Below are 144179 nucleotides of genomic sequence, written 5' to 3'. Positions count from 1 at the left end.
TTCGCACCAAAATAAATAAATAATAAAAAAGTACATATTAAAAATAATATAAAAGTCAAAACATCATAAATAAAAAGGAAAAATATTATTAATGTAATCTTGACAAAGTTTACATGTCGGTGAAACTAAATTGTCCTCCTGCCTTACAAATGGTTCACTAAAATTCCATTTTTCACCAACTTGTCATACTTTAATCTTTGGCAGTATTCCTCTTTCTCTCTCTAATTAGGGAAGGTGAACATAATTAATTAGTACAGTGTATATATAAGTGCAACAATACCTTACTGTATTTTATTATTTCCTCTATAATTGTATATTTCTCTCTCTAATTAGGGAAGATGAACATAATTAATTAGTACAGTGTTTATACAAGTGTAACAATACCTATTTTATTTATTAAATTATTTATTTGGTCAGTTATTGGCATTTCTCTTAACTCTACAGTAGAAACGGTTCTATGGCAAGCACAGCTCTGTGCTTTCGCCAGCTTTAGAGCTCAGAGTTGCAGAAAATAAGTGGGCAAAAAAAAAGGGGATTTCTTTTTCTTTTTATTTTGGAAAAAAGAGGAAAAAGATTGCTTGGTTTTTGGGTTTTCTGTAGATTAGAAGTATATTCTTATTGCTTGAAATTTACTGCAATTTTTCTGGGTGTTCTGTGATTTTAAGCAAAATCACAATTTCTTTTTTGGGGGGTTAATTTCTTTGTTCTTGGTTTAAATTAAATGGGTGTGTTTGAATTTCTATGATTAAGGAGTTCAGAGATTAGGCTTTTACACTACTTCATGGGATGGGGTTGATGCTGCAAGTTACTTGGCAATTGATGAATCTGTTTTTCATCATTGCTACTGTTGTTCTTATTCCAGGATCTTCAGGTAAATTTTTGATTTCAAAATGTGCAATTTTTTTAGATTTTGATGTTCTAATTGTGATAAAGTTGCTAACTTTAATCAATAATCTCGTCTGGGTTATCACATTTTCTGGTTCATTGTTTTGTGTTGTTGTTTTCTTTGATTTTTCCTGTATTTTTATTGTGAGATTTTGAATTTACATAATGCTGAATGTTCTTAAATTGGTGGGCAACAGAAGAGGGGTTTGGAATAAGATATGATTCATGGGTTCTGAATTTTACCTCTGCTGTCAAAATTCCTGTGTTGTGGACAGAATGCAACAGTGATTTTTGTTTAATTTTCAGTAATATTTCATAGAATTTGAAATCTTTCGTTAAGATTGAGTTTTGAAATTAATTAAACTTCGAAATGCATGGATTCTGTGGTCTACAGTTTACCCTTGTTGCTCATTTCTCTTATGGTCCATATTGCGGAGTAGGCTCACCGCGGTAGTTATGGGATGATTCGAGGTATAGATAGTTAGATATGTAAGTATAAGAACTAGATGGTGTTGGTCTTTTAGGGTGCATTCTATTCAACTGATTTTCACTTATTGTTTCTGAACTTAACCGAACTTATCAAAACTTATTTTAGTTGTAAATTGTACTTGGTCAACCCTTGTTGCTCAGTTCTCTCATGGTCAATATTGCGGACTAGGCTCACCGCGGTAGTTATGGGATTATTCGAGGTATAGATAATTAGATATGTAAGTATAAGAACTTGATTGTTTTGGCCTTTTAGCTAGCTGATCATATTATATCTACCCTCGAGTTTGGAAAGTGTCAAAATTTATACAGTATCTGACTGTCTGTTTGTCTGCCAGTGTTACCTAATACTCTAATCACCCCACAAACCACGAATCCAAAAAGGCGAAAGATAACATGAAAATGGTACAATTTTGGTCTAATTTAGCAAATTAGGTAGCAAATTGTGTACCCGTATTAAGTTTCATACTAGCGAGTCAGATAACAGTGGTCTGCTGCTCCCATTACTGAAGGATGTTTTGGCCTTTCTAGCCTGTTTAATGACTTAACTGTAGTCTGGTTTCTGCCTTATCTTTGTTTAATAATGGCCATTCTAATGCGGGTGAATGTGATCGATAAATGCCATCTGTTGAAATTGAAATGAATGACGGCTTAGGTTAGGGTTAGTTTCACTCCTTGCAGTCAAGGATGAGGCCAGAATTTCATCATTACTGGAGGGCCTGGAGGCAAACCTTTCAAAAACAAATTCAAGTTTGTTCTATTATTTGTTATTGTAGTACTTTTTTGCATATTTGGTTCTATGGAAGTTCAAAGTAGAAATTAAGTAAACAACTTTGTTAATACAGTATGCAATTCCTAAAAGTGTCCAGCATACGAAATTTAGACGGATTCCCCTCTCATTATGACTCGTGGCTCAGCAAACGTGTATTCTCCTCTCAAAACCTCATTTGGTCATTCCTTCCTTTCAATCGGAGTTGCTGCCTGTGGCCCTGTGGGTATCTTTTAAAGTTTTTCTGTGGTTACCAATCAATTAGGGCTCGTTCGGTATCATAGTCAGTTTTCAGTTTTGGGTTTTTTGGTTTTGTAAGTCAGTTTTCAGTTTTGGGTTTTTTGGTTTTGTAAGTCATATGATTTAGATTTAATCATGAACTAAAAACTAGTCATACTTTTAGTAATCAATTCATCATGTTGATTTCGAAAACTGAGAACAAAAATCTAGAAACTACCTTTTGTGGTTTTCATATTTCTTAGTTGTACATTGCATGCCTTGGATGGGCTAGGATATTAGATTTTATATACAAATTTCTAAGAAAGAGTTATCTGGGTCAAGGCCCCTTTATGCCCCGACACAGGTCTAAGAAGCACATTTCACAAGGATATGTGGGTTTCACAGCTTCTGCAGGTGCCTGTTTCAGCCTAGGTAGATTAAATATCAAGATCAGATCAGATCAGAAAATAAAATCGCTGTTTCAATATCTCTTGTTAGTTAGTTTGTTTCTTGAGAGTTTTAGATTGCACTTTATAGTATCCTTTCCATTATATTCCTGGCAACAGTGTGGGGAATAATCTCTCAATTAGTCTAATTTGGTTAAGAAGAAGATTCTGTACATCTGAATCTGATTAAGACCTTGCTTACAGCGTGATCCGTATTGGTTTATTATTATTGTTACTGTGAAGCTGAACACTTTAGCAAACTTGAACACAATTTTGACTACCATGATCTTACGTATCGATCTGCAGGTTTTAGCGAACCTCTTTCACTGGAGTCTTCGTCTCCAATTCCTTCCATAGAAGCACAAGTACCTACTTCCATACTTGAACGAGGGCCACTACAAAATGGTAAAGTTGCTAATTTTGAATTTCTTATAGCATTCGGTGCTACAGCTTTACTGTACAAATTGTCCAAATCTAATCGGCCTTTGTTCATCTATTATTTAGGTTCCGTTGTTCAACCTCCTGTATATCCATCAATCAAGTCCCCTCCTGTAGCCGAGTTATCACATGATTTGGCACCGCCTTTACCAGCTGCTGAGCCTCCACACTATTCAACTGCACCTCCAAATGCCGAGCCATCATATAATTCAACTATTACCCCGTCTGCGAATCCACCAATGGCCATACCTCAACTGCCAACGGTTGAACCACCAGAGGCTTTACCTGTACCATCTCCTTTATCACCACCTGATGTTTCACAGCGTACTTCAAACATGCAGTCCCCTCCTCTGCCCGCTGCTGAGGCCCCAGCTATTTCAACTCCACCAACTGTTTTGGCCCCGTCAACTGTTTTGGCCCCACCAACTGTTTTGGCCCCACCAACTGCTTCCCCTCAACCACTAGTTGCGAAGCCTCCTACTAGTTCAGCTCTTCCACTGGCTGCGAAGCCACCAGATCAGCCCCCGTCGCCTGTTGTAGGAACACCACATGCTTCAGTTATCCCACCGGCTGCAAAATCGCCCGTGGCTGTACCTCAATTTCCAACTGCTGAACCACCAATTGCCGAGGCCCCAGTTATTTCAACTCCACCAACTGTTTTGGCCCTGCCATATGCTTCACCTCAACCACTAGTTACTCCATCACCACCACCACTACCACCACAACCGACTCCATCACCACCACCAGAAACATCTTCATCACCACCACCAGAAGTTTCACAACATAATTCAACCATGCTGCCCCCTCCTGCTCCTGCTGCCGAGGCCCCAGTTAACTTAACTCCACCGACTGTTTTGGCCCCTTCGCATGCTTTACCTCAGCCACCACCAGCCAAGCCTCCTCGTGGTTCATCTCTTCCATTGGCTGCAAACCCACCATATCTTATGCCTCCATTGCCTGTTGCAGAACCACCACACCCTTCAGCTGCTGCAAATCCGCCAGGTGTCGTCCCTCAACTTCCAACTGCTCAACCACCAGAATCTCCTTCACCACCACCGAGAGTTCCACACCAAACTTCAACCATGCAACCCCCTCTTCCTGTTCCTGCTGCTGAGGCCCCACTTAACTCCAATCCACCGACTGTTTTGGCTCCAACTCACGTTTTACCTCAGCCACCAGTTGCTAAGCCTCCTCATAGTTCAGCTCTTCCACTGGCTGCAAAACCACCAGACCCTAACCCCCCTATGCCTGTTGCACCTCCACCACAAGGATTGAATTTCACACCTCCTACAAAGGCATCGCCAGTTTTACCTTTGCTACCCCCTGCATTGCCGCCACAGCCTTTATATACACAGCCTCCTCCTGCTCCTCTGCCTCAATTGGGTATGACAAATGCATCATCTCCTCTACCTCAATTGGTGCCACCATATCTACCATCTTCCCCACCACAATCAGAATCTGTCCCACCACCTTATACATTGGCTCCCCCGCCACAACTGGTCTCACCACCAGCTCCTCCTCCAACTTCTACAGCGCCTTCAAATGCTTCCCGTCTTCCTCCTTCGATGGCGCCTCCTTTTGCGGACCCTCCTACAACTTTACCTTCACCATCCCCTCTGCCACCAAATGTTTTATCTTCTCCCCCGCCTCAACTATTGCCACCAGTTCTATCTTCACCTCCCCCTCAACTGATCCCACCAAATATATCATCTCCTTTACCTCAACCAATCCCAGCAATTGTGCCTTCTCCTCCACCTCAACTAACCCCACCAAATATGTCATCTCCTTTACCTCAACCGATCCCAGCAATTCTGCCTTCTCCTCCACCTCAACTAACCCCACCGATGGTATCTTCCCCTCCACTGCAACTGGTCCCACCACTTGCTTCTCCTCCAACTTCTGTGTTGCCCTCAAATGCTTCAGTTCCGCCGTCATCTTTTATGATACCTCCACCAGATTTACCTTTATACCCCCCAGCTGCTCCACCCCATGCTTCAGCTATGTTGTCACCTCCTATGCCATCACATGCATCACCTCCCTTACCTCAACTGGTCCCATCACATTCCTCATCACCTCCCTATGTTTTGCCTGCACCACCACCATTAGAGTTACCTAACATCTCCCCTCCACGTTCGTCCATTGTACCAGGAGCAGTTTCACCTCATGTTTCTCCCCCTTCTCCTTTCTTGACTCCTCCACCTTCTGTGCCATCACATTCCTCTGTTCCACCTTCTCCAGCAACGGAAAAAGCTGTTCCCTCTGCACCACCCCGTTCTTCTCAAAGGAAAGAAACACAAGAAGGAGCTCCCCCACCATCACTAATTTCTCCAGGTATGTGTCAACACATCTGAAAAGTGCAGAACCCTGCATTTTGCTTGTTTTTGTTTTATTTATCTGCGTTTCTGTCTTCATCGCAGAGAAATCACCCCCTTCAAGACCGTTGCCAGAAGGTGCGCCACCTGCCCATCAAGTTACTCCAAGATCTCTTCCTCCAATCTCTCATCAGGCAGAAGCACCAAAGCAGGCTCCCATCTCAAGACTAAATGCTTCAGGTATCCCATCAATCTTTCTGTGAGCCTTCCTGGTTGGAGAAAATATTATTCTCTTATATATTTTTGCTATACTGCTATTGCTATTATAGAGAAGTAAAATCACTCTTCATCTCAGAATAAACATCTCACATTTAATCCACTTTGGTTTTAATTGTTTAGGATGGTTTACGCGGGTGGGGGAGAGGGGGGGGGGGGGGGTTGTGGAAGCTTTTAGGAAATTTTTCGAGGACAGTATAGCTCCATACAGAAAGTATTAGGATATGTTCCAATTCTTCCAAATCAGATATTGAGGCATTTGTTTTGGAGGAAGAGTAGATAATGTGATTAATTGAGAAAAATTAAACTTCAATTTGTTATGTGGCTTCTAAACTTGCTGCAAGCTGATGAAGGCTCAAGACGAGTTTGGGATCAATTTCGGCCAAAATATTTTGACCACTCAAGGCAGTGCGTTGCAGCTTTTGGGTCTTGTGACTCTTGTCTATATGTTATGAGCTGGAGAAGATTGTTACTTGGGTGTGGGGCCGATGGGCTCTTGGGTAGAAGGTGCAACTTTTGCAGTAGGCCATGTTGGCATTTTAGCAATTTCATACATTGGCAACCGAACTCAACGCATGAGCTGGAAGAATTACTAAAAGTGTCACCACCTTTACATGCTGAAACCCATCTAACATTTGACGATTTATAATTTTTTGATAGAAAAGACATTCACAGACCCGAAATAGTCAATGTTTGTCAATTATTATGAAAATATACCACTTTAAGGTTTTCAGAATCACCATTATTTTACTTGAAGTAAACAAGGGGTTTTGGATGGTGATAACTTCCTTCTATCTTAGAAGTAGAATTCTTGATGTACCACTTTAAGATTTTCAAAACTGTTTCAAGTCAGCTCAGTGATAAGAAGTGAAATATGAGTTATACGCTCATTCAATTGAACAAACCTGGATGAAAGGTATTCCTAGATGCTGAATTCTGTAGACATCTTTCATTTATGTCTGGGAAAGAACTAAGAACACGCATACACACTAGTAGGAGAAGAAGTTGGGTTGATGATAGTTCCAAGAGGATGAACGAACTTGTGAAACTGACTAAATATGCGTGTCTTGTCTTTCTCCAATGTTTCACTTTTTCTATGAGATGCTCCTTGTTGGTAGTACTTTAAAGTTTTGAATTATATGTTTGCATAAATTTTCTATGCACTACGTATATACTGCTCAATGAACCCTTTGGTTTGAACATGTGTAACAGAGCCTGATACCTCTCCATCATCCACCCCACCTCCAAGCAATAACCCTATCAATGGTAGACATTCTTCAATGGCACCTCCAGGTAGAGCACCAGATCAATCACCAGAGGGCAAACTTTCACCACATCATGGTAAGAATATGACGAAGATATGTGTCTTTTGTGTTGATAAAAATTGTCTGTTAAACTAAATTTTTTTGGATCCTTGTTTTGTCTGAACATCTTTTAATAAAGCTCCGTCAGAACCTAAATTTGAGAGATTCAATGCAACTGCTCCTGCCCCATTTTCGTCCACAGTGTATCCTGCACGTAACAAATCACATCATTCACTACGGCATTCCCCAGATAAAGGTACTATTTGGTTTGTTTTTTTATTCTTTCTATTGATGTTAGAGACATATTATTTCTTCGGACCAAGCTTTAAAACCACTCATAGGAGGCTAGGGAAGAGTCTTAGAACTGAACACTAATTGTTACCTTGTCTACATGTTCCCTAAATATTTTCTTGAACTGAACACTAATTGGATGCGCTGAACACTTTCATCACCTTTTATTCTAGATCTAACCCATCTTCAATAGATGGTGAGCATTCAAAAAAAGTCCTTATATACTAGATCTAAGATGGGCTAATAAAATTTTTGAACCTTTCTACATTTTAATGCATCTCATCTACCACATCTATTATCTTGTTGTTAGAACACTTTCCAATACTTTTCTGAAAAGTATTTCTTTAGCTTTATTTCCAGGACTACCTCCACTAATACTTCTATGCCTCCATTGATTCACAAACCCACAAGGACGTTTGGTTTCTCTCCCGTGCATGCTTTACTATCTTCTCACTCCGCATCATGTTAAGGGATTTCATTCTTCAGTGCCTTCTCCATCAACCTCAATCTATCCATAAGCACCTCGGCCTAAGGGATAAAGTAAAATTTCTGGTCCATGTTCAATTTTTGTTCCTGCACCAGCTCAGTAAATCATTAAGGTTTCATAATGCTGCTTGAATCAGTGAAAAGATGTCTTCGTAGTAATTAATCATATATCTTTTCCTTTTAAGGTGGGAGTTGTAAGTTCATTTTTTTTGAAAGTTAAGCTGAAATTCCTTTATCCTCTAAATGCTAGTATACCAATGCCAATGGCTTGACAAAAATAACCCACTACTTCCCCATTAGTAAAGGTACTATAATATGATATACTTCCTCCGTTTTTTTAGTTGCAACATTTGGACTGTTGCACTATTCACATACTCTACTTGAACTAATTTTGGTGATTCATACTTTTGGACATCCGGTGAAAACATAGTATGTGACTATGTGCGGTCTTGTTAGATTTGTCTCAATGTATATATTCAAAATAATAAAATTTAATTATTTTTTTAACTATCGATGAGTAAAAATATTAATGGTTTAAGTTAAGTATTGAAAAACGTAAAAATAGAAACTTGCAACAAAAGAAAAACAAAGGAAGTGTGGAATTAATTTTTTTTGATGTTCTCTTATTTCAGGATCTCCGACAGCTATGGCCCCTTTACCATCTCCTCCAGGAATTCCTGAAATCACTCCTGCACCTTCACCTCTCCCGAAGGCCCCACCTAGCCATTCGGGAAGTAAGTAAAACACTTCTTGATGATTTTCATTCAAAAGTTTCAGTATCTTTTACAGAGATAGCTTATTTATTTTCATAACTTTTCCTTTTGCAAGTTCCCTTTCTCTCTCCTAAAATTTCTCCTTCTGGGTCTTCAACAAGGGAAATGAAGAAACACCTTGCACCAACAATTCGGGCATTACCGCCTCCACCTCCCAATGCAGGTTCCATAAGCCTCTCACTCTTCTTTTTCTTTTGTTTGTCTTTATCTCTTTTTCTTTATTTACATATCTAACACAAGTTGGTTGGAATTGTAGATTGTGCTTACCTTACATGCCCCGAGCCTTTTACAAATACACCTCCGGGATCACCCTGTGGTTGTGTTTGGCCAATGCAAGTTGGGCTACGCCTTAGTGTGCCTTTGTACACTTTTTTCCCGTTGGTGTCAAAATTGGCCACGGAAATTTCAACCGGGGTATTTATGAAACAAAGTCAAGTTCGCGTAATGGGAGCCAATGCAGCAAGCCAGGAATCAGATAAAACTATTGTCCTAGTTGACTTGGTACCCCTTGATGAGAAATTTGACAACATTACAGCATTTTTGACATTTCAGAGATTCTGGCACAAGCAGGTAGTCATAGACAAGTCCGTTTTTGGTGATTATGAAGTACTGTACGTACGTTATCCAGGTACTACCTCGTTACTTGATTCCTCTGATAGTTTGTTCTCTTTTTTGGTGACAAGGTAAACCATTTGAAGTAGAAGTAGAAGAATAATTAATCAAAAGGTTTTGCACGCACAAGGTGTACAATAAATTTATTTTACACCAAGATAACTTTTACCCGGTTTTTTTGGTAACTTTAACCTAGTTTTTTGCAACTTTAACCTAGTTTTGATTAACTTTTATGTTGGTAAAAAAAGTTGATAGATAAACGTTTTAAAGGGTTAAATGATTAGTTTTATACATTATTAGTGATTTTGAAGACATAATTTTTATTAAAATGAAAACTTTTATCACTAAAAAATAGATACTCCGTAACTTTTACACATAAGGGTAACTTTTAAGCATTTTGAGTTAACTTTTACTCCGGATATTGTACACCACTTGTAAATAAGAATTTGTGATAACTGTTTGTTCCGATCACTTTTATTTCACCTTTAATTCGACTCTTATTATTATAGGTCTTCCCGCGTCTCCACCTATGGCTCCTGCCGACATTGCGGTAATTAGTGGCATGCCTTACTCTGTTCAAGACCCTAATCAGAGTAAAGTGCATCCTCTGGGAGTTGATGTGCCAAAGCAGAACCATAAACGCAGACTTAGTGGCATTGTTATTGCAGCTATAGTTTTTTCAGCAATTGTTTGTGTGTTGATTTGCTGTTCTGTTGCATGGTTATTGGTATTCAGACATACAAACCGTGATCCTCAACCAGCACTAAGGCCACTAACTCCACGTGGTCTACCTTCACTTGGAAGATCATCAGGTGATTATCCTTTCACCCAGTATGGCAGTATCTTGTCTTAGTTGATACCATCCAGCATGAGTAATTCTCACTCTAATGCATATTTCAGTGGCGGTGAAACGTCTTTTGATTTTCTGTTGTACCTGATATAGAAATTGTAGAACTAGGGTTTTTTATGTCCCGGTATCAAAAAAAATTGGGGCTATCCTTCTTGTACAATATTATTATCAACTACTTCTCAAAATGTTAACTTACAACTTGATAAGGGAGGAACGAATGAACCAACACAGCAGTAGAGGTCTACAATACAAGACCAGACATGTGTTGATCTTGTTGTCTCCTTGATCTTTCTAAAGCATAACATAGCAGGTGAGAAAGGGAGTACCGGAGTAGTGTTGCAATCAGAAAAATCAGGGAACCACTTTAAAACTCAGCCAAAAGAAGGCTAAAAGAGACATGAAGGCTATGAATTAATTCCTGGTTTCTGGAATGTTTTAAAAACTCGAGTCCAATTTCTGTGAAGTGGATAGAGTTTCTGGTGGGAAATTTTCAACTACGGGTTACAAAGAACTAAATCAAATGGCTCACTTACATCCTTTACGTTCCTATTTGCTTTGTAGTAGGAATATTGGTTGAAATTTAGATTAGGGTACAAGGAATTCAGTCACTCAGGCGCATTCAACTTGGACCTGATCATCTATAGCCCGCCGGGGCCGCTAGCCCGACCCGTTGCGGAAAAGTGTGGGTTTGGGCAGCCTCATACATTTTTTAGACCAAAGCCTGAACCCGGCCCGGAAAAGCCTGTTTGGTCCAAAAAGCCGGCACCAAATTTATGGATTTCGGCATAAGTTTTTGTGTTAAAGCCCCGCCGGCCCGGCTCGAATTTTGACACCTCTAATTCAACTGTGTAGACTGCATACATTTGACACCCCTCCCCCTCTCGCAAACATCCTTCATAGGAGAGCAAGGTGTAGCACTGTTAAAGGAATGGGATAGCTAGAGTAGTGGCATCAATACAGAATGACGGTTCAACCTATATAAACATTAATTAAAATAATTATCTGATCTTTATATGTGATTTGTGACCTGATACTAATATACTATTGAGTATTGACTGTCAGATATAATTGAAGATTAATAGAAACTGAACTGTTTGTATTTCAGGGCCTACTGTAAATTCAGTTGTAAGTGGTCCGGGTTCTTCGTTGTCAATTGGATCTAGCCTTGGGACGTATGCTGGAACAGCTAAGACGTTCAGTGCAAGCGAAATTGAAAAGGCCACTGATTTCTTCAGTCCTTCAAGAATAGTCGGTGAAGGCGGTTTTGGTCTTGTTTATGGTGGTGTTCTAGAAGATGAAACTAGTGTTGCTGTAAAGGTTCTTAAGAGAGATGATCAGCAGGGAGGTCGGGAGTTCTTGGCTGAAGTTGAAATGCTTAGCCGCCTTCACCACAGGAATTTGGTCACGTTAATCGGCATTTGTACAGATGAGCACTTACGTTGCTTAGTTTATGAACTTATTCCCAATGGCAGTGTTGAATCTCATCTACATGGTAATAAATAGGATTTTTTTTTCATATTTAGCACCTTTTAAGTTTCAGGTTTTTGTATTTACCTCCTTATAAAATGTGATTTCATATTTACCACCTTAAATTTATGAAAACGTTTGTGTCCACCCCTTTTAACAGATTCTATCCAATTTTCCGTCCACGTGGGCCATATTTAACAAATTTTTTAAAATTTCACTCCTCTTTCATTAGGTTTCCAATTAGAAATGTTAGGTAAATAGAGCTAGATTGACGGAAATTTGGATGAAATTCGTCAAGAGGTGGTAAATATAAAACGTTTCATAAAATTAAGGTGGTAAATATGAAATAATATTTTATAAGGTGGTAAATACAAAACCTAAAACTTAAAAGGTGGTAAATATCAAAATATACATTTTGTGTGTCTCTCCTGTCACAGAAACTAAGACTGCTTGACTAACTGTCGGCTTTTATTGGACAGACAAAGAAACCGCTTCCCTTGATTGGGCTTCTCGGATGAAGATAGCACTTGGTGCCGCACGTGGTCTTGCCTATTTGCATGAAGACTCCAGTCCTCGAGTCATTCATAGGGATTTTAAGTCTAGCAACATCTTGTTAGAAAATGATTTCACGCCAAAAGTCTCAGACTTTGGCTTGGCTCGTTCTGCAACAGATGAAGAAAATCAACATATCTCTACACGAGTTATGGGGACTTTTGGGTAAGGAATATAATCCTTTTTCTTTTGCATGATGATCTGGAGAATATTACTGGTTCTAAAGTTTCACTGTGTTTGAGTTATTGAGTTTTCTAGTTGTTAACGACGACTTGTCGTGCATTCCTTAATTTCATATATGTTGGGGAAATGGCGATGGAGCCATGTTAATATCTTATCATTAGTATGTCAATTGACAACATGTAAATTTGGGAGTTTCAAAAATATATACTATAGAATTTGATGTATGTAATTCTCTCTTATAAAAGTACATTTCAAAAGATAGGAAAATTTGTGAAACACCGCCCGTTTAGTTTGTCACTTTTATAAGTTGCTACCTTTTAATATTTTTTTAAAAAAACAACTACTTTTGTTTTACAAAATGTTCGAGTACCACTACCTTGTGACGAATTCTTTTGTCAAATAAAGGTAATTTAAAAAAAATAAAAAATAAAAATTAAAGATAGCAATTCACATAAGTGGTAAACTAAAAGGAATTCTTTTTCCTAAAAAATAAAACCCTAAGTTTTAGTCTTGGAGCTACCATTCTGTGCAGCACAAAGGTAAAAGTACCTGTGATCTGGAAAAGTAATGAGCTTTAGGTTCTGTTCTCTTCACCTAGTCTGGTCTGATTTTTCTAGTTTCTGGTCTAGTCTGGTTTGATAACTTCCCGGTCTTGCATGTCTGGTTTGGTCTGAATGTATTTTGTGATTGCTTTTTGCTTTTTCTGGTCCGGGGTGTCTGAATTTTTCTGGTCAAGTCTGGTCTAATAAACAATAAGGATAAGGAGACCATATGCTTGCTTTTTAGTGTTAAAAAAGACCTTATGAGTTGTGATGGGATATAGATATGTTACTTTTAAGCCGATATAGCTTCGTTATACTCCGTACTATAATTAGGATTTCATGTTCCATCACTTAATTTCCTAATTTTCCTGAATTTCTTTCTGTTTTCAGGTATGTGGCTCCAGAGTACGCTATGACAGGACACCTTCTCGTAAAGAGTGACGTCTACAGTTATGGAGTCGTTCTTCTCGAGCTTTTAACCGGAAGAAAGCCCGTAGACATGTCACAACCACCGGGCCAAGAAAACCTAGCCTCATGGACAAGGCCATTCCTAACCACCAAGGAAGGATTAGAATTGATCCTTGACCCGACCCTAGGACCCGATGTATCTTTAGATAGTGCGGCGAAAGTGGCAGCAATTGCCTCGATGTGTGTGCAACCCGAGGTATCCCACCGTCCTTTCATGGGCGAGGTTGTACAAGCGTTGAAGCTGGTTTGCGATGAATGTGATGATGACTCAAAGGACGGCAACGGCAACTCTAGACGTGGCAGCCGTGAAAACTTATCAGCAGATTTTGATGATGATGATGATAAAGCAAGCCGAAGCCCGGTTTCAGAGACACAGGATTATTTACCGGCATCATATTCTTTCCAAAACTATCATCATTCTGTATCATCAGATGTTGAGAAGGGTATGTCAGTGTCTGAAAACTTCAGTAAATCAGCAAGGACAGATAGGCAGCAGACATCAGATTCTTTCCGGAGAGTACAGTCTGCGTCAGGTCCTCTGAAGACGACGAGGGCGGGCCGGAATTTTTGGCAGAGAATCAGGCTGTCTAATGGAAGTGTAAGTAAAGAAGGCTGCGGGACAGATCAGGCTGCGGGTCGAGCCTACGGATCGTGGGCATGAACAAGTGAACAGTCCAGCCCCACACAAAGCCCACTCTGCCCGGGTCCACGGGCCCTTATATCGTGCCAGACCGGGCCTATCATGTTTGTCGTATCAGGTCGGTGCGTCGGGCCTAGCGTGCTTTGTCATGCCGGGCAGCGTCGTGCCATGCCTAGTCGGGCTTTTTGCCATGACTTCGTGTTCGTGTCGGGTCGGGCCTCGGGGCATCTTTAAGTGAAAGTGAGCATGGTACCATGTATAGGTTATGGGCAGGGTCACTGAAAATGTTCAAAAACAACTTCAACTGTTCTGTTGTTTTAGTTTAGAATTTTTACGAGGTAATTAGGCATTTCGTTTTCTTTTATGTTAATATGTTTACCGAAGGATTGGAGATGGATACGAATATTCACGGGACGTTCTTGGAGGTGTTGTTTATAAGTTTACTCAAGGATGAAGGTTAGAAGACAAGAGTAATAGTTGAACATATGGTGTTAAAAGAGGTAAAGGCATTCCATCTGTTTTATTGAAATGTATAGAAGATTTTGTAACAATTGTAGTTTTTTGGAGCAGCTTTAAGTCTTTAACTGAAAGTTGCAATGTAAAAATAGTTTCTACTTATTGTTATTATTATGAATTGCTAATAAAATTGCCAAAAATGACCCCCTTGGAAAAGGAAATCCCTCTTCCTCCTTTCTCTCTTCTAGCATCAATATCAAAGACCTACTAATGAAGCCTTGACCTAGTGGTTAAGATTGGAGGTCTGTGTACTATTATAGGTCTCAGGTTCGAATCTCCCGTCCCCATTTGTAATTTATATTGGCCGTACATGAGGGTGAACTATGTTGGTATAGCGGAGGTTCAATGTAAAGCTATTGTAATGGTGTGTGTGTGTAACAAAACAGAAGGGAATGGGAGGACAGAGGAAGAAGAAGAGGAGGAAGGGAGAGGGAAGATGAGCTCGATTTAAGCTTGTTTAAGCTCAATCTCGAAATGCAAAAAGAGCTTGTCGGTGAACAAAGATCGAACAAACCAAATCTATAACGAGCCAAGCCCAAACAAGAATGTTTAAAAACTCATTCATGCTCGGGTTAGCTCAAACGCCATTAGTCCTCATCAAACGCAACTCAAACGTAACAAAACTCGGCCCAATTCGAATTTGGCCATATATTTTTGTATTATAGAAAAATTTGAAAACATTTAATAAAATTAGATGGATTCATATATTTTATGCCGTAAAGGTTACGTTATGCTCATTCAAACTCGAGCTCGAACTCGAAATGTAAAAAGGCTTTGTCCGGCAAGGTCGACCAATCCAAATTCTTAACGAGCTAAGCTCAAACAAGAATTTTTCCAATATCGTCCAAGCTCGAGTTATCTCTAATGCTAATAATTTTCACAAAAGTGGTATACAATAAATATTGTAAATCGGGGTAAAAGTTGATTCAAAATGCTTAAAAGTTGCATTTATATATGTAAAACAGTAAAAGTTATCTACTTTTTAGTGATAAATTTTTTCATTTTAATAAAAATTATTTCTTCAGAATCACTAATAATGTATAAACTTAAACATTTAACCCTTTAAAATGTTTAACTGTCAATTTTTTTATTAATATAAAAGTTATAAAAACTAAGTTAAAGTTACCTTTTTTATTTTAACTGTCAATTTTCTTATCGGGCCGTCCCTTAATATTTGACCTGTTTCTAAAAATGAAAATATTCTAACAATATTATATTATTTCTCACTCCACCCCTATTAACCCACCTACCTCCTACTCCATACAAAAAATAAATAAAAATTCAACCCCTATTCTCCCCCAACCCCACCTCTTAACCCACCTCCCACTAACTACATTAAAATAATACCCCGCTATCAACTATTACCTATTAAATTAAATAAGTCAATTCAAGTCTCTTAAACTCTGTGCCAGTTAAATCGGGTCGAGTATTCCAGAACGGGGGGAGTAATTTTTATCTAAAGCAACTCAAACCGTTTAAAACTCGACTCGACTCGACTCGTTCACACTTGTATTTACCCATAATTAAAAACACAGTTAAGTTGAATTTGTGTCTTAATATACATTCTACAAAATACAAATCTCAGTCTCCCAAAGTTCGCTGAAGCAAACCAGACCATCAGCAGATCGATCTTCGTCATCTCTAATGGTAGTTTTCTCTGTCTTCAATTTTCTGGTAATTCCTTTATAAACAAATCTGTGATCTGTGATTATTTTTCTCTTTAATGTCGACTTTCAGGCTCAATCAGCGAAGCCCATCACTAGTCCTGTTCCTCAATCGTTGTACCCAACCCTAGCCTTTCTCCTCCTCGTTTTTGGGCTAATTGTTACAGCTTCATTCTTTATGTAAGTCGATCTCTTAATTTTATATATTTTCCCCCAATTTTGTAGACATTTGCTGGTTAATTGGGTCGGATTCTGCGATTTTTAGGTGTTTTATGCTGTGATTTTGTCGATGAAATGTGATTTTCTGTTTAGATTTATTTAGTAGAATTTTCAGGAGACCTTGTGAATTTGATGAGTCGGAACTTTGCATTTTGTCGAAATCCAATATATATATGTTCATTGTTGGGTATGCTTGTTGTGAGTCTAGGTAATTTTAAATATTTCCCCCAATTTTGTAGACATTTTCTGGTTAATTGGGTCGGATTTCTGCGATTTTAGGTGTTTTATGCTGTGAATTTTGGCGATTTTAGTGTTTCGGTGATTGCTGTTTGTGTGTGTAATTGTTGTGATCTGAACCTTTGGATTGGGTACTGTGATAATGTAGTTAAACCAATATTGGAATTTTTAGTAGAATTTTCAGGGATAGACCTTGTGAATTTGATTAGTCAGAACTTTGCATTTTGTCGAATTCCATTATCCAATACATATGTTCATTGTTGGGTATGCTTATTGCGAGTCAATTTGAACCTTTGAATTGGGTACTGTGATAATGTAGGTAAACCAAAATTGGATTTTTTTTAGTAGAGTTTTCAGGGACAGACCTTGTGAATTTGATGAGTCGGAACTTTGCATTTTATCGAAATCCAATGTGTATGTTCATTGTTGGGTATGCTTGTTGTGAGTCGAGCGAATGTGATTCTGCAATGGAGATTGGGAACTAGTCACAATTACGGATTTGGGTTTCATTTAGTAGGTGTGATTGGGAAGTCGAAATACAGGAATTTTAGTTTTTATATATGTTCATTGTTGGGTATGCTTGTTGTGAGTCGAGCTAATGTGATTCTGCAATGGAGATAGGGAACTAGTTACAATTACGGATTACAATTACGGATTTGGGTTTCATTTAGTAGGTGTGATTGGAAAGTCGGGATGCAGGATTTTTAGTTTTTATATATGTTCATTTTTGGGTATGCTTGTTGTGAGTCAAGCTAATGTGATTCTGCAATGGAGATTGGGAACTAGTCACAATAACGAATTTGGGTTTCATTTAGTAGGTGTGATTGGGAAGTCGTGATGCAGGCTTTTTAGTTTTTATATATGTTCAGTGTTGGGTATGCTTGTTGTGAGTCGAGCTAATGTGATTCTGCAATGGAGATAGGGAAATAGTTACAATTACGGATTTGGGTTTAATTTAGTAGGTGTGATTGGGAAGTCGGGATGCAGGCTTTTTAGTTTTTATATATGTTCATTGTTGGGTATGCTTGTTGTGAGTCGAGCTAATGTGATTCTGCAATGGAGATCGGAAACTAGTCACAATCACGGATTTAGGTGTTATTTGGTTGGTGTGATTGGGAAGTCGGAATGCAGGCTTTTTAGTTTTTATGCTTGCTTGGTGAGAGAAATTGGAGATCGAGGGTGCAAATGAAATCCCAATTTTGCAGTCATATCATATGTTGTTTTTATGCTTGATTTGGGTTTCATTGGGTAGGTGATTGGGCAGTCGTAATGCAGACTTTTTAGTTTTTATGCTTGTTTGGTGGGAGGGATTGGAGATCGAGGGTGCAAATGAAATCCCAATTTTGCAGTCATAAGATGGGGTAGTTGGGGTATGGGCCTATAGGGGAAATGGGAAGGGTTGGTCGGCTATTCTCAGAATACATCAATACCTCATTAACTTATGAGATTTTATTAATCATCTTGGCTTAGGCTTCTTACAGTAACAGCTGGAATCTTTGCGTAGGCATGTGCTTAATCCCATTGTCATGTGCCAAACCAATGCCTTTTTTACGCACTTTTCTACTCTGGCCTTTTCCCTGCCTACATTTCCTTCACTTTAGCAAAGTAGAACTGCTGGCAACTCTACATAGTTTGTTGTGCTTTTTGTTAAATTTTAATCTCTCCCTGACTAGTATGCTACTTCAGAATCCTCGGGCGGGGTCACTCTTTTCTTTGGTTAATTTTTAATGAAAGTTGTTTGGGCAACAGTTTGAAAGAGAAGACAGTATGAAGAAGTGAGTTTTATAGTTTATACAACTTCCTGGTTATAGTTGGGAAAGAGATTCATAACTATTAACTTCTTTCCCATTAAGATTATCAGCCATTTTAGGTTGTAAACTTGAAATAGCATAACTGTTGAATAACATTACTATTGCACTCTTTCATCTTCAGTTTTATGTACATAAAATTTGTCAGTTCTACTGTATGCTTTAATGCTATGGAATTTGGTAACTTAGGTTTAGGTGTTAAGCAATTTGTTCTGCTTGATACCAGGCCTTACCCGCAAAATGGGTCTTTTATTGATTATTTGAGAATTGAGATTGAAGGAATTTTCTTCATTTCATAGATTCCTCCTAGGCAATGAAAATTTACAAATCAATCAAATGTGCGAAAAAATCATGGATTCATGGAAATAGAATCTTGTGCTCTTATCTATGCAATGTATTCTGATAATGAGCAAACTCTTTTCTGATTTCACATGTATTCCCATCACGACCCAACACGTATTGTGTCCATTTTTCCCGACACAACCCACGGCTCGACCCACCCTTACCTACACTGTGTCAGTCGTTTGTCAACCATCCCCGACCCAGAACCCACAAAATCCACCCAACCCGGCTTGTTGACTATCTCTACTTGTGTGGATGAATAATGGATGATAATAAAGGATAACAAACACAAAAGCGTATTTGGCACTTTTAGGGTTGTGTTGTTTTAAAGCAACCAAAAGAGTAACGTTTAGAGAATTTTCATATACTTACTATTTTGACAGCTAGTCATACCAACTACTTATATTCAAGAGTAACTTTAACCGCTAACCTCTCACAGTCAACATGTTAGTTATTCTGTAGTTGACGAGCTAAAGCTACTAATGGTGAGTTTTTCTGAACGGGCTTTTTAAGTGTGGAAGCAAAGGTGGAAATTATCTTAGAAACTAAGTGAAACTAATACTATGCATCTTCAACATTTGGCATATTGACCAATAAAGGTCTGGAGCCTTTGTGCTGCACTAGTTGTATGAGAGAGAAGTTCTGATTTAGACTGGAGTTTGGACTTTGGAGTGATTGAAAAAGTATGAATTCTGCATTTCTTTTTAACTGGTTGAGTAGTGTTTATTAGCTCTGGAGGAACTCTAATTAGAGGTTGGGGAACTCTAATTCTCAAGTAGACTCGTATTGGTACGCATTAATTTGGTATACGGAGACTAGTATGGTATTGGTATACCATTATATTGCTAAGAAGTACCAATACAAATCATTTGTGTTTTTGGTACTGACATATTCTGTGTTGGTTCTAAAACTGGTTGTATTTGGGCCTCACTTGATGTTTACCATTCCTCATTAACTTTGGCTGATTATATGGTATCATTGTTATTGTAAATGATGGTTCCACATATTTTTACCCAAATTCTTTTACCGTAGCTACGCGGCAACTGCATCAAAGAAGAACCGGAGTCTGGCTAAAGAACTCGTCACCGGAGCAGTTGCTTCTGTTTTCTTGGTAAGCAATGGTGGATCATCCAGTTAATTTTTTTTTACTGTTTGACATTGATGACCTGTAGTCCGTCTTGAACTAACGCAAATTCTGATCTATATTGCAGGGTTTTGGATCTTTATTTTTGCTACTATCAACCGGTGTTTATGTCTAATTTATAGTGATTCAGTCCATCTGTTTGCTATATAGAGTTATTGAGTAGTACTTAAAAGTTGCCATGTTTTGACAATTTCTCAGTTCATTGTAGCTTATGAATCATGAACTGTAATTATGAATTGGGTTGATTAGTGTTGCTTAATTTCCAGATATTTACTGTAGTATGAGGAGAAGAATTTTGATAGCGTTGGCTTAAAGCAATACAAAAGTCAGTAGGTGGATCAACACTTACATTTATGTTTCTTGTAGATGTTGGTTGACTATTGCCCTGATTGCCCTATTGCAGTTTTTTGGGTCAAATTTTGAAAACTTCTTACCATGAATTGTCATTAGCGTATAAGAAATATACTTCAGCTGTTCTTAATTAGTTGACACTGTTTGAATTTAGCACTGTTTATACACTCTCATTTCACTAGATTTTGTTTTTTTATGCGTAAGGTAAAATATAGTCATGTGAAATCTTGTTAAATTTGTTTTGATAAATATTTTTAAAGTGTCAACTTGGTATATTTTTCTTTTACATAATTAAAGATATGAATGATTAAAAATGCGCATGGGTAAATGTGACTAAAGAAATGTATCAACTAAATAAAAATGAAGGAAATATATTTTTGTAATATTAACTTTATATAATTTTTATGCTTGTAGAATAAATTATATTTATATTTTAAGTCGTGTCTTTGGAGACTGTGAAAAATCAAATGAGACAATCTTTTAGGGACGGGGTGAATACAAAGTAATCAACATAAAGTCTTTTCATTTTTAAATAAAAAGATGCAAGAAATGTCATAACGTAACTTGAATTAACATACTTTTGTATCTATTATTCTTACCATTGAGGTTTTGGTCCAGTGATTAAGATTGAGGGTTTGTGTTCGATAGGTCATATGTTCAAATCCTCCCACCTCCATTTGTAATATATATTGCCCCTTTGGCTAGGGCTGTACAAAATCCAGTAGGATCAGAAATTCGACTGAAAACGGACCGATTTTGGATAGGACTTAACAAGAGACACTTCCTAAAACGTCCAATAGATTGAGATACAAGCTCTGGAAAACCCTTAATAGCACAATAAAAATTAAAAACCTAGCTAGTCCTAGTTCTGCCACTGCAACACACGCCTCTCCTTAGACCGAACCGAAGAAACCTTAATGTAACCCTTCACGAGAGGCAAGGCAAACTACACTACCAGAAGATAGCTCTCACATCTACTAGGACAACACAACATCACAAAGCTTTGCTTAGATCTAATTAAAACACTTAAAAGTAAAATAAATTGTAAACCTATGACAAATTAAAAACTACTACTAAAAAGAGAAAACCGAAATACTACATATATAAATTAGCATAATCTATTCTAATATTTAATAGCAGGGAGGTTGGAGAGCCACGTGGCCCCCTCCTGGAATTTCAGAATTTATTTAATTTTTTTTAAAATAAAATTAAAAATTAAAAAGCCCTTGGATTCCTTTACCTTTTTCTGTTCTTTCATTCCGTCGTTTCGCTATCTACTCTCTAGCCTAAACATGAAATTCATCCGTAAACTTACTCTCCAATCTTTCATAATTCTCTTCCTTCTCGTATGAGTTCAATTCAAACGTTTTTATTTTGCAAAAATATGAAAGTGAGTAAATCTAAAATTCACTTTTCAAGAGTTTTCCTTCTCTATTTTTTCGCCAATTTCCTCCTTTTCTACAGAGTATTAGTACTATAGTCCAATTCAATTTGTGTGGAATGTGATGAATATTTTTCTCTATGGTGGAAATTCAAAGACAAAAGACGATCTAGAGAAGAAGATAATTCCAGATTGGAAATTACGACACTAAAGACAAGCCCTAAATATATGCAGAACAAGGTTTGTATTTTAATTTCAAGATTGGGTTTTATTTTCGGCATTTCAGGACATTATTATATCCATGTTGTTTCATTCGTTTCTAAAGTATTATAGTCTAATTCAATTTGTGTGGAATGTGATGAATATCTTTATCTCTTCTGTTTCGTTCGTTTTTGAAGTAGTTGTCCAGAATTTTAAGCCCATTTTCATAAATTGTTATTTTAATGTAAATAGAATATTGAATCCCACAATATTGATTGAAAAATCCCCTCATTTCTCTAAAATGAATTTGTATCAATCAACCCACTCAAGGTTTATCTCCATCTTTTTTCATTAATTAGTGGTAGTTTTCTAGGAGTTTTCTTTTTAGAAATTGAATAATTTTAACTAATTTAGAGATTCATTTTCATAATTTTTGGCATAATAAGAGGAAATTTCAATTGTTGCAGGTTTATTTGTTAGTGTTAGTCCGTGTTTGTTGTTCAAACAACTTGGTAAGTTCTCTTTTCTTCCAGAAGTTTGATCAAATCAATTTAATAGAGGATATAATGGAGACTGTATTCCATAATTATCACAAGAACTCAGTTTACAATTGCGCCTCTTCGTTACCCAGCATATTTTCTGTTCCGGTGTTGAAGTGGATGAAACAATGGGCTTCGAGTGAAGGCCCTTTTTGTGTGTGTTGAAGATCTTGCTAGCTCGAATGTGTTGTGTCCAAATCAACCTGCACAATAAACAAGTTACTATCCTCGGGGGTGTTTCCGAGGAAAGCCCCTCCGATGCCTAAGTAAGAACGATGCTCGGATTCTAGAGAGAGAAGTTCCCTAGAAGAGTAGTCTTGAGGCGTGAAATGGACGTACCTTGGTAAGTGAGCCATGCCGGCTTATTTATAGTGTTTGTACAATAAATCCCCTTAGGTTATTTATTGCAAGTGGGCCTTGGGCCTTGATTGGTGGCTGAATAGCCTTTTGGACTGTAGTGGGTTTGATGTTGTTGCTGTGAGCCCTTGGGCTTTGGACTTAATGGCCCAATTGATATTCAATTGGGATCCCAAACATTTTCTATCTGAGATTCTTGACGTTTCACACTCTAAACATTCATTTCCTTTTTCTTTTCAATTCCACTCTCTTTCTTTCTTTCTTTCTCCTTCCATTTCCCCCCCTTTCAAACCAGGTATTTCGACTAATAGCTTTTTCTAAATGTTAATTATCTCTTTCTTTGCATATGTGAACTCCCTGTACCTATGATTCTATGAATTGGTGTTCATCGCAATAATTATTTATCATCATTGCAATTCATCAAATTTGGCTATGTTATTCAATATTGGTTTGATTTGATTCTTAACTAGTATGTAACCCGGGCGTTGCCCCGGGTTTTGACTCGGATTTTTTTAATAAAATATGTGCACGTAGAGATGGTGTCATCATCAAATTATGGTGGTGACATAAGATTAGTGGCCGATCAACAACCTCCTTGATTAAACCCCACATCCAAAAATCTAAACAAAGTCGGTTCCTTTTCTTCAAAGTAATAATTGTACATTTATGAATTAAGTAATCATTCATTTTTTTTGCATTCACTTTTATTCAATGTACCTTTTATTGTAAAACGAATATATAGGATTATATGGAAAGATATTACATAAGTTGTAGTTGGTTAAGATGGTAAGAAGTGTAACTTTTAACAAAGAGGTTTGGTGTTCGATCCTTGTTAGATGTTTTTTGTTGTAATAACGTGTCATGATGCTAATAAGTGGTGACGCGGCGTAATAAGGAGAGATCTACGTGACAAGTATACATTCTTCAAAACGCTTTTTAATATATTAGTATAGATTATTATTAAGTTTTTTGTTTGGGTCTTCAAATTTGATGTTTGGATTGTGTTTATTTAGTTCAATCCATTGTTTATATTTATTTTAGCAATTCGTGTTTATTAGACTGGTAATTGATTGAATGATTTGGCTAAGGCTAACAGTATGATGATTTCTATGATATTATTATTCCAGTGAAGCTAGGATTACAGTACCAATGTTAATTAATTCGTATTTGGATGATTGCAGTTCTTGCATAATTCACTCTTTCTGGCTATTTCTTTGGCCAATTTCATTCTTTGTTGTTGGATATCTTCAGTGCCAGACATTCTATTATGAACGGTAAGAAGCATTTTCTCAATTCAACGTTTCATTGGGTCAGTTGACCCCGAAGTCCATGCGCCATCTTGTGGGGTATCGCTGGATGTGCGATTACCTCGGCTACGAGCCGTCAGTCGAGGTTTTCAAAGAGATGCATGAGCTCGTGAGGAATGCAAATGCCGAGGCTGGTTGGTGGGCCATCAACAACAAGAATAAACGGAAAGGCGAGGATCTTTATATGACCGCTTTTCCGTACGTATCCTCGATCCACGGGTGGAAAGAGCGATGGCTGTTGGTTCGTGTTCCCGTCCATCCGAAGCATCCTCACTATTTCTCACCGCCAAAGTGGTTCGTGAAGCCGGACCCTTCGATTTCGCGGGTTGGCCCTGTTGATCGAGAGAATCCTGACCACGCCATGCAGCTGGAGTGGTTTAAAGCCAAGACGGCTCGGGAGCCGATGTATTGGCTTCCGAACCTGCATTATATCACACGGGAGGTCATCCTCGCTGCTGCTGGTCTCAGTAGGATATATGACAGGGGTGAGGTTTTCTTTGCTGAGATCTAGCTTCAGTTGGGGTGTTGGCCTCCCCTTTCTTTATCCCTTTGAATCTCATCTTTTATTTTTTCTTTTGTGTAGATCAAGGCGAGAAGGCTGTTGACCCTGCGGTGCTTGGCTATCAGCTCAACGGCGAAGGGGTTCTTGTTCGTTGCCCTCCCTACGATTTTAAGGCGCAGAATCCTCGGCAGCCGAAGCTCGAGGATCACAGGTTCTCGGCTCACGCTCTTGCGCATCTGGAAGACGTTCGAGCCGACCCTTGGGATTCTCAGAACCCTGGAGAAGCTGTTCCGAGGCAGACAGTGTTTCCTGAATTGGTAACTACCTCTGATCCGGTAACGCTGATTAGTTCGTTCATTTTGTTTAGATTTTGGTTCTGCGGACTCTTGTGGTATCGATTTTGACCCTGTCTTCGGTGTTTGTTTTTCTTAGGGACCAGAGGTAACAGCTGCTGTGCCAGTTATTTCCTCTGCTTCGTCTCCTCCTTCTTTCACCGCTCCCGAAGTAAGCGATCTTACACTCGTACTCTGTTTGCCTTTTTTTTTGGTGTTTGGTCGCTTCTTATGCGCCCTCCCTTTTTTGTAGGAGTCGAAGAGGATAAAGAAGAGGAAGGCTTTGGAGAAAGAGGTGTAACACCCCGACAATTCTCTCTTTTCTAAAATAACTTTTAAATATAAAACGTAGAGAATTATCAAGGCATTATCGCCCGTGTGAAAACGTAACGGCTTATTCAGAATTTTGCAGCGGAAAACATAAAACTAACTGTAGGTTTATAAATAATCATTTTCAGAATAAATCCCAAAAACCAATCAACGAAAAACAAAGTTAATGTTACTAATTCAATAAGTTTTAAAGTCCACTTAAACAAACCAAATCCAACTTAGAAAATCAAATGAACTACAAACTCTCCAATCCCGATCCCAATGATGCATCATCTTCAACCTGTAGATGGGCAACGCTTATTGATCATTAGAGACTGCTCACCAAAGATGGGTCATCACAGGATCAATAAGGCATAGCCATGATCAACACACACAAACAAAGCACGTAATCAGCAAAGCTGAGTACTACATACTAAAACAATAATAATCCTAACATGATACTATTAAACATAATTAAGGGCAGACAAAGCATGATAATCTGACGACCATACTTAACTAGGCTAGGCTAGACTGGACTAGACTTTTACAACAATAATATTATTTTAATTGAAATAGGCAATGGACCGAGTTTTCTAGCTAGAAGTCTTCACTAAGGAAGACGAGGTACGGGCGCGACTCCGTAACCTCAGTGACTTGCGATATCGAGGGACGTTTGACTAAAAATAGGACACGGTGATCAATCCGGTCCGAATGAAAGGCCATGGGCTACCACCATGAACCCCAACTCCTGTTTGTCCGTCACTTTAGACGTGCACAGTCTAAAGCTATTGCTACTCAGTTTCACTTTACATGATTTACAAATTGACACCCTGTTATGACTCAACAATCACATAAGGCATACAACTCACATTTATTTACAACTGTTTTTATCTTGGAATTGAGTAAGTGATCACAAAGGCATCAAACAAGACTCATTCCAATTAACTCCAATCTTTCCTTTAATACTGATCAACCCCTGTATATGGGTATAAGGTTTCAACTTACTAAATAAGGTCCTCCGCCCTCATAAAGTAGTGAAAAGCTAAAAGGGAACAACAATCAACTGATCTGAATAATATACTAAGTAATCTAGTGTTCCCAATCAACATGTTTGCATCAATCTTCCATACTATCATATTATAATCCTCAAAATGCAATATAAGTTTAATATGTTCATCCAACAGTATCAAACATGCAATTTCAACCTGACTAAGTTCATCAACAACATTAACATAACCAAGTTCATCAACAATTCAACATGGTTTCAACAATTAGCACACATTCCAAGCACACAGGTATGTACGTACCTTGTGTAAACAAATTGATATGCCACTAACAATCTCAAAAGTCGTCTACAGAGAATTCTTCGCCTAACACAACCAACAAATATTCCCAATCAATTTTCGCAACCATAATAAAGCATTCTGAATACATCCTAAACATATTCAGAACCTTCCCTAACGTTAAACTTGAACATCTGATTTCCTAGCATCATAATTATTGAATTAGTGATTGAAATTCGTTGAAAACTCTTTACAAACATCATACTTTAATTTCCAGCAATATAAACTAATTTCAAACTACTCTAAAACATAATTCATGTTTAAAATCATAAAAATCATAACTTTAATAAATTCATAAACATCATACCATGGTTTTCTAACTATTAAAACCTTAAAAATTCATGCTTTAACAATTTAAAATCCTTATTTAACATGATTAATAAATCTGAAAATTAAATAATTTATTATGCAAAATATAAAATCTGATTTCTATATTTACTTAATTAAAACCGTAAATTTAAGCATGAAAACATTAATTAGATTACTAATACAAAATTAAAGCATTAAATAGTTTTAGGGTTAAAGAAATAAACCAAAACAAGAGGAAGAGAAGGGTGCTGGCCGGCGGTCAGTGATGGCGGCAGCAGGGCAGGTGGTTGGCTGACGCAAGGTGGCCGGCGGCTGGTGTCTGCGACGATGGCCGCTTGTGTTGGTGGTAGTAGTTTGCGAGTGAAGAAACAAGGAGAGAGGATGAAGAACGATGGCCGGTAGGGCTACAACGACGGTCGACGGGAGGTGCAGCAAGGTGGCGCGGCAAGGGCGGCGCAGCACCAGTGATTAGGTGGTGACGACGGTTGTGGTGGCTGTGCGAAACAGAACCCGCGATTAAGGGGGAATAAAAACGAAAGAAAGAGAAACGAAAGAGAAGAGGAAGGAGGAAGGAATTACCGTGCACAGGAGGAGGAGGAACGACGGTGGTCGGGTGGCGGTTGGTCGACGGCGGCGGCTGAGACAAGAGACCTGAGTGTTTTTTTTGTTTGCAGTTTCACGTGAAATTGAAGAGCAGGGTTTGGAAATTTTGTTCACGTGAAGTGAAATATGGGTAAGGGATTATGGGTTTACTTATCTTGGGCTTTGTCAACTTGGGCTAGGATAGAATTGAGTTTTAGGATTTCAATCCAAAATCAATTAGGATCGTCTTCTAAATTCAATCGGTTTTCGTAATTCGATTTCTTTTCAACATAAAATTCTAAAATTATTTTAATTTCATAAATCGTTGAAACATTTAAAACGTATAAAATAAATATTCATTAATTACATTTTTATTTCTAAAATTCGTAAATTCCATTTAAATATAATTAACTATACGTTAAAATATATTAATAAAATTTATAAATTTACGGGGGATTACAATCTACCCCTCTTAAAAGAAGTTTCGTCCCGAAACTTGACAAGAAATTTCCCACATTTTCCCCAAAAGCTTTTAACTTATTCTTACTAGAGAAGTACTTGTGCCACCTATGTGCACTCTTTTGTCAACTCAAAGCTGTTTGTGTTACTCATGAACACCTTTTTTTTATGCGGAGAGTCTATTTGCTTTGCCTAAACTTGTAAAATTTGCTAAAATAAGCATAAAATGCATAAAAATACCATAAAAATAGGTAAAAAGCGCGAATTTCTATCGCATTCTACCCCTCTTAAAGAAAACGAGTTACGCCCTCGTAACTCATCCCAGGGAATGACTTTGGATATTTGTACTTCACGAATCATGCCCCCAAAGCTATATTTTCATTAAAATCGTAGCAAGTGGGATTTCTACACTTCTTTCCACACAATGCCTCAACAGGTTCCATCTTAAAGCTCGCATAGTAACTATTGTTGCAAGAAATTCAATCGACTCTAGGTGGTTTTCCCAATTACCCTTAAAGTCAATAACACAGGTTTTCAACATATATTTCATTAGTAATCTCAATCTGTCTATCGGTTGCAGGGTGGAAAGCAATATTCATTTTCAATGTTGTCCCCAAGATTCAACTGGACCTTATTGCCAAAATTTCAGACTTTTGTTCTCGGTAAGGATCTTACATGTTGCCCTATAAAGGTAATGTCTCCAAATATTCGTAGATAACACCAAAACAGTTAACTCTAGGTTATGGGTTTGGTAATTAGCCTTATAAGGTTTCAATTGACGCGACATCGGCTAAATCTAGAAAGCTTCCTCACATTTCTCACTTCACTTGAAATTCTATTCCTTTTTCATCAAGTTGGTCATTGGTTTTGCTCTCTTCGAAAAGTCTTTCACAACCTCCTATAATGGTCATCTAGGCTTAGAAAACTTCAAGTATCGGACACGTTCTTTGGAGTAGGTCACTCACTCACAGCTTGAATCTTAGCATGATCTACAGAACCTCCTTCTGTTCAACTTTTCCTTGTTACCGAACCTCATTACACTTTTCATGGGTGTATAACTTTTGGGCTTAACTCTTAGCTCTTGCATCAATTCATGTATTTCTTTTCATCTTTTCCAGACAACAATGATTTCTAACGATCCTGGACCACTCAAATCGTCTCTTAGATTTATTCCCTTACGTAACATAGTTCTCAATCAATTTAGTCCTTCACTTTTCCGTTGGTGTCACTTATACACATATGACTTCAAGATTTGTATACTTCATCTAATAAAACTAGATTCTTCCTAAGCGTCTCCAAGTAATCCTCAAGTGTTTGTCATGCTCTTTCTCATTCCTTGCATAAATAGGGATATCATCAATAACATCATAACAAACTTAATTCGGAATTCGTAGAAAATCTCATTCATCAAATCCATAATTATGGCATGTGCATTGGTTAACCCAAAAGACATTACTCTAAACCCATAATGACAATAACGAGTCCTAATGAGGTCTTATAGGCCCTTATCAGCTATCCTCAATTGGTGATACTTCAAACACAATCAGTCTTCAAGAACACACTCGCCCAATTCAATTGACCCAATATGTCATCTAGGCAAAGGATACTTGTTCTTGATGGTGTTTAGCTCCCTAAAATCGATGCATAATTCCATACTCTTATCTTTTCCTTAACAAACACACAAGAGCTCCCCACGGTGATGCACTAGGCCTAATACACCCCTTAACGAAACAACTCTTGCAACTGTGTCTTAATTTGCTCATTTCGAGAGGTGTCATTCTATATGGTGCTTTAGTTATAGGTGTCGGTCCGGGATTCAACTCTATTGTGAACTCAAGGGCTCTAGCTGGTGACGTACTCGCAATTTCACTCGGAACACATCAAAGAATTCATTCACCATGGGAACATCCTCGATCTTCACTCCAACTTCTTTACTCACATCTAGCACCCTTACAGAAAAAATAGTTCACACTCCTTATCATCAATTTCCTCACTTGCATTGCAGGAATAACCCCAAGGTTCTTGGTCTTCCCAAAACGTTTATATGAGGTCAACTTTCCAATAGGGTTCCTTATACTTACTTTCTGAATTTCACAGTCCATCTTAGCCTTGTACAAACTTAGCCAATTCATCCCTAGAATTACGTCTAGGTCCCTAAAGTTAAACTTTTGTCAAATCCGAAGGGAGAACGCAATCCTTTGTCTTCAAAGGCAAGTTCTTAAATAATCTTATACACCTTATGGTTACACTAGTAGACATAATAACAGGTAAATCAATCATTCAAAATCTACTAACTTCAGACTCTTAATAACATATGACCAAACGAAAGAATAAGTTGCTCCCGAATCAAATAATGTTTTAACTAGCACGGAGTTAATAGAAAAGTACCATGAACTACGTCTGCAGAATGTTCAGCTTCATTTCTAGCCATCATGAACGGTTTTCCTGGAGCCTTATTCTGGTTGTTGTTATCATTTGCAGGTTTATTATAGTTCTCTTGATTGTTTTGTGCCCCTCCAGGCTTTGAATTTTGACCTCCAGACTGGTTAAATCTCACTTGGTTCCCACCTCCATTACTATTTTGTTCCTTTCTGTGCTTAGTGAAGCACTCATACTCCCTATGCCCCCTTTTCTGACAATAGTTGCAGGTCACTAATTCTCCTTTGCAATACTTACCAGGGTGATTATTGTTGCACCTCTTGCAGTGATACATTCTCACGGATTGCCTCCTATTGTTGTGCCCCTGACTGTTTCCTCCTCGATAATTTCCATTTCCATTTCTATTCCTATTCTCATTCATATTCCTCTTGAAATTCCCTTGGTTTTCCCGGACATTAAACACTTTTCTTTTCTTCCCAACAACGTTTTTCTCGTCCCTTAAGGACTGCAAACCATAAATATTAGCGGTTCTCTCATACACATTATCTAAAGATGTAAAGGTTTCTCCACCTAATCCCAACTGGATCTCATCGGTCAGCCCTTGCTCAAACCTCTGAGCCTTTATCTCTTCTGTGGCTACAACCTCAGGTGCAAACTCCGACAGCGCTATAAATTTTCTATAATATTCAGCCATGGTCATACTCCCCATCCCAAGGTTTATGAATTCCTGCGCTTTTCGTTTTGTTATGAAAGGAGGATAAAACTTTTCCCTCAACGCAACAACAAATGAGTCCCAATTAAATCCTTCAACAACACTTAGCCTAGTTCCATTCTCTTTCCACCATAGATCGGCCTCATCTTTTAGGTAAAGGACAGCTTGACCTACTTTCATATTTTCAGGACAGTTTACCACCCAAAATAGTTTTTCAAACTCCCTAATCCAGTTTTCTATGAAGGTCGGGTCTGCTTGCCCCTTGAAGTATGGTGGCTTAAATTTCGCAAGCCTTTCAAACATGCCCCCTGCAGAATCGGGGCGCTCAGTTCTTTCCTGGGCTAGTTTTTCCGCCAAGAGGCGAAAAACAACAGCTAGGTCATTATTGTTGGTCATCCCAGAACGCGACCTGAAATTAATATACTCTAATTCAGGTTAGAAACTTTACTTATATTATCCTCTAGCAAAGTAATATCACACCAACATCCAAAATTCACGTAAAATAAACAAACATTTACGAATGTGCAACAATTATTTACGAAGGTAATCCCCTCGATCATTTATGAATGATATTCACATACAGGGCATTCAACTGAGAAATAAGAAACACAGTCCAATCATCACGAATAACAAGGAAGCATAAAAGAAGAAACATTCCCCTTGCGTCCCAAAATAAACTTTTGATCCTTTGGATAATCAATAATCTAACTTTTACTCCTCAAAAGAATGTTTATAACAACCCCTAAATATTAACAACACACTTGTCCTCAAAATAAAATAAAAGTTCTATGATATAAACATAAACTATGGTTGGGCGAATTGTCCAACATTTTTCTCACACACCACTAAATATGTAAACATGGCTAAAGGGAGACATCATCAGACTTGTCATTTGATTCGCTATAACCTTTTAGGGTGAATAACTCATATTTAAGTTCATCATCATCATCCATATCGAAATAATAAGCTTGTTTTCTTGGCCTTGAGGATCTTCGTGGGCCTTGAAGTTGATGATTATTTTCCTCTAGCTCAGGCTCGGGCTCAGGTTCAGGCTCAAACTCAAACTCAGGCTCAGAATCAGATTCAACCCTCAGAAAGGCTTTGTAGATATCCATTTTTGTTTGACCCACAACACGGTCATACTCACGAATCGCCTCATCATCACTACCATGTGCACTTGTTTTCATTACTTCGCGACAAATGTGCTCTAGACTACGAATTCTACTGTTGTCAGGTCCATAATTTATCACATTTTCATCATCGCTCAGATCAATAAGATTGGAGTTACCGTCACTCAGAACGATAGGGTTAGAGTTTCTCCCTATTCTATTCTCTTCTATGCCAGACATGATTAGTGATCTATAACAATTAAACATAGTTTCTATGTTAGTAATTAGTACTCTCACTTACCGTATCATCCCACAATACACAATTAAGTAAGAATATATATCAATCGCAAAGCCTAGAAAAGACACGACAGTTAGCAGGTAGAGAAATTACAATCATGTTGACATAATGCAGACACAATGCTTCTATTCTATATGCCCTTTCCTATGCTACCCATCTCTCAAAATAATCATAATATATCAAACATTGAAGCATAAAAGAATAAAGCAAGAATGATTTATAAGAATTAGATTGATTAAAAGAATAATTATTAAACGATAAATAATTAAATTTTTTTTTTTTTTTTACGGTACTGTAGCAGCAGCAGCAGTAAATTTTTTTTTTTTTTTTTTTTTTTTTTTGAAAATATTAATTTGAATTTCAAAAGAATCGAAATACATTAATTAACATAAACAAGAACGTATTTCAAAGCACGTTTCAAGAGTCAATATTAAAATAAATTCAAACATTTCTAGCTAATAACTTTCAATTTATTCACTAGTGTGAAATTACTTTTACGTAACTAATTAGTTGGTTAGGCGCCTAAAATATAAAAGGTAGACACGAAATGTCAGTAAAACCTTTAGCTCAATGATACCACTTTGTAACACCCCGACAATTCTCTCTTTTCTAAAATAACTTTTAAATATAAAACGTAGAGAATTATCAAGGCATTATCGCCCGTGTGAAAACGTAACGGCTTATTTAGAATTTTGCAGCGGAAAACATAAAACTAACTATAGGTTTATAAATAATCATTTTCAGAATAAATCCCAAAAACCAATCAACGAAAAACAAAGTTAATGTTACTAATTCAATAAGTTTTAAAGTCCACTTAAACAAACCAAATCCAACTTAGAAAATCAAATGAACTACAAACTCTCCAATCCCGATCCCAATGATGCATCATCTTCAACCTGTAGATGGGCAACGCTTATTGATCATTAGAGACTGCTCACCAAAGATGGGTCATCACAGGATCAATAAGGCATAGCCATGATCAACACACACAAACAAAGCACGTAATCAGCAAAGCTGAGTACTACATACTAAAACAATAATAATCCTAACATGATACTATTAAACATAATTAAGGGCAGACAAAGCATGATAATCTGACGACCATACTTAACTAGGCTAGGCTAGACTGGACTAGACTTTTACAACAATAATATTATTTTAATTGAAATAGGCAATGGACCGAGTTTTCTAGCTAGAAGTCTTCACTAAGGAAGACGAGGTACGGGCGCGACTCCGTAACCTCAGTGACTTGCGATATCGAGGGACGTTTGACTAAAAATAGGACACGGTGATCAATCCGGTCCGAATGAAAGGCCATGGGCTACCACCATGAACCCCAACTCCTGTTTGTCCGTCACTTTAGACGTGCACAGTCTAAAGCTATTGCTACTCAGTTTCACTTTACATGATTTACAAATTGACACCCTGTTATGACTCAACAATCACATAAGGCATACAACTCACATTTATTTACAACTGTTTTTATCTTGGAATTGAGTAAGTGATCACAAAGGCATCAAACAAGACTCATTCCAATTAACTCCAATCTTTCCTTTAATACTGATCAACCCCTGTATATGGGTATAAGGTTTCAACTTACTAAATAAGGTCCTCCGCCCTCATAAAGTAGTGAAAAGCTAAAAGGGAACAACAATCAACTGATCTGAATAATATACTAAGTAATCTAGTGTTCCCAATCAACATGTTTGCATCAATCTTCCATACTATCATATTATAATCCTCAAAATGCAATATAAGTTTAATATGTTCATCCAACAGTATCAAACATGCAATTTCAACCTGACTAAGTTCATCAACAACATTAACATAACCAAGTTCATCAACAATTCAACATGGTTTCAACAATTAGCACACATTCCAAGCACACAGGTATGTACGTACCTTGTGTAAACAAATTGATATGCCACTAACAATCTCAAAAGTCGTCTACAGAGAATTCTTCGCCTAACACAACCAACAAATATTCCCAATCAATTTTCGCAACCATAATAAAGCATTCTAAATACATCCTAAACATATTCAGAACCTTCCCTAACGTTAAACTTGAACATCTGATTTCCTAGCATCATAATTATTGAATTAGTGATTGAAATTCGTTGAAAACTCTTTACAAACATCATACTTTAATTTCCAGCAATATAAACTAATTTCAAACTACTCTAAAACATAATTCATGTTTAAAATCATAAAAATCATAACTTTAATAAATTCATAAACATCATACCATGGTTTTCTAACTATTAAAACCTTAAAAATTCATGCTTTAACAATTTAAAATCCTTATTTAACATGATTAATAAATCTGAAAATTAAATAATTTATTATGCAAAATATAAAATCTGATTTCTATATTTACTTAATTAAAACCGTAAATTTAAGCATGAAAACATTAATTAGATTACTAATACAAAATTAAAGCATTAAATAGTTTTAGGGTTAAAGAAATAAACCAAAACAAGAGGAAGAGAAGGGTGCTGGCCGGCGGTCAGTGATGGCGGCAGCAGGGCAGGTGGTTGGCTGACGCAAGGTGGCCGGCGGCTGGTGTCTGCGACGATGGCCGCTTGTGTTGGTGGTAGTAGTTTGCGAGTGAAGAAACAAGGAGAGAGGATGAAGAACGATGGCCGGTAGGGCTACAACGACGGTCGACGGGAGGTGCAGCAAGGTGGCGCGGCAAGGGCAGCGCAGCACCAGTGATTAGGTGGTGACGACGGTTGTGGTGGCTGTGCGAAACAGAACCCGCGATTAAGGGGGAATAAAAACGAAAGAAAGAGAAACAAAAGAGAAGAGGAAGGAGGAAGGAATTACCGTGCACAGGAGGAGGAGGAACGACGGTGGTCGGGTGGCGGTTGGTCGACGGCGGCGGCTGAGACAAGAGACCTGAGTGTTTTTTTTGTTTGCAGTTTCACGTGAAATTGAAGAGCAGGGTTTGGAAATTTTGTTCACGTGAAGTGAAATATGGGTAAGGGATTATGGGTTTACTTATCTTGGGCTTTGTCAACTTGGGCTAGGATAGAATTGAGTTTTAGGATTTCAATCCAAAATCAATTAGGATCGTCTTCTAAATTCAATCGGTTTTCGTAATTCGATTTCTTTTCAACATAAAATTCTAAAATTATTTTAATTTCATAAATCGTTGAAACATTTAAAACGTATAAAATAAATATTCATTAATTACATTTTTATTTCTAAAATTCGTAAATTCCATTTAAATATAATTAACTATACGTTAAAATATATTAATAAAATTTATAAATTTACGGGGGATTACAAGAGGAAGGTAATCCTTCGGCGGGCAAGGGTGCTGACTCTGAGGTTCCTGAAGGTGGGGAACTTGGCTCTCAACGCGGACTGAAGAGGAAGTTCCGCGAGACTTTGGGCTCCACATCTACTTCGGTGTTGGAGCGTCTTGCGTATCCTTCCTTCGACGTGCCGATCCGGAGGGTTCCTCGGAAGGTGAGGGATACCATGGCTCAGTTTGCTCGTGCTTCTGTTCTGGGTGAAGACCCCGAGGCGCACCTCGAGTCCATGATTGGCCCCAGCGCTGCTAGGGAGAACATGCTTCGGGGCATCCCTGCTTGGCGAGTCCCTAGGCGGGAGGCGAACCACCCTACTCAAATGGCTCAGTTCCATCTGAACGAGGTAAACATCATTTCTTTCTTGCGATTTTCCTTTTCTTTTCTCTTTTTCTTTTTATTTACTGTTCCTTCCTTCATCCTCGTAGGCGCATTTCTGGTCTTCCTTCGCTGCGGAATGTCAGTACTTTGACGAAGTAAGGCTGGCCAGATTTGAGGAGCGCTATGATCATGACGTTCCCCTTCTGGATGAGAAGGCGAACACCCTCCTTGCCGAGCTTGAAGAAGCAAAGGGCTTGGTTGCCGAGTTTACTCGGGAACAGACGGGCACATTAGAGTTGCTCGGCAAGGGGATTCATGATCTCAAGGCGAAGATGGAGGTTGATGCTCGGGAGCACGAGGCCTTGAAGGTGGAGAAAGCTGAGGAGAAGGCTCGCTTCGACGTTGCGCTGCAGAGCAAGGATGCTGTCATCCTGAACCTTCGCGAGAGCGCTCGAAAGTTCACAGCTGCTCTTGAGCGGATCCCTGTGCTTGAGCACGAGGCCGAGGAGCTTAAGGCCAAGGTTCGCCAGCTCGAAGCGGAGAAAGCCCTGTTGTACACCGCCGACCAGTGTCGGGACCAATACTGGGAGGGGATCCTCGGTTGTCGCCGAATGTTCGCCAAGCACATGCCTGACTTCCAGTGGACTAAGCATGTGCCTCTGTGGCTCGAGGCCGAGGAAAACTTGGTGGAATGTCAGGCTGACAGGGACGACGCTGCCCAGGAGCGCGAAGAAGCTGTTAAAGCGCAGCAAGCTCGGAAGGTTGCCTCGGAAGGGGACACCACTGCTGGCACTTCTTCGCCGTCTGCTCTTCAGGGACGTGATGGTGACGTCCCCTAGGGACTCGGGCAGTCGTCTTCATCAGAGTCGGTTGGTTCCAGTTGAGGACCCCCGAACTTGCGCTTGATTTCCTCCCTTTTGTCTCGGCACTGCGTTGTACTTTAATAATTTCTTCCTTTCTTAGCTTTCTTTGTACTTTAGTAGGCCGATGTTTTGTCTGTTGATGGCTGCCGATTTAGCTTTTGTTTTTGAGTCATTTTTCTTTCAATTTTTGAGGATTCCTCGGTTTAATCCGAGCTTCAGTTGGTGTAATTGTATTTGTCCCCCAAATATTGAAATAAGAAATGACTTTGCTGTTTCGTATATTACCGAAGTATTTGCTTTTGAATCCACCGTTTTTCTAAGTTGTTTCCTCGTTTGCGAGTTTTCCTAATCCGTAGATCTTCCGAGACTCGTTTCGAGCCTTGCTTAGGCTCTGCGGGTGGATTCGGTAGCTTTGGACTCTCCAGATCTGTGGATCTGTTGTGAGTGTGCCTTTGGGCTTTTTAACATATGTAGATGTGTTCAGAGTCTACTTTTGAGCTCTTCAGATCCGTGGATCTGTTGAGTCTGCTTTTGAGCTCTTTTGAAGTTTGACAGTAGAGTTTGCTTTTGAGCTCTCCAGATCCGTAGATCTGTTGAGAGTCTTCTTTTGAGCTCTTTGTCGTTTGTAGACAAGTATAGAGTCTACTTTTGAGCTCATCAGATCCGTGGATCTGTTGAGTCTACTTTTGAGCTCTTTCAGTGTCTACTTCCGTTCTTCCGAGTTCTTGTGGTTCGGAAACCTCGGCAAGAAATCGCAAGTCTTCTCTTAGTTATTAGCTTCGGGAATCCGTGGATTTGAGCCGTACTTGCTATAACTGTATTCGAGGGACTTTGTTGCGAACAGAGTATCCCTGGGTACCGCGAATCTGGAGGTTCTGGACGGTACCTTGCGGGTCGTTTTTTAGTTAGCCATTTCTTGGGCCTTTGGAACCCAAGGAATGGCTACTTCGGGTTGATTTTAGCTTCGGATTGATCAGATCCGAAGTTGCATGCATAGTGATAGAATAAAAAGACATAAGGATATGTTTAATGAAACACATGGTGCCAGTGGCTTTCCTCTTTTCATTAAACGACTTACTTGGATTACAAAAGGAAGGAAGTTAGATCATACAAAATATTTCTTGAGAACATCAGCATTCCAATGGTTCTTCAAGATGGTTCCATCTAACTGTTTAAGCATAAAGGTGCCAGTCCTCTTTTCAGAGTGGATTATGTATGGTCCTTCCCATGTTGCCGAGAGTTTCCCGTGGATTTTTCCCTTCTGAACTGCAGCAGCGTTTCTGAGCACTAGGTCACCGACCTTTAGAGGTCTGGCATTGACTCTTCTGTTGTAGTGCTTGCTGACTCTTTGCTGGTACGCTACGTTCAGAGTTCTGGCCTCGTCCCGAGCTTCATCTAGTAGATCCAATGATTCGGACAGAAGTTGGTCATTGCTTTGACCATGGACTCCATCATACCTGTTGTATGCCTGGACCCTTAAGCTTTCTGTTCCAATCTCTACAGGGATGACGGCCTTGGAGCCGTAAACCAGGTGGAAGGGTGTTTGTCCTGTGGCTTCCTTCTCGGTGGTCCGAAGGGACCAAAGTGTTCCTGGGAGCTCTTCTAGCCATTTGCTTTTTTCGTCCTCGACTCTCTTCTTGAGTGCATTGAGGATGAGCTTGTTTGCGGCTTCGGCTTGGCCATTGCTCTGAGGATGGCACACTGCTGAGTAGGCGAGGTGGATACCGAACTATTTGCACCATCTTTGCAGTGGTGTGTTGTCAAATTGCTTCCCATGGTCGAAGACCAATAGCCTCGGTATTCCGAACCTTGTGATGATGTTTTGCCAAATGAACTTGCGGACCTGCTGCTCCGTGATGGAGGAGACTGCTTCGGCCTCAATCCACTTACTGAAGTAGTCGACCCCCACAATCAGCCACTTCTTCTGATTCACAGCCGAAGGGAATGGACCAATGATATCCAAACCCCATTGTGCAAATGGTAGGGGGTAGAGTGTTGCTTGTAGGGTTTGGGCTGGCTGGTGGATTGCAGGTGCGAACTTTTGGCACTTCTCGCATTTTCTTGTCAGCGCCTTTGCTTCGAAAACCATGGTGGGCCACCAAAATCCGGCCCTTAGTGCCTTGTGTGCCAGTGCCCTGCCTCCGATATGATTTCCACATATGCCGAGGTGGATTTCCCTTAGGATATAATCGGCATCGGTTGGGCCTACACATTTCAGCAGTGAGGCTGAGAATGACTTTCTCATAAGCTCTCCGTTGGCGTCAATGATGAACCACCGGTTGAACCTTTTCAGCTTCCTTGCTTGCAGCTTGTCTTCGGGAAGTTCTCCCCTCTCTTTGTATGCAATGACTGCGTCCATCCAACTTGGCTCGAGACGTATATTGCAAACTGTAGGGGGTGGCATGTCGATGCTCCTTTCTTGGTGTACTTCCACATGGACTGACCTGTTTAGGTCAGAGAGCGTTGAGCTTGCAAGTTTGGACAGCGCATCTGCTTATGCGTTTTGACCTCGGGGAATGAGTATGACTTCGAAGGATCTTAACCTTGACGTTAAGGATTTGATTTTTGCTAGGTAAGCTGTCATGCTTGGCCATTTGGCCTCGTACTCCCCTCGGATCTGGTTGGCTACGAGCTGAGAATCAGTCTTGAGACAAACATGTTCGGCTTCAAGAGATAAGCACAGCTCTATTCCTGCGATTGCTGCCTCGTATTCGGCCTCATTGTTGGTTGCTTTGAAACCGAACTTTAGGGCGTACTCTATGCTTTTTCCCACTGGGGGTATCAGTACTACTCCGGCTCCCGAGCCGTTCACTGTGGAAGATCCGTCAGTGTAGACCTCCCATGTTCTCTTGGTGTCATCTAGCACCTCTTGATATGAGCATTCGGCCAAGAAGTCTGCGAGTGCCTGTGCTTTAATGGCCGTCCTCGGCTGATACTTGATTCTGAATTCAGACAGCTCGAAAGCCCAAGCAGCCAACCTTCCCGACCTTTCTATCTTGTCTAGCACTTTCTCCAGTGGCTGGTCGGTTAGTACCACTATTTGATGGGAGTCAAAATAGGGCCTTAGTCTCCGAGCTGCTACCACCACTGCGTATGCTACTTTCTCAATGAGTGGATACCGAGTTTCGGCATCCGTCAGGGTTCGGCTGGTAAAGTAGATTGGCTGTTGCTTCTTTTCTTCCTCTCGGAGGAGTACTGCGCTTACGGTCCCGGGGCTGACTGCGACGTATAAGTGTAGAGCTTCCCCCTCTTTGGGCCTGGCTAGCGTCGGCAGTTGAGCTAGGTGAGCCCTGAGCTGTTGGAATGCATCTTTTTGCTCTTGTTCCCATGTCAGCTCGGGGTCCACTTTCCCCGGGACACCTTTCTTTTTGATGGGTTCTGCTTCTCCTCCTGGGAGGGTTTTGGGTTTTAGAGCTTTGAAGAAGGGTTCCCCTTTATCCGAAGCTTTCGATATGAATCTTGACAGTGCGGCCAACCTGCCCGTTAGCCTTTGCACGTCTCTTTTTGTCTTCGGTTCGGGTAGATCTAGCGCAGCCTGGACCTTGTCCGGGTTCGCGTCTATTCCCCTTTTGCTTACCATGAATCCGAGGAACTTCCCTGACTTTACCCCGAAGACACACTTCTTCGGGTTCAGTTTCATGTTGTGTTTCCTCAGGTCGGCGAAGGTTTCGGCCAGGTCTTTGATGTGATCCTCCTCCTTCACGCTTTTTACTATGGAATCGTCCACATTAATCTCGACGTTCCTTCCCTTTTGATCGGCGAAGACGTGATCAACTAGTTTTTGGTAGGTGGCTCCGGCATTTTTCAATCCGAAGGGCATCATTCTGTAGTTGAACACTCCCGCGCTCGTGATGAAGGCTGTCTTTGCCCTATCGTCGGGGTGCATGAATACTTGATGGTATCCTGAAAAGGCGTCCATGAAGCTCAGCAATGCGTGGCCACTGGTAGAGTCTACCAGCTGATCTATCCTCGGGAGGGGATACCAATCTTTTGGGCAGGCTCGATTCAGATCTGTGAAATCGACACACATGCGCCATGAGCCATTCGCTTTCTTGACCATGACCACATTGGCCAACCATTTGGGGTACCTGCACGGCTCGATGAAGCCTGCCTCTTGCAATTTCTTCACCTCTTCGGCGATAGCTTTGTTTTTCTCCGAGGAATAGTTCCTTTTCTTCTGTTTGATTGGCCGAGCCTCGGGACTGACATCCAGCTTGTGACATATCAACTTCTGATCTATCCCTGGCATGTCAGCCGCCGACCACGCGAAGATGTCTTTGTGATCCCTCAGCAGCTGGATCAACTCTATTCGAAGTCCCGAGCCTCGGCCTTTGCCTATTCGGACACTTCTGTCTGACTCATCCTCTAGGGAAATGTCTTCCATCTCTTGGTCTGATTCGGGGGAAAGGGTCTCTGGTCGAGCATCAACTTCTGCGGGCTTTACCAGGTTGCTCGGCCCCGCCTTTCTCCTCTTGGCCTCTTTTTCTCCACCTGGGGGAGAACTCTTCTCATCTTCGTCCTCGGGACTGTCTCCTAGCCTCGGCTTTCGGATGGCCGTGTGACAGGTTGACCTTTCCATCTCTTGGTCGCCCTTTATCCGCTCGGCGAAGCCAGCATCCGAGACATACATCATCATCTGATGGTATGTGGATGGAACTGCTTGTATCTTGTGGATCATGGTTCGTCCCATGATGACTTTATACACTGAGTCGCAGTCCATCACCAAGAATTCCTCTCGGACGTTTCTTGCCGCCAGGCCTTGGCCGATTGTAACGGGTAGGGTGATCTTTCCTCGGGGAATAGCTGCGGATCCGTTGAATCCGATCAATGGGTAACTGACCTTGGTCAGTGACTCTTCTTCCTCTTCGAGGATGAGCTGTTCGAAACAGTTCCTGAAGATGATGTTGACAGCGCTCCCTCCATCGACTGGTACTCTATGGACGTTGTGGTTGTTGAGATCCATTTCGATCACCAACGGGTCGTCATGTTTGTACTGGGTCCCGAGGCAATCATCAGCGGTGAAAGTCATGTTCGGGGGGGTAGGCTGGTTCTCCCCTACATTGCTGAAGTTGACTCGGTGGGAGAGGGCCCTTAAATGTTTCTTGCTGGCGTGGCCGGACCTTTGTCCTCCAAACACCACTAGAATTGGTTTTTTCTTTTGCCCTTCGGTCTCATGGACCCTTTTCTGGGCTTGCTCTTGCAGCTTACCAGATTTTGCTTTTTCTTTTTCTTCTCTTTCCGCCCTATGGTCAAGCAGGTAACCCTTGAGGTAGCCTCGTCGGATGAGGTCTTCGATGTTATCCTTCAACGAGTTACACTCCTCAGTGGTATGGCCGAAGTCATCGTGGAATTCACACCACTTGTTCTTGTTGCGGTGGCGGGGGTTTGACCTGAGTTTGTCTGGAAGCTTCCATTTTTCATCATCTTTGTGGAGGTTGAAGATTTCTCTTCGGGGTATGGTGAGTGGGGTATAGTTGGTGTACTTGGGTTGAAATTCACCCTTCTTCCCATCTCTCTTGGGACTCGCTTCTCTCGCACCCACCTTCTCTTTCCCCTTTTTTGAGTTGCCCTCGGGCTTACTCTGATTTGCTCTGTTATCTTTCGGATCCGAGGAACCTCTTAGCCTTGCTGCTGCCTTGTTGAACTCTTCGGTTCTGATGAACGCATCTGCCATTTGGAGCACGTCCGCTATCTTGGAGGGGTTTTTCATTGTCAGTTTGTCTTGGAATTTCCCCTCCCGTAGCGCGTGCTTCAAGGCGAAGATTGCTACGTCTGGCTGCAGGTTCGGAATATTGGTGGATTCCTTCATGAATCTGGCCATGAAGTCTCGCAGGCTCTCGTCTCTTTCTTGCTGTATAGAGGTTAGCTCGGCAGTGGTTCGTTCTGGGCGATTGTTGCTCACGAACTGTACACAAAACCTCTTCTTCAGCTTCTTCCAACTTTTGATCGATCCCTTCGGCAACGATCTGAACCATTCCCCAGCGACTCCTGTCAGCGTGGTTGGGAAGTATTTGCACCAGCAGGCTTCGGAGTAGGGACTTAGAAACATCTGCTGTTCGTAAGAGATGACATGATCCCTCGGATCTGTGATTCCGCTGTACGTCAGGTGCGTTGGTAGTCTCACTTTGGGAATTGTCTCCATGAAAATATCATCCGAGAATGGGGAAGATGCTGGAGTCATGATTCTCTTTCCTAGCCTCGCCCTGATACCTTTGCTTCTCGAGTTTCCTCCAAGGGACTGCTCGGGGGCGCGTAGGGGGCTAGGAGTTCGGTCACTTCTCCTTCTCCTTCTCGACTGGCCACTTCCCTCGGGTTGTCTACTGGGCCCACAGGGGCTACCCAGCCTATCATGAACTGAAGGTCGCATTCTGCTATGGACCGAGCTTCGGATCCGAGTTCGATCACTGGCCCCACTTTGGAGAGCTTGGGGTGTTGGAGACGGTGTCGCGAACCATTCTGGCTGCTGTGCAGCTCTTTGTTGCATATCCCACGTGCTCTCTCTCCACCTTGTCATTAGGTGCGTTCCTGACATTGTGGAGAGATCTTGCTCGGGCCTCACATTGTCCTCGTCAGTCGAGGGCATGTTCAGCAATACCTGTCGCCTAGCTCTCCTTGCTTCTCGCCGCGCTGCTGCCTGGGCTTGTTCTTTCTCGTTGAAGAGGAAGTTCTGCATGATGGTGATGGCTGCGGCGAGCTCTTCTCGAGAAGGGAGTGGTCGACTAGTCGTGGCGGTGGCCCTTGTTGGCTGCGACCTCGCCACTGAGTGCAGCTGTTCGCCTCCATCGGATTCCGAATCCGTTTGGACAAGGACATCTCCTACCTGGTTGTTATCGTTGGGCATTTCCATTTTTTATGCGGAAAGTGAAGTATTTTTTGGAGCTTTCAAGTGTTCTTCCCCACAGACGACGCCAAATTGTTCCGGTGTTGAAGTGGATGAAACAATGGGCTTCGAGTGAAGGCCCTTTTTGTGTGTGTTGAAGATCTTGCTAGCTCGAATGTGTTGTGTCCAAATCAACCTGCACAATAAACAAGTTACTAGCCTCGGGGGTGTTTCCGAGGAAATCCCCTCCGATGCCTAAGTAAGAACGATGCTCGGATTCTAGAGAGAGAAGTTCCCTAGAAGAGTAGTCTTGAGGCGTGAAATGGACGTAACTTGGTAAGTGAGCCATGACGGCTTATTTATAGTGTTTGTACAATAAATCCCCTTAGGTTATTTATTGCAAGTGGGCCTTGGGCCTTGATTGGCGGCTGAATAGCCTTTTGGACTGTAGTGGGTTTGATGTTGTTGCTGTGAGCCCTTGGGCTTTGGGCTTAATGGCCCAATTGGTATTCAATTGGGAGCCCAAACATTTTCTATCTGAGATTCTTGACGTTTCACACTCTAAACATTCATTTCCTTTTTCTTTTCAATTCCACTCTCTTTCTTTCTTTCTCCTTCCATTTTCCCCCCTTTCAAACCAGGTATTTCGATTAATAGCTTTTTCTAAATGTTAATTATCTCTTTCTTTGCATATGTGAACTCCCTGTACCTATGATTCTATGGATTGGTGTTCATCGCAATAATTATTTATCATCATTGCAATTCATCAAATTTGGCTATGTTATTCAATATTGGTTTGATTTGATTCTTAATTATTATTAAGTTTTTTGTTTGGGTCTTCAAATTTGATGTTTGGATTGTGTTTATTTAGTTCAATCCATTGTTTATATTTATTTTAGCAATTCGTATTTATTAGACTGGTAATTGATTGAATGATTTGGCTAAGGCTAACGGTATGATGATTTCTATGATATTATTATTCCAGTGAAGCTAGGATTACAGTACCAATGTTAATTAATTCGTATTTGGATGATTGCAGTTCTTGCATAATTCACTCTTTCTGGCTATTTCTTTGGCCAATTTCATTCTTTGTTGTTGGATATCTTCAGTGCCAGACATTCTATTATGAACGGTAAGAAGCATTTTCTCAATTCAATTTACACATATTTTTTTTGTTCTGAAAAATCTCTTGAAATTCAGAAAATGCTAGAGTATTGATTAAATTTGCTTAATTTTATTTTCTTATACGAAGTATTTATTTCATGAAGTGTGAACTGTTGATCCCCAATTTTCCGATTTCATTGATCCACGGGTTTGTTCAATCTTTAGATCTTGGTTTCAAATAATTATAATATTATTGTAGTTTATAGAAAGAAATACTTCATATCTGTTATTCTACCCTCTCCAATGCATAATTTTGTTTAAATTTGTTGGGTTGCTGACTTTCCCTATTTAGGGGAGTAGGCCTTAATGAGGACTTATGCAAAAAACTTTGCAACTTGGTAATTGTTGGGTAAGATTGCTAACCTTTTTTTAGATTTGTTACAACTGCATATTTTTTGGGAGATAGCTAGCTAGGTATGTTGTGTGTTCCTATCATGATTGAATAGGTCCTTAATAAGGCTAATTGTTTCTCAATATTAAACACAGGTTCCCCATGTGGTATTCAATTTGAGAAGAAAATGCTCAACCTTATCTGTCTTTAGTATGATACGGAGTACCTTCAAGCCAACCTTTATTTATCATAATACCTTGGATCCCAATGTCTTTGAACCATATAGTCAATGTGGATTACGTCGGAATTTCAATTGGATTGGGTATAGTAGTTATAGTGTTACATTTATTTTTGTTTTGTAATTGCTATTGTACTTAATTATATTTCAATTCACAATGTCATATCCCTTATTAGTTCTTGGAATTCTCACAAAAAGGTTATAAGATGAATGACTTTTTTCTAATATTGTTTTAGTATTAGTTCCCTCAAAAAAAAACTTAAAGATATTACTCATATAATAGTAAAGACCGTTAAAATTAAAGGTTATCTATCTTTGACATGTAGTAACTTTTGAATTTTTTTTATTTTTTGGCTAATAAAATTTGGTTTACCACATAGGTGTTTCATGGAGTTTCGGCAACATATTGGCGACTGGAAAAATTGGATGATCCTCAATAGATAAGTTTTACATTAAACCCGCCTTCACCTTCACCTTTCCCTTACCTTTTCTTTTTTGGCAGCAATTGGAGAAGTTTTACTTGCATCAGAGATTCAGAGGCATTATCTTTGCAAGTTTTAACGTGTCTTGGAAGTATAAAATCAAGATTAAGGAAAATTTGGCAAATACAACCTAATAAAGTTCCATATTTGCCAATTACAACCTCAAACTTCTAATTTTGCCAATTACAACCTTAAACTTATACATCCATTTTAAATTACAACCCAAAATTATTTTTCGGCAAAAATCACCGGAATATGATGTCATAGTGTTATTAAATAAAATATACGGAGTATATAATTTCTATAAAAAATATTAAATAGAAAAATAAGAATTCAATTTTTTTTTTTTTTTTATAGATTATGTAATTATTTTTCTAATAACATTATGACATCATATTTCGGCGGTTTTTGATGGAAAATGATATGGGTTGTAATTTAAAATGAATGTATAAGTTTAAGGTTGTAATTGGAAAAATTAGAAGTTTGAGGTTGTAATTAACAAATAGAGAAGTTTATTGGGTTGTAATTGCCAAATTTGCCCAAGATTAAATCCCCATTTTTGTATTCCATGAATTTGGTTATATTGTAAATGAAATTACATGATATAAAGAGGCTTAGTTATCCATTATGGCTCTATTTTTAGTAACTCCTGTTATGTTTTTAGTTTTTGGAGTAATTTATGTTATGTTACCTTTTCTTTTTCAAAATTTGACCAATACAATGTTATTGATCAGTTGCGCTGCCAAAATCACACAATAATCTTCTGCTTACCAGCATTTGAATCCTTGACCTATTGCATCTCATTTCTACTTTATATCCACAGATGCCAACTACGTGTAAGGAGAATCAGGCACAAATTACTTACCATTTCTACTTATATTACCAATTTCGTAAGTTTTTGAAAAGAAACAAAAAATTAGTATAATATACTTTTGTGGTCCAGTGATGAATTTATTCATGATAAGTTCAATTTCTAAAAAGAAAATAAAAAACCGTGCATCGCACGGGTATAAAACTAGTTACATAAATTACAAAGTAATAAAGCAAGAAAACGTCTAATTTCACCAATGATGAGGTTGAAGGCACTGAATTGTAGGGAGGTGAACCAAGGATGAGATGCCATAAAACTAGATTCGAACAACCAGTTTTGAAAAGGACGACGACGGAGGTTGATATTCCATGGGAAGACTAATCAAATCATCGGCTCCTTTAACTCGTATACAAATTAAAAGCATTACATTTCAGGCCTTATGAATTGGAGCAAGTCAAAATTCATTATTCGGCTCAAAAGGCCAAAACTAGCAGACCAATGACTAAAATGCATAATTCAAACTACTCGCATCCCTTAAAGATGACCTAACTCGATAAGACACAATAGACGGTTTTTGGCCTTGTGCTTGAAGAAAGTTTGTATTGATTTCCTGATACGACGATATCTTTGTCCTTAGAGGTGACAATCGAGTCATTCGAAGTCGGGTCATAATCACGTGAATGGAATCGTCCAAGTTGATTTCAAGTTAGACTTTATTACCAAAAGTTTGAAATAATAAAATAAAGGAAAATTTGTCAGAAAGGACATTTTAAAACACAAAAATTGTGAGAAAGGACATTTTAAAAAAAAAGTTGTGAAAGAAGGCCCAATTGAATTTTGTTGTTGTGAATAAGGACCATAAGCCATATTCTGGTGGTCAACGACTGTTTTCCGGCGTTGACCATCACGTGACACGCACGTGTATAACATTTTTTTTATTAAGTTTCCCTCCAAGTTTCCCCTACCCCCAACTAACTTATTCAGATCTTAAAAAAAATAATCGATTTTCTCTCTCCTGCTCTGCTGCTCCTCCACCATTTTCTTCTTCCTTCCAACCACAAATTTCTTCTCCCCAGTTGAAATCAACCAAATTCGCGCAACCCAATTGCTTGTCGGTCCTTTTCGTACAAGATAACACTAAAAGCCCTAATTTTTTTTCCTCAAATTTCTCCAATTTTTTGGTTCTTGAAATTAGGGTTCTTAGTGTTTCCTAATTTCAAGAATCGATTTTTTTTTAAGATCTGAATAAGTTAGGTTGGGGTGGGGGAAACATGGAGGGAAACTTTTCAACAAAAAATTGTAAAAATTTAAGACACGTGCATGTCACGTGATGGTCAACGCCGGAAAACAGTCGTTGACCACTGGAATATGGCTTATGGTCCTTATTCACAACAAAAAAACCCAATTGGGCCTTCTTTCACAACTTTTTTTTAAAAGGTCATTTCTCACAATTTCTGTGTTTTAAAAGGTTCTTTCTGACAAATTTTCCTAAAACAAAACACATTGCTTAGTTGATTATCGGGGTTATTCAGTCATTGTTCTCTTCCCCTGATTTGGTGTGAGTTTTCTAGTTTAGGGACTTGTTTGGTTTGATATGATCTAATCTAGTTCGGTCTGAATGTTTTTTGTGACTGAAGTCTGTCCGAATCGGTCAAGTTCGGTCAAGATCAATATCAATATCAAATGCACTCATTTCCGATAGAGTTCGTTGGAGTCAAGTAATCGAGCAATCGAATATTACTTCGTACTTACACTTAAGCAACATCAAGCTGCTTATCACCCGAGTCAACTCTACGTAAAGATGGGTGTGGGCCGGGCTTCGGGTCGAGCCCACGGGCTGTGGCCTAACCGGGTCGGGCACACATCATGCCCACATTCTATTGTGCCGGGTCGGGCCGGCCAAACAGTTCAAAACAAGGCCCAGTCCCGGCCCGAGCTCACAGGCTTTCGTGTCGAGCCGGGCCGGGTCGTCGTGCCTAAGGCTAATTTTACTAAATTTAGCGTGCTTTCTCGTGCCGGGTCGAGTCGCGCCATGCCTTATCGTGTTCCAAAAAATGAAGGCCCAGGCCCGTCCCATGAACTGCGACTTCGTGCCCGTACCGGACCTTTTGCGATCGGGCCGGGCCGGTTCAAGTCGGGGTTCGATCCGGCCCGGCCCACATCCATCTTTGTCTCTACGCGGAGTATTTAGCAATCGAGTATTACTCCGTACTTACGCTTACAATTGTGAAGACGGTCTCTTCGCCCAGAAACCAGTTTTGTCCTGTCCGTATTGAATCAGCTCGCTCAGTTCAGGTGTCTGGAGACGACGACAACAACAGAAAACGGTGGAGAGAGAAACACAGTGAGAGAATGAGAGGGAAGAATCAACAGTCAGCAGTAGACGAGAAGTACGCACAGTGGAAGACTCTTGTTCCTGTTCTCTACGACTGGCTTGCTAATCACAACCTCGTCTGGCCTTCTCTCTCTTGCCGGTACTTTCTCTCTCTTTATTTCTTCGATTTTTAGGGTTTCAGATTGTTTGATTCTGATTTTTAGGAATGTTGATGCCCTAGATTGACTGAATTGTCGGATTTTATTTATTAGGTTATTTTTTAGGGTTAATTTGTTGAATTTCTCGCTCTTTTTAGTCGTTGCTTGTATATATATATGCATAATGGTATTTTTTTTTTGTCTGGAATGGCTGACTTAATTCATAATTGAGTTCATTTGGTGTTTTTTGCTAGAAAAAAGTCGATAAAAGTTCAGGGATGTTTCCAAGTTGATACCTTTGTTAGTTGTTGCGTGAAGTTGATAACTTTGTTCTTAGTTGTTAATTTTTGGTAGTGTTGATGTGGTGCAGAAGAATAAATTGAACCTGAATTGAGTTAATTTTTGTCGTTGCTTGTATATATACATATGCATATTTGTTTCTTGGTCCAATGGTATATTTTTTTGTCTGAAATGGCTAACTTAGTTCATGATTGAGTTCATTTGGTTCTGTTTGCTAGAAAAAAGTCAATATAGGTTCAGTGATGTTTCAAAGTTGATACTTTTGTTTGTTGTTGCTAATTTTCTGAAGTGGCGCCGAAAGGGACCTTAACAAGGGCGGTTGCGTAAAGTTGATAACTTTGTTCTTAGTTGCTAATTTTTGGTAGTGTTGATGTGGTGCCGAAGAATGAATATTTGTTTCTTTGTCTAATGGTATATTTTTTTCTGAATGGCTGACTTAATTAGTAATTGAGTTCATTTGGTGTTTTTTGCTAGAAAAAAGTCAATATAGGTTCAGTGATGTTTCCAAGTTGATTACTTGTTGCTAATTTTCGGAAATGGTGCCGAAAGGAACGTTAACAAGGGTGTGTTTACGTTTTAAAGTTGAGTTCATTTGGTTTTGTTTGCTAGAGAAACGTCAATAGAGGTTAAGTGATGCTTCCAAGTTGATACTTTTGTTAGTTGTTGCTAATTTTCGGAAATGGCAGCGAAAGGAACCTTAATAAAGGCGGTTATGTTTTAAAGTTGATAGCTTTGTTCGTAGTTGCTAATTTTTGGTAGTGTTGATGTGGTGCCGAATAATAAATTGAACCTGGATTGAGTTATTTTTTGTCATGTCCTTGGCGATATGCAAGGTTGTCAGGATCGGGATCCCACTTGGGATTGGTGAGGGAGGGTAGGATCAGATCGGTAGGATCGGATCGTAGGATCGTAAGATCCTACAAATTTGACAAATTGAGCGGCCGGAATGATAGAAGGTGGTTGGTACATGATTTTCTACTAAAAATAAGACCCCAAAACACACTTTTGGTTTCATAAAATCGAAATTAGTGTCATACATGATAATTCTACGAATGTTATTTTAAAGCTTACAATTTTACAATTCCAAATAATACAAGGAAAATACTTTTTAAGCATTACAACTTTTAGTAATTAATCTAAACAACTAACAACATAAATTAATTTTCATCATAGCCGAAATATCTGTCATCACCAAAATCGCTTAATGCCTCCAACGTTCCCGTTCATGGTCCCGTGATATTGACACCATCATAATACATCATTGTCGTCATTGATTACAATAACTTACCATATTCTAGAAGATCGAGCTTCAATTCAAGCAAAGGAGAGGGGAGAAGCGGAGAAGACGATTCTAGGGCATCACAGAGAAGACCGCGTACTCGATAGGTTTTTTTGATTTGTATTGGGCTCCAAACAGATTTTTGCTTTCTATTGGGCTTCAAACAGGCGTGGCTCAAACTTGGGCTTCATTTAAAAGGCTTAAAGCTGGATCGTTAGAATCGTACGTAGGATCGCGATTCTATACGATCCTACCGATTCAATACGATCCCTAACGATCCCACTAACGATCCTGACGCAGTTACGATTTCAGCTACGACTTGAATCGTTTTGCAAAATCTGGATCATAGGATCGTATGATCGTACGATCCGGATCACGATTCTAATAACATTGGCGATATGAGTTAATCATCTTTATTAATTTTTTTAGAGCTTTAAGAATAAGTAATATTTCAGCATTTTCTGATAGTATGCGAGCATGTTCTGGCCAACAAACTGGCTGGTCGAAGAACAATGTTAATTCAGATTTAGATGATAACAGTAGAAGCAATAAAACTTGATTATGCATTTATGCCATCGTTATGGATTACACTTAAGAAAAAATAGTAATTTTAGCATTTTTGTTCTGTTCACTAAGCGTGTTCATACCTTGCGCAGGTGGGGGCCACAGCTTGAGCAAGCTACTTACAAGAATCGGCAGCGTCTCTATCTCTCTGAACAGGCATATTTCTTCCTTCCCTCCTTTCTCTCGCTCCTTTTAATTCTTAATGGTGCAAAATTTCATTGTACATAGTTTCTGTGGTTATGAACCTATAGTTCTGCATGATAGATTTTGTATTAGGTGCAATTTTAATAGCAATGCTGTTCTAATTAACTGTGATGGTTAATCTGTTTGTACCTTTTCAGACTGATGGCAGTGTGCCCAATACGCTGGTCATAGCAAACTGTGAAATTGTAAAGCCAAGAGTTGCTGCTGCAGAGCACATTTCACAGGTGATCTTATTATTTGAAAGCATGCCCTGCTCCCCATAATATGCATATGCTTAACTAACTCTTTTTTTTCCCTTCACATTATCTGTTTCTTAAAGTAGTTACCGAGTTACTTGTTAGTATACAAATGCAATAACCTATACTTCTTTAATCTACTTTAAAGTATAAAACACAGTTATTTTGTAATCGGGGCTAAGCTGTTTGTCCTGTTTGATTATGATTGTGATAATCATCTTGAAAGTTGGCAAAATGTGATAGAAGATTGTAGATTTTGTTAACTACCTTAGTCTCAATTTCTTAGTACACCTTGTAAACAGTGGTTTTGAGTCACATTTTTCAAAGTGAACTTAAATTTCGGGAGTCTGGATTATCCTGAGAAGATGAATTAACACAAACTAATCTCTGACACAAAAGTTTACCACCCCTTCCTAGTTTGTGAAAATCGAAATGCTTGTTTTCTGTCGATTTTGTATTCAGTTTTCCTGTTTGATTTCTTGTAATATGTTATAAGTTCTTTGGTGTAGTTCAATGAAGAAGCTCGGTCACCATTTGTGAAGAAGTACAAGACCATCATACACCCTGGAGAGGTGAGAAAAATATGTCAATATTTTAGCTCCTGTTATATGCATTCTCTTGTATTTGCACATAATGGTGAAGGATGTTAAAATTTGCATGCTAGACTGCTAGAGTCTTTGTTCATGCTTATTTAATATGTGACTTTGCATCTGTGACATTTATGGCTAGTTGGCTAATTGGCTACTTTCGACATGCTTATTTAACATCTTTGCTTGACCCTTGTAAAAAAATGCACAACTCTATTCAAGCCTGGTATCCTGGATGTTTTAGAAAGTTATTAGATTAATAGACAATTCCAAAGGAAACTTAAACAGTTGACAAACATTAAGGCTTATATTCAATTGTCATCAAGCTGGTCATCTGCTGGTAGAGTGTATGCCTTTTCCAAAGTTGGTTTCAGTTTTTATGCGTGGCTTGATATCTTTTTTGCAAAAAAGTCAATTCTCTTTAAGATACTTTTAGTCCGTAAAATCATTTCTGAAGAGGACATGAACAATCGGGAATTTTTCCCATGTCTTCGCAGGTGAACAGAATCAGGGAACTACCTCAGCATAATCACATTGTTGCCACCCATACTGATAGTCCCGATGTAAGCTTTATCAAGACGTAAACCATCAATATTTTAAAGTTTTGAGTTTTGTCCTAGTTCTTTTTTGATTCTTTTTCTCTGTATAAAAAGAAGTTTATGTATAATCTTTTGTTTCAGGTTTTGATTTGGGATGTTGAGTCTCAACCTAACCGCCATGCTGTGCTAGGAGCCACTCCTTCTCGTCCAGATTTGGTAAGAAACTGTTTCTGTTGTTCAGTTCCCATCATAATTTTTCTTGAGTTATTCATTTTTCTTCAAATGAAAATCATGCAACGATCACATTCCCTGTTGCAGGTATTGACAGGACATAAAGAAAATGCCGAGTTTGCTCTTGCAACATGTCCGAAGGAACCGTATGTACTCTCTGGAGGTGGGTAGGCTGTATTCTTAGTACTTCTAGTTTTGACACATTGCCTCTGACATATTTTCTTTCTTTAGAATCTCAGTGATGCTACCATGTTTCTTTCACGGATTTGAGATTAGCTTAAAATTATGGATTATTGAGCTTGCAATTGGCTAGGTAGTGGGTATCTTACTCCATGCTCAACCATTTCGTCTTATAGAGTAGAATTGGCTCTTTATATTTGGGAGGAAGAATCAGGGAATATCAACTTTTCATTCACTACTGGGAAATATATGAATCAAAAAAATCATATGAGTATGATCCACCCCAAACAAATACTGGATGGTATCTAAAATCATCATTTTTCGTGGCAGCGTTAAAAAACATGTAATAGTTCCTTACAAAGAACAACTGTGTAGGGAGACTTGGGTATTCTTGCCTCAATTGTTGTTTCCTAGAGACGAATCCCTTAGGAGAACTACTCATACTTTGTAGTTTATTTTGGAGTACATAAAGCAGTATCTGTTGAGCTTGGGCGTCAGGGAAATCATAGCTCGCCAAAAGATTCTCCAAAAAGCTCCAGTTAACAAAATCTCATATTTTTATTTTATTTGTATAAAAGATGAGACAACATTCATACACCAATAGTAGTTCATTAAGTCTTTAGTCAAAGCTACATTATCAAAGGTACACCTAATCTTGACAAAAGCTCCCCGTTCCCTTCTCACAATTATTTCAGTAACAGGCTGCAATCTCAGATTAATCTTGGTAGTCACCTTGTATAACGTTGTACAAAATTTAAAATTGGCTGGGATAAGAATAATGCCTACTAAAAGCATGCTGCTTGAGCATCTTTCCAGTTGCAATAAGTTCAATGACCGCGTACAAAATGTCTTGGCCAACCACTTTGCAGTTAAGGACCCAGAAATAGAGTTATCAATACTTGGTATCCTGAACATAACTTACACAAGGTATCTTTAAGTTATTCCCTAGTCATTGGAGATCTCAGCTGGCATCTAAGTATTGATATCTCTATTTCTGGGTATCTAAGAAGATCTGCCTGACAAGGCTTAAAACAGCTACAGATGTGTCATAGTTGGGTATTTTTAGTTTTGAATTTCTCTGATTCCTGGTTGGTTCTGTGTAGCATTCTTATACGAGCGCTCCTCTGCATTGCTTGCTTTATTTTATAGTGCACAACTCTTGAACTTTTTATTTGCCAATTTTGTCACACTTTACACATTTAATTTTTTCCAGGGAAAGACACAACTGTAGTTTTGTGGAGTATTCAGGACCACATAACAACAACAGCCTCAGACCCATCAAGTAACAAGCCTCAAGGATCGGCGGCAACAATTGTGAAACAAAATGGAGAAAGCCCTTCTGTTGGACCTCGTGGTATCTTCCAAGGCCATGAAGATACTGTGGAGGATGTGCAGTTTTGTCCAAAAAGGTGATTTTCCAATTTGATATTAATTATTCATCCTGCGAAAGACATTTATAAGTATTGGAGATTCTTATTTTCCACTGTTTCCATTTGGTTTTGACTCTATTGCAATTATCTTGAAGTTCGCAGGAGTTCTGTAGTGTTGGTGATGATTCTTGCCTTATACTGTGGGATGCTCGAACTGGATCTGATCCAGCAATTAAGGTAAACTAAATCCTTCATTTTGAGAGTTTTAGCAGATTTTGTTAGCTACAAACAGTGGCTTATCCAGAATCTACGTATAGCGTATGAAGAATTATGTAAGTTGACTGGTTGAAGTAAACGAATAAGGGATAAAAAAATGCAAGTGTTGGAAAACGTATGTAACCAGATTCGAACATCAGCCCTCAAAGCCACACACTACCGCACTAAATTACCAACTTTCTGCACTCATTTATTTGGTTTAAAGCTGCTTCGAAAAAATTATAAAAAAGAAGTTATCTGTGTTTTTCTATTAAAAAAACAAATTTCTAACTACATCTTGCTTCCTATGCATGGAAATTTTTATGGACCTTGGAAATTTAGTCATGTTTTGCATCACTTTGTCAAGCCTAGTATCCATAAAGAAGGTGAATCTTAACAATTGAGAAGTTCTGCTTTCTCCACAGACCCTTTTTAACGGGTTATGCTGGTTTAAACAGTGTCCCCCACGGTCCTTAAAACAAGGAAGATAGAGTAAAGAAAGTAAGAAACACACTGGGAAAACACAATCTGGATAATGGTGTAATTATTAATCAGTTCAGTTTAATTGGGTTGTAGTGGTCATATAGTACTTTAATCCTCGTGTTTTGTCTTGCTACTTTTTCCTGATCCAATTAATTAGTATTTCCTTTTGATCCATGGGATTATTAAATAACCTTAATGATCATACTGAGTAGATCTTTTTTTTTCCTTTGAGGGGATTACACGGAGTAGTTCTAATTCTGATGCTATCTTAATTTCCCTAAAAAAATAACGTTATTTGAATAGAGGCTTCCAAGATTATTTTTTTCCCCCATTCTAGCTAAGTAGTCCTGTTTTTTAAGTGATTTTATACATGTAGAATCATGGACTTCCCTTTAAATGTTTTCTAGTCATTATTTGTAATCAAGTCTGGTTTTATTTATTATACGAAATGGTTATAATGATTGGTCCTATATTTTGACAGGTAGAGAAGGCTCATAATGCTGATCTTCACTGTGTTGACTGGAATCCTTTTGACGAAAATTACATCCTCACTGGGTATGTTCTGCATTATGGTTTTTCTTTATAATCTATCCAGTAGAACGGTTCAGTTTGCTTTATTTTATTCATGAGATATTCTCGCCTCTTGTATACAAGAAGGTTCAGTATAATCCATTTGTAGGTCAGTCTGGGAGGTCAAAATGAGCTCAGCCTTACCCTTACTACCATGTTTCAAGGAGTTAACATGACTACTGCATTCTTTTCTTCAGATCTGCTGATAGCACCGTTCGTATGTTTGATCGGCGTAATCTTACTTCTGATGGAGTTGGATCACCTGTTCACAAATTTGAGGGTCATAAAGCTGCTGTTCTTTGTGTGCAGGTTCTAAATGGTTTTTACATAATGATTGTAATTCGTTCTTGCATAATCTTGCCAAATCTGTTTTAACATATCCTTAATTTCAGTGGTCTCCTGACAATCCAACTGTCTTTGGAAGTTCTGCGGAGGATGGTGTTCTCAACATTTGGGACTATGAGAAGGTAAACAAGATTTAGTAACTACTCCTATAATGTTTTTGGAGCCCTATAAATGAAACAACCATAAGAAGAGGAGATAGGAAGTAGTATAGTTGTATGGAATGATTAACTTAGGTTTTGGTTGCATGATCTTGTGCTTTAAGTATTTGTCAATAGTAATCTTCTCTCTGTTACCCACCAGGCCCCTGCTTTCCACACTTCATACTTCCCCGTTCCCCTTACTTTTACAAGGTAGTGTGGTGGTGCTCTGTAGGCTGTACTGTAGCTAAGTTGTTTTCTCTTTTCTGTGCTCTGAACATTTTTGTCTCATTGTTTTGCCTCCTTTTTCTTCATTTCTCTCTCTTTGGGCATCTTCGTCTACTCTGAACTTGTCACTCACCCAGGAGGCAGCACGGTAGCGGCCTCTTCTATCAAATTCTCCTTATTATTCTGCTCTAGGTGGGAGTGTAATGCTTTTTCCATTATGTCATAGCTATCACAAGCAGCAGTTTGTTTGTGTTGGGACTGTTGGGTGGTAAGGAACTTTTCTTTGAATTTCAAGACAGTCCTTGCGGCTTATCTAACTACGTCACTTCGTGAGATTTGGTGAGATCTGAGTTGTAATAAGGCTTGTTCATAGCTGCTAACTCCGCTGCAGACCCAGAAAACAATCTGCTGGGTTGAAACTAATTCCTTTTCAATAAAGTCAATGCTTTACCCGACTATCGCTTAACACGCATGTTAAGCTAACGTCTTACATGCCGAAATAGCCTTGCTGTTCAAATCTCTTTTCTTTCAGAACCTAAAGAAAATGGCCAGATCAATCATAATTAAAGAAAGAAGGAGTTTCACGGGAAAGAGTGGTTGTCAAAGACTCAAAGGACTTCAGCAGACTTCCTGATCACTGATCGCACATTCGAAGAACAAATGCTGCACCGACTCAGGGAATGTAGAACAAAGAGGGCAAGTGTTTGCATCCTTGATGAAGCCTGCCGTTAGTTGCTTTGTGACCTCTTCTTTGATTTTCTAAGCTACATCCGGTTTCATCCGCCTCAATTTATACTGGTTGAAACTAATTCCTTTTCATTAGAAGGAGTTGTCTACCATCAAATCATGCCTTGGGAACTACAGCATATTTCTTTGAATTGCTTATTACCAAGAGGCACTCCGCACTCCTCCTGTCTGTTGATCCACATCATCCTACATATCTCTTTATCTAGCTTTCAGTTGTACCAATGTTCCCAGAAAGTCGCACATCTATTAAAGTGTCCTGCTACAAGTGGCATCTCCTTCAGTGTTACTGGTCTTTGAAACTTGAGTACATCGTCCTTGATTCAGGCTAATTGCTCCCTTCAATTCTTTTATTTCATTATTGTTATTTAAATATTTTTTAAAGCGCATAAGTTGCTATGTTAACTATCCTTGTCCTGACCACTCTTCAAAAAACATTTTACTATCCATGATTCTGTCAGTAGTCTGCTTAATCTTTTAACTATTGACTCTCATTTTTTTTTATCATCTATGGTTCCACCTTGTTTCTAAATCACAAACTCACAATCTGTTTAGTTGTTGGGCCCCACACCTATAGAAGATGTGACACTTATTTATAATTCCAGTTTCAAGCTAGGTGCTCATGTTTCTTTTTTGGATTCCCTTTTTGCTCATAAGTAACGTTGATAGGAGTAACAGGACATAATAGAGTGTATCCACTCGACTATTAAAGCTCCAGATCTGAAGTTTCCATATTCGAATTTGACTCTTAAAACTACCCTTGTTAAGCGGTGGTGAAGGATTGTCGTCGAGATGGCGGTGAAATTTGTTAACCCAAACAACAAACATATGATAACATAGACTTTTGCTCTCGTTTCTTCTTCTTTCCCTTTCTTAATGTTATTCCCTTTCCCCTTTGCGAACAAAATGCCCCCTATGTTTCATGTATCCCGTCATATGATGTTCAGACATTTATTTAGTTTTCATTGAAGTGTTTCTACATTGTTGTATGACTTATTTAATATTTCCTTTGCTGTTTTTCCAGGTTGGTAAAAAGAAAGAGCGTGGGGTAAGAACACCAAATGCTCCTCCAGGTCTCTTTTTCCAGCATGCTGGACACAGGTTAGGTTTTTTGCTCAATATATGTTTCTTCGCTTTGCTTTCTTTTCTTCGTTGTAAATATTTTGAAGACTAAGAAAATTTTCTTGCATCTATTTTGCTAAATGTTTCACTAAACCATTTTCCCTGCTTGTACACTTGCATGTCTCTAAATCTTCAATAGAGTTCTTGTTTTACGAAGTATTTAACAGAGCAAAAAACTTTTTGATACTAGAGAAAAATGGTTTGTGTATACGAAGTTGATATTTACGAAGTATTTTGCTAAATGGTTTGTGTATACGCTAGTCTGATACTAGAGCAAAAAACTTTTTGAAACGAATTTGGGTCCTTTTCCTTTTCAAGTGTTTGTTCAAATAACTCTCTTCTAATTTATATACAGGGACAAGGTGGTTGATTTTCATTGGAATACGTATGATTCTTGGACGATTGTGAGTGTTTCAGATGATTGCGATTCTAGTGGTGGTGGTGGAACACTGCAGGTATTGACTAAATTCTGATTGTTTCTTCCATTTCATTCTCCTCCCTCTCATATGTGAGCGTGTGTTTGTTTCGAGCCCAATTGCTAATTTGCTACAAGCCCCTCCAAAAGTTCCTTTGTTTTGAAGTGACGGGAATTTACATAAACACGAGGCCAAATCAGTTTTCAATGTACTTTAGTTAATTGTATTTGTTAACCTCAAACAGAAAAACTGATGTCTAGTTCTCACATAAATGTTCCGCAGATTTGGTATTGTGAGCGTGTGTTTTTTCAAGCTCAATTTCTATAAACCACCCCCCCCCCCCCCCTCCCCCCCAAAAAAATCGTTCGTTTTGAAGTGACGGGAATTTACATAAACACGAGGCCAAATCAGTTTTCAAATTTACTTCATTTAATTGTACTATCTTTGTTTCACAAAACATGCAACATTTTTCATTTGTCTCATTTGGACACTATTTATCAACCAACTTTCACCATTGTGTAATCAAAAAAACATAGTCAGGTGAGATCTTGTTAAATTCGTATCAATGCGAGGATTCCAAATATCAACTTTTTATAATCTTTACTTATACGCAATTAGAGATATTAATGTCCAAAGAAGCGTATTGGAATACTTAAAAAAAATTGTTGCATGTATTGTGAAACGGATTTAGTATTTGTTAGCAACAAACAGAAAAACTGATGTCTTCTCACATAAATGTTTCCGCAGATTTGGCGTATGAGTGATCTAATTTACCGACCAGAAGAGGAAGTTTTAGCAGAGCTTGAAGAATTCAAGTCACATGTAGTAACATGCGCTTCAAAATCGTGAGGTGAGGTAGATTCAGTTTGTTTTCCGATAGGCAATTGTAGAGTTACAAGCCTTCCTGGTCTCGTTGTGGAGTGGATGCTCTATTGTTGGCTGATGTTATGTCTATTTTTAGTTATGTAGCATGTTGATGCAAGAAATTTAGGGTATGTGAATGTGACTTATTATTTATGGGATTTAAGGGGTTTACGCCTTTTTTGGGTTCGGGAAGGTCTTCCACAATGTGGGTTTGTAATATAAACTTGTGAAGCAGTGTACTATCTAGGTTGAAGTAAGATTGTATGAAACTAGAATAGGTTGAACGGCGAATGGCAATGTATGATACTTGATTCAAGTTTGCAAGTTCGTATCGTCTTTCGATAGAGAGAAATGTTCCTCGTCCGAGGAAATGGTAGGCTAACATGGCTGCCTTTTGAATACACTTTTTCAGTTTTTTGCACTAATTTGGTTGTTTTGGTTTTTTGAGGGAAATATTTGCACAAATTTGTTGAATGGCTGATATTATGTCTCTTTTTAGTTATGTAGCATGTTGATGCAGGAAATTTAGGGTATGTGAATGTGACTAAATTATTTATGGGATTTAAGGGGTTTACTACGCCTTTTTTAGGTAGGTTCGGGAGGTCTTTCGCAATGCCTGTGGTGGAATTTGGTTTGTAATATAAACTTGTGAAGTAGTGTACTTGTATTATCTAGGTTGAAGTAAAGATGGCTGTGGGCCGGGCTTCGGGGCGTGGTCCTAATCGGGCCCACAATGTATCGGGTTGGGCCGGCCGAAAAGTTCAAAACAGGGCCCAAGTCCATGGGCTTCCGTGTCGTGCCGTCGTGCCTAAGGATAATTTTACTAAATTTAGCGTGCTTTGTCGTGCTTTTTCCAAAAAAATTAAGGCACATGCCTGGCCCACGACTTCGTGCGTGTGTAGGCTGGGTTTTTTTCGTGTCGGGTCGGGTTTCGGGTTGGCCCAGCCCACATCCATCTTTAGGTTGAAGGAAGATTGTATGAAACTAGAATAGGTTGAATGGCGAACGCCAATGTATGATGCTTGATCCCATATGCTTTGCTTTTTTCACGTTTGCAAGTTTGTCTCTTATTTTTTTTTTCCCTTTTACATCAAAAAGATTTACATAGAATTAGTAAAATAATTCAAACTATAGCATTCTTAAAGTTGAGAGTTTTATTCACCTGATTTGGTCAGATTTTGCTAGTTTCTGGTATGGTCTGGTCTGAAAGTGTGTTGTGAGTGTTCTTTGTTTTTTCTTAGTCGATCTAATAAGCAATAAGAATAAGGTGAACATAACAAAGCCTAATGAGGCACACACTTAAAGTTTCGCAAACTTCAATCGTTTTCTAGGTATATTAATAGCCATTGTAGTGTACTTAGAATTAGGTGCGCTAAAGCCTAAAGGGCAGAAGGAGTTTTGTATACATTTGGGACTAAGAGGTTCTTGTTTTTAGCGTTTGAGATCCGCTGTTTTGAACATGAGTTGGAACTCCTTTGTTTAACCTGAGTTTGAACATGGCATGTTCGATAGTTATTAGTTTTAGGAAAAATTAACAACAATAATCCAACTATTGACTATTGTTGACTATTTACTTCTTTTTTTTATCATGGTTTAATCGTCACCAATATGTTTACGTATTAAGTCGTGCATTGGAGACCGTGAAAAGTTAAATGAAGCTGTTTTTTAAAAATTCACCCATAGAATACGATCAGCTTTGAAATCCTATTGCGATGGTATGAATTGTGCTCAATAATACTAGAAACTTTTCAAACATGTACCCATATCAACAGACTATCCCACCTCCCAATACATTATAAACTAGGTAAAACCCTAATTAAAAGGTTTACCTAAGTTGTAACCCTTCAAACATCTTTTAAAAAAAAGTATATGGACATACTATACAACTATGTCACCGGACTCGGATACCCATATCGGACACGGGCACCGAAAGTTGCATGATAGTGATCCAAAATGAAGTATCGAAGTGTCCATACCCACCAACGAGTGTCTAAGATCCGACATAGGTATCTGGGGTAAAATGAAAAATTCACGTAACAGAGCTATACAACAAACCTCGACATATAGTTCTAGTCAAGTCGTTAGCTTTGGACCCTCGGCTTGGAAAGTCAAGGTGGTTAGACCATCCAAACCTTGGGGTTCATGTTCATCGATTAGAAGTGGCTCGATCGAGTCCACTATATCACGCATAAGCGGCCTCGCCTTTGGGTTGCGGTTCAAGCAATGGTAAGCTAACATGGCTGCCTTTTGTGCTCCTTTTGTAGGATACTCTCCTCCAAGTCTAGGATCTACAATGTTAAGTTGTTTCTTCTTCTCTTTAAGCAATGGAATAGCCCATTCAGTTAGGTTTTGTTCTCTTGCTGGTCGCGACTTGTCTAATGATTTTCGTCCCGTTAGAAGTTCGAGTAAGACTACGCCGAAGCTGTAAACGTCGCTTCTTGGAGTTAAATGACCTGCAAATCAAGCATTCACCAATGACTCGTTTAGTGAACAACTAGATTAGGCCTCATGCATGCATGGATATTCTAAAATTATTTGACTGATATATTTCTCTCCCGAAATTACTGCATAATTAGTGAATCTTGATCGAACATACTCATTTAATAATCATCTATGGAGTAATATGCGATTTTTGTCCTACTGCGTATTCATTACATACTTTATGCTTAATACACTAATTTGACCAAATATTCGATATACTAATATGCTAAATTGACCACAATTGAGTAAATATTTTTTTTTCATTATTAATCTAACAATTTGACTAAATATTACCAACAATTATTTTTAGCAAATATTATTACGTGTCATCTATAATTTCCATAATATATAAACAAATATTCTTTATTTGATAAACAATGGTTAAAAAAAATGATATAAAATTAAGAAAACAAAAATAAAGTAGAGATTTTTGTAGAAAATATTTCTTTGCGGGAAAATTTTACAGCCTGTTTTAGGATAATGTAATAGATAAATACTACTCCCAAAATAATAGTCACGTTAGATGGTATACCTGTCATGATATATTCCGGAGCTGCATAACCATATGTACCCATTATACGAGTGGAAACATGAGACTTATCGCCCACAGGCCCGTCTTTAGCCAGGCCGAAATCAGACAGTTTTGCATTGTAATCCTGTATTCATATTGTAGAATATGGTAAACATAGGCATGAAATTAAGGTTATTTTTTCTGGTAAACATTGAAAACAAAGTAAGTTTACAATTAAGTTCCTACCATGTCTAACAAGATGTTAGATGTCTTAAAGTCTCGGTATATTATGGGCTTCTCGGCTTCGTGTAAGTAAGCGAGTCCTTTCGCAGCACCATAAGCAATCTTCATTCTGATAGCCCAAGATAGGGGAAGCAATACTCCTGTAATAAAAACAGATAGGTTGTATGAAACAGAGCAAATGATCTAGCCATGTTATTATTGTCCATTTGGAAGTTTGATGTACCTACCTTAACTACTTCTAGGTACAACCCAATGTAGAATAGACAGATTAAAATTTAATTATCTCTAATCACAACAAAAATTACTCCATTATAGTAATGGTTGAATAATGCAATTAACTATTGTTGAGTCGTTACAATGTACTACTGCCTCGGTATTTTAATATGAGTTACACTTTCTAAATGCGGTCGAATTTTAATAGGAGTTAAATTTTCTATTTTTGGTATTGCATGATCCTTACTCTCAATTATATTAATCTTTATCTCTATCTTATGGTTCCCACACTTACTCAAATAAGTTAAAATTAGATAAGTTCAGATAATATAAGATCAAACAAAATAAATAAAATAGAACGAATCCTTAACTAAGACTTACTTGAAAACAAATTGTTCTCCACACTGCCTCGAGCCATATACTCGTATATCAGCACCCGGTGATCATCTTCACAGCAATATCCGACTAACTTCACTAAGTTAGGATGCGAAAGCTGCCCTAGGAAGATAACCTCGGCCTAGAAAACACGGTAAATTGGTTATGATTTTGGGACATATGGAGTAATAAATTAGAGTGAGAAAAAAGTCGGGTACCATGAATCGGAACCGGAACTTGTTAGGAACCCAGAACCGGTTCCGATTTTGGTTCTCATTTTCAGGAATTTGTTGCAACAAGTTCCTGTTCTAGTTCTCATTTTCAGGAACCTGTTGCAACAAGTTCCGGTTCCATTCCAGGAACCTGTTGCAAGACTCCGGTTCCTAGAATTTTGACAGGTGCCCTGTTGTGCTAACCCTAGTAATAATTAAGCTCGATATGTTTTGATATGCACTAGTAAATTACTGTAATTAAGAAGGTGGATGACTTACCAGCCATTCTCTGTGACCTTGATAACTATTGTCCCCATCATGAACCTTAACAGCCACTTGAAGTGGTTGAATACCTTTTCTTAAATCTTCAGAAATGAAACCTTTAAAAACACTTCCAAAACCTCCTCCGCCTAACAAATGATCTGCCCTAAAATTCTCAGTTACAACTTTGAGTTCTTGGAAAGTTAAAACAAGGAGTGGATTCGTTACTGAATCGCGTCCGCGTAGATCCTCCACTTCCTTAGCGTTAGAAGGCAACTTACTCACTTCTTTCGTGGTGTCCTTCTGCTCTACGGATTCTGAAAAAGATGCAAAAACATCGAAAATTCATTGCTTACGTCAAGTTAGAAGTTGGAGTACGAGTTGTGGCTTTAGGATGTAGAATAGTAATTGTTTTTATTGTAAGAATTTATGTCTCTTTGAACTTGTGGTTTACTGATCCTATTTTATCTTTACAAATATCGTATGATTATGAATGATATTGTTCTCCTCCGTTAAAACTGATGTTACCTTAGTTACCTCTAACCAAGTGACTCTTGCATATAACATGTTGACGAGTAGGGTAAACAACGGGGTCTAGCGGTCTAGCCGCATAATCACCTCATCTCGTATAAAAGTCGTCGTTAAGCTCAGTGTTATGTAATTTAGGGTGACTATGGTTCCATTTGGTTATAAAACGTTTTTATGAAAAATGATTTTTTCCCTTTTCGGTTATTTTACATTAAAATATCTATTTCTGCTAATATTTTACGTGTTTGTTTTAGTCAAGGATGAAAACTCCCTCAAATGTGGAAAAATATTTTCCACTTGAAATGAGGGGAATCACTTTTCCCCCATTTCCTCACAAACCTCCTATTTCTTCCCATCAATCTTCTCTCATCTTCTCCAATTTTTCTTTTTCTATTAAATTTCTTGTAAAGAATCAAACAAAGTAAAATTAGTTTGAAATTGTGTTTTTTCGTGAAAAATCATTTATCACTGAAAACATTTTTTGCCAAACCTAACGGAGCCTAAGCGTCGGTGTATACTATACTCTGTCTAGAATCACTACTAAAGTCACTCCAAATCACCTGAAAAATTTTAACTTCGCAAAGGGGTGACTGTTATACTCCGTACGATATAGGGTGACTAAGGTTACGTTCTATTCACCTGATTTTCGTTTATTTTCTCTGAATTCATTAGAACTTTTGAAAACATTTTTTTGTTTTAAATTGTATTTGGCTAACCTTTAATTTTCATGAATTATCTTATCTGAATGCATATTTTCCGAAATAAGTGAAAATAAATTGAACATAACATAGTCTAGGCATAAGCATCATCATATAGTATAAGTTTTGATGATTCTATAATACAACCTGAAGTCTAGATCATTTTTATTTTTATTTGCAAGGAAGAAAAGAAAAAATCATATAATTACAGAGAAAGAGAAGAAACCTGTTTTAGGATCTGAGGAAACGGTGTAGATAGAATCATGGCCCCTTCTACAATAGCAGTTACCCATTCTTAATCAAAATAATTAGCAATAATTTCTCATCAATCTTCTTCTTCTTCTTCTTCTTCTTCTTCTTTAATGGTGTAGTAAGTACAAGATCTTTGAGATATATGGGTGTTTGTTGTTATTTGTTATTTGTTAAAAGGGAGAAGAAAAAGACATGAACAAGTTTGTTGGTGAATGGTGATCGAATGAAATTGAGTACCACTACTGACTTGGGTAACTTGCTAAGTGCTTAAAATTGAAAACCCAACTAACAAACAGTCAAACACTAGTACTAACTATGTTGGGTTCACACACTTTGATGGGATAGATGATAGATGATAGATGATAGATGATAGATAGTCATATTGTTGGTAGTGCCTTCTAAATTTCATCTCACACCCACACTCCCTATTCTAGAACTTTTAAAAACGGACCCGGTCCGAGAGTCCTATCTGAATCGACCGGGACTCGAAATATTGTTAAAACAAGAAATATGTAACCCGATAAAATCGATCGACAATCGATTTTGGACCCTATGTTCAGGAGTGAACCTGAGCTGAATTTTAATTGACCCCATACTTACCTGATCCACCTGCTATGACATCAGCTTAATCCCGACTCAATAAGACCCGAAATTGAACTCAACCCGCATATGACTCAACTCGGACCCGACCTGTACCTGAAATCGAGGAACAATCCGACATGACAGAAAACCAACCCAAGTTACCGACCGAACCTGACATAAACCCAAGTGATAAAGTGACCTGACACGACCCGATCAGAATATGACTCAAAAATCATACTCGATTCAAGTAATTGTTTCATAGCTCTACACTACCCCGGAATTTCAGTTACACAATCGAGTGCAAAACACGTAAAAACAATGTTCACACAATATACAAGTGGGGACGATGAAAAATTACACCCGGATATATTATCGGCACTACTACATAATCATCCCCTTTTTCCCCTTAAGTTATGATGATTTGATGACAATTTATTTGGCTTTTGCTTCATTATTCTTTAGTTTTCTTTGTTGCCCCGTAATTGAAGTGTGCATGCTATTGTTGTTGTGTCATGTGGGAGTTAGTGCGTCTCTGCGCATTTTCATGGGCGGGCCTCCAAAATTCCAAAAAGATAATTATTACCTCACCATGATATATTCATAATAACAACAAAATTAGTAACGCTGGCACTTTCTTTATTTTCTAAAATTATTCATAATTATCAACAAAAACAAATAAATTGATTATTATTTCTTTTCATAAGTTTTATTTGTGGCCCGCCAAAGATTAGTGAGGTTCCTTAGTGGTAACTAATAATAGTAGACTTGATCATGGGCCAGTCGAGTGGGCTTTTGCACAATCTATGGCCCAGTTAAAAACTCACTATTTCGGGCCAAACATAATAGTCCAAAAAATCAGGTCCAAGACTACAATTTATGTCCACACTAGACCTGATTAAATTTTCAGAAACTACCTTATACTAGAATATTATAAATATAAATATATTGTAAGAAATTATAGTTATGTTAGTTGTAAGATGGTATATGGACCATATTAATATAATAATATATTATGCCTTTTGACCAAAGTTTTACGGCATTGACACACATGTGTTGGGTCACATGACTCGAAATCAAGCGTTTTCCCTTGTTTTTTCAGGGCATATAACAAGGTATATATCGGTTCCATGACCATCCCATAAGTGATAAGATTATGATAGATGCTCCGAAATTGAAACATTTCATCATGAAGAGCATTACACGTATGCCATGAATTTGTTTCGTGCAAAATCCGACTGCATTAATTGGAACACGATTAATTGGTGCATGTTATTGGTATCCTAATGAACTATTCGTTTCTCATGTTAGATCCCTTCAACTTCATATGATAGTGCTAACATCAAACCTTTGTAAGTGTTCTCAAATTTGACTTGCCTTCATTCTTACCCCAAAATTAGTTACTGTTAAATTGTGATTATTTGGAGTAGTGTCTTACCAAGTGTTTTTTTTACTGGGAAGAACAATATCATTACTAATTGGCATATGACATGTACAAAGATAAAATAGATATGTACACCACAATTTTATATATAAAGACATAAATATTATAATAAACAAGGTGTGTGTTGCAGCCTTCCTACTCGGGAGTACAAGGTTTATGGCCAGTCAAAGTTTTGGCACTTTGCACCGAGTTTTGGCAACCAAAGCAATCCACTGCGCCAACCGCACAAGCTATTCTTGCATTATGGTTTTCCCTATCAACACCATTCATTTTGCACATTACAGGAACACAAACAATAATTGAATCTCTGAGTCCAAAAACTATGTCAAAGTCTCTCTTAAGTTAGTGACAATTATGTACAAAAACACTAAATTGTCCACTCACAAGTCTCACTGAAAATCCAATTGGAAGTAATATTGGAGCTCAAGCAAGAAATCGTTCAAGACCCAAGCAATTTAGGTAATTTTCGAGCAAAGCAAGGATTGAAATGTCATACTTGAACATTTTCATTCTTTGAAATCATGAGCCTTTAACCTTTTCTTTATTTTATTTCCTATTTATTCATTTTTGTTATTTGTTATTCGTTTTAATCATTCATTTATAATGTTGTAGTAATTTATTTTCCGCACCTTTACTTTGCACACCTTTATTGGCTTATTTGTTTGTGTATATATTGTTGCATTGCCATCACCTTTTTCTATGTTAATCAAAGACCTACTATATTAAGTGTCATCACGACTAATAAGCTATTCTTGGACAATTGGCTTTAGGATCCCTTGTAACACAGTGCTTAATTCAAATTGGTCATCAAAATTTGTAGTTTATGTGATTTAAATGTGCCAACTCGTCCTAAACGTAGTTGCATGGTTAGGATGGTAAGCGACTCTATGTGCTTAGAAAAGACATGTCCAAAGAAAAGAAAAATATATCACTCATCCCTGAACCGGCGAACCCCCTTTGTCTTTCTTTGCCCATGTTCAGAGTCATTCAAAATGGTTTCCATGTTGACATATTAACTTGATTGAAAATCCGAAATCAAAGTTGTAGGAACCTTCAAATCAAAATTCGAAAAAGTGACGAGCTTAGGTGTGTAAATGTGCACGACTCCCCTTTGGGAATGGATTGATAAAATCAAGTAGTATGCAATCTGACCCAATATGAGGCAAGATAACCGACTAAACCCGAAAGATAAAATCAAAATTTAATTCGATTTCAAAAAATCCGATTATGCATTAGAAATGAAGTTCGTAATCAGACTCGTTGCCATCTTTAATTCCAACTTCCAAGTATGTTTTAGGAAACTAAATGAATAATTATAAGGATAAATTATTTTTTACCACCTACAAAAATCGAAAAATTATTTTTTACTACCTAAAAAAAAAAATTGTACTTTACACCTAAAAAAAAATTTAACTTGTTTTTTACCACATGACAATGGAAAAATAGATGATAACGTTATGTGGAGCCCAGTAATTCAATCTTCTTACAAGTTTTTACACTCCCTCCACGATTTTCTTTAACTCCTTCACCTTCCTCTCTTTATTGCCATTGAATTTTTTTCAATTTTATGAATTAATGGGAGAAAAAATTATGTTAATTTATGAAAGAAAATGAAGCAAGAGGAGAAAGGAGAAGAAAGTTAAATACATGAAATCGTGGAATAAGATAAAACTAGTGTGTAGCCCGGGCGATGCCCCGGTTGCTACTTTGAATAATTAAAATTCAATTTCAACTCAATATTTGACTAAGATACATGTAGACCAGAAAAGTGAAAAGATTCATTAAGTTCATCAACTACACATTTACATTACCTTCATCATGCAAAGTAATTTTTCTAATATTTTAATTGTTTAATTCACGGCTTTCCTAATATTGTAACTGTTCTTTTTATTCTAATATAGTCCATACGAAATAAGAAGTAACATAAATTAACGTGCATACAATTAGTGGTTGGTTAAGATGGTAATGAGAGTTATTCTCCAAACTTGAGGTCTTGTGTTCGAACCTCATGATATTGATTTTTGGTTGTCAATAACATCACATAACCTTGGTGAATGGATGATGTGGCGTAAGCAAGAAAGTTCTATGTGACACATAAACATTTTTCACAACGCCTTTTAGTATATTAGTATAGATGTGAATAAATAAACCACAATTGGTGGTTGGTTAAGATGGTAATGAAACTTATCGTCTACACATGAGGTCTTGTTCGAATCTCATTGCATTAGTTTTGGTTGTCTATGACATGGCATAACACTTGGTGAGTACGTGGATGATGTGGCGTAAAGGGGAGAGTACTATGTGGCACATATACATTTTTCACAATGCCTTTTAATATATTATATAGATATAGATTTCAGAAATATTATCGTTTTATCTCCCTCGACATAACATTTTCGTCTATTATTTTTTCTGTAATATATATATATATATAGATTTGCACTCAAATGAGAAGGGGCTTAAAATGAGAAGAATGAGAAGCAATCTCGTGCGTTCGCTAAGATCAGATCTAACAGCTCATACACGTCTACCTAGCGTGTTTAATAATGGCATAATTGTAAATATTGAAAAAAAAAAGTGGAGCGCTAAAAGCCGCCCCACATTACTCAAAACCGCCCCACTATTTTACTTTAATATCCTTATATAATGAAACTTTTCTCCCAAATTAATTACCCCATCTATTTTGAAGAGAGAAAGTATCTTCATCCAAACCACCACCATACACCCATAAAAAAAATTATTTAAACCAAGCAATTTTATTTGTCAATAAGTACATTAATCAATAAATTAAAAAAATACTAATTTAATTTTGATTCCACAAACTTATGCATTTTAAGTTTACACCATGGTAGAAACTTATGCATTTTAAGCTCACACCATGGCATAGACTTATGCATTTTAAGCTCCTGCCATGGTACGAGCTTAAAATTCATAAGTCTGTACCATGGTACAAGCTTAAGATGCATAAGTCTCTTAATCTTTTCTCCGAAACAAATTACATCAAATTCAACAACAAATCAAAACATTAAATAGTATAGACTTATGAGTTTTGAGCTCCGACCATGGTATACACTTATGAAGTTTAAGCTCCTTCTATGGTACGAGCTTAAACTACATAAGTCTATACCATGGTCGGAGCTCAAAACTCATAAGTCTGTACCATGGTACAGGCTTAAACTTCATAAGTCTGTACCATGGTACAAACTAGAAATGCATAAGTTTCTGAATATTTTTTTCCGAAAAAAGTCCTCTTGTGAATTTGATGTTCCACCGGTAGTCTCGGCCATGTAAAAAGTATTTCACATTATGTTTAGGGTGGGCGGTAAAAAGGGAAAAGGTAAAGGATAATGGTAAATGCTAAAATGAGGGGGTAAATAAATGGGGTATATGGGTAAAATATTAGGGCGGTTTTGAGTAATATGGGGCGGTAAATAGTAAGCCCCAAAAAAAATCTAGTAAATTATGAAAAAAAAACTCTCTCTCTCCTCGCGAGTTACTCGCATTTCTTCACTCTCCTCCATTTTTGCTCTCCTTCGTGATTCTCTATCCTCAGCGCCACCGTCTCCTCACCTGCTGCAACCACCGCGCCGCCACCATCTCCCACGCTGCCATCATCCATGCGTCGTCTCCTGTGCTGCAATTTGTAAAATTTCTTTTATTTTTATTTTCTCCTCTCCTGCGATTCAGCGAGCCACTTTCGTCCCCCAATTTTGGAGATTTATTGCTTGTTGCTTTTATTGATCTTCGATTTTCCATGTTAGTTATTTGATTTTTATTTCTTTTGTTTTTCGATTGAATTTTTGTCCTAGTTCGTTTTTCTTATTTCTGATTTTTCGATTGAGGTTTATGAATTAGGGTATCTTTTATTTGAATTAGCGTATTTTGATTATTTGTTATTTATTATGCTAATGAATTTCTCTTTCCCTCGTATTTTTTATGATTGTATGCTGTAATTTTTATAATTTGAGAGTTAGGTCGATTTCACGGGAATAATCTTTTGCTGGTTTCAATGATTGGAATAGATGTAAGAACCCTTTTCATGTCGAATAGTGTGTTGTTGTTAGAGAAGACTTTTGAGGCTAGGGAGATTACACTTTTGAACCCTGTTTGGATTCATTCTAAGGTGCTTTTACGCAATTTTGCATAGGATTGATGTGGGGATTGTTATTGATCTGGAACCTGCTAGGACTGAGGATCCGGCGTTGTCGATTGTTGGGGTGGTTTTCTGCTCATCTGATCAAATGAGCAATAAATTTACTCATTTACACAAATGAGTAAATTTATTTTGCTCATTTGTGCAAATGAGCAAAAATGAGCAAGTCTGCAGTTCGTTTGCTACTGGTCTGTTGTTGCATTCCTATTATGCTCTGGTGTTATCATATTTTCGTTTGATTTGCAGCGTAATGGTGCAAAACTGTGGTGAGTTCATTTAAAACAGATTACTATATTTCTTACTAGAGTTATAGTGACAGTATTGTCCAAAAGATCAATAAAATTTAACCATTTTATACAAACTGAAGCGAAGCTCTATCCTTTTGCAGGTACAGGAGTGACAAATATGTTGATCAATGTAAGTAAGGTTGTTGATAAATCCACCTCATATGAAGTAGAAGATATTCCAATGCTGGAAACCAGCATCACATACAGTGTATATTAATCAGTTTCTGCCAATCTTAGGTATATATATATATATATGTTGATTGTGGACTGACAAGGAAAAGCTACTTCTCCACCTTACATTAACCGAGAAACTGATCATCATACTGTTCTGTTGTCTAGTTACTAGAGAAAACCTGGATTCCCATTGTCCACCAATACATTTTGTGGAATAATATCTAGCCATTAACATCATCTTGTTTTCTTATAGGTACCAAGTGATAGCAGGAGTCATTGAACAAAGAATTCTGGATCCATTGCTTCATGATCGCAAGCTCTTATTGAGTGCAGTCTGCTTTGCAGTTCGGACAGGGAACACGCTTTTGGGTTCATTGATGTAAGAGCATCTATCCTTGCATTCATTTTAAGTAATTAGTAGTACTTTTTGTGCTCTTATATTTCTCTAATGAATTACATCTTGGCACGGGTGAGAGGTGGAATTTGCTCGATTAATTGGAGTTCAAAGGACAAGAGACTAACATTTTAACCATGAATCATATATTTTGCTATTGATCCCAGCCAGGCTGCTTTTTGCTGATTGTTTGAATGGCCTTATTTTGTTCATTGCTGAATAGTTGTTATTTCTTCCTCTTTCTGGTGCTTATAATTTATATTTTGCCAACTACGTACTTAATAAGTAGATCGATAACCTATAAATCAAAATTCGATAACCTATAGTTGTTATTTTGAGTTTGCTGTTAGATAATGGTTCTGGTTGCAGATTTGCTTTTATGAGCAAAACAATGAGCAAATATTTAAGTTTGAATTGGTTCACACGGAATGGTAAGTATATATGTATGGATCTTATGGTTTGTTTGTTACCTGAACAATTATTTCTGGTTGAGATGTTGGCTGTTTATTTGGCTAAATTACTAGAATCTGACTATATTGGCTTCCACATAGCACAAGTATCTAGAATCTAGGGTCAAGCATGTGATTAATGTTCTGGTTATTGTCTTAGGTTTTTCAAGTGGTGTTCAAAAAAATTAGATGCCATGCATTAGTTATGAAGAGGAGATACATGCAGCTTTTAGAAGACTGAAACAGAATAAAGGGAATAAACAAAGCTTCCAACTTCTATATTGAATTTGAATGTAATGTACAGAAAACGCTTTAAAGGCTTGGATTACAAGGAAGCTTTAAAGCTTAAACCCTAATTAAAAACTAATCCCAATGCCTCAAACAAGAAAAACCCTTCAAGTGGAAGGTAAAAACCTGTAGCCCAAATCTAGGGAACCAAATTAAAAATCAAAATCATAAAAATTGATGCTGATCTTTTGTAGGATGGTTCTTGGAGTACACCTATTGTTGTCGTTGAAGAGCCTTTGCTCATTTGATTCTATTTAAAAACACTAGCCTACTAGCTCAATAGGTAGAGCATTGTGCAAATGCACAAAAGATGTGGGTTCGAATCCCACGTAGGCCAATCTTTACGGTACAATGTTTTGTCAATGAGCAAGCTCATTGGAATTATCCCTGAGGGTTATGGCCAAATGAATCAGTTAGAAGACTTGGTTTTGTCAGGCAACATTTTTTCTGGTTTTTTACCAACTAGTATTTGTTCAAACACAACTATCCTCCAGAGCTTGTATATTTCAAACTGTCAATTTCTGGTGAAATCCCACCAGAAATTGGACAATTTCTGTCATTGGAAAGGCTTGATTTATCCAACAATACACTTAATGGATCGATACCGGTCGAGCTATATGGTCTGCTTAATCTGACTGATCTATATCTGTATAACAACAGTTTATGATATCTCCTGCCATCGGAAACCTCAGCAATTTGCAGACTTTGGTAAATTAGAAAACTTGATTTCCAAAAGGTAGAAAATAGCAGAATCCAAGCAAAGAAACAACAAAAAACAGAAAAGGGTGCACAGTCCGCAACCCTAACAAAACAACACAACTAGCAGATGCAAGAGAGCAGCCAGTAGCACAAACAAGAATCAACAGGACCAACTGCAGCGGAATTGAACACTGCACAACAAGTCACTCCACAATAGCAGCCATAACAACTAGCAGTTGCTAGACAAACAGAAGCAATAGCTGCACTTTAAATAACCTGCAATCAGCAGAACAATCCAGCAACAGAAAGTAGCAGCTGCAACAAACAATCACACTCATATTGCACACTGTAGAATCACAACAGAAGACAACAAATAATCACACTCATACTCCACACTGTAGAATCACAACAGAAGACAAAACAACTGAAGCAGCAGCTACAACGAACAAACCAGAAACCACAGCAGCATACTGCAACAACTGAAGTAGCAGCTACAACGAACAAACCAGAAACCACATCAGCATACTGCAACAACAGAAATCAGTACAAACATCCTGCAAACACCACTTATAAAATTTCTAAAATCCGAACTTTAATATTTGCTAATTTAGACTCAATGAGCAAAATTTTAAAATCGAAACTATAATATTTGCTCATTTAGACACAATGAGCAAAAGTTTAAAATTCAGATTTTTAATATTTGCTCATTTAGACACAATGAGCAAAAGTTTAAAATTCGGATTTTAATATTTGCTCATTTAGACACAATGAGCAAAATTTTAAAATCCGAACTTTAATATTTGCTCATTTAGACTCAATGAGCAAATGTTAAAATCCGAACTTTAATATTTGGTCATTTAGAATCAATGAGCAAATAGAAAATTTAATGAAACTATAATATTTGCTCATTTAGACACAATGAGCAAAAGTTCAAAGTTCAAATTTTAATATTGCTCATCTAGACACAATGAGCAAATGTCTAAAATCCGAACTTTAATATTTACTCATTTAAAAACAATGAGCAAAATTTTAAAATCGAAACTATAATATTTGCTCATTTAGACACAATGAGCAAAAGTTTAAAATCTGAACTTTAATATTTTTTCTCATTTTTTATCGTTTACACAAATGAGCAAATATTTTGGCTCATTTCTTATAGTTTACACAAATGAGCAAATTTTTTTGCTCATTTCTTATACTTTACACAGATGAGCAAATATTTTTGCTCATTTTTTATCGTTTACACAAATGAGCAAATATTTTTGCTCATTTCGTATAGTTTACACAAATGAGCAATTTTTTTTTGCTCATTTCTTATACTTTAGACAAATGAGCAAATATTTTTGCTCATTTATAAAATTTTAAAGTTCGGGTTTGTTAATATTCAACACTTTTGCTCATCATGCCTAAATGAGAAAATATTTTAAAATCTCAGATTACTTAACATTCAAAAAATTTGCTCATTTTTTATCGTTTACACAAATTAGCAAATATTTTTGCTCATTTTTTATCGTTTACACAAATGAGCAAATATTTTTGCTCATTTCTTGTACTTTACACAAATGAGCAAATATTTTTGATTGAGACTTCTGCAGGTTGCTTTCTGCATTCACAATATTGTATATCAAGGAAGATTTGCCTTGGAAGATTACTCGATCTTAATCTGCCTGAGGAATTGAAACTAGCTTTTGATTTCGTTGATGGGTAATGTAAGTTAGTATCTTACTTATTAATATTGCATTACATGGATTAATTAAGTAGTAGTTCAAGAATTAATATAATGTCAGAGGATTTTTATCAGGTATGATAAACCTGCAAAGGGTATGAAAATTAACTAGATGAAGGCGGGTATTCTGGAATCAGACCGTGTAGTAATTGTTAGCCCATTTTATGCACAAAAGCTTATGTCGGGTTTTGAGAGAGGAGTTGAACTCAACAAAGAAGTTCAGAGAACTGGAATCACTGGCATAGTGAACAGCATGGATGTGCAAGAATGAAATCCAACTTTTGACAAGTATATTGGTTCTAATTACGATATAACACCTATAAGTATGATTTTAAACAAGATTTTTGTATTTACAGACTTCCATGGAAGATTAAAAGGTTCTAGTGTATATAGTTTTCGGTTACTCTTTCAGGTTATGAATGAAAAGCCTCTAATAAAGGAAGCCCTGCAAGCAGAAGCCGGTCTACCTGTGGATAGGAACATCCCTTTGATTGGTTTTATAGGCACTAGGCAGGCTTGATGAACAGAAAGGTTCTGATGTTCCTGCAGCAGCAACTCCTCAATTCATCAAGGAAAATGTGCAAATTATTGTTCTTGTAAGACCAATTCTTAAGACCACACGTAGCGACAAAACCCCAGCAACAGCAGGCCACCGATATAACAGAAGCACACATATGCACCGGCAGCAACATTGCAGCAGAAACAACAGTGCAACAAAACACCAGTGCAGCAGAAGCAACAACTTCACCAGAACACCTGCAAGAACAACCTGCAACAAACAAGCAGTAGCAGCAGCACCGAAAGAAAAAAACCAGGCCAAAGGCCACAAACAACCAAGCCAAGGCAGCACCTCACCAGCCATGCCACAGGCCAGAACAAGAAGCAAGGCACAAGACATTATACCAGCTATGAAAATGAACGCGTGGTCTCTCGCAACAAGGAACTGAAACTTCAATCTCAACCACAAGCGATCAAAAGGAAATTTGCTCGCAATAAGAACCTTGAGACTTTATCCCTTATTAATAACATTAAAAGTTAAAACCTTTGTAGTTACAACAATGAAGCAAATGAGAAAATTAAAAATCGAAACTATAATATTTGCTCATTTAGACACAATGAGCAAATGTTTAAAATCCGAACTTTAATATTTTCTCATTTAGAAACAATGAGCAAAATTTTAAAATCCGAACTTTAATATTTGCTCATTTAGACTCAATGAGCAAAAAATTTAAATCGAAACTATAATATTTGCTCATTTAGACACAATGAGCAAAAGTTTAAAGTTGGGATTAATATTTGGTCATTTAGACACAATGAGCAAAATTTTAAATTCCGAACTTTAATATTTGCTCATTTCATATCGTTTACACAAATGAGCAAATATTTTTGCTCATTTTAAAATTTTAAAGTTCGGATTAGTTAATATTGAAAACTTTTGCTCATCGTGTCTAAAATGAGCAAATAAATTTGCTCATTTCTTATCGTTTACACAAATGAGCAAAATTATTTTGCTCATTTTTAAAATTTTAGAGTTCGGATTAGTTAATATTGAAAACTTTTGCTCATCGTGTCTAAAATGAGCAAATAAATTTGCTCATTTTTTATAATATATTTGCTCATTTATAATATTTTTGCTCATTTTTAAAATTTTAAAGTTCGTGTTTGTTATTGTTCAAAACTTTTGCTCATTGTGTCTAAATGAGCAAATATTTTAAAATCTCAAATTACTTAACATTCAAAAAACTTGCTCATTTTTTTTTAATTTACACAAATGAGCAAATATTAAAGTTCGGATTTTAAACTTTGCTCATTGTTTCTAAATGAGCAAATATTAAAGTTTCGAACTTAAACTTAATATTAAAGTTCGGATTTTAAACTTTGCTCATTGTTCTAAATGAGCAAATAAAAGTTCAGATTTTATACATTTGCTCATTGTTTCTACTGAGAAAATATTAAAGTTCGGATTTTAAATTTTTGCTCATTGTTTCAAAATGAGCAAATATTAAAGTTCGGATTTTAAACATTTGCTCATTGTTTCTAAATGAGCAAATATTAAAGTTCGGATTTTAAATTTTTGCTCATTGTTTCAAAATGAGCAAATATTAAAGTTTGAATTTTAAACTTTGCTCATTGTTTCTAAATGAGCAAATATTAAAGTTCGGATTTTAAATTTTTGCTCATTGTTTCAAAATGAGCAAATATTAAAGTTCGGATTTTAAAATTTGCTCATTGTTTCTAAATGAGCAAATATTAAATTTCGAATTTTAAACATTTTCTCATTGTGTCCAAATGAGCAAATATTATAGTCCGATTTTAAACTTTTGCTCATTGTTTCAAAATGAACAAATATTATAGTTTCGATTTTAAATTTATGCTCATTGTATCTAAATGAGAAAATATTTTAAAATTTTAAATGTCTTAAAATTGGCTCATTAGCTTATCTATTCATTAACTCTTTGTCTTTCAGGACATATGTTGCAATGTTTGGGGGGCATTCATCCAACCATACCAGTGTTTACACTGCAACATATGTCCTGCGTTCCTTCTCAATGAAAAGATACCTTATAATGAGAAGGAACAGAGAGCTTCCACATGTACGGTCGACATCAGATTTGCTCATTAGATTTTTTTGCTCATTTAATTTATTTATTTTGCTCATTTAAACTTTTTTTACTCTTTAGTTGTTTTTGCTCATCTAAACCTTTTTTGCTCATTAAATTTATTTTTTTGCTCATTTAAACTTTTTTTTTGCTCATTTGAGGTTTTTTTTACTCATTTACCCAAAATAAGCCAAATTTCCAAATATATACTTTCCAAAAATGCTGAAGGCTCTAACACCGGGTTGATAAAATTTTTTGAGGGAAACACTGGGTTGATAATTTGAGACAAAAATTCATTGTATTCCGAGTGTAGCCATGGCCATAGAATGTTTGATTAACCTTCAAAACTAGTTTGGCTTCTACTCCAATTTTTGCCCACTTGTTGACTAATTGATTACAAAAACAGCAATAATAACCCGCATATTTTGCTTGCTCCAATCTGTTAAACCTCAATATAAAATCAATCCAATATTTCAAAGAAACCCATAAAAACCCCAATTGAATTGAACATAAATACAAATTGACATGCTCTTCGCAACCTACACCTCGTTTTCCGCCATTGATGCTTCCATCACAACCTTCACAGTCTCACCATCTCCCTCCACCATCTCCACTCCTTCGCCGTTGCCGCCATTTCCGTTCTCCTCCACTAAAGCTCTGAATGAACTCTACTTCTCTCTCCTTTCACTACTACATTTTTGATCAAATGCAACGGTGTAAATGTAGTTAATGCAACGATTGTCTCATTACTGTTGCAACAGGTGAGGCTAATACAACGGTTTGGTCGTATCTTTCTAGGCCGTTGCATTAGGAGGGCTAATGCAACATTTCCTGCAACAGTCTATAATATGACAAGGCTAATGCAACGGCAATATGTTTTAAATAAAAAACAAAATCTAACTTGTCGCACTTAATGGGATTAAAATATATCCTACACCAAACCCTTTCCCCAAATTTTTCAAAAGAATCAAATTCCCGTGTTCCTGAAGAGAGAGAAAAGGCAGAGGAGAGAGAAACCCTAATTAGTTTTTCCATGCCTCCAATTCTCCAAATCTAGAACCCCAACTCAATCTTCTCAATTTCGTCTTCCTGTAACCAGGAGTAGCACCAAGGAGCCAAAAGTTCGAGCCTCGGTATCTGCGAAAATAGATCAGGTTGGTAAGGATTGTACCTGTTTTTTGCTGAAAAATTCTTCTGTTATGAGAAAGATCTTAAAGGTAACTTTTTTGTAGTTCCTTTCTTAATTTCCCCCAATAATTCAATTTCATTTCTTGCTATTTATCAAAATTTAGAGTAATTAAATCTTTCCAGTAATGGTTTATGTAATTGTGGCATATAAATCGAGGGTGAGGTTGGATTTGATTGTTGGAATTTTAGGGTTTGATAAGAGTGATTTGTCCGTAAATAAAGTAGGTGTGATCGAATATGTATACTCTTTCACGATAGGAAGAATTCGATTATAAAGAGTGCATTTTTTGTTCATTTTTAAATTTTGGAGTTTTAAGGGTTCTATCTTCATTTTTTTTATATAAAATATAGGGTAGTATTTGCATATTTTAGTGGTTTTTGTTCATTGTTTAGGGTAACAATGAACATTGAAAATGATATTTATGATACTAGATCTACTATGTTTCCTATGATATAGTTAGTTCTGCATATAATGGTATGTATTGGAAAGGGCTTCCAGAATTGAATGTGGCTGCCTACTGATTTGAAGATGTTGCTACTCTCTCTCCGTCCAAATAATGCTTAAAAACGTTTTGGTTAGTGTTTGATTTTTTGACAAAGTAATTTTACCAATACCTACTTCAATTTTCAGGATTTTGATTGTAATTTTATGGTTTGGTTGTGTTGCGTTCAATCTTTAGGGTACTACGGACTTTTTAATTATTTTTTGTGATTTGGATAGTTATTGTGCTTTTTCGTGTTGTAGAGTTTGATCGGAAATATATTGTGTATTGATGCCGGAAACTGTTATGGAATTTAACACTCTAGATTTTTTTAGACGTAGTTCTAGGAATCAATCTGGAAAAGAGAAGAATAAAGCTGAAAGAAAAACGTCATTGGAGAAGTAAAGTTTAATGTTAGTTTAATTTGGAGCTTTGCCTTTGTTTTTAAGTTGATTTTCTATTTTTTCACATCAGTTTTATTCATAGCTAATGCATTACCTAGAATTGGAGTTACATGCTTGATTTTCTAGACGATTGAGGTAATGAACTGCATTTACAAATGATGGGAAATTGCTATGGAAGGTTGTTCTTCCTGGTTGGTTGTTATACTTGTAATAAGATAAACTATTTAGGGCTAGTCCTTTCTATATATAATTAGATACAAGTTTATGACTAGAAAATTGTCTTAATTCTTTAACATTTCTTACAAACTCCTAGAAATCAATCCAAATTCCTAGGCTGTGTTATGGCTTTTTTACACCAGAAGATAAGGGATTCATATACTAACTCTCATTTTAACGCAAATGGCCGTGAAGCCTTTTCAGATTGAGCACTTGTAATGGATCAAGAAGTCTTTAATCTATCCGGTCGATAACTTTGTGTCTAGGAAAGGTAGGGTTCGATATTCTCATGGTTTCCCCTCTTTTCTGCATCCTGCCTTCTATATATTTTCCCCGTCCTTGGTTATTATCACATTATATACATGAGGGATCATTGTGAATTATCGTAGCAACTGGTGGTATATTTCTTATAAAATCCTGTGATATGGATCTTTGTTTAAACTTTTAGTGATTGGTTGATATGTATGTTCCATAAGATGGCACATTTAACATTAAAACATGTTGTGCTCATGCAGCCTGTAGATTATAATTATTTGATAGATGAATTGAAATTGATCAATTTTTGTGAGATATACATTTTATCTAGATAAATAAATGACTAGATATGGACAAGATTGAAATGGAGAAGTAAAGACGACACATATTAATCTTGGTTGAATTCAGCAGTTCCCTATGCTTATTTTTATAATTTTGATGTCATATTTTCGGTACTAATTTGCAATTATTATTATTTTTAAATATTTACAATTATATTTTAAGCTCTTAGTGTATGCTGGTTGAGGAAGGATGACTGAAAAGGTTTGCATTTGTCTTAGTTTGCCTATATCGATTTTTTTTTTTTTTTGGTATAATGGTTAACAAAATGCCCTGAATAACAATGCACTTTTACAAACTCTGTAATTGCTAATGTGGAGTCTTATGATCTAGTTTGCTTTTAATAATTCTGGAACTAAGAAATGGTGGTTGCCCATTTGGATCAAACTTGAGTATGCTTTAGGTTGGCTGGGAATGAATGTTTCAAGGTATTTTTCATTAAACCTTTGATCATTGTATTAACAAAACAATGTTGCTACAAATCCTGTTCATTTAGATCCAGTTGAATATGAATGTTAAGAGATGGCCCTTTGAGTCACGAATGTTGATTATCTTCTACTTGGAAGCTCTTCTTGTACTCGTTTGATGTTTTATTGTACCCAAGTTTTGGACAAAAGGTGGTGTAAATATTTACACCTTATTTTTTATGCACTCAACTAGGACTTTACTAATGTAGTCAATATTTCATAATTTTAAGGAGCAAAGTTCTATGTATTGGAGGTGGAATGACAGATACATGGCAGTGAAGCTACTGTCACAGAAAGTGAGACTAAGGAGATGGACGGTCCAAGTTCAGGCGCAACTATGTAAGTGTGTCTTGTGATTGATTTGTAATTCTAAACTCAATATCGGTTTATTTGTATATTAAATATACCCTCTATCTTTAAGTTTCCATTTTGTTCATTTTTATAGGTTCTGTTTGATTTCATGAATCAATTGGAAGAAAGGAAGGCAGAAATGGAGTAACATAGACGTATGAGGATTGAATCTCATGGCATACAGATAACTAGTCTCTGGAATGTAATGTGTAGATATTTCCATAGGAGTTTTTACTTTGATAGCTAACTTGGTAGTGTTTCACTTTGTAAGCTTATTAAAGGGTAATGATAAATTACATGTATATACATTTTCAATATCAATAAAGTATCATTTCTTACTATCACGAATTATTTCTTATTAGGTTCACATAATTTTAGAAAAATATAAATTTGATTAGGTAGGATTTGTTGCTAATGGAGCCGTTGCAATAGGTACCAACAATATTTTTTTTACGATAAATTACCGTTGCATTTAGGGAAAAAAGCGTTGCATTATCTCATTAAGCCATCGTACATACCTGCCGCATTAGCTAAAACTTCCGTCACATTAGCTAAAATACCCATCGCATTAGCTAAAATATCCGTCGCATTAACTAAAATAACCGTCGCATTATCTAGAACTTTCATCGCATTAGCTAAATAACTAATGCGACACCCCAGCTAAGGACTGTCGCATTAGATGTCCACCTAATGCAACGGTAGTAATTTACCGTCGCATCAGCTCATTGATCGTTGCATTAGGCCTAATGCAACGCCACCGGATGCAAGGGTCATTTGTTGTCGCATTAGGTCTAATGCAACGGATTTCCATGCCTACTGCAACGATTTTAGGCGTCGCATCTGATTAGAAATGTAGTAGTGTTTCTCCACCATGGAAGCCAAATCCTCGTCATCGACATTTTCTCTGTGTTGGACTGAATTTGTGCATTGTGTAGATTTAATCGAAACAAATTAAATCGCAGTTTAATTATAAATTGTTGGAAATTTGTGCAATTATTAGGATAAGATTATGATTAAAATTTAGAAGTTGAAGAATAAATGAAGAGGACAAAGGAAGAAACAGGGGTTAGAGTTGGAAGAGGAGAGAGAAAGGAGTTGATGCTGGGATTTGGTTTACCCAGGCAACGATTTTGTTTCTTTTTAATTGATGATTAATTTCATGCCGTGAGATCAATATGTTATGTACGGTTGAGATCTCTTCTCATCCTTCTCATTATAAGGACCTTCTCATTGGAGGGGGACCTATATATATATATAAGGACGTCCTTTTAGGAATTCATTTGGTCCTTTAGGAACAGCCCTTCAAATTGCTAATTTTTTTTCATTTTACTATTTAATAACTCATAATCAGATCTTGGTAACTAATTATTTGCAACTTGACAATTTAAAACAAACCTTTCAACCATTTAAATTTCAATATTATTTAATCGATGAAAATGGAAGAATTTATAATCCCGATCCATGCAGTAACATCATTTTTAATCCATTCAAGTTGAATTGGTATTTTCTTCATTATCATTTTTGTGAAGAGACATCCACCAAAATTGATCTTGGACAATTTGTTTGTGAAAATGTATGTATAACAAAAAAAGGAACGCACCTAAAATCGGGTCAAGTTCTAATTGTTCAATTTGACTCTGTAGTAATAAGATTGGCTAAGCCTTATTTGGCTACTCCAGGAGCAACACTTCATGGTCATTATGGAGAAATCATTTATGAAGGGGATACATTAGTTACATTTATATATGAAAAATCGAGGTCTGGTGACATAACGCAAGGTCTTCCAAAAGTGGAACAAGTCTTAGAAGTTCGTTCGATTGATTCAATATCCATCAATCTAGAAAAGAGGATTGATAGTTGGAACGAACGTATAACAAGAATTCTTGGAAGTCCTTGGGGATTCTTGATTGGGGCTGAGCTAACTATAGCGCAAAGTCGTATTTCTTTGGTTAACAAGATCCAAAAGGTTTATCGATCACAAGGGGTGCAGATCCATAATAGACATATAGAAATTATTGTACGTCAAATAACATCAAAAGTCTTGGTTTCAGAAGATGGAATGTCTAATGTTTTTTTCCCGGAGAACTAATTGGATTGTTTCGGGCGGAACGAACGGGACGCGCTTTGGAAGAAGCGATATGTTACCGCGCTACCTTATTGGGAATAACGAGAGCATCTCTGAATACTCAAAGTTTTATCTCCGAAGCGAGTTTTCAAGAAACTGCTCGGGTTTTAGCAAAAGCAGCTCTACGGGGCCGTATTGATTGGTTGAAAGGACTAAAAGAAAACGTTGTTCTGGGGGGGATGATACCTGTTGGTACCGGATTCAAAGGATTCGTACACCATTCAAGTCAACACAAGGACATTCCTTTGAAAACAAAAAAGCAGAATTTATTCGAGGGAGAAATGGGAGATATTTTGTTTTACCACAGAGAATTATTTGAGTCTTGTCTTTCAAAGAATTAAAGAATTTCTGTAATAGATCAAAACAACAATAATTTTTGGGGTTTATATAGAAGAAATTCATCTATTTTATCTTTTATGTATTTGTTATGGTTATTTAATTTAGTAATAAAATAAAGAAATTAAATAACCATAACAAATAGAAAGGAATTAATGGTTTTGGTTGTATATCAATGGCCAATCCAAGGTAGAAAAGAAGGTTCCATTGGAACAATTTTTTATTTCAGAATACCTCATCTCTTTAATAATATTAAAAAAAAAAAAAAGTGTGGGGAGAAATGACAAGAAGATATTGGAACATCAATTTGGAAGAGATGATGGAAGCGGGAGTTCATTTTGGTCACGGTACTCGGAAATGGAATCCTCGAATGTCGCCTTATATCTCTGCAAAATGTAAAGGTATTCATATTATAAATCTTACTAGAACTGCTCGTTTTTTATCAGAGGCTTGTGATTTAGTTTTTGATGCATCAAGTAGAGGAAAACAATTTTTAATTGTTGGGACAAAAAATAAAGCAGTTGATTCAGTAGCACGGGCTGCAATAAGGGCTCGCTGTCATTATGTTAATAAAAAGTGGCTTGGGGGTATGTTAACGAATTGGTCCACGACAGAAACGAGACTTCACAAATTCAGGGACTTGAGAATGGAACAAACGGCAGGGAGACTCGCTCGTCTTCCAAAGAGAGATGCGGCGGTGGTGAAGAGACAATTATCTCACTTGCAAACATATTTGGGTGGGATCAAATATATGACAGGGTTACCGGATATTGTAATCATCGTTGATCAACAGGAAGAATATACGGCCCTTCGAGAATGTATTACTTTGGGAATTCCAACTATTTGTTTAATTGATACAAATTGTAACCCGGATCTCGCAGATATTTCGATTCCGGCAAATGATGACGCTATAGCTTCAATTCGATTAATTCTTACCAAATTAGTATTTGCAATTTGTGAAGGCCGCTCTAGCTATATAAGAAATCCTTGATTCATAATAAAATCAAAAATTGACTTCCTAAACTCTCTATCGGTTACTAGATTTTGAATCTCAAAAACTAGTTCAAAATAACAGGGGATATTATGTAATTAATCAGTATCCGAAATAGAAAATTTTAATTAAAGTAGACAAGTCGAGAAAGAGCTGATTGAATCAAAATAATTTTTTTAAGTTATATTTCTGTAAGAGGACAATATGAATGTTCTATCATATTCAATCAACCCGCTAAAGGGGTTATATGCTATATCGGGTGTGGAAGTAGGTCAACATTTTTATTGGCAAATAGGAGGTTTCCAAATCCATGGCCAGGTCCTTATAACTTCTTGGGTTGTAATTGCTATCTTATTAGGTTCAGCTGCTATAGCTGTTCGGAGTCCGCAAACAATTCCGACTGGTGGTCAAATTTTTTTTGAATATGTCCTTGAATTCATCCGAGACGTGAGCAAAACTCAAATTGGCGAAGAATATCGCCCGTGGGTTCCCTTTATTGGGACTATGTTTCTATTTATTTTTGTTTCTAATTGGTCAGGGGCTCTTTTACCTTGGAAAATCATACAGTTACCTCATGGGGAGTTAGCCGCACCCACGAACGATATAAATACTACTGTTGCTTTAGCTTTACTCACGTCAGTAGCCTATTTCTATGCAGGTCTTACAAAAAAAGGATTAGGTTATTTTGGTAAATACATTCAACCAACTCCAATTCTTTTACCCATTAACATCTTAGAAGATTTCACAAAACCGCTATCACTTAGTTTTCGACTTTTCGGAAATATATTAGCGGATGAATTAGTAGTTGTTGTTCTTGTTTCTTTAGTACCTTTAGTGGTTCCTATACATGTCATGTTTCTTGGCTTATTTACAAGTGGTATTCAGGCTCTTATTTTTGCAACTTTAGCCGCAGCTTATATAGGCGAATCCCTGGAAGGTCATCATTTATTTGTCTTAGGAAGAGTTTATCTCCTAGTTTAGATATATGTGTATGTGTGGCTCAAGATACTCTATAAAGATAATCTATTTAGAGCATATAAATATCCAAATACATACAGTCTAGTGGTAATAGAAAAAACGATATTCGAGAAGTGTAAAAAAAAAGACGTTGGTTAGTCGAGAGGGGATACCCCTGTTATATGGAATCTAATGACTATAAGCTAATTCTTGCAGATTCGATGTTTCGAAGAATGTTCAAAAATTCGATTGAATTTCAAATATAATAGGCGGTTTACGTTATGTAAGAAACCTATGTATATTTTATATTAGATATTGACAAGTTATATATGAAAGAATATTTAATTTGCCCTACTTGAATTTGGATAGAGACACCAACCGACGAAGTCCTTTCCTATTCGTTTATGACTGCGAATTGAATGGATAAACAGACAAAATATAAAAAAAGGTCGAAGAATGATTAGAAAAAGAAAAAGGAAATGGAAAAACTCAAGTTGTATTGATTCAGAAAGACTCAACAATATAGGAACTAAAAAAATCAAGTCTTTCTAATTATTTAATAATATTAATTATTATTTCAACTGGATAAATATTAGCAATGGAATAATTAAGTCATAATGCATTGGTTGATTGTATCATTAACCATTTCTTTTTCTTTTTTTGTGTGTGTGAGGAACTTAATCATGAATCCACTGATTGCTGCCGCTTCCGTTATTGCTGCTGGATTGGCTGTAGGGCTTGCTTCTATTGGACCTGGAGTTGGTCAAGGTACTGCTGCGGGACAAGCTGTAGAAGGTATTGCGAGACAGCCCGAAGCAGAAGGAAAAATACGAGGTACTTTATTACTTAGTTTAGCGTTTATGGAAGCTTTAACAATTTTTTTTTTTTTTTTGGCAAATAAATTTGATTATATTACCAAAGTAAGGATAACACCTAGTCACAAAAACCAACTCTAAGTTCCCAACAACCTGGGAACACAGCAACTAAACACAAAGCCAACAGGCACAAGCTAAACTCTACAAGCCACACAAAACAGAATTCTACTTACAACTGACTCTATAGGATCATAGTGATCATTAAACACACTAGAATTCCTCTGAATCCACACAGCATAGACTGTCTCAATGAAGGCAATACTACACAGTTTGGCTCTTTCTTTGGTGCTCCTGCTCTGTACAGCTGCCCATCTAACCTCATCATCCCAGGTCTGAATTGTTCTCTGCATCCCCATTTGAGTAAGAACTCTACTCCAAATCTCCTTTGAATATTGACACTCAAAGAACAAATGTGTCAGTTTCTCTTCATGTACCAGACAAAATTCACATTCACCACTAATGTCTATGTCCCAGCTGATCAATCTGTCTTTGGTAGGAAGCCTGTTTTGTAAAGCCAACCAAGTAATGAAGGTCCCTTTAGGACTAGCCTTGCTGTTACAAGTGATTCTTTTCCAATGCACATGACTGGCTCCACTCTGAAGATGCTTATACATTTTACTGATTTTGAACTTGTCATTATGGACAAATTGAGTCACTCCTCCTGCTTGCATTAGAACATCTCTATACTGCCAGATCTTCCTTAATGACCAAGTTAGCCGAGATGGGATGGGCATGGTCCAAAAATCCATCTGCTTCACATAGTAAGTGTGGATCCATTTCACCCACAGTCTGTCTTGTTTCATAGATAAAGCCCAGCAGTGTTTGAGAACAGCAGCTTTATTCCATATTGTTAAGTCCTTTAGATTCCACCCACCACAACTCTTGGGAAGGCACAAGTGATCCCAAGAAACTGGGGCCTTTTTTGAGCCAATATCTGACCCTGTCCACAGAAAGCACCTGCAAATGCTTTGGATTGTCTTCATAACTTTCTTGGGCATTACAAAAATTTGACACCAGTAGAGCTGCATTCCAAACAGAACTGACTTGACCAGCTGTAATCTGCCTGCATAGGACAAGAATCTTGCAGACCAACTCTTAATTCTAGCAGTTGTTCTTTCAATAAGAGGTTTACAATCAGAGAAGCTCAACTTCCTAGTTGTCAAGGGTACCCCTAAATATTTAAAGGGGAAAACACCTTTCTAAATGCCAATTGTGGTAGCAATCTGGTTAGAAGCAACATCAGAAACACCAGCTGTATAGACTTCACTCTTATGGAGATTAGCACTGAGACCAGAAGCCTTTGAGAACTTGGTAAAAGCTCCAAAAAGAGTAATAATAGAAGGCAAATCTGCCCTGGCAAACATGAGAAGGTCATCAGCAAACATCATGTGGGTAATCTTCAATTTCTTACATCTTGGATGATAGTTAAAATCCTTTTGTGAACTCATGGCAGCCAAACATCTTGACAAATACTCCATACCCAGAGCAAAGAGATAGGGTGACATTGGATCCCCTTGCCTCAATCCCTTTTTTGCAGGAATAGGAAGGGTAGGAAATCCATTGACAAGAATAGAGTAGGAGACAGTTCCCAAACATTCCATCACCCACCTAATAAACATGTCAGGGAATCCTAATTCATGCATCATTGACTTCAGGAAGGGCCATTCCAAAGAGTCATAAGCCTTCTTGAGGTCAACTTTTATCATACACCTAGGGGAGATGTATTTCCTTGAATAACATTTCACCAGCTCAGAAGCCAGTAGGATATTATCAGCAATATTCCTACCAGGAATGAAGCCAGCCTGAGAATCATTCACCACTTCACCAATTATTGACTGCATTCTGTGAGTTAAGATTTTTGAAATCAACTTGTAAACAATGGAGCAACATGCTATAGGCCTGAAGTCTTTAATACTGGTAGCATTGTGAATTTTTGGGATTAGAGTAACAGCAGTGTTGTTTGTTTGTTTCAGAAGTTTCCCTGTGGAGAAGAAATCCTGAACAGCCACATAAATGTCATCTTTAATGATGCTCCAAGCTTCTTTGAAAAAGAAACTGTTAAACCCATCTAAACCAGGAGCTTTATTGTTGTCAATCCCTTTCAGTGCCATATCAATCTCAGCAGTTGAAACAGGAAGAACTAAAGATTGAGCTGAAGCTGCAGAAAGTTGTTTACCTTGTCTCACAACTGTAACATCAATACCCTCCAAAGTGTCTGCAGCAGAACCAATAAGACCATGATAGAAAGCTTTGATCTCATCTTTAATCTCTGCAGCAGTGGTAAGCTTCCTCCCATTAGCATCATAAATAACATCAATACTGTTCCTGGCATATCTCTCCTTTACTGCTGTGAAGAAGAACTTTGTATTTGAATCACCAGTTTTCAACCACTGGATTCTTGATTTTTGTTTGAGAGCTCCTTCATGAATACTCAGAAACTTTTTAAGCTTACCAGTGCACTCTTTTTCAGTCAGTTGAAGGTCAATATCACTAGGAGAAGCAGCTAACTGAGATTGAGTGTCATCCAGCTCTCTCCTAATACCATCAATTCTCTCCTCCAGCCTAGCAAATTCTTTCCTATGCAAAGTTTTCAGACCCTGCTTGATGACTTTCAATTTGTGCCAGAAGCTTTAACAATTTATGGATTGGTTGTAGCATTAGCGCTTTTATTTGCGAATCCTTTTGTTTAATCCGAAAAGGAAAAGAAATAGGAGAAATACACATTTCTTTTATAGTCTTGAACTTGCACGTTGCTTTTTCACATTTATAAGAAAATATCGCTCCTACACAATTACTTATTCGTTGAGAAAATAATACACGGAAAGGACTTAATTTGAGGATGAAGAATTCGTGTTACCCACTCGGTTTCTTCTTTCCTCCCCCTTTTTAGTCCGAAGGAGAAGTGTTGCAACAAAGAGAGTATTTCGAAATTCACATGAAACCTAGTACCTAATTAGTAATTCTATAAATCCAATAAGTATTATTCTTATTGGGAATCTCAATAAAAAAAATAAAATTCATTTAGAAGTAGCAAACAATTGAAATAATACAACGATTTTTTTGTTTATCTATAAGAGGAGATCATATGAAAAATGTAACCGATTCTTTCGTTTTCTTGGGTCACTGGCCATCCGCCGGGAGTTTCGGGTTTAATACCGATATTTTAGCAACAAATCTAATAAATCTCAGTGTAGTGCTTGGTGTATTGATCTTTTTTGGAAAGGGAGTGTGTGCGGGTTGTTTATTTCAAAAATAGGTTGGATTCAACCAACTGTACCGCTTTTTTTAATTAGGGCGAAAGGTGCATGATTTCACGAATGACTTCTGAAATTAATAATAAAGAAATCATATGTAAGAACTAGAGCATTTCGTGATTTGTTGGTAAATATACTTTGATTCTCTATCAACCAATAATGTGGGACCATAACATGGTTAAAACTTAATTTGTTTGAAGTCCAGGCACATCAGGGTATTCTTTCTACCACCATGTTAATACTTAAATATACCGAATACCGAGGCTAAAATTAAATAAAGTAAAGAAACATAGTTACAAATTTTTCGATATATAACACTCATGTCGATAAAATTGTTGGAATCTCTTATTTATTGTTATAGGAAAAATGTTTCGGCTTTTTTTTTATTAAGTAAATAAATGCCAAAGGCTGAGTCGATGACCTACGTATAAAATAAGAAACATTTTTGGATTTGAATAAAAAAAAAAACAACTTTGCTGACAATTACTTATATTTTTTTTTTTTGGGGGTCAGAAGAGTTCTCCGAATATTCTAGTCTTGATTAGTGATGGGTTTCCATTTTTTGTCGACTATGAACAGAGAAGAGAGGATAAGTTCATTACATTCAAAAAAGATATGGAAATTTGCCATAAAAAATTGAAGTAATTGAGCGTGAGAGCCAAATGAATTGAAAAATTCACGTTTGGTTCGGGAAGGGATCATGAATGTTTTGAAATGAATGGAAAGATAATCTACTTTCATTAAGTGATTTATTAGATAATCGAAAACAGAGGATCTTGAATACTATTCGAAATTCAGAAGAACTACGCGGAAAGGCCATTGAACAGCTGGAAAAAGCCCGGGCTCGCTTAAAGAAAGTCGAAATGGACGCGGATCAGTTTCGAGTGAATGGATATTCTGAAATAGAACGAGAAAAGATGAATTTGATTAATTCAACTTATAAAACTTTAGAACAATTTGAAAATTACCGCGTTAAGTATCCCGCCTGGGGAGTACGTTCGCAAGAATGAAACTCAAAGGAATTGACGGGGGCCCGCACAAGCGGTGGAGCATGTGGTTTATATATATATATATATATATATATATATATATATATATATATATATATATATATATATATATATATATATATATATATATATATACATTTTCCTCTATCTTACTCTTATCAATTTCACTTTTTCTTCCTTATTTTTTAATTTTTTAACTTTCCTCTCCTTTCTGGTTTGATTGGTGCCAATGACGATCTCATACGACGATTCATGTTAGCCGAATCCAAAACATTTTAGCACTAAGGATTTGTTGTTGTATCGGCCTCGATATAACACTTTCGTCTATTTTTTCATTTTTAGGTGGTAAAGTATAAATTTAATTTTTTATTTAGGTAATAAAATACAAGCTAATTCTTAGTTGATAAAAAAACAATTTATCGATTTGGTAAAAAATAATTCATCCAAATTATAATTATTTCCATAAAAATTTCAAAGAGAAAACTTAAAACTCACGAATCCTTCATTCGAAGTCATTTCATTGGCATTTCCTCTCTCCTCCTTCCTTTCTGGGCTTCTCCTCCTCTTCTTCATCTTCTTCTTCTCACTGTAATCATTCTGCAAATCAATCTCTCACACTTTCTCCCTCATCTCGATCTCGAGATCGAAGATGGGCATCCATGGCAGGAGCTCATGGATCTTCTCTCTCCTCTGCGTTCTCCTTCTCTTCTCTCAAGCTCATTCCTTTTATCTCCCCGGTGTTGCACCTCGCGATTTCCAAATGGTAACAACATTTTCTCTTCTCGACTTTCAATTCGCGTTTTTTATAATTGTATTGTATTGTAATAGTTTTGATTTATGCGGGGAAGTTGATCTGATTCGACTTGGGGATTTAGGGTTTTTTAGTTAGGATCTTACCCACTGTTTGATTTGTGTGTTCTTATTAGTTTCTGATTTTGGATCTGATTTTCCGGCTATTTTGATCTACATATGGTGTGATTTAACTTAGATTTAAATTAATCTCTGGGATTTTGTTCAGGTTTAAGATTTTAGGTGATTGATTTGTATGAAAGGATCTTTGATTTTCAGTTTTTCACTGATAATTTGATTATGAGCTGAATATATTTCGAGCTGATGCCCTGTTTCTAGTTAGAAATGTCGATTTTTGGGTACAATGACAGCTTCACACTACCACTTAGACACTGACTTAATAGATGATGATGATATATCCTTGATTATGTTATTTGAGGAATCAGAAGATTAGAGAGAATGAGGAGGAAAGACATTCAGTTGACTTAGATTTGAATTATATCCTGGATTTTATTGAGGTTTGAGATTTTTAGGAGATTGATTTGTATGGAAGGATCTTTGATTTTCAGTTTTTTGCTGATAATTTGATTATGAGCTGAATATATTTCGAGCTGATGCCCTGTTTCTATTTAAAATGTCGATTTTTGGGTACAATGACAGCTTCACACTACCACTTAGACACTGACTTAAAAGATGATGATGATATATCCTTGATTATTTTATTTGAGGAATCAGAAGATTAGAGAGAATGATGAGGAAAGACATTCAGTTGACTTAGATTTAAATTATTTCCGGGATTTTATTGAGGTTTGAGATTTTAGGTGATTGATTTGTATGGGAAGGATCTTTGATTTTCAGTTTTCCACTAATAATTTGATCATGAGCTGAATATATTTGAAGCTGATGCCCTGTTTTTGTTTAGAAATGCCGATTTTTCGGTACAGTGACAGCTTCACACTACCACTTAGACACTGACTTAGTAGATGATGATGATATAGTCGCCTATTGCTGTGCCGTGTTTTCGCCGGAGCTTATCCTTGATTCTTTTATATGAGGAATCAGAAGATTTAGAGAGAATGATGAGGAAAGACATTCAGCTGACTTGATTTGTTGGATGTATTGTGTAAATTGATTGGTTTTTGAATGTTTTATGGTTGTTTTTAAATTGTTTTAGCTTCCTATGACATTAAGATTTGTGGGGTTGGGTTGGCTACACGGCGGGGTTGAAATTGCAATACCCTGTTTTTATTTGATGCACCTTGTTGGTTTCCGTGCATTATTACTTATTGAGTAAAATGTTTATGCATACTACAACTTGTGCAGGGAGATCCTCTTCAAGTGAAGGTCAATAAGCTTTCGTCTACAAAGACTCAGCTTCCATATGACTACTATTTCTTGAAATATTGTAAGCCTAACAAAATCGTCAACAGTGCGGAGAACTTGGGAGAAGTTCTTCGTGGTGATCGTATTGAGAATTCCGTGTACACCGTAAGCTTGCAATTTTTCTGTTAATATATTGGAATATGGTTACATTATACTCCGTATTCTCTTTAGTGTTTACTGTGAATTAACAAAGGAAGCAAGTTTTTGGACCACAAAAGTTATTTGTAATTCTGAGAGCAATCTGTGTCCTTCCAATTCTAACATTATTATTGGTGTAACAGTTCAAGATGAGAGAGGAGCGGATATGTCAGGTGGGCTGCCGAATGAAACTTGATGCGGAGGCTGCTAAAAATTTCAAGGAGATGATCGATGATGAATATCGAGTTAACATGTAAGTATGCGATGGCAACTGGCAGATTTTCTTTTATGTACGCTTGAGCACCATAAGTTTATAAGCCTCTTCCCCCATCCCGTCCAGTTTTATTAGTATAGATGAAGAAAAATCATGACTGTTTTTATTTTTTAATTTATTTTATGTCTGCTTACCTTTCTATTATGGTCTAACAGGATTCTGGACAACCTTCCAGTTGCTGTGATAAGGCAAAGGAGAGATGGACAAAACAAGGTCTATGAGCATGGGTATCGTGTAGGTTTTAAGGGAAAGTACTCTGGGGTAAGTTGTATGCAATTTCGTTTACCTTTGGATTTTGTGGTGGTCTTTTCACCTTATCTTGATGCCAAAAATTGCTATGGCAGACTAATGAGGAGAAGTACTTTATCCATAACCATCTAATCTTCAAAGTGATGTACCACAAGGATCTGGAAACTGATGTTGCTCGTATAGTTGGTTTTGAGGTTACTCCTCACAGGTTTGCTCCTATCTTTGTTGAAACCGTTGGTTGTTGTCCTTTATTTTAACATGTGCATAGCGATTTCATGTTTGCTTGTTATTATTATGCCTCATGTATTTAATTACATTAATGTTGCTCGACTTGCTTCATTTTTTCTCATTTTCTACATGCTTTGTCTCATAAATACATTTAGTTATATGACTTATATCATTCAATTGTCTATGAGTTATACTCGGGGGACCAATAGCCTTACTCTTTTCAGCAAAGCCTTTTGAATGTTATCATCCTGAGTATGTTGGATGGATACTCGAAATTAGAGTTAGTATTACAAATAAGTATTACATTAAATGTGATGTGCATAGTAAATGTCAGACACTACATAAGTGGGTATTCAAAGCAAAAGTGTTCTAACTGTTAGAAGTAGAGCTTGAAAAAGAGTCCGCCCAATTCCCATCGGACGAATGCCGCCCGACCGGGCGCGCATGCAAAGTGAAAGTGGGCTAGTAATTCGCCTGACCGGGCGGATGACTCGTATTATTTCACTGTTGTGGGCGCCCGATCGGGCGGGGTCGCTCTACCGGGCGAATTAAAGAGATTGTGGTATGTTGAACGCGCACCCCAACGGTCGGTGGTCGCTAGATCGGGCTGACCATCCGACGGAGACCAAAAGACGTACTTTTATGCGTTGGCCTTGCTTCCTCGTGATTCCTTTTGTAACAACTCTTTTAATAGTTGTTTAATGAATTTAATCCTTCTGATTATCATTGATTAAGGGGGTTATAAACTTTTCATTTGTTCATGATTAATCCCATTAATTTGTGTCATTGATCTCCCTTGAGTTCTTTGGCTTCCTAGAGTTGTTTTGATTCCTCCTCTAAGTCTTGTAAATATTTGTTTTCTGATTTCGGAGTAGAGAATGGTTTTCTCTTCCAGTCCTCTTTTTTCTCTTGTTGTGGATGGAAGGTTTTCATTTCATTATTAAGGCATGATAACTCTTACCTTTTCTAGCCTTTTATCTCCTTATTCCTTTTGGGCATAAGTTCTAGTGACTTCATCTAATCACCCAAAAGTGTCTGTGTGTTAAGAGTTGTGTGAACCTTAGGGAACAAATCGGTGAATACAATTGTGCACTCGGTTGCACCGAATCTCGTTTTCAAGGCAGTGGTTTGGTTCCACGGCGTATCGACTTCCTAATCACGTTCTTATTCTTATCCTAGTATTTTGCCTTGAAAACCCAATAATTACTACAATTTGAATCCGAGATATATATTAATGGCTAAATACTATCTTATGATATGTGAGGAAATTTATGTTACAGAGTTTTGAGTGAAAGATAAGGGAAATTTAAAAGATTTCCAAAGATATTTTTATTCACGTTTTTCTGGGAGTAGTCTCAAAGGTCGACTCTGATCAAGGGTCATCCATGGTCGGATCATTCTGAAATTTTGACGCAATATTCGGGACATCATGGGCTTGATTTTCAAGGTCGGAATGTCAATTGATGATCTAGATCGTCAGTTACAACTACTACAATAAACCTGATTTTTCCGTATACGAAAAGTTAAAAGTAAATTCTTGGAGAAGATGATTGGTGAATGTTGTGATGAAGAATTGCTTGAAGATTTTGGAATGTCATACAATACGCATTTTTGATTTAATATCAAGGATACGTATTGTATGACATTCCAAAATCTTCAAGCAATTCTCCATCACGATATCCTAGCCACCATTAACCAATCATCTTCTCTAAGGATTTACTTTTGAATTTTCGATGGCACGGAGATCAAAAGACGTACTTTGTACGTTGGCCTTGCTTCCTCGTGATTCCTTTTGTAACAACTATTTTAATGGTTGTTTAATGGATTTAATCTTTCTGATATTGGAGTTTATGTTGATTATTCCCATTGATTAAGGGGGTTATAAACTCTTCATTGTTCATGATTAATTCCATTAATTTTGTGTCATTAATCTCCCTTGAGTTCTCTGGTTCCTAGGGCTGTTTTGATATCTCCACTAAGTCTATGTATATACTTGTTTTCTGGCTTTGAATATACACACATGTTGATCTCTTTCTTTCTTTCTCCTTTCTCTTGTTTGGATGGAAGATTTCCAGTTCATGGTTAAGTCATGATAACTCATATCTCTTTCAACCCTTTTTTCCTTCTCCTTATTCTTTTGGGCATAAGTTCTAGTGACTTCATCTCATCACGCAAAAGCAGTGGCGGTGCCAGGAATTTTTACTTAAGGGTTCGAAATTTTCGGACAAAATATAGTTAAATCAAATATCATAGTCCAAAATCTAAGTTACAAGCAATAATTCCATGGTGCACATGTATTATTTCAACAACATTTATTTATTTTTAAAACCGATCCTAATAGAAAGGAAAGACAAATTAATAAACCCGAATTAAGAACGAAATGCACTAATTCCCCTTAACATAACCCCTGAGACAAAAACCAAGGCAAAACAAAACTTATCCTAACCAATTTCAAAAACAAATCGGCTCTAAACAAAACATATCATAAGAAACCCTTGATTACAAGAAGCAAAAAAAATGCCAGGAGATGGGAATCGAACCCCCGACCCTTGGTATAAAAGCCGCTTAGCTTCAACCACTGCAGCGCTTGACATCCAGATGACAATATCTTGCGCTATTGTTTTTATAACTTAGTTTACTGTCTAAAACTAATCAGAATTTTGCAGTTCCTGTAAGGGTTCAGTACTTGAGTTGAACCCACTGAACCCTTACTGGCACCACCACTGCGCAAAAGTGCCTTTGTGTGTTGAGAGTGGTATAAACCTTAGGGAACGAATCGGTAAATACAATTGTACACTCCGGTTGCACCGAAACTCGTTTTTAAGGCAGTGGTTGGTTACCACGGCGCAACGATTTCCTAAACTCTTTCGTATTCTTATCCTAGTATGTTGCCTTGAAAACCCAATATTTACAACAATTTACTCGTAGGAATATAAAACCAAACACAAATTTAAGGTATACATAAAAACGTTTTTTAGCAAAACGGACAATTCTCGTGCTATGAAAGTTCTAACCTCAAGTCTCTTCTAAATTTAACTTCTTCACTGCTAACAAAAAATTAGAAGAAAATAAAACAATCAAGAAAGAGACACTTTAATTCCGTGATTTGTCAATGGAGACCTTTTGTCGTTAGCCTTTGAGAAGGAACTATTGGAAGTAAGTTAATCTTACTTAAGAGTTTCGCAACCTACCCAAGGAATGTGAATATCAAGATGTTTTCTTGAAAGGTTTTGATGACTATTCACCGGATGATTATTACGAGTTTCAACGATATACTTGTTATTTGGGAGAACCTTATCAAAGTAAGAGATTGAGTCTTTCTTGTTTTCATTATTTTGGGAACAAGTCTTATATCACTTAGATTCGTGAGAGGTTTTGACCTTTATTCCTATACTGCATATTCTTTTATCAAAGGTATGTAAAGTGATTGTTCAAGTGGTAAAACCATGAGTGGGAGTTCCCATGCTTGAAGATAAGAATTATGATTTTATGGAACTTATTTTGTGGGTTGAGTTTATCACCATAGTAATGGTACATGTACCTTATCAATATCTTGATGCATATTCATTGTGTAGAATTTTAATTCTCATTGTTGTTTAGAATAATGACTTGTGTGGAGAATTTCAATTCTTAGTTTTCCAAGGTGATAGTTTCACTTCACTAACCATTTGATTTCGGTTTACTTTATGTAACACGAACTGTTACGTATTAAGCTCCTCTTATGTCCATAAATTCATCTTTTTTCATCATTTTTTTTTCTAATATAGTGGGGGATTGTTGGAAGTAAAGCTTGAAAAATAGTTCGCCCGATGACCATCGACCGGGAGGATGACTCGTATCATTTCACAGTTGTGGTCTCCCGATCGGGCGGCAAAGCCTTTACCGGGATGCACAATTTTATTAAACGATTCGTTATCTAAGGTTTATACAACTCTCAACACACAAAGACACTTTTGGTGATGAGATGGAGTCCCTAGAACTTATGCCAAAAAGGAATAAGTAGATAAACGCTAGAAAAGATAAGACTTGTCATGACTTAATGAACGGAAAATCTTCCATCCCAAACAAGAGAAAGAAGAGGAGAGGAAGAGAATCATTCTCTATTCCAAAACCAGAAAACAAGTATTTACAGGACTTAGTGGAGGAATCAAAACAACTCTAGAAACCAAAGAACTCAAGGGAGATCAATGACACAAATTAATGGAATTAATCTTGAACAAATGAAGAGTTTATAACCCCCTTAATCAATGTGTATAATTACCATAAACCTCTAACATAATCAGAAAGATTATATCCCTTAATCAACTATTAAAAGAGCTGTTACAAAAGGAATCACGAGGAAGCAAGGCCAACGTACAAAAGTACGTCTTTTGGTCTCGGCCAGATGGTCCGCTCGATCGGGCGCCATCCGCCCGGTTCGACGCGCATTCAACAGACCACATTCTCTTCAGTTCGCTGGTCGGGCGGCCTCCGCCCGATAGGGCTCCCACAAAAGTGAAATAACACGAGCTATCTGCCCGGTTGGGCGAATTACTAGCCCACTTTGCACGCGCGCCCGGATTGAAAATTGTTAGTCATCTTTTTGGGGTGGACTAGTAGACTTTGTTTTGATATTTATCTCCAGCGCTTCTGGAACTTCTTGAATCAGATGATTGTAGCAAGCATACCTGTGATAATGTGATGGCTGAGGAACTATTCCTTTCTCCTTAAAACCCCTGATTATATCTCGAGTTCTTGACTAATTAGGCGTGATGTTAATTCATGTAAATTTGTTATTAGCCTTATCTGTATTTGTCAGAACTTTTTAGCCTTAATTTGACCTCATTTGAACTTATGAAAACGGAACATAGCCTCATTTGTTAGTGTGCCATAACGCCCACAAGTAAGACTTTAAGTAAAGCTGCGCTTTTCTTCAGCAACCGTGAATGACTGACTGTAATCATTGTATTTTTACTGTGTGAGATTATGAATTAGTATGCTGTATTCTTCTAAATTATTGATGGATATATAAGGTTGTCTACTCTTAAGCCGGGTTCTATTCTCCTTTATTGAGCCAAGGCTAAAAGGTCCTTTGGTTGAGCTAGTGGCACATGTGTTTATTGGTTTACTGCTCATCTCTTTATGTTGCAATTGGCTTGCTTCTATAAGTTAGTCATAATATGGGTGGCATAGAACCTAGAGTGTGTGTCCTATGCTTTGCATCAATTCTTATTCGTCATTGAAGAAGTAAAAGGCTTTACATTAAGACAAGTTCCTTAACCTATAGTGGCATTGCATACTCCTACAATGAAATATTAAGACCTCTTTCTGCCTTGGGGGGGGGGGGGTGTCAGGTGTGTTGATAGGGTTGCATAGGATACTTGGTGGAGCCCTTTTGAGCTTTTATAGATTTAAATGCTGGTGCAGTTTATTTATGCATGTCCTTGAGATCTTAGTGTTTGTATTTTTGAGAATTTCCAACCTTGGAATTATTCTGGTCTAGTTGTAATTTGTCATGGTCAGCACCTGGACTGATAAATGGTACTAAAACACGGCTTTCTTAAGTACACACAGCGTGTTGAGGTATCAATAATCTTTTCTGGACATTAGGCTGTCATATCTTTACTTCAGTTTGGACTTTTGAGGACGATATATTTATGTTTGAATGCTATTTCTTGATGTAAAAGTATGCCTTATGCGTTATACTAAACATATGATAGTCTGAAAGTGAATGCATGAAACTGTGAATTGGTGGTGAGGGAATGGTGACAGTCCATTAATTATAGGAGTTTTGTAGATATTTTCATAGCCCTTTTAAAAAAAAATTATCCTTGTTATCTGCTGATAGTTACGCCGGTTTAGTTACTGTCTCTATTTATAAAATAGATTTCTGTTTCGTGGACTTAATTGTAGATAAATATCAGCTATACTAGATTTTGAGAACTGATGACGAAGTCGCCAATGATGCTTAGTGCTTTTGCATGCGGGGTTCCTGAAATTGATGAGAAGTTCCAATCTTTGCTCGTGAGATGATATATTGATCCATGAGATTATTCCTTTCAGTGTTCTTGATCAATGTTTAATTCATGCTGCTCAACTGCGCTTTGGATGTGTCAGGAATAGTGAGCCATTCATAATAGGAGGCTTATTGGACTTTTTGGTCTTTTAAACATTTAAATACATCTATTCATTTCAGATTTAAATTATGTGATGCCTATAATTCTCTGTGCATGCTTCTGCTTTGGCTACTGCTATGAATCTCATTTGCTCTTGTAACAGTATTGCTCATGAGTATAAGGAGTGGAAAGAACAAGATACTCAATTGGTGACATGCACAAAAAACATTATTCAAAGTGGTACCCCGCCACAAGAGGTCGAGGCTGATAAAGAAATTGTGTTCACCTATGATGTTACATTTGAGGTATGTTATTCGCTAGGCATTGATGATAAAATTCTAAACAATCCCCTTGGTTGGCGAAATATGTCAATCAAATGGCATTCTCGTAAATATAATGAACAATTGTACAATCTAAAATTTGCAATATGCGGTCTATTTGATACTTTAAAAAAATAAAAATAAAACAAAATAATTTTAATATAAAAAGAGATTGTATATTTAATATTTACATTGTATATTTTGACAATTTATTTACGAAAATACCCCTTGATATGCTTTGCCCAGGTGCTAACTAGTGCATTGATATTTCTGTCTTATCGCTTCTTCTGAATCCTTATCTCATCTTTCCAGGAGAGTGATATTAAATGGGCCTCTCGATGGGACACATATCTTTTGATGAATGATGATCAAATCCATTGGTTCTCCATCATTAACTCCTTGATGATTGTCCTTTTCCTATCCGGAATGGTTGCCATGATCATGATGCGAACACTTTACAGAGATATAGCCAACTATAACCAGTTAGAAACTCAAGATGAAGCTCAGGAAGAAACTGGCTGGAAATTGGTTCACGGGGATGCTTTCAGGCCACCTATAAACTCTAGCCTCTTATGTGTGTATGTTGGAACCGGGGTTCAAATTTTCGCAATGACTCTAGTCACAATGATGTTTGCACTTCTCGGGTTCCTTTCACCGTCTAACCGCGGAGGGCTTATGACCGCTATGGTTCTGTTATGGGTCTTTATGGGATTGTTTGGCGGTTACTCCTCAGCCCGTTTGTACAAGATGTTCAAAGGGACCGAGTGGAAGAAGAACACGTTGAAAACCGCCTTCATGTTTCCCGGAATACTCTTCAGCATTTTCTTCGTGCTCAACGCCTTAATCTGGGGTGAGAAATCTTCAGGTGCCGTGCCTTTCGGAACTATGTTGGCCCTTATGTTGCTTTGGTTCGGCATATCGGTCCCATTAGTCTTCGTTGGAAGTTACTTGGGATTCAAGAAACCACCAATGGAGGACCCGGTCAAAACAAACAAAATCCCGAGGCAAATTCCCGAGCAAGCTTGGTACATGAAACCCATTTTCTCCATCCTTATCGGAGGCATCCTTCCTTTTGGGGCAGTCTTTATCGAGCTTTTCTTTATACTGACATCCATATGGCTAAACCAGTTCTACTACATCTTCGGCTTCCTTTTCATTGTTTTCGTTATCTTGATCATCACGTGTGCTGAAATCACGATCGTGCTATGCTACTTCCAGTTGTGCAGTGAAGATTACCATTGGTGGTGGAGGTCATACTTGACTGCTGGGTCATCTGCACTTTACCTGTTCTTATACTCCATTTTCTATTTCTTCACAAAGCTGGAAATTACAAAGCTGGTTTCTGGGATCCTTTACTTTGGGTATATGCTAATCGGTTCATATGCGTTCTTCGTACTCACCGGCACAATTGGGTTTTATGCATGTTTCTGGTTTGTGAGAAAGATCTACTCTTCTGTGAAGATCGATTAAGCAGCTGCATTCGCAAACAAGGTTACAGGAAATTAGGGTTTTGACTAATGATTTTTCAGGGAGATTTCCACTTTTAAAAACTGCAGAAGAAGAAGAAGAAGAACAATGTAGGAAGATTTTGCGCCCGTAGATTTGTTTGTATGTTCTTCAAGGTCAGCTGTACTGTAACTCTCGAGGTTCTGCACACTCAGGAAAAAAGATACTCCATTGTTTTGCAGGTGGTAGTAATGTAGGTACATGGTGTGTACTAATGTGATTTCAGAATGTTACTTGTCAAAATATTGTGACTGGATCCACATCTTTAATACTTTGTAGTATATCATACTTCAATGTTTTTATCTTAATGTAAGCTTAATTGCATTTTTATTCTATGCTAGAGTACTAGTATATTCTCGGTGTTGTGTTTTGGTTGGTCTTCTATGAAATACAGTCTGTGCCTTAGGCCTTGTTCTCTTCACTTGCTCTGATATGTTTTGATCTGATTTTTCTGGCCTGATCTAATAAGCAATAAGAATAAAGTGGCTTATCATATTCTTTCAGAAGATCTATACCGTTTGTGGGGTAAAGTGCACAAACATATCTCATAAGCGTTCAAGCGTTTTATGAACTAACTTTAGATAATAGCACTTCTTATTCAATGTAGCTTGACTCTGCAAATTTATCTTCAATCGCTAAGAGGGTGTTTGTTTTGGTATAGTATGGTTGCTTCTTTCGAGTGTTCTCTTACTTTTTCTGGTCTGGTTTGATCTGTTTTTCTAGTCTGATCTAATAAGCAATAAGAATGAAGTGACTTATCATATTGTTTCCGAAGATTTGGACCATTTGTGGGGGAAGTGCACATAATTGTGTTGTACATAACAGATCTCAGAAGCGTACATGCGTTGTATGAACTAACAATACCACTTCTTATTCAATGTAGCTTGATTCTGCAAATTTATCTTCAACTCCTAGGAGGGTGTTTGTTTTGTGGGAATTGAAGCATGGGATTTGGGAATGAGAAGATGGAATTGAAATTCCTATGTTTGTTTTGAGGGATGGAAAATGAGATGGGATTGAATATGAGAAATAAAAGGGCTCTGCTTTTTTTTTTTTTTATCCAATTGGGAGGGTAGGGAATTGAGATAGAATAAGATTAAAAATTAAATGACCAATTTCCAATTTATGGAACCAAAAGCAAAGAATATTGTGAAGGGTATTTTAGTTATTTTACCTATTATTCTCACTATATTCCCACCACGCCACCACTAAACAAGCAAGAGAAATGTAATATTTTTTCTTGAATCCCCAATTATCAATTTCCAATCTACATCCTCTTATTCCTCAAATTTTCATTTTCACATACCAAATGCGCCATAAGAGCAAGTGCTTAGGGATTTTTTTATCGTGTGATCGAGTGCTTAAATGTTACAGAGTATGAGAATTCTTATATTAACTATATATAGAGATTTAAGTTGTTTTATTTACATGGTAATTGAGATTAATAGAGTTTTGTGATGAAACTTATGAGAACATATGAGATGTTTGTTCTCCCAAACTAGTGTTTCTAGTTTGTTTATAGTTTGGTCCCTTGATCAAATTGTTTTGTTTAGGTCCGTTCGACTCTAAATTAACATATACTCCCTCCATATTTATTTAAGAGATACACTTGGCCGGACACGGGTATTAAGAAGAAGAATTGAATGAAATAAATTAATAAAACAAGTGGGGTTGGGTAGATATTTTAATAAGTAAAAAACAAGTGGGGACCATGTCATTTTAAGGGGTGGGGAGTGGTGGGGGGTGTAGATAGATTATTTAATTAGATGGTGGGTTTGATAAGTTACTAAAAGTGGCAAGTATATCTCTTAAATAAATACGGCCGGAAAAGGCAAGTGCATCCCTTAAATAAATACAGAGGGAGTAGGGTTTATGAAACCCGTTTCAACGAGTAAAATCATATCAAATAATAATGATATAATAATACTCTATCCGTCTCACATTACTTGTTACACTTTCCTTTTTCGTCCGTCTCATATTGCTTGTTACAATTTCCTTTTTCGTCTGTCTCAGATTACTTGTTACACTTCCAAATTAGGAACGACCCCACAATTATTATATTGTCTCTCTTCCCACTAAATTTTTTTGTCCCTACACCCCTTCTCATTCAATTAAAAAAATACCACAATAACTCGTATCATATTACTTTTCAATAAAATAACAATTGATAACCAAACAACCACTTATTTCCTAAACCTTTGTGCAAAGGCAAGGGTAACGAGTAATCTGAAACAGATGGACTAATAATAAAGGACAGTGTGTTTACGCTTAAGTCACTCTCAAACATTTCACAATTGATGGGGCTCGACCTGTGGCTAACTTTTTGTAAAGCTTGAGTTTGTTTGGTATAATATTAAAGATAATATCTGATCTGGTCTGATCTAATCTGATATGTATCTGATATGAACTAAGCTTTTTTTTTTTGATTTGAAATAAGTAATTGTCCATTACTCCGTAGAAGATTTTTATTTTATTAAATGAGAAGAATAGTTTCGCGAGAAACAGTCTTGAGAAGCACACAAGCCGTACACAAAATGACAATATTTATTGTTCACCGGAATAAAAGTTACTCCCTCCATCCCGGAATATTCGCAACGGCTTGACTTTTTGCACTATTCACATACTCCCTCCGTCCCAAAAATATCTTCCTGCTTTCCTAAACGAGCGTCCCAAAATTATCTTCCTGTTTCTAATTTTGGCTACTAAGGTCCCCACTTTGTCATGTACTATATTAATTAAAATTGAATTGAAAACTCCACCCATGTACTATATTCCACTTTTCCCATGTACTATATTCTCTTTCACATGTACTTTATTGCACTTTTCCATACAACTCAATCATCATTTGTACTTTATTCCACTTTTTCATGTACTATATTCCACTTTTCTTAAAATCCGTGTTTTTGGTCAAACAGGAAGATAATTATGGGACGGAGGGAGTAATTCACTTTGACCCTATTTTATTTATAGTATATGAAAATAACTGTTAGCATATAGTATATTGTTGGTTTCATCTTAATATATATTTTCAAAATATTAATATTCTATAAGTTTTTATAATATATAATTAAAGATATTAATAGTCAAAGTTGTGCATTGGCAAGCGTGTCCAGTCAAAACGTTGCGAGTATTCCGAGACAGAGAGAGTAACTCAAAATACTTAAAAGTTACCCCGTAAAATCATCTATTTTTTAATGATAAAATTTTTCATTTAAGTAAAAATTATATTTTCATAAAAATCACTATAACATTAACCATTTAACCCAAATATTATCCATCAATTTTATTTATAATACGAAGTATAAAAGTTAATCATATGAAAGTTAAAAAATCCTGATAAGAGTTAAAAGCAGGGGCGGAGGCAATATACAAATTATGGGCTCAATTGACCCCCACTTGCATTGTGAAATTTTAGATATGGTACCTTTACTAGCTCAGATCATGCCCCAATGTTCTTTGATACAAACTCAGAGACCATTATGGCGAATAGATTGTTCAGATTCCAAAATTCTTGGACTCTCGAGGATGAACCAGCTAAAATTGTTAAAAAGCATTGGAACTGCAATACTCAAGGTTCAAGATTCTTTAGAATAAGATCCAAACTAACCAACATAAAAGGCGACCTAAAAAATTGGGCGAAAGGAAAATTCTCACACAAGACCATGCAACTTAAAACTAATGCAGATAAAATTCAAGAACTTGAAGATAAGCTTATAACCCAACCGTTCAACCCTATCTGGCAAAACCACCTTTTAAGAATGCTCAAACAACGAGAAAAGATCCTCTTACAAAAACAGCACTTGTGGAAAAATTCTGCAAAAAAAACTTGGCTGAATCAAGGAGACAGAAACACGAGATTTTTCCACCAACTCATGAAACAAAGAGCCGCGAAAAACCACATCTATCGACTAAAGAATGCTGACAACCATTGGGAGGAGGGGCAAGTGAACGTTCAAAACATCCTCTTTAACTCCTTTCAAGATAGATTCAAAACATCCGTTCAGCCTGGGCGTATAATTAACCTAGATTTTCTCCCACAATTAATTTCTGATTCCGATAGGCTTAGTCTCATCGCCCCCTTCTCAGACGAGGAGATTAAAAATAGTTTCCTTACTATGAACCCGCTCAAGGCACCAGGATCAGATGGATTTGGGCCAAAGTTTTTTCAAACCTACTGGAAAACAATCGGCCCTGAAGTTACATTAGCAATAAAGAGCTTTTTCTCACACGGAAAAATGCCGCCTTTTCAGAATCACACTCTTATAGCTCTTATCCCCAAAAATGATAACCCAGAGAACCCCAATCATTTCAGACCAATCAGCCTCTGCGGCACGATCTATAAAGCTATCTCTAAACTCCTAGTCTCTAGACTAAGTCCTATTCTTCAAAAACACATAAGCCCCTTCCAAAACGCCTTCACCCCTGGCAGGTCCATCCATGATAATTTGCTTTTAGTCCAGGAGATCCTCAATGTTTTTAAGAAATCAAAATCCAAAGTTGGATGGTGTGCTCTTAAACTGGACATGGAAAAAGCCTATGACAGAATAGAATGGGATTTCCTTTGGGCTACTCTTGACAAAATGGGCTTTCCTACAACCTGGATAAACTGGGTGAAAGCAACTGTGACTACAGTTTCGTACTCTATCAAAGTTAACAACTCAACCACGGATGTTTTTACCCCGTCTAGAGGGTTAAGACAAGGATGAAGGAAATAATGCCCTTGGTCCAAGTATGCATTCTATGTTAAGTCTAATAAATGCGGTTCAGTATTAATTAACAAGTTAATAATTCAGTGAGATCAAGTGAGCTAAATGCCTAGCTAGAGGCCGCTTCAGTTCAAGTGGAATTAATGATATTAATCCACAGCTTACTCTTGACTGAACCCGTAGGGTCACACAAATAGTACGTAAACGGATCAAGTATTTAATGGCATTAAATACTCCATCTATGAATATTCGGAACCGACGGATCTTGGTTTCAGTGGGAGCTAAGATCGTCACAGGCAAGAAATGAATACTCCGGAAACGATGATATTGCCGGAAACGGAAATATGGATCGTATCGGAAATATGAATATTATCCAAGTCGTAGATGTTGCCGGAAACAGAAACATGGTACGTGTCGGAAAATATTATTGGAAATGGAAATATTACCAGAATCGGAAATATTGCCGGAAACGGAAATATTGTCAGAATCGGAAATATTGCCGGAATCGGAAAATAATTCCGGAAACGGAAATATTAAATATTTGTTCGAAACGGAAATTAATTCCGGAATCGGAAATATTAAATATTGTTCGTATCGGAAATAGATTCCGGAAATGGAAATTTAATCGGAAGCGTATCGTACGAATTAGCATCGGACGAGGCTTGCCGGACGAAGGCCCAACACGAAGCCGGGGCCATCGCCCAGCAAGCATGCGCGCCACAAGCCCAGCCAAGGCAGCGCCCAGGCCTACCGCAAGGCAGGCCCAGCGCGCGCCAAGGGCCACGGATGCGTGGGCCGTGCTGCGCGGGCTGCTGCTCGCACGCGCATGGGCAGCCCTTGTGGCTGCCGTGTGTGTGTGAGTTTGTGCTCATGCGTGATTCCTGAATCTACAAGAGTCAGTGTATGATTAAATTTCTATTCCTAATTGGATAAATTAATTAAATAGAATTCATGTAGGATTCTAATTTCAATTAATTCGTATCCTACTAGGATTACGATTCCTTTTCCATAACTCTATAAATAAAGGCCTAGGGGTCATAATTTATACACAAGTTTCAAAGTATTCAAAAGTGAGTTTTTGAGAGAAAATTAAAACACATCTTGCTCAAAAGTGCCGAAATTTTCTAGTACCTTAAGGGCGATTCTAGTTGGTCAATCTTAAGGCGGATCCGGACGTGCTGTGGACTATCTACGGAGGGACGACACTTGGAGTCCTAAAAGACTTGTTCTTGTTCGGTTCGGGCGCAGCTAGGGAGGGCACGCAACAAAGAGTATGCATCTAAATTATGCTATATGATTATGTGTAAATAATATGTTGTCCTGGGTTAATGGTTGTTTCCGCATGATCTATGTAGTGTCATATGTATCATAACCTAACAGTGGTATCACGAGCCCCTTATTATTTTCATAATCTAAATTGCATGAACATGGTTAAATATTACAAATTTGCAAGAATTAAAAGGGGTGATTAATTTTCGTAATTGTTAATTAATTGCAAATTGCGTTTATTTAATTATATGTACGCAGTTTTTCGGCAGTTTCTTCATTACTCATCCGAATTGAGTGATTTTTGTGTCAATTCCGCATGTAAAAGGCATTCTAAAATTTTGACAAAAATAGTATTTTTCTGCCGAACCCAGAATTCTCAAATTCGAAGCCTAACTATGACTTTTCGAAGGTTTTAGTTTTTCGAATGCAAAATTTCGTAAATTTAAGATGTTAAATTAAATATTTGCGATTCCTGTTGATAAATCTTGAATTTTTGATTGACCTACTGCATATGTTTAACAAGTTTGAATGCCTAGTCTTGTTAATTATGCAATCTAATTTGTAATTATGATTAATTTGTTGAAAATTAGAATAATTTAGAATTAATTTGATTTTCATAATTAATTGTAATTTAATTAGAAACCTATGATTAAAAACCACCATAAAAATTGTAAATTTACGATAAATTTTAAATTTTTATGACCTAGACTTGAATCCATATCAATCGGAAATCAATTGGATAATAAATTTTCGATTTTTCGCCCTAAAATTATGAAATTAATAATATTTATTAATTTGTCATTAATTTTAAATATAAATTTTAAAATTTTATGCGATTCGTTCAAATAACTTGCACGCACGAAGCAATGGACGCTTCGTGTTACCCTTAAGGGGTGTTGTATAATGCGGGCATGCGACGACGAGCAAGGGAGCTCGTCGCCCGTGCGGCACGAATGCAATGAGCAAGGGCGTAGTGCACGAGCACAAGGCAGCAGCCCTGCCTTGTGTCGTGTGCCACGAGCAATGAACGAATGGGCATGGGCGAAGGGCGAGCCAAGGCAGTCGCGTGTGGGCAGCAAGCGAGCTGCGCCACAACGCGCGCTGCCTCGCACAAGTGCCACAAGTGCCACAACGCGCGCTGCCTCGCACAAGTGCCACGAGCGCTGCGCCCAGCACTGCTCGCGCGCGCAGCACGCGATGTCGCTCGCCCAGCGAGCGATGTCGCGCCCCAGCGAGCGATGGCTCGCGCGCACAGCGAGCGAGCCAGCGCGCCCAGCGAGCGATCTCGCGCGCGCGCACTGCGAGCGATAGCTCGCGTGCGATGGGGCGCTGTGCGGAGGCTTGCGATAGGACAGCAGCAGCTATGCGACGAGCGCATGGGCTGCGCGCACATGGCCAGCAATGGCTGTGTGCGTGCGGCCCATGGGCGTGCAACGCGTAGGGTGTTTGCGTTACGATTAGATCGTTTTGAATGTTTAATTTGAAAATTTCAGTTCACGTAATTTTAATTAATTTTAAAATTAATAATTTGAATTAATTTCTTGGATTTTAATTTTGAATATTATAATTATAATAAATGGAATTTATTCTAATTATTTTACTAAAATTAAAATCATGAATTAATTTAAATGCGACTGAAATTAAATTAAATTTTTGGATTCAATTATAAATTTATATGAGCTTTAAATTTTAATTAAATTTGTATGTTTCCGGTTAGACTAGAAATACAATTTTATGTTTAAAATTAGTAAAGCATATGAATTTATTGGTTTGAGTGGGAGCGCTTTTTAGTCATAAACTCTTGATTAGGTCTACAAATCCTTAAGGTTAAAACAACTCGATTAGAATTAATAAGGACTGAATAATTGGTAGATTATTGGTGCCCTTGATTAATTGCTGCAAATGTTTACGTGATGCATAATGTGTTTTACTAACCAGCTATGTGGGCCATTCATGATAATGAATGGGTGAATGGTATATATTGTATATGTACTGTTTTGCAGGTTATGAAGTGACTAGTATGGCCCAAATAGGATAGAAAATATGGTCTGCGTACCATTAATTTGAATGTAATTGGTCTAAAGCACCAAAGTTATTTTTCAATTCAAAATGGTCTGCGTACCATCAAATAGTTGTAATTAGTTATAGCTTATCCTATTTGAAGAAAATGGTGCCTCCCACGGAGATTTTCAAGACGGACTTTGAAGTCAAAGCTTCAAGATGAAGTCGGGCCATACTAGATCACAAATATCTTATGCATGTCTTAAGTTATTTATTGTTTTAAATATGTCTTAAAATGCATGAGATCATAAGCTTGATTATGTTGCATGATTAAGGATTTTAGTTCACTTAAAATCTAACCAACATAGTAAGAGCCTTAAGTTCCAAACTTAAAATTGAGTTAAAAGGTGCCATGCCAAAATATACACTTGCTTGGATATCCTTTACATCAATCTAGTAATAGTTTTCGCTCAGCGAGGTGTTACTTATTGGTCCTAAAGGGGCAAGGTACACAAATAATTGTGAGTACATGTTAGTTTTGGTGAAACTCAACGATATAAGTAAGGAGTCCTTTTATGTCGTGGCAAATTCGATAGGTTTACCTAATAAGTTCTTAGACGTACCTATCAACCAAGAATAGTTTCTAGACTATTAGCAAAAGGCTTTTGCTTACCTAAGATGTTCTAGGATTAAGTCGACAAACTGTGCTTAGTTCTTCAATGATTTTAGGATCTTGGAATCATTTTATTCACACCTGCCGGAACAATAAAATCGAATAAAATGCTAATAACTTGTTTGAATTGCATGGTTGCTTTAATTTCAAGTTATTATTCATGATAAATGTTTAGACTTTGCATGCTTCAATGTATGTTTTAATTATTGTTTATAATTAAATATCTTGCACTGCAATAAATCCTTTTAGAAAGGTAACAGTAAATTTCCTCGATTGGTAGTGAATCCAAGAACGATTCACGGAAAAGAGAGAAAGTGAGCAATTTAAAATGTACGTTTCTTATATAGACTTTTATGGTTGTTTTCGAATATCAAAATCGAATGGCAAACCAATTGGTGCTTGTGAATTTAAAATACAATGTAGTTTTGAGATCATAAAGCATTGAGTTTAAACGCTCAGCCTTACCAATGGTTAACAACCTAATATCTTTGTCCATTTATTTCTCGAATAAGTCTAGTCCCTAGACATTCGAATAGATCGATACTTAGAGAACTTTAGAAGCTTCTGGTAAGATCATCTAGTTGAAACAAAATATTCAACATAAATTAAAATGGTAAAGAACCTTGTTGGTGACATTGGACATGTCTAACAAAGTATAAAAGTCAACACTAAAGAATTCAATTCTTAAGACTATAAGAAAGGGTACAAGAAATAGGAAAACGAGGAACAAATGAAAGGAATTTACGATTCCGTTTCTACCTATAAATTTATGTTTAAAGAGAAGTGACCTAGCAATCAAACTTCCTTGGTATCATATACCGCTTGAGGTTCTTACTTCGGTAATAACTCAAATAATGGAAGCTAGGATACACTAATGACCTACAAGTGGGAAATGAAGCATGGCAATGCTACATTAGTTGTAGGGTCATCTAGTTTGTTTTAAGTCCTTTCAAAGGCTGGAACTTAATGGCTATTTTGTTCCATAATCAGCATACCTAAATTTCTGCTTCAAACACAGAAAGACTCACATTCAGAAGAACAAAAACAATGCTTGTTTGTTTGTTTATTTGAATGAAATGGTCAATTACTGGTTGAGTCAATATGCTTGATTAAAACAAACAACTCTTTAAAGAACTTTACTAGGTTCAAATCAAACCCTTGATTTGAGTTCCATTAAATCTTTGGCATTGTTGCTTAGACCATATCAACAAGTTAACATTCATAAGCTCTATTTTGATGGACTTTTGAAAGTTGGTTGATTTCTAGATCAACTTAAGACAAGCTAGTCTTACTTGTTGAAAGTAACAAAGAATATGAACTATTGTTAGAACGCCTAGACGATAGAGTTCAAAGCTAAAGAAAGGTTTTATGACTTTATTATTTCACATGGATTTGAGTGAATATAGGTTTATTTACTCAAATGTGATATAAGTTGAATCTGTTTGGCTAGTTCAAAGATTCAGAAGTATAAAATCCACTCGGCAAGAAATCATAAAGATCTAGGTTAGATCATGTTGATGATTACTTGAGACCAAATATGATCATCAATGATTGTGTGTTGTAATTTCACAATCTAGCTCCATAAGATATGGCATATCTGCGTTGGAATGATCGAAGTCAATTAGTACTTGATTCGATCAATGATGAATCATAAAGACTTTTCCTATAATTTCTAAAACAAAATGCTCAACTACCACCAAACTAAACCAAATTCGTCAAAGCTATTGAAAAGTAATTTCAGGATATCTTTTCAATTATATATATCTAAAGAGTTGCTAAACTCATTGGGAGCTTAGTGTTTGTTATTCAACAAACTAAGGCCCAAGTCTAGATATATGTTTCATTGTGATTTATTCAAATGAGACACAAGGGTATTGTTTCTACCACGAATTTTTGAGAACATAATGTTTGTTTGCTCGAAATAATGTCCTTTTGGAGATTCGTTTCCAAAATGACAAGTGGGAGAAAATAGACCTCGAAAGTTTTCGAGGCGAACAACAAACATAAACGGACATTCCGGAGGCTTTTCGAAGTGCTTCAGAAAATCCGAACTTATTCTGAAAGGACTTTAGAAGTAGCTTTTAAAGAATAGACATCTCTTAGAAGACTTTACAAGTGCTTCAAGGAGAATAGAATATTCAAAGGACTCTCAAAGTGCCTGTTGATATTCTATTGTTTGATGTTCTATACCCAAGTAGGCATAGAGTTCAAGTCACTGGAACTATGAGATTCTTCTATTAGATAGTAAGGAAACATAGAGTTCTGGTCAATGAAACTATGAGATTCTTCTATTCGATAGTGAAGAAACCTACAACTTGCAGTCAAACTATTATCATGTAGATTAATGAGTTTATGACTTGTAAGAAAGCTATGACGAAACTTAGATTCCCTAAAATGGTTAGAGGCCATATATAGACTCAAATGTTTTAAATGGTTAGAGGCCATAAAACATACTCAATGTTTTGATGACAAAATTGAAAATTTGTTGATTTGCAAGAATAGTTTCACACCTATTGGTTGCAAGTTTGTTTTAAGGATAAAAACCATCAAACATGGAATTGTGTTCACACACAAAGCTAGATTAGTTGCTAAAGGTTACAAGCAAATTCATGGCATGGATTGTGTTGAAACCTCATGCAAAATCGTAATGCTTAAGTCTATAATTCAAGCAATGATTGCATATTGGTACATATGGCAATTGGATGACAAAACGTATTCCTCAATGTTGGAATAAACTATGTACATGGTATGTCATAGGATTTGTGGATCCAAATAAATGCTTGAAAAGGAAAGCTAGCTTATGAAATCTAAATCCAGATTTAAGCAAGCAATTGGGAATTAGAACTGTATTTTAGTGAAGCTAATAAGTATTTTAGTTTCATAAAATATACATGATTCTTATAGATATATAAGAAGTTTAGTGGGAGTACTTAAAACTTAATTGGTCCTATGTGTATTACACACATATCTCTCTATTGTGAAATAACATTCAAATGCTAATGACTTAGATTTGAAATTATTCATCAATGATGGACCATGGCGAAACTTAGTACATACTGGGTATTAAGATCTATTTACAAAGATCTTATGATATTGTTTTGGATTAAGTAATGGCATTTACTAAATCAAACACGAAAGTCTCCATTGGAGATGTTCGACCCATGTGAATAAATCTAAGTAAAGGATGTTTTAACTATGTATAAGCATTTACTAAGTTAAACATCAAAGAGTCTAAATGAGATTCTTAACCTATATTATATGTCAAAGAATTTAGCTGAATTTAGTATCTACTGAAACTAGATAAGCTAAAGTTACATGAATAGAATTCAATTGGGAAATATTCTGCAAAAGAATTTATCATGTATGATATAATATGAGGATCGCCAAAAACGTATCGTATGACTTTAGGCATGACGAACATATACCAATCTCTATTGATCTAAGTGAAGATCAACTAGATTGAGATCAAGAATACTTATGGTACTTGAAAAGGTACATAGGAATAGTTCTTGATTCAAGGAAATAAAGATATGCTAAATATTGATGCTACACGCATAAACACTGGCAAAGGATCAAGTAAGACCCTTTGGAGTTAACCATTGATAAGGACGAGCTATATAGCATCGTGTTTTGAAATGGCAACATGGATTGGAGACCATGAGTTGTTGCGTGGGAAATTAAAATAATAATTTCTATGTTCTAAGATATAGTTGAAGAGTCTTCCACATATCTATGAACTGCTTGGATAGGTAAATCCAAACAAAGCATCACTAGCAACCTATACAGTTGAAGTAAAAATGATTATTGCCTAAGAAGCAATAAAACAGGGTTGTTTAAAGTTCTTCACTGAACTTGGGTAGATCACCTATCTGCTGGCTTAATGGTTCTTCATTGAAAAATGCGTAGAACCACTCTTGAAGCAAGAAAAACGTCTGCTAACTTGATGGTTCTTCATTGCAAAGTGAGTAAAACCACCATCGAAGTAAGAAAGACTATATCACATAATAAACAAACTCAAAAAAATCTTATCATCATATCTCGAAGAACATTCGATGAAAAGGATATTAAGATTGGCAAAGCATGATAACTAAACCTATGCAACAAGTGAGAAGCAACACTCACATTGTAGCACTGGAAATCAAGCATAGCTTTGAATTCCATGAATTGTTTTAGAAGATGGGTTTGAGGCCCATGGTTATAAAACATTGGGGTTGAACATTTATCATATATGAAATGTATTTTCATATTCCATTTAATCTTGGTTTAGTATTAAATGATGAGTCCCTTCAACTTGACGATATATTCAAGATAGACTGTCAGGACCAGTCCTGTGACTAAGAAATGTCTATCAAGTGAACTTGAATGTCAAAGGTTGAAAATGGTCCCTAATCGGAGTTTTCTATAAAATTGGACGCATAGAAAACGTTAGACGATTAGAATGCAAGATGACTAGTAGTTCTGTTTCTTGAACTATGTGGACATGGCAATGTCATAATCATTTGCATAGATACTTACTTTGGGAAGACTAGTATCGGACAAGACCTATGAAACTTTACTGTAAGAGATGAAAGTCTGTCATAAGTAAATTTCATTATATTATTAGACACTAAATCCTCAATACCTGAGTGATTTGAGATTACTTGTTTGAGAACTGGTTGCTTTGACGTTGACCAACCGTCGCACCGTAAAAGGAGGCTATAAAGGCAACGCTCAGGTAATCACCTATCAAACGAAGTCTAATCTCAAGATCGCAAGATTGGGATTGTCCTCCCATAAATCGGGATGAGATGCTTAAAAGTTGTACAAGGCCACTCGGAGAGCTAGAAACTGTGAAATGCATGGCCGTGCTCGGATGAATCATAGGCTATGATTATCTGTTTATTTGATCAGTTGAACTCTGAAACCGAGGAACACCTCTGGACATAATAAGGATGACAACTCTTACCTTATGTTCAAGAGCAAGCATCGAGCGACAAAGGAATTAGGAAATGCACACTTGTCCCTAAGGACAAGTGGGAGACTGAAGGAAATAATGCCCTTGGTCCAAGTATGCATTCTATGTTAAGTCTAATAAATGCGGTTCAGTATTAATTAACAAGTTAATAATTCAGTGAGATCAAGTGAGCTGAATGCCTAGCTAGAGGCCGCTTCAGTTCAAGTGGAATTAATGATATTAATCCACAGCTTACTCTTGACTGAACCCGTAGGGTCACACAAATAGTACGTAAACGGATCAAGTATTTAATGGCATTAAATACTCCATCTATGAATATTCGGAACCGACGGATCTTGGTTTCAGTGGGAGCTAAGATCGTCACAGGCAAGAAATGAATACTCCGGAAACGATGATATTGCCGGAAACGGAAATATGGATCGTATCGGAAATATGAATATTATCCAAGTCGTAGATGTTGCCGGAAACAGAAACATGGTACGTGTCGGAAAATATTATTGGAAATGGAAATATTACCAGAATCGGAAATATTGCCGGAAACGGAAATATTGTCAGAATCGGAAATATTGCCGGAATCGGAAAATAATTCCGGAAACGGAAATATTAAATATTTGTTCGAAACGGAAATTAATTCCGGAATCGGAAATATTAAATATTGTTCGTATCGGAAATAGATTCCGGAAATGGAAATTTAATCGGAAGCGTATCGTACGAATTAGCATCGGACGAGGCTTGCCGGACGAAGGCCCAGCACGAAGCCGGGGCCATCGCCCAGCAAGCATGCGCGCCACAAGCCCAGCCAAGGCAGCGCCCAGGCCTACCGCAAGGCAGGCCCAGCGCGCGCCAAGGGCCACGGATGCGTGGGCCGTGCTGCGCGGGCTGCTGCTCGCACGCGCATGGGCAGCCCTTGTGGCTGCCGTGTGTGTGTGAGTTTGTGCTCATGCGTGATTCCTGAATCTACAAGAGTCAGTGTATGATTAAATTTCTATTCCTAATTGGATAAATTAATTAAATAGAATTCATGTAGGATTCTAATTTCAATTAATTCGTATCCTACTAGGATTACGATTCCTTTTCCATAACTCTATAAATAAAGGCCTAGGGGTCATAATTTATACACAAGTTTCAAAGTATTCAAAAGTGAGTTTTTGAGAGAAAATTAAAACACATCTTGCTCAAAAGTGCCGAAATTTTCTAGTACCTTAAGGGCGATTCTAGTTGGTCAATCTTAAGGCGGATCCGGACGTGCTGTGGACTATCTACGGAGGGACGACACTTGGAGTCCTAAAAGACTTGTTCTTGTTCGGTTCGGGCGCAGCTAGGGAGGGCACGCAACAAAGAGTATGCATCTAAATTATGCTATATGATTATGTGTAAATAATATGTTGTCCTGGGTTAATGGTTGTTTCCGCATGATCTATGTAGTGTCATATGTATCATAACCTAACAAAGGAGACCCGCTATCTCCTTACCTTTTTATTTTATGCATGGAAGTTTTTATAATCATGCTGAATAATGCCAGTGCGAGACCTAACCTAGGGCTCGGATTTAAAATAGCGCCACAAACTATAAAAATCCCATGTTTAATGTTTGCAGACGATAGCCTACTTTTATGTAAAGCCACTAACTCCGCATGCCATAACTTACTCAAAGTCATCACTGACTTCTGTAAACTCTCAGGCCAATTAGTGAATTTCCATAAATCAGCTATTATCTTCTCAAAGAATATCAACCACCCCAAGAGAGATGCATTGGCCAGCATTTTTAATATGCATAAATCTGGGTCTCTAGGTCGATATCTGGGAGCTCACTTCTCAAGTTTCACACCTACAAGATCTGACTATCTACGCATCATGCAAAAAAATGAACGCTGTATAAACTCCTGGCAAGCTAACTTTCTATCCAAAGCAGGTAGAACAACGCTCATTCAAAGCAACCTTGAAACCCTCCCGTCCTACATTTGCTCTTCCTTCCTACTTCCAAGGAAGACGTGCCATCAATTGGATAATATTCATCGCCAATTTTTTTGGAACCAATCCAAGTCAGGTAATGCACTCCCTCTCATTGCCTGGAACAAAGTCTGTCAGCCTAAGGATCAAGGAGGGCTAGGTTTAAGAAGAACCTACCATCTAAATAGAGCTTTCATCGCAAAACTAGGCTGGAAAATCCTAACAGACGAAAATAACCTTTGGGCAAAAATCATGAGGAAAAAATATCTTCAGAACACAAATTTCTTCTCTGCCAAGAGAAAAATTAAAGACTCTCCTATTTGGATCAGCATTTTAAACCAACGGGAGATTTTGAGGAAAGGAATTAGATGGAAGATTGGCAATGGGAATCACATCAATTTCTGGAAAGATAACTGGGTTGGTCAATATGCCCTTTCTGATCTCCCTTGCAACTCCCCAAATAGTAATAGGGGAGACGTCTACGTGAACTCGTTCATTGATGAATCCAAAAATTGGGATATAAGGAAACTTTCTTCGTTCCTCTCACCTGAGTTGGTGCAAAAAATTAAAGGGATCCCTATCCCTGTTAATGAACTGCCTGACAACCCCATTTGGGGCTGCACAAACTCTGGAGAGTTCTCAGTTAAATCCGCTACCTGGCTTGCCCACGAACTCCCAGTCTCTGATAAAAAATGGGAGTTTAGATGGATTTGGAAACTCAATATAGCTCCAAAACTAAAGATCTTTTTATGGCAAATTTGCCATAAAAGTATTCCAACTAAAGAAACTCTTTTTCATAGGAAAATTATTCCCTCAAGTTGTTGCCCTAGATGTAACCATGCCAGTGAGAATATTAATCATCTCTTTCTCAATTGTGAGCACACAAAAAATGTCTGGATGCATAGACTAACTAAAAATTGGTTCGATTTCTCCTTCCCTATGACGGATTTCTTCAAAACTTTAGGCTACCGTAGACGGAACCAAGTTGCGCTCAGGAAGTTCATTACCGTTTGCTGGACTATTTGGAAGGAAAGGAATGCCTTAGTGTTCTCCAACAATAAGCTTTCCCCCTGCCGCTGCTATTTTAAAGCTCTTAACACCTTCAAAGAATGGGAGCTTAGACTCCAGATTGACTCACAACAACTTAGAGGTAACCATTTCAACACTCATCATCCTTCCACTTCTCTTCCAACCACCCCACATCCCATTCTTGTGCGGTGGTTCCCGCCCCCACTGGGCGCCTTCAAACTCAACTTCGACGGATCACGAAAAGACTCATCAGCAGCAGGAGGTATCATCATCAGAAACAACAATGGAGATACGGTCATCGCCAAATCTTTTAACCTGGGTAACTCGCAAGTCTACATGGCAGAAGCCCTAGCCCTTCATAAGGGCATCCAAGAGGCTATCAAACTGAATATTAAAGACATCTACATCGAAGGTGACAACCTACTTGTGATCAACTCGCTAAAAGGAATCTGGAACCCCCCGTGGAAGCTTCAAAACATTATTCAAGATAGCAGGACTCTTCTTCAGCATTTTCACTCTACCCATATCAAGCATATCTTCCGTGAAGCAAATAGAGCAGCAGATTGGATAGCTAATATAGGACATCTTATTGTTGAACCATTGTGTATCACCCCGAACTCTAGCCCTAACTTAGATAATATTGTTCAAAGTGACAGCTTAGGTTTCACCCTTGTGCGAAGGGGAACCTAAGTCTTTTTTCTTACCTTTTTTTTTAAAAAAAAAAAAAAAATTATAGTCTCGTTTGACAAAAAACACGGGTTTTAAGAAAAAATGAAATTTAATACATGAAAAAGTGGAATAAAGTACAAATGATTATTGAGTTGTACTATATGAAAAAAGTGGAACAAAGTACATGTGAAATATAATATAGTACATGCATGGAGTTTTTAATACATATTTAATTAATATAGTACATGAGAGAATGAAGACCTTAATAGCTAAAGTTAGAATTAAGACTATAACTTTGGGACGTCCAATTTAAAAAACATAACTATAATTTTAGAACAGAGGGAGTATGAGATTAATTATTTAAACCCACCAAAAATTTGTAATTTTTTTTTGCTTCCCTAAATATTTTTTTTCTAGATCCGTCACTAGTTAAAAGAGGTTGGTAAAATTTATTGTACACGTCCAAAACCTTTTGGAAGCCGTCTTCCGCCGCTCATCTCCTGTACATTTTTCCCAGTCAAGAACAAAAATAAATAAATAATTCAACCTTTTACAGAAAAACCAAAGGAAATTAACCGCATTATCCCAGAAATCGAATCCCAAATCACTTGCTCATAGGTAATTTCTTGTGTTTACTTTGTTTTATTGATTGATTATTATCATATTCCATGTGGGTTTCATCCATAAGATCAGTTTCTGGAAAAAAATTATGCAAAAACTCTTTATTTATTCATCAAAACCGTCAAAAATCTGCTTATGCTTCTGCCCAATTGAGTTCTTGGTTAACTGATTCTAGTTCTGATGAGCAATCAGTTCCATTTCCTAGCCGTAGTGGTAGTTGTAGTAGTAGTAGTAGTAGTAGTAGTTGTGATACAGAGCAGCAATTGCATGAATTAGATACCAACAAAGTTGTTGAAACCTTGAAGAGTTTGAGAAATGATCCAAAACAGGCATATTCGTTCTTTTTCGATGTAAAGGAACTAGGGTTTCGACACAATGTCGAAACGTGTATGTCCATTACTCGAATTCTTTGCAATTGGGGCTCCTCTAGATTGTTGGAAGGTTTATTGTTGTTGGTTATTAGGTCAAACAAGGAAGAATTAGGTTTTGGCATTACTGAGTTGATGGAAGTTGTTTTTGATTTACCTGAATTTGAGGGGAAGTATTATAAAGTAGTTGATGCTTTGTTGAAGGCTTATGTTAGTTTAGGTATGTTTGAAGAGTCGATCGATGTTTTGTTTCAAACGAAAAGACAGGGTTTGATGCCTTGTATATCCTCTTGTAATTACCTGATAAATCGCTTGATTGAGAAAGGTAAGCTGGACATGGCTGAAGCTATATACCAACATTTTGAGAGGATGGGTTTGAACCCTAATTTATATACTTATAACCTTATGATTAAGGTGTTCTGTAAAAAGGGTAATTTAGAGAAGGCGGGGGGTGTTTTTACGGAGATGGAGGAAGCTGGCGTCAAAGCGAATGAATATACTTGTGGCACGTTTGTTGAAGGACTTTGTTCGCTTCAAAAATCAGATATGGCTTATGAAATTCTGAAACAGTTGAGAGAAAGTAATATTCCTGTTGATAGTTTTAGTTATGGTGTGTTGGTTCATGGCTTCTGCAACGAGAATAAATTGAGTGAAGCTGAGACTGTTTTGATTGACATTGAGAACCAAGGGTTGACACCTAGTGAATTTGGTTTTCGTGCTTTGATTCAAGGATATTGTAAGAGAGGAGATATTCAAAAAGCATTGTCTCTTGAAAGTGAAATGATGTCAAAAGGTGTGAAAACAAATTGTTCCATTGTGAGTTCCATTCTTCAATGCATGTGTTCTAGGGGATCGTTTACAGAAGTTCTCAGTCAATTTGAAACATACAGGGAAATGGGTGTTTTTCTTGACGAAATTTGTTATAACGTTGTGATCGATGCTATGTGTAAGTTGGGTAGAGGGGAAGAAGCTTTGGAGGTGCTTGAACAGATGAAGATCAAAAACTTAGTCCCGGATCTGATTCACTACTCCACTCTAATCAATGGCAAATGTCTTGAGGGAAAACTTGGTGATGCCTGTAATGTTTTGAAGGAAATGAATTGTAACGGTATTGAGCCTGATGTCGTTACTTACAGTATACTTGTAGGTGGTTTTGCGAGAAAGGGGCTTGTTGAAAAAGCTTTTCTTTTTCCCAGCTATATGAAAAAACAAGGTTTCACACCTGATAGTTCTACGCATAATAAAATCATAGAAGGACTCTGTTTAGGAGGGAAGGTTAGAGAAGCTGAAAAGTATTTAAACAGTTTGGAGGAGAAGAGTTTGGACAATTACTCTGCTATGATCAATGGGTATTGTGAAGCAAGAGATCCATTAAGGGGTTTGGGTATTTTTGTCAATTTGTACAAGCAAGGAATATTTTTGCAGAAGACGTGCTGGAAGTTGCTTAGTAGCCTTTGTATGGAAGATCAAGTTGAGAATGCATTTGATTTGTTTGAGAGATTGGTGGTTGTAGAAGATTATACTTGCATCAAAATGTACTCAAAGCTTATGTCAGCATTGTGCAATTCAGGAGATATAAAAAAGGCTAGGTGGGTGTTAGACAACTGGATAGAAAAAGGATTGCAACCTGATGCGATTATGTACAGTATAATGATAAATGGGTATTGCAAGTCAAATCTTATGTTGGAGGCCTGTGACATGTTTGGTGCTATGAAGGGTATCGGTATTATGCCAGATGTGATCACTTTCACAGCTTTACTAGATGGTTGTATAAAGTCAAGCTTGAAGAATTCTCGTTCCCGCTCAAACATTTATCTATGTGAGAAAGCCACAGAATTTGAATCTGAGATGTTGGAAATGCAGCTGAAACCTGATGTTGCCTGTTATACTGTGTTAATTGACAAGCGATGCAAGTTGAATGATATCGAGGATGCCGTTCAACTGTTCAAAGAAATGATAAATGATGGTTTGCAGCCTAATATTGTGACATACTCGGTTCTCCTCTCTGGCTGTTATAGAGTACAAGATGTGGAAACAGCAGAGACCCTTTTGGATTTGATGACAACACAGGGTTTACAGCCTGATCAGATACCCAGATCACTGCAGTCAAAACTGAAACATGGTATACTAAAAGCTAAGAAAGTACAGTTCATGCCTTCAGCAAGCTAATAAATGTTTTCAGTTCCGAAATTTAAGTCAATGGGTTTGCCATTTGGACCATTGATCTAAGGTTAGTCAAATTCATCTGAGCTCTAGTGTTTATTCTCATTGATGAACTGATTGTCATTGAGCTAGATGATTATTAAAATGTTCAAAATTTTCAATCATTCTTGCATCTTTGATGCTTGGTATTTTGGAATATCCGTATATATTTCTTTGTCTGCAAACTCTTTATGTTACCCTCAATAGATCAGAAAAGAGGGAAAGTTAATGTTATTCTAGTAAGTGAGGGGGGGCTGGGGGGTAGGGGAGAAAATTAGGCTAGAGACCTAGAGTTATGAACACCAATCTTAAGAGATAAATAACTTTTTCTCTTTGATAAAATAGCCTTTGAATTTTATTTTTTATTCCTTACGTATCTTAGCGTTGCCTACTACCCCACATAACATTAGGTTTTTGTTCTCTTAGGACAATGTGTATGGGAAAATATTACCATCTAAGATGTATTTATGGCCTATCCGTGGCCTAAGATGGGTCAACTGACTACCTAATTATTTCACTCATTGCATTATAACTTCCTCTAACTTCGGTTGGACGTTTCTGCACGAGAAACCTGGTAAGCATAAAGATTGGCATGCTGAAACTTACTAATACTTCGAGTTTGGTTTATCTGCTGTCCGCAATTCTTAACTATGGTGTCTTTCTCTTCTAGGTCAAGTCTCTAGAATACGCCGGACTTGCTCCAAGGGAAGTCCTCGAGCCTTGGGAAACTTGGCAGTTCAGGGTGATAGTAACAGAAAAAATTCAGCTGTAGGACAGGAAGGTAGTGCTCTTGAAGCCTTGGTACAGCTAACACATTCTCCTCAGAAGGGGTAAGGTATCTTTTGTGGAAAAAGCAAACAACTTTTCTCTCTGTTTGTTAGATTATGTCCCTATTTGTTCATAAAATAAACTTCTATTTGACAGTGACCTATATCTTATAACTTCATTTTTTAGTCTGTATAATTGTTCTGTTTGTGCTTGAAATTTTCTTAGATTCACGTTCAACTGTGATTTGAATTCATGATGACCTGTCTTTTTCAACTCTTTTGTCTTATTATTTTTTTTATGCTTCCCGAGCAGACAGGAGAGGAGTTATACTAGGTAAAACCTTTAAAACTTCTTTTATCTACAACTAGTACAACAATTGTCAACCAAGCAAGGAACGAGCTCTGGATTCACAAATATTTGTACCTTATAAAATGGGACTATACCATGGGTCATATGCCAGTGTCTCGACATGGAAGCATTACTTCACTTTTCATTTTAGCTTGAGGGTAGAACCAAAGATTCATTTGTTATTTTGGCAGTCGGATGTAATGGATTAAATCAAAATCGCTCTTAACACCTCTTCGCTTCCTTTCCATGAAGTAGGAGATGGTCGTCCCGTTATCGCTTTTGGGTCAATTGGAAACAACCTCTCTGCAATTGCAGGGGTAAGGTTGCGTATACCCGACCCCCCCTTACCCCGCTTCTTGCGGGAGCCTCTTTGAGGCAATGGGGTAATGATAATGCTAATTTAAACCAATATGTTGGAGCTAACAAGGCTTCTATTATGTCTTGTATTCCTTCTTTCTCTCTCTTTTAGCTTTTAGTTTCTTTGTTAGGTTTTTTTATGAACATGCAGCTTTATGAAAAAGCATCGACTTATTTGAAGATGATCAAGCAACGTGTATGAGTTACCTCTTTTCTTATGCACATGTCAGTTGGTAAAATACCTTTGTCATTGACCCATTGGTGTTGGTCATGGTCTCATGGGATTTTCCCCCTGTTATTTTGTTGTAGATTACTACACAGGCATTTGCTAAGAACTACAGAGCTTCAATTGCCGACATATTTTCATTTAACTTGGTATTGTTTGGTTGCAAAGCTTTCATTGTTGTTCTTTATACTGTTGTTACATTTTTTTTCCATGAGTAATGAGTTTATGGAATTTAGGATGTCTACAACAAATTGAAGAATGGAATTCCCGTGAAAAAATAAGTTAGTGTCAGACTGTATCACCTAAGACTTCCTCTTATTAACTAGGATTGGGGAATTACGGCCAGGAAGGGTTTTTGGTTGGGAAATTGAGATGTTGAATTGATTGACTAGCCAAAGTAACAACTTAACCTGCCTTCAAACTAATTTTCTGTCAATAATTTCTTGCTGAGTGTAGAGATCAGGCTATCAACTGATTCATATCACAATTTCTTTAATTATGTATTGGGCATGAGTTTTCTTCTTGTTATTGTGTAGAATCCTATTCGCGTTAAATTTGTTGGTTTTTTTGAACACAAGTTTGAACTGGTTTCTGCAGGAACTGGGAGAGAGAAGCCTGACTACTTGGCCACAATTGATGTGGATTATGTAGTTGAAAAATATATCCATCAATCGCCTGTTCGTTATTTGGGGGGGCGAGTTCCATCATTCAGGTTGGAATTTCTGCAACTCTTGCCATGGACATCTTTTGGCAGATTTTCTCGTGCTTCCAACTTTAACGTAAGACTTCTTTTACTCGTGTATTCCTCAATGTCATCATATTTTCAATCCGAAAATCTAGCTCACTGTTACCTGATTCTCTAGCATGAAATTGGGATACGGGTTCGCCATTCTTTACCTAATTTGCTAAATTAGATCAAAAGTGTACCATTTTCATGTCATAACTGCTTCTTTGGTTCGCGGTTCGTGGGGTGATTACAGAATTAGGTAACATTGCAGTCATCATTCAATGTATCATATCTTACATATCGGTCTAAATTTGTGTGCGGTCTGTGCGCCTGCTATCTTTTCTGACAACATATGCCTCAACTGGATATCAATCCAGCATGGAGTACTGAACACACTACGTGTTTAAACTCACACAATATCACTCTTTATTTTTGAAAAGAGAAAATGTAAATTCCATCATTAGTTGAGCCTTATATAGTTTGCTTCTGCAGTGGTAGAATATGCAAAATTGCCACTGTCACGAGGAGGGGAAACAATATAGAGAGAACTTTTACGAGACTATTTTTTATTATGATTTGGTTTCTAAGCTTTTAAAAGCTAGGAGTGCCATCACTTTGCTTATCAATAGTGAAACAAGTCTTATTTCCATGAAATCTAATGTTCTAAATTATTTTTTTAACCACCTCGCCCGTCCTTGGACTTTTTCCCCCCTTAGCCATGCCTTCCTCAGTTGCTCCTTGTTCCTCTGATTTATTAGCGTGGCCTTCTCGCCCTCTCATTCTCTCTCTCTCTCTCTCTCTCTCTCTATTCTAGCTGTTTCCCTAAACTAAACATGATTAATGTGAATTTGGATCATGATTATTTATGGTTGTTTCTGGGATGAGATATTTAAATATACAGTCGATGATGAAGAGTGAGAGTGAGAGTGCGAGGAAAGAAGGAGGACAGGAAAAGGGTTTTACTTTTCAAAAACATATTAATTGCAGTAGGCTGTTGTTAGAACTTAGAAGTAACTCCTTTTCGGAGTAAAGTAGTGATCGAGTCATATGGGTCATTTCGGCATTATCCTTATTGTGCCTAGTTATTTAACAAGCATTCATGGTTGAATCATTTCCTATGTTTCATGACCTGTATTTTAGAGCTCTTCCTCTCCAGTTCTATCTCCCTATTGATAGCACAACCTGTTGTCCACGTACAAAATGCTCATCTTTATTATATACATGCATGTATGACTTCCTAGGAAGTGGAAGATTGTAGGATTGTTTGGTTGACAAAAACATGGGAAGTCATACTTACTAGGGGCTAGTTTGGTTGACACTCTAATACAAGCATTTCCTAGGAAGTGAAGAGCGAAGAGGTTGTTTGGTTGACATATGCATAGGAAGTGAAACTTCCTAGGAAGTTCTACTTCCCCTAAAGTGGGGGAAGTTGCTTACCTAGTCCTCCCTAGGTAAGTAAAACTTCCCATGGGAATTCTAACTTACTATATTCAACCAAACAAGAATACTCAATTCCTAGGAAGTTAAAATACACGTGAATTGCAAATACAAGGGAAATATAACTTTCTAAGTGCAACCAAACATCACCTAGGAAGTTCCACTTCCAACAAAATGGAGGAAGTTGCTTACCTAGGTTCTCCTGGGGTAAGTGGGACTTCCCATGGGAATTTACTTCCCATGTTTAACCAAACAATATCTCCCACTTCCTAGGAAATGCTTATACATGGGAAAAGTTTCTTCCTAGGAAGTTCTAATTCCCACGATCAACCAAACGACCCCTAAGAGTATAACCAAGGAAAGAGCGCATTTTTCACAGAGATTTACAATAAACTTCTAAAAACCAGAGAAGATACACAAGGAATGGGAGGGATGTGGGACATAGGGGAGGGAGGAAAAGAAAGATATCACTTTAAGAGACCTTATTTAGCGTATGATTTGCTTTAGGAAATAACATGCAAGAACACAAGCAATTCAGCAAGAAGAAGCTTCTCTAAATACGCAAAACCATAAAAGTTCAGTGAAAGAGAGGGGAGGTGGGAAAGGGTCAAGTGGAAAGAGTTTCAAAAATTTGCAGAGTCGTAAAGACGGGTGAGAGGGAATAGACAGCAGGAGGGTAGAGAGCAAAATATGAGGGGACCGAGTCAAATTATGGGTCAGGCCGGGTTCGGATCGGGCCATGGTTTAAAAATTCTTTCCACTAGGCCGGGCCAGGACACACTTTGGGCTAAATATAGCGGGCTTCGGGCTCGTCCCCAGGTTGTGATTTTGAGTTGCCCAAAAAATTAAAGGGCCTGTCCGGGCTGGGCCCGGAAACAGGTTTAACTTTTCCGCCCAAACCCCACTATTTTTGAAGCCGGGCTCATGATGATCAGGTATAGACTTAGATGTTAGAGAGAAGTCGTTTTTGGGTATAGCTTGTAGTTAACTTGATTATGGGTTTGTCTTGAGCCACCCAAATTAGCTTGATATAAGAATCTAATTGAGCATTAAAAAGTTTGTAGTAGTTGCTCTATAAATTTGATATAAGTTCAAATTTGATGGATGATAATCATGATATGAGGCACTGGTGCTATCAACTTATAAGCATGTGAGCATCTATTGTGAAGTGGGGGAAGTATGTTTGATGGCAATATGAGTCTTTGGAATCCTCTTCCTATGATTAGTTGTGTAAATATTTCTTCCACCGCTATTAATGTTGCTTAATTTGGTGTGAATTATGGTTCTAAAGTTGTGAATTAGTTTATGGTAAGTTCGTTAAACTATTCGGTTTTCTTTCTTTTGAATTAGTTTCTTTGAAAAGGGTGAACAGAGCCAACTTCGACAACACGTTACCTGCACATGATGGTCAATAGCTGGAAAACGGATGTCCATGCCGGAAAGTGGTCTCGGGTAGTCTCTTGCAAATAATTTTAAGTTTAAGATCAGACTTCACCCAAAAATTTATACAAGTATAAGAATTTTGAGCTATTAAATACGAGTATCATTTTTGTCAAATTTGCCTTGTAATTATGTTTGCCTCATGGTACTTTTCCAAGGTTTTGCAACGTAATAGTTCAGTTTAGTTTAGTCACTTTGTTGCTGTACTAATTAGTTGTCTAATGTAATATACATTGTAATTATGTTTACTCATGATATTTTGCCAAGGTTTTGTTGATGTAGTAGTTCGGTTTAGATATTTTGTTGCTCTGGTAATTGGTTTCACAAGGAAAGAGGGGAGTTTGTTTCGAAGTCTGTTGTACTTGAGGGTAGGGGTGTGCAAAAATTGGCTTCGGGTTTGAGAAATATCAAATTTCGGTCTTCGGTCCGGTCCGGTTCAAAATCCTGTTTTGGACCGGACCGATAATTCCTTAATAAAATATAATATAAACTATTCAAAAATATAATTCTCTCATTTACTATGTTAATATTGCTATATTATGATATATTTTATTTTATCTTACGAAAAAGCCCTTAAACAATTGGTTTTTCATATATATTTTTCATTTTACCATAATTTGTATAAAAAATAAAATATATATAGAAATAGGTCTACAATTGGTCCAAACCGGTCCGGTCCGGGTTTTGGATCGATTTTTTCGATCCGGTCCGGTTCCAATCCAGGCATGATCGATCCGGTCTTCGGGTCTTGAATTTCAAAATTTCGGTCTTCGGTCCGGTACGGGTTTGGACCGATGAACACCCCTACCTGAGGGGCTTTCCTTACTTGTTTTTCCAATTTATTTTTGGTTTGCATTGTTATAAAAATCGTATGTTAAGTTTCGCGCCCCCATGTATAATTTCTGGTTTTGTCACTGATCTAGATAGAAGTAGATGCTACTCTAGCTCGCTTGACTATATGTTTCTCCGTTGCATTCATTTGAAGAATGGACATGGAGATCAATATTCACAACAAGCTTTGTTATAGGCAATCCTCTATTCACAACAAGCTTAATTATAGACGATTCTCTCATGGAGTATGTTTTTAGGTTTTGTGAATACATCTTTTAGTCAGAAAATACTTCAAAACACGACCACGTATGGTGTGATTTATGCATTCCTTGGCCGGAAGCTTGATCATCGAACAACATGGAAGGCTGGTAAAGATTTGTTACATAAAAAGAATGAGCAGGAGAAAGGGGGAAGAATTATGAATTTGTGACGAATCTAATAGGATCTCACGTTATTATATTACTCATTATGTATAAATCATAAAAAATTGATTAAAAAGAGTGAAAAAGGTGTAAAATTACAAATGGTGAAAGACAAAAAAAAAAAAAAAAGACAGAGGAAATACTTCGCATATAGCTATAAATGTTTTTTATCCAACCAATTGGAGTCTTTAAAGTTAATAAGGTTTTGTTCTCTTTCTCTAGCAAACTGTAAAGACTTTTTGGCAACTCTTTCTCAGAGCTCACGTGGGTAGCTCCCGTCTCATGTCGCCGCCTTTAGGAGTCTTTGTGCGAGTCGTATGTGGTGAGAGTGGCACGGATCTCTCGGTTAGAGTTGACGTTAGCTTAACGCGAGCATAAATTCTTATTTATAATGGGTGTACAATAAATATTGTACTCCGGAGTAAAAATTGACTCAAAATGCTTAAAAGTTACATTTATATATGTAAAAGTTATCTATTTTTTAATGATAAATTTTTCATTTGAATAAAAATTATTTCTTCAAAATCACTAATAATGTATAAATTAATCATTTAACCCTTTAAACTGTTTATCTATCAACTTTTTAGTTTTATAATATAAAAGTTACAAAAAAATAGGTTAAAGTTACAAAAAACTGCATAAAAGTTATTTTGGTGTACAATAAATTTATTGTACACCTTGTGCGCGCAAGACCTTTTGTAACACGAGATGCTTTGGAAGCAACTCGTACATATTAGCTGCCAAAAACGGCTAAAAGGTGCGTCAAGACCATCCTCTTGAATGCTCGGGAACAAAGCAGCCCAAATTGAGCTAATTACAAATAAAATTTCTGGTCTAATCTGATCTGATTTGGTGCTTTGAATATATTATGTGAGCGTTACAAAAGGATAAAAGACCAATCAGACCAGATCATACCGGCTAGAAAAACTAAAAAAAAAAAATGGTCAAATACTATATTCAAATCAGACCAGATTAGATTATACTAGAAATTAAAAAATCAGACTGGATCATGTGAAGAGACGGTGACACGGTGCACACCCAACCCCAAGTGCAAACGCCTAACGGGCAACCCTACAATTAGGACAATTCAATATTTTGAAAGACCATAAGAAACTTCCCTCAAAAAAAGAAAAAGAAAAAAACCATAAGAAATCGAAAAGGCCACGTCAGTTGGAGGAAACAATAAGAAAAACGTGGCAACTCTCGTTTACCACGTCGACCCATACAATCCCCCTCATTTATATTCTCCCCCCCTTTCCCTCCTCTCTTTCTCACTTCCCCCCATTACTCCATTTTCTCTGTCCTCAACTACCATGTCAGACCACCCACTCCAACCCTCCAAAAAACGCCTCCCTCTCAACCACCACCACCGCCACCATCACAATGACAACCACCACCTCACTCCATCAAAAAAACCTAAACCGCCGTCTTCTCCACCACTTCTCTCACCGGAGGAGCTCAAAGCGGATGACGACGACGACGATATTTTCTGCAGCCTCGAAGAAGCAGAAGTTCATCAGCAAGAGCTCATCTCAAACCACCACCACCATCACAACGACAACAACAACCTCACTCCGTCGAAAAAACCTAAACCGCCGTCTTCTCCGCCACTTCTCTCACCAGAACTCACCGCGGATAACGACGACGATATTTTCGGCAGTCTCGAAGAAGCAGAAGCTCAACAGCAAGAGCTAATCTCAAACCTCCTCGCTTCTTCTCCTTCCAAAACGACGACGACGATGACGCAGTTTCCTTGCTTCGGAAAAGTCAGGTTCGTTTCCTACCCGTACATCCCGCTCTCTCCCTTCGATTCCTCCTCCTCTTACATCACCATCAATGGCAACGAGGAGACCTGCGGCTCGTCGTTTTCCGACGCTGATTCTTCTCTCATGGCGAGTGTCGATACTTGCGGTATTGGTAATCACATTTCCGAGGCTTTTGGTTTTCTCCGGGTTCAAAACGGTGACGTTTTTGGTTCCATGGTGAAGTCACGTGATGAGGAGGAGGAGGAGGAGGAGGAAGATGCTTGGGATTGGAGTGAGTTTCTAGGGGAAGAAGAGGTTAATTAATTAACTAATTAAGGGACTGTTTGGTTGTTGGAGGGAAATTAATTACTCTAGTTTTGTCTAAAGTTTCTTAAAATGGAAAGTGGTAAATGTGTGAGGGAAATAGGATGGAAAAGTCAGTTCACATTGTGTGAGTTTTGGAGTTTTTTTTACTGACTATTAACATTACGGAGTAGCAACTTACTGGTATTTACCGTGCACGTGAGAAGCACATGGTAAAAAAATTGTGGTAAATGTGTGAGGGAAATAGGATGGAAAAGTCAGTTCACATTGTGTGAGTTTTGGGGTTTTTACTGACTGTTAATGTTAATATTACGGAGTAGTAACTTACTGGTATTTTACCGTGCACGTGAGCAGCACATGGTAAAAAAAATTGAATAGTGGTACAAAAATAGTAGGTGTAGATTTAAAAAAAAAGAAAAAAAAAATTCACCCTCGTATAGATCGTGATTTATGTGAGTGGTGCGTTAACATCTATGATGCACACTTGCACAGACACGGTAAAAATATGTTTTTGAAACCTGTCAGACACACGACCACTTTGATACGGCGAAACGTGTTTCCATTTTAATACAAAATCTTGTTTAACACTCAGTATTCCCGTACTTATATCTCGTGTCTGTGCAACCTAGTGTTACATGAAATGTGAGAGATTTATTGTAAATGGAGTGTTAGTTATGCTCTCACTAATGAATATTATTTGATAATTATTTGTTACGTACTTGTTTATTTGCGTAATTAGGTTTATTTCCTATGTGAAAATTTTGTTATGATTGTTGTTATAGTTAATGTTAGAGAATTATAAGAAGTACTCCCTCCGTCTCTTTTTGTTTTTTACGTTTTTCTTTTTTGGTATTTTAAAATGTTCTTTACATTTCCTTTTATATTATCACATAAATGACTTATTATCCTATCAAAATTTGTGTCCAATTACTATTTTAACCAATTAAATTCATTGAGACATTAAATTTTTCACACTTTTCCATTGGGACATTAAAATTTTCTCATTTCCCAATATTAGAATTTTGATAAAAGTGAAAACATTATAAATAAACGTAATTTATCTTGTTTAAATAAAAAAATTGAGGAATCTCGATGCAAATTAATTAATCGTTAAGACGCGTGAAAAATACCAAACGTAAAAAACAAAAAGAGACGGAGGGAGTAGATTTTATGTGAAAGTTTTCAAATGCAACAAGCTAGCATGATTTTTACCAAGTGTTAGGCTAATTTAACATGAATCTTACACGATCCGTACGTAAAAGATTTTTCCATACATTATAAAAAAAAATGTCCATATATATTTGTCATATACTTGTCATATACTCATATACTCATATACATTAGTTGGTTTATAAGTTTTACCTGTCTTTCTTTACACACTATTACTAGGGTTGGATACAAATCATATATATTTAACCCACTGTTAATAAAGTGAATAAAATCACCCGAGATAATCTTTTAAGGACGGAAAAAGTAGAGTAGGTAACAACTGAATTAAACATTTTTAAGGACGGAAAAAGTAGAGTAGGTAACAACTGAATTAAACATAGCAAAACCCGAATGACAAACTTGTCTTTCTGATTTACGCATAGGACAGAAGGCTTAGCTCCGACAATATCCGGATTCGATTCGTGACGCACATCTTATCTATTGCGGATAACTCTTCCAACAAGAGTTTCTGCATACGGCGAGGTTGACCCGAGACTTCTATCAAGTTGCTTACCACGTGAGCCAAATTCTAAGTCAGTGAATGACACATTTGTCACCTCATTGAAGAGTCGAAAATTTATGTTGGTTTGCAAGTTTAAATTCGAAAAATGTAAAAGGCCGGGAATCAGTGGCGGATCCAGGATTTTAGGAATGGTGTGTCACAATAAACCGCGTATTAAACAAAAACAAAAATAAACATACAAACAGAGTGAACATCATAGAAAATTCACATAATACATGGTTTTTATTTTTACACTTTATATTTCTTGTAATATCGGTATTATGGTATATTGGTATGTCTTTCGATACTCTTTCCAAGGGATACATATCCAAGTCCTACGGTCATACGGTCAATCCCATGATTTAAAACTTGATAGGTCATATTCAATACACTATTTTGACGCCCCCTCAATTTTAGTTTGTGTAAAAAAATAATCCGAAGCATATTAATGTAACCTAAAATCATATACATTCGTTTAAATTAAACACGTGGTATATATAATTTAATACGAAAAACATAGTTCACCATAACCTATTTACTTTTTAAAGGTTTTGGAGCACAAAAATAAAATAGAGAAGGAAAAAACAAGGGGTACAACTGTACAATGTTGATATTACAATCAAACCAAACTACCCAATGACCAAGACATACGAAGTGAATAAGGAAGGTTAAAAAAAAAAAACAAGCATTGCAGAGTCGAACCCAGGTCCCGGCTGGGACAGTTAACGTTAATGAAATTGTGTAAGAAACCACTGAAGCAGAAGAATAAATGTAATACTTTATGCAGGCTAATTACATTTGTCGAGTTTTTCCCGAGGAATGGTGGGTCCTGTGACCCACCATACACAAGGCTAGTTCCGCCACTGCCGGGAATCCCGAAAAGAGTGAAATGTGGTGGGTTTTGGCGCTGGGTAAAGGTGAAAGCAGAGGTGGGTGTTAATGTGTTTATATAGTAATGGCATTGGAAAATGGTGTTCGATTCATTATTCATTATTGACAAATTAACTCAAAACGTATATCTTTATTATCAAATAAACATCAATATTTATAGTACAGCAAACATGTAACCAATTCCTACTGCAACTCAATATGCTATTCCTGACTAAGTTAATAAACCATATAACTCTTACGTATTTCTACTTTGAATGCTAGTAGGATCCTGGTGGTATCCTAATTCTATTATACTATCGTAACATCCCCCTCAAGGTGGAGCATGAAGATCTCGAATGCCCATCTTGTGAAGAAAAAATTCGAATTGTGCCTTTCCTAGTGCCTTTGTAAAAATATCTGCTAACTGGACCTTTGTAGACACATATGACGGACAAATAATGCCTTCTTTAATTGCATCTCGTATAAAGTGACAATCTGCCTCAATATGTTTTGTCCTCTCATGAAAAACTGGGTTTTGTGCTATGTGAAGTGCAGACTGACTATCACAAAACACATTCATACCATGCTTGTGCTCCACCCCTAGATCACCGAGTAATTGTTTTAACCACTTTAATTCACATGTGAGTGCTGCCATTGAACGATACTCTGCCTCTGCTGACGAACGCGACACTGTATGCTGTTTTTTAGTTTTCCAGGCCACCGGAGAAAAACCAAGTAATACGAACCACCCCGTTAAAGAACGCCGCGTTAGTGGGCAACTAGCCCAGTCCGAGTCACACCATCCTTCTAGACGTAATGCACTGTCAGAACGTAGGAGAATGCCTTGTCCAGGACATTTTTTCAAGTACCGTACTACTCTCAATGCTGCTTCCCAATGTTCCTCTTTGGTGTCTGCATAAACTGTGACAAGATATGTACTGAATATGCCAGATCTGGTCTTGTAACTGCCAAGTAAATTAGACGGCCAATAAGTCGCCTATATTTTTCTCCATCATCAAAATCCTTTCCATCTGCAAGTGCTAACTTGTGGTTTTGCTCCATCGGAAAATCCGCAGGCTTTGCACCTAACAGTCCTGTCTCAGAAATAATGTCTAAGGCATATTTTCGTTGACAGACATAAAATCCACTCTTACTGCGTGCCACTTCGAGACCTAAAAAATATTTCAGGTGTCCTAGATCCTTCATTTTAAAGCATTGGCTCAAGTAGGCTTTAAAACTATTTAATGCAAAGACATTGTTTCCTGCAATTATCATATCATCCACATATACTAGCACACTTAACTGCAAATCCCCTTTCGAAAGGGTGAACAATGAGTAATCTGAATATGACTGTTTGAATCCATACTGCTTCAGGGCAGTAGACAATTTCTCAAACCAACACCTGGGTGCCTGTTTCAAACCATACAATGATTTTTTCATCATGCAAACCATGTTAGTATTATCTTTTTGAAATCTAGGCGGAATTTTCATATAAATTTCCTCTTCTAGGTCACCATGTAAGAAAGCATTATGCACATCCATTTGATGTACCTCCCAACCTTTCACTGCTGCAACGGCTAAGAAAGTTCGAACTGTCGACATTTTAGCAACCGGTGCAAAATTTTCATTATAATCCGTACCTTCTTCCTGATGATTGCCTAGGCAGACCAATCGTGCCTTATTCCACTAGTGGAAAAACACTTATTTGCGTCGATCATTTAAGCTCATTTGCGTCGCACATTGGTGCGACGCAACTGGCATCGACGCAAATGAAAAAAGTCATTTGCGTCGCACTTTTGGGCGACGCAAATAATGGTCATTTGCGTCGCACTTTTGGGCGACGCAAATAATGGTCATTTGCGTCGCACTTTAGCTAATCTGCGACGCAAATGACTATTTTTTTAAATGTCGAAAAGTCATTTGCGTCGCAGTTTAGCTAAACTGCGACGCAAATGACTTTTCAATATGTTAAAAAAATAGTCATTTGCGTCGCAGATTAGCTAAAGTGCGACGCAAATGACTTTTTAATATGTTAAAAAAAATAGTCATTTGCGTCGCAGATTAGCTAAAGTGCGACGCAAATGACTTTTCAATATGTTAAAAAAAATAGTCATTTGCGTCGCAGATTAGCTAAAGTGCGACACAAACGACTTTAGATTTTGTTAAAAAAATAGGTTCCATTTTACTATAGTAAAATGGTAAACTCATTACTAGATAAGGCTTAAAACATAAGGACAATAAAGATAATAAATCTTACAATACGGGAAACAATCATTGTATTTCTAATAATTTATATTAAGTACCCAATACAGACCAAAAGTAAAGATCTCCATGCTGAGCGATTATCTCCCACCCCTGCACCTCCACCAGCAAGTTCAGCTTGGTGCTGCCTCCTAAACTCCTCTCCATGATCTGATCTAAGTGTAGTCTTTGTGGGAACAGCTTCAGCTTCAGCCTCAGCAAAAAAAAAGCAAACAAGGCAGACATGTGAGAAGAAAAGTCAAGAGAGAGCATTAACGCATAAAGGGAGCGCATATAAGCTGTTCAGACAAAGCAGCCATAAATGCAACGCACTACCCATGCATCTCACAACATTTATTTAACATGCAGAACAAATAATGACATGTACTTAATATAATGCACGGACAGAACAGAATGAACAGAATAGAATGCACAGAACAGCAACAGAACAACACAAAACAGAATAGCAACGAAACAGAACAGAACAGAACAACAACTAAAACGAACAGATCACACCTGCTGCTGTCAATTCTAATTTCTTCCTGGCCAAATTCTAGACATACTTTACCATTTCAGCATTAGGATTGACGACCTCAGTAAGAAGACATGCATAGAATCAAGTCCAAATTACCGGTGAGTGGTTAAATTAATAAATTCAAACAAAGTGGTGAACTCTTAGTAAAACCTTGATAGTTTTGAGAATTGAGAGTAGAATCTCTAATTTCATTGACTTGGCCAACAGTTTCAGATATCACATTAATCCATCCTAATAACATTTCTTCAAGTGGGAAAGAGATGCAAAATAAAAACATCATTCTGAAGGATTCCACAGCAAGAAAAAATAAACTACTACCAGAATTTCCTGAAATCACACCAGTGGCAGGGTTGTGACTCTGCTTTTCCAAATGACTGACAAGCTTCAGAGACAAAGAGCGGCCAGTGCCTTCATATCTGAAACAAATACATCTCAGTGACACATATGTGTATACACTTTATCTAAAAGAGGATAGATAACTCTAAGAATTATCAATTAGTATGTATTTCTATTTCATAATGACCATGAAATAGAAAAGACAGGGTGAGCATGCACATCATACCCATTCACTGTGGAGGATAAGAAAACCAGGTAGGGACCCAACAATGACTTGACAACAGGCAACGGTATAGCAGCTGCCTCGTCAAGAGCTCTGCTTGAGAGACCCTCGCATGGTTTTGAGGTTCAACGTACTGTCACAATTGTTCAGTCTGCACCAGCTACTTTCGTTTCCTCGGTCCTTGAAAGTAATGACAACTTGACAAGTAACCCCAAGGCACCTATCAGTAGATACTACAACAACAAAAAAATTCATGTTATTTAAACAGCCTGACACATGAAGATGAATTTTATACAGATTAATATATGTCGTAAACCTGCAATAAGATAAAACTAGTGAAAACACTGCCAGTTCAAGCTAACCAATAGATACACTTCACACGTCATTAAGCAGACAAAGAAACTTCAATAACTTTTTAATATAACTCTCATTGAACTGAGCGCAACTAAAGATCAATCATCCAGACTCAAACAATTCAACGATTAAAGTATTTGTAATCATTTAGTTCATAGGCACGTAGCAGCTCAGTCAATCACTATGTACATAAGAACAAATTAAAGAAACCGGACATCAATTTCATTCCTTTTTAACTTGAAATGTTAGGGGTTTCATATGTACCATCCAGGCCTCACTTACTGTCCCTATAAACTAGGCTAATCAGATTAAGTTAACTAATAGTGTTAGTTTTACGCAGACGTTTAAATGTTTAAAGGGTAAGTTATATCTCCTACCACAGAATCCACAAAGTACAACCTACAAAATCTGACTAAACACACGGTTCAAAGCTGTATGAACGAAAATAAATCAACACAGCTAGACAAAGGGACAAACTCAACTAACACAGGATTAATAAAGTCATGCATAAGCTCAACAAACTGGACAATCAACTACGCGTAAACCAATACTTGGATTCAACATGTTATAGCTTTGGTCAGAACTCAGAAGATTCAATTAATAATCAGCTTAATGCAGGAATATATAGACACAACTTCAATCTTGCCACTCAGTGACAAGGATGAGAAAACATGATATGATTCCATATTCACATATATCATACTTCGTACATGACTACCTGTACATCAAAACTACTATTTAGACCCTACATTCAATGAGCAATGAGCAAGAATAGAAGTATAAACCTTCAGGGGCCAAATAAATGCGCAGTCTCATACACAACTTAATTAACAAAGTAGCCAAGTTTACAAAAGGCACCAACAGCTAGTGTAATAATGAACTGTACAAAGCCGAAAAGCTTGCACTTACCCCTGTATGCTGCTTCTTTGCACATCTTAGCCATCTGCAAAATGCAAATACTTACATAAGTTTGTTAACAATAAGAACGTCCCAGGAACGCAAATGACGGTTGTCTAGAATCTCCACATAACATCAGTGATGAAAATATGAAATACTTCATATGTGATTAGGGATTCAAACCCTAATAAGGCACAAAGATAATTGAATTAAAAGCATGTCAAATTTCCAATTCGGGTTTGATATTGAGATACTAGAATCTGTCAAATTTCCCATCCACAAAAATCAAAACACCCTGAAATATGGGTTTTACAGAATCCACCAATATAAGTAGAATTTAAAGCTTCTGCATCAAACTTCTCATGTGATTTCCTATATTCACAGCCATATAATTGCATAACCATTTCATTACCATAAAATTAAGGAATAATTTCAATTACCCTAAAAAACAAGTGTCAAAAATTCCACAATTAGATAACAGCCAAATATTAAGTTTCTAAACACTCTAAATCAATCGCAAAACACTTCAAATACTGACGAACTATATCTAATAATCAGATTCTCGTACTAACTGAAATTAAACTCAAATTAAGCATCTTAATACATAATCTACATAGAGTTCTACGATTATTAACGAATATTGAAGTGAAATTTACTAGTTCTAAATTTCCGAAAATTCAATCAAACAACAAATTAAACCTAAAATTCCCAACCATGAACCCTAAATATATACGAATCACCAAGTAAAGTGGATGGAAATTTTCCCAATTACGCTACCAGCTTCTAAAAAACACAATTTAAACAAGAATTTTATCCAAAACCCTAATATTGAACGAATCTGTACTGTATCTGTTGCTATATAAAATCATACAATTTGATGCCAAAGAAATAAGTTGCAGATCTGACGACTCACCGGAAAACAATCTTAAATCAATCGATAACAAAAAACAAAAACCCTAGGTTCACCAAAATCAACATAAGCAAAACATGATAAACTTCGGAACTAGGGTATGAGAGAGAGAAAGTACCGGAACTACAAACCATTCATACTGCTTCGATATTTTGCCTTCATCGTCGCGCCGGAACCTAGCGTTTTTCCTCTTGTTATTTTCGCAGAGCTCTTTTCATGGACTTTGTAATTTTCGGTCTCAATTCTAGTGATTGGAATTTTTGAGGAGAGAGAAAGTTGTAGGAGTCTTCAACTGGACGAGGAGGGTGGCGGAGAAAGAGAGTTTTTGACGGTTGAGGTTTCAAGCTTTGAAATGAAGCGGATGAGAGAGAAAGAGAGGTATGGAGAAGGTAGGCGGAACATGTGTAAATGGAAAAATGGAAATGTCAGTGCGTCGCAGATTAATAAATGAGCGACGCAATTGACTGAATATCTTTCTATATGTCAACTACGTCGCTAGTTTATTAATCTACGACGCAAGATTAATTAATATTGCGTCGCAGTTTAATAAATCGACGACGCAATTGACTTAATTTAAAGATAATTCGTAATTTGCGTCGCTCAAAGTTGAACTGCGACGCAAATGATAAAATTTCAGACTAATATTCAACTGATGCGTCGCGTGTTTAAATGTGTGACGCAAATACAGCGACGCAAATGAAGAGTTTTCCACTAGTGTTCCGGATCAAGTTTCCATCCTCATCTTTCTTTTCCGTATACACCCACTTGCTTTCTAGTGCTTTCTTTCCTGGAGGTAATTTTTCTAATACCCATGTTCCTTGTCCTTCAAGTGCATCAATCTCTGCCGCCATCGCATCTCTCCATGCTTCATGTTTCATAGCCTCTTTAAATGTTTTCGGGGCTTTGCTATCTGTAATGGCTGCAATAAAATTTCTATGTTTTGCAGAAAATCGTTCATAATTAACAAAATATGTTATAGGGTAAGGAGTACCTGAGGAAGACAATGTCGTGGATGAATTTGCCGAAGGACTATTACTTTTCCGTATAGTGTGCGTGACGTGATCCCGTAGTTTAAATGACGGAACTTTTATCCGCTTTCCTCTCCCTAACTCATCCTTATTTTCTGTACCTGCTGCCTCATCTATATTGCTGTTACCCAGTGTCGTATACTCACTGCTGCTTACTGTCGCTGTTGGAAGAACTGCTTCTTTGCAGCGTGCTGGCTCAGCAGTACAGTGGGTCGCCCCGCCGTGCGCCTCATCAGCGCCCTGTGGCAGCGCCTCATCAGCGCCTTGGTGCAGCGCCTTTTTGGCACCTCGATGCAGTGTTTCTCGCATCGTGCTTTCACTGGGCTGCAGCGCCTCTTCACTTGGATGTAGCGCCTCATTGCATTTTCCTGCATCTGTGTCTACTGGCCTACCACGTGACTCCATGGTCTGCGATGCCATGTTGGGCTGCTGTCCAGAATTAATTATGGTATGTAGAACAGTGTCATAATCACTGTCATAGTTAATGATTGGCACCTCAAACTCATCTTCAATAACAGACGGACCCAAGCTTTTGGTGTACGGGAATATCTTCTCATGAAATTGAACATCTCGGGATACAAAAAATTCCCGAGTTTCCAAGTCAAACAATTGCCACCCCTTCTTCCCAAAAGGATAGCCAATAAGAATACATCGTCTTCCCCGAGAATTGAATTTATCCCCTTTACTCCTTTGATTATGAGCATAACATAGACAACCAAAAACTCGAATCAACTCATATGATGGTGTTTTCCCAAATAGCATTTCATACGGGCTTTTATTATCTAGCAATGGTGTGGGAGTCCTATTAATCAAATAACATGCCGACAAAACACACTTCCCCCAAAACTTTTTGGGTAAATTAGCTTGAAATCTTAAAGCACGGGCTACATTTAAAAGATGCTGATGTTTTCGTTCTACCCGACCATTCTGTTGTGGGGTACCAACACAAGATGATTCAAACAAAATACATTTCTTAAAAAAATAACCTTGTAGACAATTAAACTCAGTCCCATTATCACTCCGTATGACTTTAATTTTTTCATTAAATTGTCTTTTAATCATTGCAACAAAACTCATAAACATTTCTTCAACCTCAGTTTTATTTCGAAGTAAATAAATCCACACTGCTCTAGAATAATCGTCAACAATAGTCAAAAAATAATGAGCTCCACATGACGAACGTGTCTTGTAGGGCCCCCACAAATCTAGATGAACTAATTCAAACATTCTATTTGCTTTATTCATACTAACAGGAAAACTACTCCTAGTATGTTTTGCACGAGGACATACATCACATACTTTATTACTTTTTCTAACAATACTCTGTACCGGAGGAAGAAGCTTCAGAATTTTATCCGATGGATGCCCCATTCGTTGATGCCACAGCTCTACTACACAATCAGTCCCAACTGCACGCACTTTAACCGCCGGGATCCCACGGAAAATAAATAGTCCATCTACTCGTTTACCCAGGCCAATCATCCTCCTCGTCGATCGGTCCTGTATAACACATATTTTGTTAGTAAATTGAGCAGAACAATTTGATTCATCATTTAACTGCATAACAGAAATTAAATTACAGTTTAATTTTGGAGCAAATAAAACATTATGAAGCACCAATCCTCCTTCTAGTACAACGGAACCAATCTGGTTAGCATTCGCATATTGTCCGTCGGGAAGTCCGACGGAACAATTTGGTATTGTTTGAATATTCGTCAACAGTGAGAGATCGGATGTGACATGATTTGATGCTCCTGTATCTACGATCCATTCACAATCTGATTTCTTACCCTTTAATTTTGTTTTGGCAGTAGGTTGTAAAATCTCCAATATTTGTTGCACTTGGGAGTCAGTCACACCAACCAGACCTTCTGTAAGTCCTGCTTTGGAAGCAACACCTAGTTGTCCATGAGGAGTCTGCTGCGAGACTTTATTGGCACGAACTGTTACTGTTGCCCCTGTATTAGAAGAGCTGTTGCCCGGACTGCTCCGACTACCTCGGCTTCCACGGCCCCCTCTTCCTCCAGTGCGTCCATTACCTCGACCACCTCTACGGTTGGGGTCCCACCACTCCGGGAACCCATGTATATGATAACAAGTTTCTTCATCGTGTCCCCTACGGTTACAGTGATTGCAAAACCGCTCAATATTATCATCATGCTTCGTAGTGTCACGTACCCCAACCTTGAATGCCATCACATTGCTTCTGCCTCCCTTGTCTTTTCTCAGACTTTCTGTGTTTATAATGCTTTGATAAGCCTCGTCAATATCCGGCAGTGGTGTTTGTGCTAGCAATTGAGCGCGTCTATCTTCATATGGTGTATCAAGCCCTATGAGGAAGTGGTGGAGATAGTCCTCTTCTCTTATAGTTGCTACTTGTCCTGCAATATTGCACTTGCAAGCCCCGCAAGAACACTTCGGCACGCGAGCAAACATAACCAACTCCTTCCATATTGTGTGTAAACGACCATAATAATCGGTTACACTTTCATCTTGAGCCTGCCTACAATCACTAAGTTTCATCTTTAATTGACAGACCCTTGTACCGCTAACTACGCAAAATCGTTTCTTAAGATGTATCCACAATGCTCCGGCATCATCATAGTCTCCAACGGTCGATCGTAGAGACTCTTCCAATGTGTGTTTTATCCAAGAGACTAACATAGAATGCACCGCAATCCAATCTGCTAGTCTTTCGGGATCATCAATGGGTTCCGGAATTGACCCATCAATAAACCCAAACTTCCTCTTTGAAATCAATGCCCTTCGTACAGACATCGACCATTCTTCATAATTTTTCGATCCTCTTAATTTAATCGGGGTTATGATATTACCCGGACTTTCACTCGAACCTAGATAATAGGCCTTGGCAAGGATTTCCTCCTTCAAACTCTTGCCCTCTGTCGAAGGTTTCTTTGGCTCATCGTCTTCGCTAGACATGGCAGACGATCTAACTATTTTTCTGGGTTTGTTATTGCGGAAAAAAAATTAGGTTTCGTAATCTAGGCTCATGATACCATGACAAATTAACTCAAAACGTATATCTTTATTATCAAATAAACACCAATATTTATAGTACAGCAAACATGTAACCAATTCCTACTGCAACTCAATATGCTATTCCTGACTAAGTTAATAAACCATATAACTCTTACGTATTTCTACTTTGAATGCTAGTAGGATCCTGGTGGTATCCTAATTCTATTATACGAAGTACTATCGTAACAATTATTCATGCCATTTTTTGTCTTCTTCACTGGAACTTGCTGCTGTTGCTACGACTTCTTCTTTAAGCTTTAACACTGTTACTTACCCTTTGGAGTGCTTCACACGCCATACA

General features: G+C 37.4%; 9 protein-coding genes, 1 long non-coding RNA gene and 1 pseudogene across 15 annotated transcripts; 9 read left to right on the top strand and 2 right to left on the bottom strand.

The window, feature by feature from the left end:
• The first annotated feature begins 191 nt into the window (after positions 1-191).
• LOC110798527 (uncharacterized) lies at positions 192-14676 on the top strand. The gene is made up of 13 exons (XM_022003706.2): positions 192-871; positions 3112-3210; positions 3310-5574; positions 5661-5795; positions 7044-7172; positions 7275-7391; positions 8545-8646; positions 8741-8848; positions 8942-9313; positions 9807-10109; positions 11253-11639; positions 12094-12331; positions 13282-14676. Exons 1-13 carry the CDS (start codon positions 787-789, stop codon positions 14018-14020), a joined length of 5079 nt encoding a protein of 1692 aa, XP_021859398.1. The 5' UTR covers positions 192-786; the 3' UTR covers positions 14021-14676.
• Positions 14677-16004: 1328 nt separating this feature from the next.
• LOC110798539 (uncharacterized) lies at positions 16005-20294 on the top strand. The gene is made up of 4 exons (XM_022003724.2): positions 16005-16162; positions 16253-16359; positions 19818-19896; positions 19997-20294. Exons 1-4 carry the CDS (start codon positions 16160-16162, stop codon positions 20042-20044), a joined length of 237 nt encoding a protein of 78 aa, XP_021859416.1. The 5' UTR covers positions 16005-16159; the 3' UTR covers positions 20045-20294.
• A 28660-nt stretch (positions 20295-48954) lies between these two features.
• Positions 48955-60268, top strand: LOC110798532 (WD-40 repeat-containing protein MSI4). The gene is made up of 15 exons (XM_022003716.2): positions 48955-49217; positions 51451-51514; positions 51700-51786; positions 52308-52370; positions 52883-52948; positions 53066-53140; positions 53243-53318; positions 54549-54744; positions 54861-54942; positions 55925-55998; positions 56211-56322; positions 56406-56480; positions 58492-58568; positions 58945-59044; positions 59753-60268. Exons 1-15 carry the CDS (start codon positions 49096-49098, stop codon positions 59852-59854), a joined length of 1371 nt encoding a protein of 456 aa, XP_021859408.1. The 5' UTR covers positions 48955-49095; the 3' UTR covers positions 59855-60268.
• A 1286-nt stretch (positions 60269-61554) lies between these two features.
• On the bottom strand, positions 61555-65963 carry LOC110798536 (probable serine/threonine-protein kinase PBL16). Its single transcript, XM_022003721.2, has 6 exons — positions 65618-65963; positions 64184-64482; positions 63699-63834; positions 63108-63244; positions 62883-63006; positions 61555-62322 (listed from the first exon to the last, which is right to left on the bottom strand). Exons 1-6 carry the CDS (start codon positions 65682-65684, stop codon positions 61943-61945), a joined length of 1143 nt encoding a protein of 380 aa, XP_021859413.1. The 5' UTR covers positions 65685-65963; the 3' UTR covers positions 61555-61942.
• A 17213-nt stretch (positions 65964-83176) lies between these two features.
• On the top strand, positions 83177-84650 carry LOC130466774 (DNA-directed RNA polymerase subunit beta''-like; annotated as a pseudogene).
• An 81-nt stretch (positions 84651-84731) lies between these two features.
• LOC130467733 (30S ribosomal protein S2, chloroplastic) lies at positions 84732-85622 on the top strand. Its single transcript, XM_056836412.1, has one exon. The coding sequence runs from the start codon at positions 84880-84882 to the stop codon at positions 85588-85590; it is 711 nt and encodes a 236-aa protein (XP_056692390.1). The 5' UTR covers positions 84732-84879; the 3' UTR covers positions 85591-85622.
• Positions 85617-86721, top strand: LOC130467732 (ATP synthase subunit a, chloroplastic-like). The gene has a single exon (XM_056836411.1). The coding sequence runs from the start codon at positions 85795-85797 to the stop codon at positions 86569-86571; it is 777 nt and encodes a 258-aa protein (XP_056692389.1). The 5' UTR covers positions 85617-85794; the 3' UTR covers positions 86572-86721.
• Positions 86722-92184: 5463 nt separating this feature from the next.
• LOC110798526 (transmembrane 9 superfamily member 7) lies at positions 92185-103001 on the top strand. Its single transcript, XM_022003705.2, has 7 exons — positions 92185-92449; positions 93799-93963; positions 94140-94249; positions 94426-94531; positions 94615-94727; positions 101006-101147; positions 101475-103001. The coding sequence occupies exons 1-7, from the start codon at positions 92336-92338 to the stop codon at positions 102630-102632; spliced, it is 1908 nt and encodes a 635-aa protein (XP_021859397.1). The 5' UTR covers positions 92185-92335; the 3' UTR covers positions 102633-103001.
• A 17371-nt stretch (positions 103002-120372) lies between these two features.
• Positions 120373-128689, top strand: LOC110798533 (pentatricopeptide repeat-containing protein At2g26790, mitochondrial). Of its 4 annotated transcripts, XM_022003719.2 has the most exons (5): positions 120373-123137; positions 123536-123683; positions 123780-123939; positions 125406-125587; positions 128323-128689. In XM_022003719.2, the coding sequence occupies exon 1, from the start codon at positions 120587-120589 to the stop codon at positions 123074-123076; it is 2490 nt and encodes an 829-aa protein (XP_021859411.1). In that variant the 5' UTR covers positions 120373-120586; the 3' UTR covers positions 123077-123137; positions 123536-123683; positions 123780-123939; positions 125406-125587; positions 128323-128689. The 4 variants fall into 4 exon arrangements, with proteins under 4 accessions (XP_021859411.1, XP_021859412.1, XP_021859409.1 ...); XM_022003720.2 differs by lacking the exon at positions 123536-123683 and having other exon boundaries at positions 128336-128689; XM_022003717.2 differs by lacking the exon at positions 123536-123683.
• Positions 128690-130922: 2233 nt separating this feature from the next.
• On the top strand, positions 130923-132568 carry LOC110798538 (uncharacterized). Its single transcript, XM_022003722.2, has one exon. The coding sequence runs from the start codon at positions 130979-130981 to the stop codon at positions 131732-131734; it is 756 nt and encodes a 251-aa protein (XP_021859414.2). The 5' UTR covers positions 130923-130978; the 3' UTR covers positions 131735-132568.
• A 3962-nt stretch (positions 132569-136530) lies between these two features.
• On the bottom strand, positions 136531-140235 carry LOC110798534 (uncharacterized). Of its 3 annotated transcripts, none has more exons than XR_008927446.1 (5): positions 139930-140235; positions 138914-138947; positions 137654-137883; positions 137410-137507; positions 136531-136770 (listed from the first exon to the last, which is right to left on the bottom strand). It is a non-coding gene; the product is annotated as an uncharacterized lncRNA (long non-coding RNA). The 3 variants fall into 3 exon arrangements; XR_008927445.1 differs by having other exon boundaries at positions 136531-136763; positions 139930-140234; XR_008927444.1 differs by having other exon boundaries at positions 136531-137507; positions 139930-140233.
• Between the last annotated feature and the right edge of the window lie 3944 nt (positions 140236-144179).

Source organism: Spinacia oleracea, chromosome 2 (assembly GCF_020520425.1).
Source record: "Spinacia oleracea cultivar Varoflay chromosome 2, BTI_SOV_V1, whole genome shotgun sequence".
Classification (NCBI taxonomy): domain Eukaryota; kingdom Viridiplantae; phylum Streptophyta; class Magnoliopsida; order Caryophyllales; family Amaranthaceae; genus Spinacia; species Spinacia oleracea.
This window is presented reverse-complemented; position numbering and strand designations above follow the sequence as displayed.

Excerpts from the sequence above, each read along its gene's own strand:
- LOC110798532 (XM_022003716.2), top strand. The coding sequence starts at position 49,096 with ATGAGAGGGAAGAATCAACAGTCAGCAGTAGACGAGAAGTACGCACAG. Across the intron at positions 52,949-53,065 it reads CCCATACTGATAGTCCCGAT|GTTTTGATTTGGGATGTTGA; the intron begins GTAAGCTTTATC and ends CTTTTGTTTCAG. Across the intron at positions 53,141-53,242 it reads CTCCTTCTCGTCCAGATTTG|GTATTGACAGGACATAAAGA; the intron begins GTAAGAAACTGT and ends TCCCTGTTGCAG.
- LOC110798538 (XM_022003722.2), top strand. The coding sequence starts at position 130,979 with ATGTCAGACCACCCACTCCAACCCTCCAAAAAACGCCTCCCTCTCAAC.
- LOC110798536 (XM_022003721.2), bottom strand. The coding sequence starts at position 65,684 with ATGGGTAACTGCTATTGTAGAAGGGGCCATGATTCTATCTACACCGTT. Across the intron at positions 64,483-65,617 it reads TTCCTCAGATCCTAAAACAG|AATCCGTAGAGCAGAAGGAC; the intron begins GTTTCTTCTCTT and ends CATCTTTTTCAG. Across the intron at positions 63,007-63,107 it reads CTAACATCTTGTTAGACATG|GATTACAATGCAAAACTGTC; the intron begins GTAGGAACTTAA and ends ATATGAATACAG.
- LOC130467732 (XM_056836411.1), top strand. The coding sequence starts at position 85,795 with ATGAATGTTCTATCATATTCAATCAACCCGCTAAAGGGGTTATATGCT.
- LOC110798527 (XM_022003706.2), top strand. The coding sequence starts at position 787 with ATGGGGTTGATGCTGCAAGTTACTTGGCAATTGATGAATCTGTTTTTC. Across the intron at positions 3,211-3,309 it reads ACGAGGGCCACTACAAAATG|GTTCCGTTGTTCAACCTCCT; the intron begins GTAAAGTTGCTA and ends TCTATTATTTAG. Across the intron at positions 11,640-12,093 it reads TGTTGAATCTCATCTACATG|ACAAAGAAACCGCTTCCCTT; the intron begins GTAATAAATAGG and ends TTTATTGGACAG.
- LOC110798533 (XM_022003720.2), top strand. The coding sequence starts at position 120,587 with ATGTGGGTTTCATCCATAAGATCAGTTTCTGGAAAAAAATTATGCAAA.
- LOC110798539 (XM_022003724.2), top strand. Across the intron at positions 16,360-19,817 it reads GTTACAGCTTCATTCTTTAT|CTACGCGGCAACTGCATCAA; the intron begins GTAAGTCGATCT and ends CTTTTACCGTAG. Across the intron at positions 19,897-19,996 it reads CAGTTGCTTCTGTTTTCTTG|GGTTTTGGATCTTTATTTTT; the intron begins GTAAGCAATGGT and ends TCTATATTGCAG.
- LOC130467733 (XM_056836412.1), top strand. The coding sequence starts at position 84,880 with ATGACAAGAAGATATTGGAACATCAATTTGGAAGAGATGATGGAAGCG.
- LOC110798526 (XM_022003705.2), top strand. The coding sequence starts at position 92,336 with ATGGGCATCCATGGCAGGAGCTCATGGATCTTCTCTCTCCTCTGCGTT. Across the intron at positions 93,964-94,139 it reads TTGAGAATTCCGTGTACACC|TTCAAGATGAGAGAGGAGCG; the intron begins GTAAGCTTGCAA and ends TTGGTGTAACAG. Across the intron at positions 94,728-101,005 it reads TTTGAGGTTACTCCTCACAG|TATTGCTCATGAGTATAAGG; the intron begins GTTTGCTCCTAT and ends CTCTTGTAACAG.